General features: G+C 36.8%; 9 protein-coding genes, 2 long non-coding RNA genes and 1 pseudogene across 24 annotated transcripts in view; 2 read left to right on the top strand and 10 right to left on the bottom strand.

Annotated features, from left to right (window-relative positions):
• LOC131537982 (uncharacterized) overlaps positions 1–25,954 on the bottom strand; it is a 34,151-nt gene extending 8,197 nt beyond the window's left edge. For 5 of the 6 annotated variants that reach the window (XM_058771746.1, XM_058771747.1, XM_058771748.1 and 2 more), the window contains exons 1-11: positions 25,583–25,954; positions 17,359–17,703; positions 16,918–17,274; positions 16,574–16,675; positions 15,513–15,599; positions 14,766–14,858; positions 14,486–14,560; positions 14,094–14,207; positions 819–953; positions 517–597; positions 65–163 (exon numbers count right to left, since the gene is read on the bottom strand). In XM_058771746.1, the coding sequence (XP_058627729.1) occupies positions 65–163; positions 517–597; positions 819–953; positions 14,094–14,207; positions 14,486–14,560; positions 14,766–14,858; positions 15,513–15,599; positions 16,574–16,675; positions 16,918–17,274; positions 17,359–17,703; positions 25,583–25,634 (1,540 nt within the window). In that variant the 5' untranslated portion in view covers positions 25,635–25,954. The remainder of the gene's footprint in view (positions 1–64; positions 164–516; positions 598–818; positions 954–14,093; positions 14,208–14,485; positions 14,561–14,765; positions 14,859–15,512; positions 15,600–16,573; positions 16,676–16,917; positions 17,275–17,358; positions 17,704–25,582) is intronic. The other variant, XM_058771750.1, reaches the window with a different exon arrangement.
• Positions 25,955–28,882: 2,928 nt separating this feature from the next.
• LOC131535656 (histone acetyltransferase p300-like) lies at positions 28,883–38,812 on the bottom strand. Its single transcript, XM_058768274.1, has 6 exons — positions 38,775–38,812; positions 33,002–33,033; positions 31,899–31,970; positions 31,576–31,675; positions 31,371–31,488; positions 28,883–30,867 (listed from the first exon to the last, which is right to left on the bottom strand). Exons 1-6 carry the CDS (start codon positions 38,810–38,812, stop codon positions 30,757–30,759), a joined length of 471 nt encoding a protein of 156 aa, XP_058624257.1. The 3' UTR covers positions 28,883–30,756.
• A 7,385-nt stretch (positions 38,813–46,197) lies between these two features.
• On the bottom strand, positions 46,198–47,182 carry LOC131537985 (uncharacterized). Its single transcript, XR_009270447.1, has 3 exons — positions 47,089–47,182; positions 46,814–46,839; positions 46,198–46,256 (listed from the first exon to the last, which is right to left on the bottom strand). It is a non-coding gene; the product is annotated as an uncharacterized LOC131537985 (long non-coding RNA).
• Positions 47,183–47,863: 681 nt separating this feature from the next.
• On the bottom strand, positions 47,864–48,812 carry LOC131537984 (uncharacterized). Its single transcript, XR_009270446.1, has 3 exons — positions 48,727–48,812; positions 48,180–48,278; positions 47,864–48,030 (listed from the first exon to the last, which is right to left on the bottom strand). It is a non-coding gene; the product is annotated as an uncharacterized LOC131537984 (long non-coding RNA).
• A 12,345-nt stretch (positions 48,813–61,157) lies between these two features.
• LOC131537377 (uncharacterized) lies at positions 61,158–67,347 on the bottom strand. 2 transcript variants are annotated; one of them, XM_058770746.1, is made up of 9 exons: positions 66,898–67,347; positions 66,184–66,288; positions 65,478–65,555; positions 65,023–65,091; positions 64,738–64,833; positions 64,430–64,528; positions 63,882–63,900; positions 63,732–63,777; positions 61,158–63,644 (listed from the first exon to the last, which is right to left on the bottom strand). In XM_058770746.1, the coding sequence occupies exons 1-9, from the start codon at positions 67,046–67,048 to the stop codon at positions 63,573–63,575; spliced, it is 735 nt and encodes a 244-aa protein (XP_058626729.1). In that variant the 5' UTR covers positions 67,049–67,347; the 3' UTR covers positions 61,158–63,572. The 2 variants fall into 2 exon arrangements, with proteins under 2 accessions (XP_058626729.1, XP_058626730.1); XM_058770747.1 differs by lacking the exon at positions 66,898–67,347 and adding an exon at positions 66,356–66,747 and having other exon boundaries at positions 66,184–66,325.
• A 7,304-nt stretch (positions 67,348–74,651) lies between these two features.
• LOC131537376 (uncharacterized) lies at positions 74,652–101,631 on the bottom strand. 2 transcript variants are annotated; one of them, XM_058770744.1, is made up of 21 exons: positions 101,497–101,631; positions 100,981–101,322; positions 98,520–98,861; positions 98,078–98,428; positions 97,600–97,707; positions 97,406–97,501; positions 97,077–97,169; positions 95,293–95,367; positions 92,817–92,924; positions 91,793–91,858; positions 89,989–90,096; positions 89,695–89,760; positions 81,752–81,847; positions 79,567–79,647; positions 78,896–79,000; positions 78,524–78,601; positions 78,103–78,171; positions 77,825–77,920; positions 77,488–77,586; positions 76,646–76,664; positions 74,652–76,541 (listed from the first exon to the last, which is right to left on the bottom strand). In XM_058770744.1, exons 1-21 carry the CDS (start codon positions 101,546–101,548, stop codon positions 76,442–76,444), a joined length of 2,550 nt encoding a protein of 849 aa, XP_058626727.1. In that variant the 5' UTR covers positions 101,549–101,631; the 3' UTR covers positions 74,652–76,441. The 2 variants fall into 2 exon arrangements, with proteins under 2 accessions (XP_058626727.1, XP_058626728.1); XM_058770745.1 differs by having other exon boundaries at positions 81,752–81,796.
• Positions 101,632–102,406: 775 nt separating this feature from the next.
• On the top strand, positions 102,407–106,000 carry mrps7 (mitochondrial ribosomal protein S7). Its single transcript, XM_058771997.1, has 5 exons — positions 102,407–102,563; positions 102,801–102,989; positions 103,670–103,733; positions 104,597–104,764; positions 105,259–106,000. Exons 1-5 carry the CDS (start codon positions 102,520–102,522, stop codon positions 105,478–105,480), a joined length of 687 nt encoding a protein of 228 aa, XP_058627980.1. The 5' UTR covers positions 102,407–102,519; the 3' UTR covers positions 105,481–106,000.
• A 147-nt stretch (positions 106,001–106,147) lies between these two features.
• LOC131538133 (MIF4G domain-containing protein B-like) lies at positions 106,148–112,214 on the bottom strand. Of its 3 annotated transcripts, none has more exons than XM_058772000.1 (6): positions 111,940–111,958; positions 110,405–110,487; positions 110,206–110,315; positions 109,908–110,063; positions 107,954–108,046; positions 106,165–107,074 (listed from the first exon to the last, which is right to left on the bottom strand). In XM_058772000.1, exons 2-6 carry the CDS (start codon positions 110,484–110,486, stop codon positions 106,847–106,849), a joined length of 669 nt encoding a protein of 222 aa, XP_058627983.1. In that variant the 5' UTR covers position 110,487; positions 111,940–111,958; the 3' UTR covers positions 106,165–106,846. The 3 variants fall into 3 exon arrangements, with proteins under 3 accessions (XP_058627984.1, XP_058627983.1, XP_058627982.1); XM_058771999.1 differs by lacking the exon at positions 111,940–111,958 and adding an exon at positions 112,080–112,214 and having other exon boundaries at positions 106,166–107,074; XM_058772001.1 differs by lacking the exons at positions 107,954–108,046; positions 111,940–111,958 and adding an exon at positions 112,080–112,214 and having other exon boundaries at positions 106,148–107,074.
• A 561-nt stretch (positions 112,215–112,775) lies between these two features.
• Positions 112,776–123,786, bottom strand: LOC131537990 (uncharacterized). Of its 3 annotated transcripts, XM_058771760.1 has the most exons (16): positions 123,490–123,786; positions 122,706–123,059; positions 122,260–122,616; positions 121,461–121,562; positions 121,220–121,306; positions 120,967–121,059; positions 120,710–120,778; positions 116,938–117,027; positions 116,392–116,544; positions 116,130–116,198; positions 115,776–115,871; positions 114,729–114,812; positions 114,413–114,508; positions 114,227–114,325; positions 114,058–114,095; positions 112,776–113,936 (listed from the first exon to the last, which is right to left on the bottom strand). In XM_058771760.1, exons 1-16 carry the CDS (start codon positions 123,548–123,550, stop codon positions 113,796–113,798), a joined length of 1,989 nt encoding a protein of 662 aa, XP_058627743.1. In that variant the 5' UTR covers positions 123,551–123,786; the 3' UTR covers positions 112,776–113,795. The 3 variants fall into 3 exon arrangements, with proteins under 3 accessions (XP_058627743.1, XP_058627744.1, XP_058627746.1); XM_058771761.1 differs by lacking the exon at positions 116,938–117,027; XM_058771763.1 differs by lacking the exon at positions 123,490–123,786 and having other exon boundaries at positions 112,777–113,936; positions 122,260–122,632; positions 122,706–122,777.
• Positions 123,787–130,339: 6,553 nt separating this feature from the next.
• LOC131537536 (NAD(P)(+)--arginine ADP-ribosyltransferase 2-like) lies at positions 130,340–131,883 on the bottom strand (annotated as a pseudogene).
• A 4,557-nt stretch (positions 131,884–136,440) lies between these two features.
• On the bottom strand, positions 136,441–139,907 carry LOC131535936 (cytochrome P450 2K6-like). The gene is made up of 9 exons (XM_058768470.1): positions 139,634–139,907; positions 138,840–139,002; positions 138,580–138,729; positions 138,337–138,497; positions 138,077–138,256; positions 137,629–137,770; positions 137,287–137,471; positions 137,062–137,203; positions 136,441–136,981 (listed from the first exon to the last, which is right to left on the bottom strand). The coding sequence occupies exons 1-9, from the start codon at positions 139,838–139,840 to the stop codon at positions 136,794–136,796; spliced, it is 1,518 nt and encodes a 505-aa protein (XP_058624453.1). The 5' UTR covers positions 139,841–139,907; the 3' UTR covers positions 136,441–136,793.
• Positions 139,908–140,054: 147 nt separating this feature from the next.
• The window catches only part of LOC131535937 (uncharacterized), an 11,442-nt gene continuing 7,317 nt past the window's right edge, over positions 140,055–144,179 (top strand). For all 3 annotated transcript variants that reach the window (XM_058768474.1, XM_058768472.1, XM_058768471.1), the window contains exon 1: positions 140,055–141,388. The gene's annotated coding sequence lies outside the window, so the exon portion shown is untranslated. The remainder of the gene's footprint in view (positions 141,389–144,179) is intronic.

Raw genomic sequence — 144,179 nt, 5'->3', positions numbered from 1 at the left:
TCTAGATTAATGATGTGTTATTCCAAACATTATTTAAAAAAGAGAAAAAAAGAAACAACTCTACCTAATTCTTTTTCTATTGCCATCCTGTAAAGTCCAATCATTACTGAATTAATCAATAAAATGAAGATTAACCAAACTGTTCTCATGACCGACTCTGTACCTGAAAAAGAAGCAAATGACAAGAACAAAACATGCAGAAGCATCCAAAGATAATATTTCCTCCCATCTTATATTTTTTTCTGGTCAGATTGTATTTGAATAACTGGGCCCTGCTGGAGATTAGACTCAAACCACCAGAGAGATATAGTTATAAATCAGTGAAGACTGTTATTGACAGATTTATTCATTATTATTATTGATTCATCCATCCAATCACTGAAGAAGTTATTTAAAAAAAAAAAAAAAAGTGTTACTGTGAATGAGACAGATTACGGTAACCCAACACTGCTTATCACATACAATATAGCAAAGATATTGATGCAGAGATCAGATAATAATTCATCAAATACTTACAGCCAACCCTTCGACATCTAGTAAACCATCTGTCATTCGTCAGCATTAGTAACACTGGTAAAATTACAATAATGATGAATCCTAGAAACAGGAAAGTAAATATGTAGATGCTGGATACTATAGTATGACATCAACAGCTTTACAGCAGGTTACAGTACATCATAAAGGAGCAGTAAATGTGTTAACCATTTTATTGATAATTCTGAACTACCAAAAAACGAAAACAAAACACAAACCAAGGCTATAACCATGTCTTGAATATTAATCATGCAAGCCTGACTCAAATCATTGTAAACGTGAACCTTCTCTGGCAGATCCAAATATGAGGAACAGGAGGATGAATTGTAATGCTGGCAGAATATCAAAGATCATATCGGCCACAATGTCAAATAAATTAATTATCCATCCGCTCCTCTTTCCAATCCCTGCAATTAAAACTATGAAAAACATGAATTAATATTGATAAAAACATAGTAATAATAAGAGAAATTAAGTAATTTTAGTAACCTCTTTAAAGCTGCAGTACATAACTTTTATCCCTCCAGCCGTTGAGGCGTAACTGTGAGTTGCATTTCAGTCAGTCATGTTTGATGTTATGTAGACACTGACATTAGGGGTCTCACTTAGGAGCCCCAATCACCTGGGAATCACTGGAATTTGCATGCCAGGCCACTCCTTGTACATACAGGTACAGTATCTCACAAAAGTGAGTACACCCCTCACATTTCGGCAATCAATTTAGTCTATCTTTTCAAGGGACAATACTATAGAAATGAAACTTGGATATATTTTAGAGTAGTCAATGTGCAACTTATATAGCAGTAAATATTTACTGTCCTCTGAAAATAACTCAACATACAGCCATTATTGTCAAAAAAAACTGGCAACAAAACTGAGTACACCCTAAGTGATAACAGCTATACATCGTTTAACCATGCAAAGCCACATGTCCTATTCATCATGTTCATGTTTTTGTCTGCTTGACAGGACCATACAAATTTGTGTATCTTGTTTTAGAGCAGTTAAAATTTGGTTCTTTGAGTACAATTCTCTCATACTGACCACTGGATGTTCAACATGGTACCTCATGACAAAGAACTCTGTGAGGATTTGAGAATTAGAATTGTTGCTCTCCACAAAGATGGCCCAGGCTATAAGAAGTTATTTAACAGCCTGGAACTGAGTTACAGTACAGTGGCCAGTGGCATACAGACGTTTTCCAAGACGGGTTTCACTCGGAACAGGCCTTGCAAGGGTCGATCAAAGATGTTGAGTCTTTGTGCTGTGCGTCAGATGCAGAAGCTGGCTTCAAAACACAGACACATGAGTGCTGCCAGCATTGCTTTAGAGCAGTGGTCTCAAACTCGCGGCCCGGGGGCCAATTGAGGCCCACGGGATGATATTTTGTGGCCCCCCTACTTGACATCAAAGTTTAGTGTTAGTGCGGCCCGCACGTTGTTCTCAAACGCACCTTTTTGCTGAGTCTTGCCGCGCTTTTATTTATTTATTTTTTTTATCACTTACAGTGTTTCCCCTACCATTATTTTAGGGGCGGCCCGCCCAGCACCCGCCCCCTTGAAGGTCAAGTTAATTTTATTTTCTCTATAGCGCCAGACCACAAAAGAAGTAATTCAATGTTACCTTCCCTATAGAACAGGTGTATACCTTGTTCTTTTATTAAACAAACTAAATAGCCTGTTATTTATCTTATTTACACGACGGCGTGTCATTTCTGTCTCTACGTTACATAGTCGCGCTCTCTGTATCGCGCACACAGAAGTGAGCACACTCCCACTCCTATTTGTAAATATTAAACCGCAAAACGTCTATTTAAATATGAGTTCTGCGTGTCTCTGAGTTAATGTATGGCGCAGACGCGCGGGTTTGTTTACTCATACAGGAGCGCGACGCTTGCGTTGATATTAACGTCTGTCGTCTCACTAAATGAGGACATAAATACATGAACAACATCTCCGAACTGCTCTGAGAGTCACTTCATGAGCATTTGACCGTTTCATTTGAGAAAAATTATCCTCATATCATATACACAGAAATGTAAAGGTATTCACAGCAACCCGTCAAAATAAAAGTTCGGTTTTACTTGAAGACATTGGGCAGAACGTAATAGGCTACTACTTGAAAACTATTAAAACCTTATCTTTAAGCACAGGGGCACCCCTACGTGTCTCATATGCACAGAGAAAGTTGCGGTGTATAAGGAATACAACGTCAGACGTCATTACTCAACTAGACATGCTGAGGAGTATACAAAATACCAAGGAGATGTGAGAAAGAACCGGGTCGCCAATCTTAAAAAATGTCTATTGAGGCAACAAGATTTATTCAAGAAAGCAAGCAAAGAGAATGAAGCAGCAGTCGAAGCTAGCTACGTGGTGAGTGAGATGATTGCTAGGGCCGGAAAGCCATTCAAAGAAGGCGAGTTCATCAAAAAGTGCATGTTACTAGCTGCAAGTAAAGTCTGTCCGGAAAAAAAGGGTCAGTTTAGCAACATCAGCCTTTCAGCTAACACAGTGGCAGAGCGTATTTCTGACCTGTCAGAAAACATATATGATCAACTGCGTGAGAAAGCCAAACGTTTTTGTGCATACTCAGTCGCTCTTGATGAGAGCACGGACAACACTGACACTGCGCAGCTCACAGTATATGTCCGTGGTGTTGACGACAATTTTGAAGTGATCGAGGAGTTGCTCGCAGTGATTCCAATGCATGGTCAGACCACCGCTCAGGAGCTGTTCCGCCAGCTGTGTGGTGCTATTGAGAATGCCGGTTTGTCATGGAAGAGGTTTGCTGGAATAACAACCGACGGAGCGCCATCAATGACAGGAAGGAAAAATGGACTGGTGGCACTTGTTCAAAGAAAACTGGAAGGGGAGAATGTGGAGGAGGCCATTGCTCTGCACTGCATTATCCATCAGCAGGCCCTTTGCTGCAAATGCCTGAGGTTTGACAATGTGATGTCTGTTGTTGTGAAATGCATCAACCATATCAGATCCAGGGGCTTAAAGCACCGGCAGTTCTGCGCCTTTTTGGAGGAAATAGAGTCAGAATATGAGGATGTGCTCTACTTCACAGAGGTACGTTGGCTCAGCAGGGGAAACGTCTTGAAGAGGTTTTTTGAGTTGAGAGCAGAAGTGAAAGCCTTCATGGAGAAGGATGGGATGGCTGTTCCTGCGTTAAGTGATCCCAAATGGCTCATGGACTTAGCTTTTATTGTTGACATCACGCAGGAGCTGAATGTACTGAACAAGAAGTTACAAGGCCTGGGGCAGCTTGTCAGTGCTGCCTATGACAACGTGAGGGCATTCTCTACAAAACTTGTGTTATGGAAAGCCCAGCTCTCTCTGACAAACCTCTGCCATTTCCCAGCATGCAAGGCACTCATGGATGTGGGCACACCATTCAGTGGTGAGAAGTATGCTGATGCCATTATGAAGCTACAGGAGGAATTTGATTGCAGGTTTGCAGACTTCAAGACACACAGAGCCACTTTTCAAATTTTTGCTGACCCCTTCTCCTTCGATGTGCAAGATGCTCCTCCTGTACTTCAAATGGAGCTCATTGATCTGCAGTGCAATTCTGAACTCAAAGCCAAGTTCAGGGAGGTGAGTGGAAACGCAGACAAGCTTGGACAATTTTTGAGAGAATTGCCACCCACCTTCCCTGAGCTGTCCAGGATGTTCAAGCGGACCATGTGCCTTTTTGGGAGCACATATCTATGTGAAAAGCTCTTCTCCACCATGAACTTCAATAAGTCAAAGTACAGGTCCAGGCTAACTGACGAGAATCTTCAAGCCATACTGAGGGTTTCAACTGTTTCCTCCCTCAAGCCAAATGTGTCTCAGCTGTGTGAGAGGAAGCGCTGCCAGGTCTCTGGCAGCAAGGAGTAGGCAAGAGAAGCCTATGTTCTGAAGAACCGTTCATGTTCAGAAGGACAGTTCATGTTCAGAAGGACAGTTCATGAAGAACCTTTCATTTTCAGAAAGGAAAGTTTAAATTCAGAGGAAGCGTTAATGTTCAGAAGAAACATTCATGTTGAATAACTGTTAATAATAAAGATTGAGAAGATTGGATAAGTTGTGCTCCTTTTTTTGGAATACTTGAAACCCTTTTTTTGTGAAATACTTAATGCGGCCCAGCCTGACCCAGACTCTACCTCCAGCGGCCCCCAGGTAAGTTGAGTTTGAGACCCCTGCTTTAGAGGTTGCAGAAGTGGAAGGTCAGCTTGTCAGTGCTCAGACCATACGCCACACACTGCAACAAGTCAGTTTGCATGGCCATCATCCCAGAAGGAAGCCTCTTCTGAAGCTGGCTCACAAAAAAAAAAAAAACCTGCAAACACTTTGCTGAAGACAACCTGGCCAAGAGCATGAATTACTGGAACCATGTACTGTGGTCTGATGAGTCTAAGGTAAACTTGTTTGACACACATGTCCAGCATGTGTGGCGACACCCTGGTGAGGAGTACCAAGAAAATTGTGCCTTGCCTACAGTTAAGCATGGTGGTGGTAGCATCATGGTCTGGGGCTGCATGACTACTGCTGGTACTGGGGAGCTGCAGGTCATTGAGGGAAACATGGATTCCAACATGTACTGTGACATTCTGAAGCAGAAGATGATGCCCTCCCATCAGAAACTGTTTTCCAACATAACCCCAAACACACCGCCAAGATGACAACTGCCTTGCTGCTGAAGGTGAAGGTGGTGGAGTGGCCAAGTATGTCTCCAGACGTGAACCCTATTGAGCACATGTGGGGCATCTTCAAGCGGAAGGTGGAGAAGCACCATGTGTCTAACATCCAGCAGCTCCATGATGTCATTATCCTCCATGAGGATCCCAGCAACGACCTGTGCAGCTCTGGTGAATTCCATGCCCAAGACGATTAAGACAGATAACAATGGTGCCCTAACAAAATATTGACACTTTGGACACAGTTTTAACATGTTCACTTAGAATGTACTCATTTTTGTTGCCAGTTATTTGGACAATAATGGTTATATGTTGAGTTATATTTAGAGGACAGTAAATTTGTACTTCTATACAAGCTGCACATTGACTACTCTAAAATATATCCAAGTTTCATTTGTGCAGTATTGTCCCTTGAGAAATTACACTAAATTTTTGCTGAAATGTGAGGGGTGTACTCACTTTTGTGAGATACTGTATATAAGATGGCGGCGTGCATCCACTCATTCAGATTTTTGTTCCAGAGCCGATCATTTGAGACAAGGGTGACCTGAGGATTACTGTCAGAAATGTTCCGCCGGGCTAGCAGCGCATATTGGTATCTGGGCTCTGGATGTGACTCCTAGCCACCCTCCACCCTGTGCCTTTTATCCTGCAGGTACATCAGACCAAGGCACTTAAAAAGCTACACAAGGGTAGTTGGCTGATGCAGGAGCTGCGTACGGTGACCGACTTTGCCCTCTGGTAGATGAAGGTCATGGCACGGTCCCACGGGCATGTGATTTCTACCATGGCAGTCCAGGAGTGGCATTTCTGGCTGAACCTGGCTGAGAGGCGTTACACCCTGACTAAGTTTGCTTTCTCAACACCCCCATCTCCCAGGCCGGCCTCTTTAGTCAGGGACTTTGCGCAGCAGTTCTTGGCAGTCCAGAAGCAAACGGAGGCCATTAAGCACATCTTGACTCATGGAGCCCTGGCTCTTCTGCACGCCACCGAGTGCGCCCCCTGCAGTGTCAACACCGCCCTGACCAGTATCTAAGGAGGATACTTCTCAGCAGGGGCATCAAGATTCCACCAGGAAGAGGGCACAGCCTGATTCCGTCATGTCTTTTTGGAAGACCGTGAAACGTCCCGGAGACGGACAACCCAGAAATGGAAGAAGCTGCTCTTGTTCCGGGCCCACTAAAATCTGGGTCCCATCCCCCGGAGGAGGGCCGGGGGCGTTCACCACCAAGAAAGACCATTCTGCCACTGGTCATTCGATTAAATCCCCCCAGATTGCACCTCATCCCCTCTTGGGATCTCTCTATGGTCCTTGCAGAACTGCAGAGAGCCCCCTTTGAGCCGCTTGACTTGAGCTGAAGTTTCTGTTGTTTAAGACAGCGCTCCTGGTCACGCTCACATCTATTGAGAGAGATGGGGATCTGCAGGCATTTTAATTCAACTATTTGTGCCTTGAGTTTGGGCCAGCTGACTCTCACGTTACCCTGAGACGCTGGCCTGATTATGTGCACTTTCCCATTCATGCTTTGCACTTTTACATGGAACACACTGTGACGGGTCTCCTGTTGTTCCTGCTACGGCCGACCAGTGGGTGTGGTTTGGAGATTCATCAAGTGAACCGTGTACAACTGTTCTTCCCTCTATAAAGCTTAGGCTTTGTTGGCATGAGAAAAAACACGAGAAAACAGACAAGGCGAGACTAAGACAACTAAGAGGGTTCTGTATCGCAGCTAAAACTATGAGTAATAAATGCAGAACAATACTGGAACTAAACAGAAACACAGAATGGCTCGGTAAGGCAGCTAACACTAGGGGAGTGCTATATGCAGAACAATACTCAGCAATCTGTGAAAGGAAGTCCATGTTTTATGTAAGGCGTGTAATGGGAATCAGCTGTGTGATCAGTGCAATCAGCTGTGTGTGAGTCATCAGTGCAATGGATGATGGGAATTGAAGTCCTGGGTAACGTGCAACAGTTAGTGTAGTGCAAGAGTCAATGTGGTGAGCGAGTGACCTCTGGTGGTGAGTGAATGGAAGTCCATGGACCTGATTCGTGACAGAGCCCCCCCAAGGAGCGGCTTCCAGACGCTCCAAACTCAGAACAATCCAGGAGAGCGGTGGAGCGGAGGCGGAACAGGGGGAGGGATGGAGGGCCAGGTCCATGATGAAGTGAAGAGACCAGGAACCGAGGCAAAGCCGGCAGAGCACCAAGGCGGAGCAGACGGGACTAGAGCCCACCAGGCTGGAGCAGACAGGACTGGAGCCCACCAGGGTGGAGCAGATGAGACAGGAGCCCACCAGGGCGGAGCAGACGGGATAGGAGCCCACCAGGGCGGAGCAGAGGACCACCAGACCGGAGTGGACGAAGCAGAAGGCCACCACGGCGGAGCAGAAGACAACACAGGCAGTGCATTCACGGTCTCAGGGACCGTGGCAGGGAACACAAAAAACTCATCAATAGGCTTGCTGACTGAAACTGGATAGAATGACAGTTCATAATCGGGTTCATGGACTGAAACTGGACGTGATGACAGTTCATAAATAGTATCTATGTCAGTGACAGAGTTAACATGAAAGACATGGGAAGCATTGATAGTCTCTGGGCTCATAACAGGCGGGTTTAAGGGTTCAAATGCGGGGTTTCTGCGTTGTGACAGACAGGGCAACAAACTCAGTATTGGCCTCCCTGACAGACAGACAGTTCGATATTAGACTCATGGACTGGAACAGGACATACAGATAATTCAGAAAACACACTTGAGGGTAGTGGTCTGGCAGACGGATCAAAACCGGGTGCATTGACTGAAACTGGATTGGTAGACATTTCAGTAAGTGACATTAAACAAGTAGACAATTCACATTCAGACTAATAAGTTGAAACCAGACAGACATACAGGTGCTGGTCATATAATTAGAATATCATCAAAAAGTTGATTTATTTCACTAATTCCATTCAAAAAGTGAAACTTGTATATTATATTCATTCATTACACACAGACTGATATATTTCAAATGTTTATTTCTTTTAATTTTGATGATTAGAGCTTACAGCTCATGAAAGTCAAAAATCAGTATCTCAAAATATTAGAATATTTACATTTGAGTTTGAATAAATGACCATCCCTACAGTATAAATTCTGGGTATCTCTTGTTCTTTGAAACCACAATAATGGGGAAGACTGCTGACTTGGCAATGATCCAGAAGACGAACATTGACACCCTCCACAAAGAGGGTAAGTCACAGAGGGTCATTACTGAAAGGGCCGGCTGTTCACAGAGTGCTGTATCAAAGCATATTAAATGCAAAGTTGACTGGAAGGAAGAATTTGGTTAGGAAAAGGTGCACAAGCAACAGGGATGACCGCAAGCTTGAGAATACAGTCAAGCAAAGCCGATTCAAACACTTGTGAGAGCTTCACAAGGAGAGAACTGAAGCTGGAGTCAGTGCATCAAGAGTCACCACGCTCAGACGTCTTCAGGAAAAGGGCTATCAAGCCACTTCTGAACCAGAGACAACGTCAGAAGCGTCTTACCTGGGCTGTGGAGAAAAAGAACTGGACTGTTGCTCAGTGGTCCAAAGTCCTCTTTTCAGATGAAAGTAAATTTTACATTTCATTTGGAAATCAAGGTCCCAGAGTCTGAAGGAAGAGTGGAGAGGCACAGAATCCAAGTTGCTTGAAGTCCAGTGTGAAGTTTCCACAGTCTGTGATGATTTGGGCTGCCATGTCATCTGCTGGTGTTGGTCCACTGTGTTTTCTGATGTCCACAGTCAACGCAGCCATCTACCAGGAAATTTTAGAGCACTTCATGCTTCCTTCTGTTGACAAGCTTTATGGAGATGCTGATTTCATTTTCCAGCAGGACTTGGGACCTGCCCACACTGCCAAAGGTACCAAAAGCTGGTTCAATGACCATGGTATTACTGTGCTTGACTGGCCAGCAAACTCACCTGACCTGAACCCCAGAGAGAATCTATGGGGTATTGTCAAGAGGAAGATGAGAGACATCAGACCCAACAATGCAGATGAGCTGAAGGCCACTATCAGAGCAACCTGGGCTCTCATAACACCTCAGCAGTGCCACAAACTGATCGACTCCATGCCACGCCGCATTGCTGCAGTAATTCAGGCAAAAGGAGCCCCAACTAAGTATTGAGTGCTGTACATGCTCATACTTTTCATTTTCATACTTTTCAGTTGGCCAAGATTTCTAAAAATCCTTTCTTTGTATTGGTCTTACGTAATATTCTAATATTCTGAGATACTGATTTTTGACTTTCATGAGCTGTAAGCTCTAATCATCAAAATTAAAAGAAATAAACATTTGAAATATATCAGTCTGTGTGTAATGAATGAATATAATATACAAGTTTCACTTTTTGAATGGAATTAGTGAAATAAATCAACTTTTTGATGATATTCTAATTATATGACCAGCACCTGTATAGCTCAGAATCAAGCTCGTTGACGGAAACTGGATAGACAGACTGTTCACTAGGGGTATCTTTGGCAATGACAGAGTTAACAGGGCATACAGAATGTTCATTTAAAGTTTCCATGGTAGTGACAGGCAAGATAGACAGTTTGAAGTCAGACACACTAGTAGAGACGAGACGGACAGGCAGTTCACAATCAGTTACCTTGGCCAGTTCAGAACAGGGCGATAGTTCAGAGATAGCCTCCTCGGCCGGTTCGGAGCGGGGCAAAAGTTCAAGAGCGGCCTCTGTGGCCGTGACAGAACAACCAGGGAGTTCATAGATGGCCTCCATAGCCGTGACGGGACAGGACGAGGATTTGCAGACGGCCTCCATAGCCATGACAGGACAGGACAAGCATTCAGGGACAGCCCTTCTGGCTGCGACAGGACAGGACAGGACGAGGATTCGTAGACGGCCTCCATAGCCGTGACAGGACAGGACGAGAGTTCAGGGACAGCACTTCTGGCTGCGACAGGACAGGACGAGGATTTGTAGACGGCCTCCATAGCCATGACAGGACAGGACGGGAGTTCAGGGACAGCCCTTCTGGCTGCGACCGGACAGACAAAGAGTTGGTGAGTGGATACCACTTACACCTCCGAAGGTTCTGCAGTGGTTGCCGCCACCTCTGGAGGTTCTACAGTGGTAACAGTCTCTTTGACCATGACACGACAGGCTGAGAGCACATTGCTGGGTGCCACCACCATAAAAGAAGCTGAAGCGAGCACCGCCTCTATGGGAGGAAGCGCTTCGTATAGGGGAATTAGAGCAGGAACAGGAGGGTTAAAGTGAGCTGGTTTGGGGATACCAGTGGTGCATCCCTCACACTGGATACCAGACTAGGATTCTGAAGGACCGACCTTGAATATCTGGGTGTGGCAGACAGGATGTGACAAGGCTGGCTGATCAGCTGTAACGTGATGTGGTTCTGGATGGTCAGCGGTGACGTGAAGAGACTCTGGAAGGTCAGCGGAGACGTGACTTGCCTCGTGACGATCAGTTGAGACATGACTTGACTCGTGAAGATTAGCTGTGACTTGACTTGACTCGTGACGATCAACTGTGACTTGGCTGGACTCACGATGATCAATTGTAATTTGACCTGATTCATGAAGATCAACTGTGACTTGATTGAACTCATGATGATCAACTGTGACTTGATTTAGCTCATGAAGATCAACTGTGACTTGACTGGACTCATGATTGACAGCTGTGACATAACGGTGCGCTGTTGTGTCTGCCATTTTGCGGTCAGGCTCCGCTGTCGCTGCCATTTTGTGAGTGCGGTCATAGATGCGGTGTCGTTCTCGACACCCACAGTAAACAAAGAGCCAACAGTCAACAAAGCATAATCCATAAACTGAGCGAGTGATGAACGCGGACCCTCGCGTCTAAGCTCAGATCGTTGTGGTTGATTAATGCCATCACAAAAAAACTCTATCAACAAACAGTCCGGTAAATCAGAGTAGTGCACGATGACTAAATATTTCTGAATATAGTTCTCCAGCGAACACGGGCCTTGTTTAAGAGCTAATAATATCCGTGCTGTGTCCATACCTGGCCAGTGTTCCTCTGAAGAGCTGCTGGATCCTTGTGTGGGTCCGAGTATTCTGTAACGGAACCAACGAGACGTGAGGCGTACGGATCCATGTGCAAGCTTTTATTAGACAGGGATGTGGTCATAATAGGCATGGTTCAAACAGTGGCAAACGGGTATAACACAGGCAAGACAAAGAGTAGACCTAAGGCAAGCGTGACTTGTAGATCGGCGAACAATATCCAATGGGTTTAGACAAGAGGGGTAATCCGAGAACACGAGCAATAGTCCAAGCAGGGGCAAACAGAATTCAAACGGAAAGACAAAGGGTTAATCCAGGAAACACGGGCAAGAATCAAAATACGAGAAAACAGACAAGGCGAGACTAAGACAACTAAGAGGGTTCCGTATCGCAGCTAAAACTAGGAGAGTAATAAATGCAGAAAAATACTGGAACTAAACAGAAACACAGAATGGCTCGGTAAGGCAGCTAACACTAGGGGAGTGCTATACGCAGAACAATACTCGGCGATCTGTGAAAGGAAGTCCATGCTTTAAGTAAGGCGTGTAATGGGAATCAGCTGTGTGATCAGTGCAATCAGCTGTGTGTGAGTCATCAGTGCAATGGATGATGGGAATTGAAGTCCTGGGTGACGTGCAACAGTTAGTGTAGTACAAGAGTCAGTGTGGTGAGCGAGTGACCTCTGGTGGTGAGTGAATGGAAGTCCATGGACCTGATTCATGACAGGCAGGTGCATATGTCCTGGCACACTTGCTTGCCAGCACTTGCGCCACCAATTCTCGTAACACAGTTCTGGTTGTGGTCCTTTCCATAGGGACCCCTAACGTCAGTGTCAACGTAACAACGAATGTGACTGACTGAAAGGGAACATCTCCATTACATTATGTAACCCTTGTTCCCTGAAGGAGGGAACGAAGACGTTACGTCCCTTACGCCACAAGACTGAACTGCAGTGAATGCCAGGATCCTTTCTCGGCTCATCTTATATACCCATATGTACGGGGATTGGCTTGGCATGCAATTCAACTCACCAATAGTCATTTGCCATTTTCTTGTAATGTTCAGAGGTGATAGGGGAACATCTCTGTTCCCTCCTTCAGGGAATGAGGGTTGCATAATGTAACCAAGACGTTACTCGCGGAGGAACATTGTTTGGGTAAGTTGAGCTTCGGCTCAGCTCTTTAGAGCTGATGAATATGATGGTCATGACGGTGTACATGGTTACAGGTAATCGTCTGATCAGCGTGAATTTCACTAACAATGTCATTAAATAGAAAACACATAACGTAACAAATAAGCAGAAGAATATCCATAAATAATGTCTTTTGAGCAGTCAACTGCAGGTTCTGACTCTCTGTAAACAATTGTCTTAAAATAAATTATGTCAACAATGTTAGGCAACGCTAACACTGGGTGTAACGTTCGCAACATATTTTACCTGTCGAGCTAGAAAATGCTGTCTCTGGTTCCTCTTCAGGAACTCGAGCTGCGTCTGAAAACGCTATGGGAATGCCTTCAGCGTGACCGGCTCTGAATACAAGTGTAATCTGTCCAATGGATGGGTGAGACATCACGGGTGGGTGACGTAACGGCCAGAAAGCATAAAGCACGTGCGGTGGAACCGGCGTCAGCTTTTTGTCATTCAGCAACCACTACTCTGTGTGTGTGTCTGTCGATCTGTGTTGTGAGTCTTATTTTGTGTTGTTTGCCCCTACACAATCACTTGAAATAAGCTCCACAATGTCAAAAGTGCAGAAAACTTAGCACTTGAAGGGCGAGAGCAGATCGCATTACAGGCTGCGTGTTCTTCACTGCTGGGGATACACACAGTCCGTGTGTGGTCTGCTTGAGAGCAGAGCACGCAGAGTCAGCTCTCGAGGGAGCTGACTGCAAGCTTTGTGAGCGTTTGTCACTGCGTATGCTTGCTCTCAGAGGGCTCTCTTTGAGGAGGGAGCTTTCACCAGCGTTCCTCGCGGTGCCGGCCCTGCTTTCGCCGAATGAAAAATGCGCACTTAAACAGCGTGCATTTCTCTAGGTTAACATTAGATTGAGCAGCCATGTAAAGTTGCTAATACTTGCATCTTCCAGATAATAAGCCATATTTGAGGTCGACGAATGATGGGCAAGCGTTTGGACGTCCTGCCCGATGTGTTACCACATAGATCAGCTGTTAACGATTTTATCCTGTGGATTTTTTTTTTCCTGCGACTAAGCGACTAAAAAAATTTGGGTCGACCAAGCCTCTTCTGGTTGACTAACGGTTAGTCGACTATTAGGGGGCAGCCCTAGCTATATGGGTACAAGCTGTCAGAACACACTCCCACAGCACTCCCACGCATGTGCTTTAATAATAATAATATTCATAACCAGCACATCTTCTCGTTATTTATGGATGTGACGTAGCCACTCAAAGACAAATGAACATACCCCACGAAATCCGACCCGACCGCTACATTTATAAATCATTATCATAACCGTACTATTGAAAAACAGGGGGAAGGCAAGGAGTCTGTTTTCAACAACATTTTGATGTACATGCTCAATAATTGATTTTTGTTCATTTAACCAAAATTTGTACATACTGCAGCTTTAAAAATACCGTTTAATGATCAATATGTACTAATTCTACTGTTCTAAAATATCATATCTGAACAACAAAATATGTTTGTACCTAAAATAAAATATTAGTGCATTCATGCATTTTGATGATAACAACATTCATTAATGATTTTCATATCAGAGTAATCAGACAATATGAAAAACACAGTTTCATCTTATTAACTCAGTGTCACTGATATCTTATTATGGGAATGAATCAAACAAAAATACGTACGGTAAATGATTTTGCAGAGGCAGCACAGAAACACTACTATAAACAGGAATATTGTCACAACCATATCAAGTTTAGCAGAATTTACAAGTTTTTCCCAAGCACTTATGAAAAGAGCTGGAAGAAAGAACAAGATTAAAAAACTACTATTAAATAGATGCATAATGAAACTATAGATACAGATCTGAATGATGACAAAACATTATGTAAATCATCTTTCAGTAAACTGTTGTGGTCTCTGTTGTGATTGATGTCATGTCATTGTTTTAGATTTGCTAAACATATTCAGAATTACATTTACATTCTGACAACAACAATTTTTCATAATCTGTTATTGTGCTTTTTTAATGGGTTTATGATTATGACTGTAATGATTGATATTTGTATTTGTTTACCTAAATAAACAACAATTGAGAAGACAACGTGTTCTGCAATATAACTGTGTTTTAGAAGCCATGTTTTAATGTTGCCTGTAAAACAAACAAACAACAACAAAAAAAAAACTATTGCAATATCACACATAATATCAACACTGAAACACAAATGCCATTAAAACGATATATAATTAAAGTTTTATTCACTTTCTTTTGGTAAATCACTCACAAAGATCAAATGAAGTCTGAACTTTTGATATTTAGATTTTCTGATTTTCTCTAATGATCAAATGACTCATACCTGTGAACTCATGCACGTATGGAGCCGCCCAGAGCAACATGAGAGGCCTCAGAAAATAAAGAGCACAACAAGAGATCAACTCATTCAGAGAACCTGGAGGGGGAAAAAATATATATCAGTTATGAGAAAATATTGTGATTGTCATCATTAAAAGACAAAACACTCAAATGAGGCTGTGAAATGAAACAATCTGCTTTAGTCACTGCTGTGAAGCAGACCTTACAGAACAGACCTTACTTATAAATGAAATTGAATTGAATTTAAAACCTAGAATACACTACATGATTTGTGCCCCAGTTTTCTGCAGATTTACACTCTGGAGAAATTGATGCTAGATGCCGTAAATCAGAGTCAGTCTACAGATTAGAGTTGGCAGATTCCACAGAAAATAGTGTATGATGGTCACAGACTCAGATTTTTTAGCTTCAGACTCTGATTCCACCCAGTCCAGGTATAGCAAACATTTTTGATAATTTCAGCTGATTTTAGAACACATATTGTTTTCATTTGTCTAGCATCTCCTACCAACAAGGCACATGTTTCTGCGTGAGTTTGTTGTGATCGGAACAACTTTAAAGTCTCCTGGTGTGTGATTCTCAGTTGTGCAGTGTATGATGGCCAGTTTTCCTCTGTCACTATTTACAAGTCATGTAGTTTATTCCGGCCTCAAGACTGCACTTGTTCTAGTAATTAAGCAGGTATCACTTCATTTTGAGATTTATTTGGTATGATTATTATAACACTCACCTTCAGAAACTCCCCAGAAAACAAAAGCAAAAAACATGAAAATATTTGGACACAAAACTAGACAGACATGAAGATGGAGAAGTGAATCTAGAGAAAAAAAATAAATAAAAAAGATTAGTCATATATAAAAAAAAGTCTGAATTAAATATTTGATAATAATTTACATATTCATATTCGTAGTAGTGGTAGTAATTAATTAAATATCAGATACTTCAGATGCTTCTTTTTTCCCCCATCACTATGCCAGTCTGCACATCTAGTTACAAAGACTTTTTTTTTTTTTTTTTTACACACGCACAGCTCATGTTGTTCAGCTACCTACATCTAAGTAGCACACACACACACACACTGACACACAAACTCAAAGGAATGACACGGAAAGAAGGAGCAAATATATGTACCAAATAGATCCCAAGATTACCCCCCCCCCCACACACACACACACACACACACACACACACTCACACGTAAATGGGGACATTACATAGACATCTATTGTTTTTTTTTATTTACAGATTTACATATAGAGTTATACATTTTATAAGATAATACCCACACCCTAACCCTAACCTCACAAAAAAAAAAAAAAAAAAAAACACTTTCTGCACTTTTTTAAACTAAAAAGAAAGAAAATAACTTAGTTTACTTAATCAGTTTAACAAATGAGGACGTCCCCGAAGAGAGGTTGTGAAATATATACTAATTCATGAAGGATGGCAGAGCAAGGAAACAAGGAAGTAATAAGGGTAACTGAATGTCCTGGATGTGTGCAAATTTTACACACATTTTACTAATTCCTGTTGTCTTTAAAAACCTTTAGATCTGGAAAAGAATCAAAAACTCTCACTTATGTCAATATGACATTCTCTTCATGTATAACTGGGCAGTTACTAGCTGGAATAAGATGAAAAAGTGGACTGTTTCATGTAAGTCTGGCAACATCTGATTAAAGCTTCACTAGTTTCCCAAAAGAATTCCACAGTCTGTGCCATTAAGAATATTTTCACCATCTTCTATAAATCTAAAAGTTTCAAATGGACTAAAGAACATAATATTTATACCTCTATCATGTGATCTGCAGTAGATCAGACAGCAGAGAAGGAGTGCAGATCCAGATGCAGAAATACAGAGAATCAACACCATTATGTGTGAAACAGAGAAACCTGTGAAACACAGACATCAGTTACTGTATGAAATTAGAATAATTCATTATTACTATTAATCTAATTAATTAAAGTGTTATTATCATTATTATTAGAATTATGGATTTTCCTTCTTTATTGCCCCACACACCAGATTGTTTAGTGCCCTAGGCTGTAAAGTGTTTGAGGGGGACAGCGATTCTGAATGGACTGAATGTACAGTCACAATGATTGTGCATTTATTTATTTATCTATTGACTCACCCAGTCTCTCCAGTACTACAGTTGCATTGGCTGAAAGTCCTCCAGCAAACACTTGACACATGTAAACTCCTTTATCCTCAGTTCTGACACTCTTCAGTCTGAGAGAGAAGTTTCCTTTGAGGATTTCAGCAGTGAAGAACTCAACTCTGTCTCTGTATCGCTCATCTGATGAATCTGGTAAAGACTCGTGGTTTTGGTAGAGCAGAACCAGAATATCTTCATCTTCATCTGTTTTCTTCCATGAAACCTCTTCAATGTGTTCAGGTGTGATGTGAGAGTCTACAGAGCAGTTCAGAGTGACGTCCTCACCCACAGACGCAGATATGGAGCGACTCGATCCTGATACTATCAGACGAACTGAAAGAATTAATGGTTTAAATGTCACTTAATAGTATAAAGTTCAATTAAAATATTTAAATATCCATTTTAGGTCAAACTCACCAACATCTTTTATTTGAACCACAGTTTCTCCAGAATCCTGCTGACTGTAAACTCTACATGTGTATCGTCCCTCATCTTCAGCTGTCAGATTGTCCAGACGGAGGGAGAAGTTTCCATGTTGAATCTGATCAGTAAAGAAATGAGCTCTACCATGATAATCCTGCTGCTGGGACTCTGCTCGACTCTCACCATCTTGATACAGATGAACCAGAGTCTCTGAGTCTGTTCTTCTCCATTCCACCTCCAGATCCTCCATTAGTAAGGGTTCATCAACATAACAGGGCAAAACTACTGAAGATCCCAGAGGAGCAACCAGAGGACCAGCAGGACTATGCACAATCAACCCTGGAAAATGAATAAACATGATTAAACAATCATTGTTTATTAAATAACAAACATTTGTTGTGGTTAGTAACAACCACACTTGTATACACTGTGATAAGAACAGTACCAGTTTGAGCCCGTTGACTCTTCAAATTCTCATCCTTTGGAATTGCATGAAAGGAGTGAAATTATTTCCTCATGAATCCAAAATTCAGGAACTCACACAAAACAGATGCCATGCAATAAAGCAATAGCGAGGTGTGAGAACCAGAAGGGCATAAGTGACATTTTAGGTGAGATGGAGATATATATATCAAATGAAAGCTCTTGAGCTATTTCTACTGGCAAAAGTACTGTCATCCATGAGTGTACAAATTTTTATTATAAACAATTGCAATCAGTACACAAAGTCAGATCAAACTATGGTAAAAATTTAGTTTTGGCTCTTCTGTAAAATTGGTGAAATGTCACTTATGCCTTTCTGGTTATCACCCCTTCTAATCTAGAGAAGAGATCTCATTTATGACCCTCTTCTTCCCCTCTACCTCAAAAGGTTTAGGAATATCCATATACCACATTGATTTATCTTGTGAATCTGATGTTCTTTCCCTTCATGGTTGGTGCCATTCTAAAGGTCTCTGTGCGATTGGTAAAATTGTCTCAATTTCACAGTAGTCACTTATATTATGAAAACTTTTGAATAATTCTGTTCTGTTGATGAGGGGTGTGTCTGCCTCAGAGTCTGTGAGAATGTTTTCTTGTCTCCAGCCAGGTGCGACCCTGGGTCACGAGAACCGTAACCAAAAGGTTTTTTATGTTTTTACAACTGATTTGAAGATTTCTTTGTTTTTGGTTTGGGTAGCCTATATAAGTGAAGCGACAAAACACTATGATGAGATTTCTGTAGTCAGAAAACCCCTATGCAGTGTGTGAGAGTCTCTGGAGCTTTGCACCAGAACTCTCGCTGTTGTGTGTCTCCCTGCTGTCAGGTATGCATTTCATTTTTTTATTCAAAAGTGTAATTGTGTTAAACACATTGTGCCCATAGAACACACTGTATAGTTGTTTGTGCTACTACATGTGCACATAGGCTAGTTAAGTTTATTCTTGAAAACACATGATTGCTTTGCTGTAAGTGTTCTTTGAAATACTTAGGTAAAAGGTTGTAGATACTATGCATTTAGATCATGTGTCTTGTGTTAAATTAGGATAACTGTTACATGTGTGATTATGTTAAATTTGTTTGTCTCCTGCGTGGAACACTTGGCTATTCCCCATATAGCTACAGAGTCTATGTACAGGAGCAGGGTTGCCACACGGTTACAATGTGATTCACAATTGCATTATCCTTTCTAAATTGTCGTCTAATTGTTTCATTATGTAATTGGCATGATACATATTTACCTGACTGATAATAAAATGTTATATTTGATTAATTCTGAACTCTCCTGAAATCATTATGACTAGTAGACTGTGAGGAGGCTTTTGTTATCGCAAATCTGTGTCCAGGATAGGTCAAACTGAAGGCTATAGGAGCAATAGGCACGTCATCGGAGGCCTTCTGATTTCTGTCTATCACTGGTGCTAGGAAGTTGTATGAGAAAAGACTAAGAAAACACTTACACTTATTGTCATAAGCAAGCAGTTGGCGGCGGACAATTAGGTATTAGTCTACCTACACCCTCTGACTAACATCAGACTAGCGAGTTTATAATCGTGAGACCAGCACCTTTGGCCGACGCTAGGCTCAAAAGAGACATTAGGTCCCCAGTGAATGGATAGTTGAATATATGTAAAATCTAGAATAATTAAATATCTAAATTAATACATAATCAATCGTTGTGATCAGTCTTTGATTAGAAATACAGTCTAAATTTAATGTTCACTTGAAATTGGATTAAACACGGAGCTACACTAAAATTGAAACTAAATCCTGATAAACTCAGAAGCGCAAGTAAAAGACCGAATACGAATTAAACCTTCAACCAGGCCGCTGGATTCTGCTTTTTGGGCCGGCGGGTGGATCCTTACATGCATGTAAAGTGGATTTGCTTTCACAGCAGAGAAAAAAAAAAAAATCTTCTCGACATGGAGACATCACAAACTAAACTATTCAAGGCCTCAGCTACAGTTTTTGAGGGTAGACTAGAGATAGACTTATCTTAAGATTATATTATTAGTAGTAGTATTGTTGTATATTATGTATATGTTATTATATTATTGTATATTATTCTTTGTTTTATCTGAATTTTACCTCTGCTCTAGCTTGTTTCCTTCTAATAAACTTGGAACTGCATACTAAATATTGTTGGCTCTGTGTCAAATTGCTTGTTTTGTTCCTAAATTCTTCAATGTTCAGGGCCTGCTGCACCCCAGCAGAGTCGGAGTGAACCTCCTGTCATCTCCAAGATGCCATAAACCATAGGACTAGTAAGTAAAATCTCAAACATACACTACTGTTTCTTACGTTTGGGGTTGGCATGACTTTTTTTTATGTTTTTGAAAGTCTCAGCTTAATATACGAAATGAATGTAACATAACTGTTTTATTTGAATATATTTAGAGAAGTAATTTATTCCTGTGATAGTAAAGCTGAATTTGCAGCATCATTACTCCAGTCTTCTGTGTCACATGATCCTTCAGAAATCATCCTAATATGCTGATTTGCTGCTCAAGAAACATTCCTGATTATTACCATAGTATCTAATAGGGTAGATTGAGTACAGTAGAGACACTTTCAGCTTTTTTCATCACTACACAAAAACTAGATGCTGAAATGAAGTTATTTTTCAGATTTCTTTTGCTTGTGTACTAAAATATCATGAATTGATAATAGCTATAAGTAGTTTATAATTTCCACAATTAGCTCATAAACATAAGGTGCATTTTTGTGTATTGAGACACCCATTCATAATGCTCTAAAGCTGGCTAACCATTTATTGCAAATTTAATAAATTACAAAATTACAGTTTTAAATAATTACAGTTTAAAAATAAATGTATTAATTTGCTTTATTTAATTCAGATTCAGTTAAACAAAATAGGAACAAATATTTTACACTAGAAAATATATGGCAAACAGTACAAATGTAAACATAACGGTAAAAATAACAATATATAATAATAATTTGTTACATTTATATAGCGCTTTTCTGGGTACTCAAAGCGCTTTACATAGAGGCAGGCCCGGATTAACACAGTGTAGTGCCCTAGGGTGAGCACATTTGAAGTGCCCCCCCTCCCTCCCTCCCTCAAAAATTCAGGAGCACCTTCTGATCAATAACAAAAATTAGCTTTCCCATTAGAAGGTGATATTTGACTCCTTAAAGTGATTTACAGGGGCATTTTCTGGTATTTTTTGCAATGCAATTTTTTTTTCTCTAATTTTATTAAAAGTATGTCATTATGTCAAATTCAAAAGTCCATATTTATAAGCTTTTCCAAAATGTCTAATAAAAAAAATAGAATAAGAACAGGTAGAATAATAAGAATAAGTTACCAATCAAAATAAATCAATATTAACAAAATCAGTTTCCACTACAAAGGTGGCACAGAACACAAAAGTGGCATGAAGGTAAATTTACAGACATTTACAAAGGCTCAGAGGTGGGATGGATGTTTTAAATTCATAACAATGTTGTGAGATTAATGTTTTAAATATAAAATTTTGAATATAGAACTATTGTTTGATTGAAATGATTTAAGTAACTATGACACTTTAAAAATAAAACTGCCAGCAGGTGGCAGCAAGTCACTGATTTTATCACTGAATCATTCATTTAACTGATTTGTTTGAACGGCTGATTCATTCAGAAACGAAGCAAGTGACTCCTGCGTCCCAATGTGCATACTATCCACCCTATCTGCCCTAAATAGTATTGAAAATGACTACTATCACATAGAATTTAGGATGGATAGTATGCACATTGGGACGCAGGCACTGTCTTTATGAATGGATAATTGAATCACTGACTCTAGATTCATTTAAAAGCAGGTTCATTCATAAACGAAACAACGCTGTATTTGAATGGAGATGCGCAGCGGCTCAGCTGTGACTGTTTGAAACTATTTTCCTTTACGAAATAGAGCAAAATCGGGAAATATTGTTAAATTCATACAATGTACATCACTTTATATAACTTATTGTTTGTTGAACTGTTGTATTAATTTGATATCACATTTGCAAACTCCCCTATAATCTTTAAAAGCTATCATAGTTCATCGCAATCTCACAAAGCTCCATAATAATCAATGAAGCGCTCTACACTGCACAACGAATCTCTTATTTACACCCTGTCTACACTTTGTTTGTTATAACGAGAGGATTTGTGAGCTTGCATAACTCAGCAATGAACAAAAGTATTTTGAGCAGTGAGTGGATTCTGATTAACATTGCATTCAAGAAATTAATGTCTGCGACACATTACTCACGCTGCGCGAACACGCAAGTAGAAATCTTTGAAGCTCCCTGAGCGCAAACACAAATGCTGATCGGGTATGTTTTGATAGTTGCACGCAGTACTTTTCAGTCGCATTGTAGAGCCCTGGCTATGTGCCCTGATATTTTCTCATTTTTAATTTACATTTAGCCCAACTGCTACGCTGATGCTGCCTATCCATTATGAATTGAATATTATAAATTGGCGGGCTCGACTCTGACTGGGGAGGCGCAATTACACTGTGGCCTGACCCAATCGCAGTTCTATATGCATGCATATATTTTATATTCTCTCTGTATACATTGGATCATTAACTGTTTATTTTCTATGCATCTGCAACTCTTCCAGCAAAATAATATATACAAAACATTAAAAATATTTTAAAGGTCTAGTTATTTTCTTAATCACTTGGTGCCCCCTTATTGGCTGGTGCCCCAGGGCACTCGCCCAATCCCGTCTATGGATAACCCGGCCCTGCATAGAGGGGGGGGTCTCCTCAACCACCACCAGTGTGCAGCATCCACCTGGATGATGCGATGGCAGCCATGTTGCGCCAGAACGCCCACCACATACCAGCTTACTGGTGGAGAGGAGACAGAGTGATGAAGCCAATCAGTGTATGGGGATGATTAGGAGGCCATGACGGTCAGAGGCCAATGGGGAAGTTTGGCCAGGATGCTAGGGTTACACCCCTACTCTTTTTCGAAGGACATCGAAGGATTTTTAATGACCACAGAGAGTCAGGACCTCGGTTTAACGTCTCATCCGAAGGACGGTGCTTTTTACAGTATAGTGTACCTGTCACTACACTGGGGCGTTAGGACCCACACAGACTACAGGGTGAGCGCCCCCTGCTGGCCTCACTAACACCTCTTCCAACAGCAACCTAGTTTTCCCAGGTCTCCCATCCAGGTACTGACCAGGCTCAACCCTGCTTAGCTTCAGTGGGCAACCAGTCTTGGGCTGCAGGGTGATATGGCCGCTGACTATATATATACCTGTATATTCTATAACCCTACCCCTAAACCTACGCATTATTCGACACTTTCTGCATTTTTACATTTTCAATCATTCTGTACGATTTATAAGCTTGTTTCATCATGGGGACCTAAAAAATATTCCCATAAAGTGAATTTACTGGTATTATACTTGTGGGGACATTCGGTCCCCATAACGTAGGTAAAACAAGTACACAAACACACACAGCCTCTGTATGCATTTTATTTTCTATGATTGAACTGTTACTGTATACAGTACATAGCAACCTATAAAGGGTGTCTCAACTGTACCCACTTTACCACCTTGTATATTTCTTAAAATGCCATGTAATCCTTTTAACATTCATGTTAGAAAATATGTCCATTAATAATAGACAGTTGAAATATTACAAATATCATTTTTTTAACAGAATTTGCGTAGCATATGTGTAAATGTGACTTTTATAATAACACATACAACTAAACATCATGTGAAGCAATAGGAGACCAATCCAGGTACAGCTGATACACTGTGTCTCAACCGTACCCCACTGACATGCTCGCACGTTTCTCCAGCTTATGAAAAGACCTTGGCACAATGTCATGAAATGTGTCTATTTTTAGAGCACAGAGTAACGTTTGCAATGATATATGTTAAGTTTAACAATCATAAAAGAGTAATAAGCTATTCATTGTAGAAGGGACATGGTGAAATGAAAATCTCACCTTGAAAAAAAACCCCAACCTTTTGCCGATATCTTCGGAGTGGAAAGAGGCACACATTTCAAATTTCCCACGATCAAAGAGAACACTAAAACACAAGTATGGAGCAAAACTCACGGCTCGGGGTTCTTGTGTATGCAAGTTATTTAAGGTGTTTTAACTGTACACATGTCTCAAATGTACTCAGTCTACCCTGCATAATCGATATTTGTGATCAGTTTTTAATTAGAAATAGGCCTATGGTCTAAATTTAATGATCATTTGAAATTGGAGTCAGATTAAACACGGAGCTAGACTACAATTGAGACTGTCTGATAAATTAAAGGGCATATTCCAGGTTAGAGACTCCAGTGAGTCGATGTATAGAAAAATAATGTAGGAACTAGATTTTCTTTAAAGTATACTTTAAAACACGCTATTAAGGCTTCTGGAGTCATTTTTGTGAGAGAATTTTACTTCCGCATCTGAAAACCGCCAAAACCGGAAGTGACGTAACGAGAGGGAGAGCGGTTCATTTAAACCATAGGAAAACAATGGATCGCAATGACAGTTCGGACGCTGAGGAAATTTTAAATGTTTATTTACACTCGTATGATGGACCACAGATAAAATTATGAGCCTGCTATGTAGCCAAGAGAGCAGGGACAGGCCAGGATTAGACAGAACAACGGTCAGAGGAGACAGATTGAGTTGATGTGTGAAGAGAACAGGACAGGTGTCTTGGTGAGAGACCAGTGTTAGCTTACAGATATACACACGTTAGCTAACGATATGTAATCAGGCAATAGCAAAGCTAGTATTGGTCATCTATGAGTATTGATACTCACCAGCAACAGAAACTAATAAGTGTTGATCAGGCATGTCACGTGTGTTAATATCCGACACTAACGTTATGTGATATAGCGGTATCTCATCACCGCAGGAGAGAGAGAGAGAGAGAGAGAGAGATAAACACGTTTGTGCTTCATTAAGTGTTTGTGTGGTAAATACGAGGCCATGGTCACAGCTGAGGAAAGTTAGTGCTGCAGGGAGTTGGATGCATACCGGGCCTTAGTGGAGAATGTGACCCCCACACTTGATGTGCAGTGTCTGCCAGTGTCTCTCCCAGGCTGAGGCTTGCTGTCTGAACCCATATGTGCTACAGATAGCCTATGTGCACTTCTGACAGGAGCACAGACCTCTCCAGGGCAGATAATTTATTACTCTGAGCTAAATACTTGTATGTATAAATACATAGTAAATTAAAGATTTGAATATTAAAACAATCTGAATAATTTTGTTTTTTCAATTACAAGTTGCCTATATTTAGGTAGGTCATAACTACCTGTAAGTCACACTTTTTGATGCCATTGGTATTAGACAATCAATATTGACAACATACAGACAAGTTAATGTCTGTATGCTATGGTGTTCTGAGCAGGTACATCAGGAAGCCATATATCTAAGAATACTTTCAACCAGACCGCTGGACTTCGCTTTTGGCCTGCAAGATTCTTACCACTGATCTAATAGATCAGTTATTCTTACACAGGCTATGTAGCGGGATAACGATCACATTACAGCCATCATTTACTCCTATCTTGTCTTGTTTTTGTGACTGCCTAAATAAATCGCTTCCCCCTAACAGATTTTGGGGGATGATCTTTATGTTTATTCAACATTGTTTATGACGCTCCCGAATTATAGCTGTCCTACAGAAGTGATATTAGCCTAGGTCTTTCTCGTAAATGGATTTTAAAAATCATATAATAAACATACGTACCATCAGCGATCATCAGCAGTATTAACGTCGAAACGCAGTTCGGTAACTGCATCTTCACATAAAAAAAATGTAAGAAAACGATTTTTTATTTTTACTAGCTATGTCTAACGCATCGGAAATATGCCTATCAGTTGATTCTAGAAGCTGCTGCAGTGGAATGCCGCTCAGAACCACTTCCTTTGACTGTTCGTTTTCCGCTTGCTGTCGCAAGGGCTGGGAATAAAACCAAGTAAAAGCGGATAAGGAAATCGGACGGATAAATGGATATTAATATCAGCGACCATTAACCATCAGCAATCATCATCACTGACATCCAAATAGTTAGGCATCTTAGTATGCGAAATTAAACAAAACGTTTTTTCTACTAGATTTAAAGTATCGCAAATACTAATCCTAGACAGAGGCTGCTGCAGTGGAATGCGCCAGACCAACTGCAGAACCGCTCATTTTTGCTTTCGTTTTTGCTTTCACTTTTAAACTGTCTCAAGGGCTGGGAATAAAGCGGTTAAGGAGACTGGATGGATGAATAGATGTATATTATTGTGCGGCATGCTTACAATAATTTGGCCATTTTCTTTACGAATTATAAATTCGCAAGTGCTAAACAAATCTACAAAAGCTATAGCCTAACCATTTCCCCCAATAGTTTTGACTAATATTTGGAGTTTTCTGCTGATATATGATGCAACCTGCAGAACAGATCCCCAAAACTTCATTACACTACTGCGAATTCAACAAGACACAAAGTTATTGTTTAGATATCATTCATTGATTACAGATTACATAAAAAAAAAAAAAAACAAACAAACAAAAAAAAAAAACATTACATATATAACCCATTTAAAGATGAAAACATGAACTTATCATTGACCATTTAGGTTAAACTATGTTCTGAATATGAATATTTTAAAGGAGGCAGATATAAGCTATACATGTTTTAACTAGGTCTATATGTAATGTAATAAGCAAAATTGTACAAACCTGTATGATTTCCTCTCCTTTTGTTGTCTGGTCCAAAATCTGACTTCCTCATGTTTCAAATGTTCCTGTGTAATTGAGAACTCCATACTGTTCTCAGCTAAACTGATTGTTTCTAAATGCAACCGACATTTTTGATAGATATTTACACTTTTCTACTGATAAATGGCACCATCTGGTGGGTCTTTACAGAACAACCCTGAAAACAGCAAGACCAAGTGCTTTCAACAGGACACAGTGATGTTTGGGTAAATAATTTGTCCTGTGTTGTTTACATTAATAACATTATCTAATTCATTCACTCATGCTCATGTGTATGTGACACAGGTGCCTGACATGCATTTGAAGCTTAACAGTAGACATAAAGCTATTTTGAGGGTGAAACAGCCAAACAAAGAGCCATCTGCAATAAAATGAAGAACATCACTGAAATCTTACGGGTCTTTTTCTCATGTTGATTATGTTTGTGATTCTACTAATTCAGACTGAGTGCCATCTGTTTCTCCTACCAGCCTCCTGATCTTGATTCAGTAAATGATTCATTTTGTGTGATGCTGCTGTGTTCTGGTTCTGCTTTGATCCATTGACTAGTTCCTGAACTCTGGGTTCAAAATAAAACATGTTGTCATGCAGAGTCTTGTTGACAAGAGATCAAGCTCCGGCACTCCAGAAGCAGACTAAGAACTAATTATCAACACAATCCTCTGCTTTTGGAAACTATCTTGAAAAGCTTTTCCCCATATTGCAGATGAATTATAAAACTCAAAACAGCGCAACCATAAATATGAAACTAACCTGATAAATCTGAATCTGAGGTGATCCTGAGGCTGGAGTTTGATGAGATCTTACTGCCTTCTGTGGTCAGAATAAATATATTGAAGGATTATATGTATTAATTATTATTTATTTTTTTAAATCTACTACACATATCAGTCAAATTGCATTGAGAAAGATTAAAAAAAAAACTGTTGTCATCAAATCCTTTAAATTTTACAGTACAGACTGTACAAAACAAAGGTTCAGAACAGAGCAAAATAAAAACCAGAAAATAAGCAGCTATAAAAAATATAGTACAAATTTATATATACAATTATAAAATAAAACACAAATTATAGGCTAATGGCATTCATTTTAAACAACATATAAACGTCTAGCCCAGGGGTCTCCAAACTCGGTTCTGGAGGGCCGGTGTCCTTCAGAGTTTGCAACCACTTGTATTTTTCCCAATATCAACCAGTAAAGCAGAAGAGATTCATTTAAAGCTGCTCTTAATGTTTACTTATAACACATCACCAATGCATTGGTCAGATAGATCATGAGATTTTTATGCACATGAGCAACGATTTGCATAGATTTGAATTAGACAATTAATTTTGTGCCTTGTCAAAATCAGCTTAAAGAGAGAAAAACAACATACATACCATCAGATATTACTGGAACTACAGCCACAGTTTTAAAAAACATAAGCAAGTCCATAATTTCACCGTCACATTCAGGCTTGTTGCATGAAGACAGCATGTTTAAACCAGTTTTAAAGAGGTTTTTTGAACGACACCTAGTTCAGATAAACCAGTTCTTATTTAGTAGAAAAAATGTCAGTAATGTCATTATGAAGAAAATGAAATGCATCTGTAAAGGGAAATATTTAGAGTTCATGTTATATGGATTTTAATGACGCAAAGTTGCATTGTTTGTTGAAACTAAACTAAAGGAAACTTAAAAAGTTTTAGAGACAATGAGAAACAGAAGTTTTAAAATCCTGAGTTTTATAGGCTTAAAATGTTGAAATATAAATAGTCTGTATATTTCCTGGTGGTATATTGGAACTCAAAAGGAAATATATACTCACAGAGAAATGTACTGCAAAATTGTATGTACTGTATATGGAAATTTAATGATTAGTCACGTGAGTTTAATGTTCCATCTCCCAGTATTCACAAGAACACAAATTCAAAATCCACCTCAAGCAGTGTAAAAACTTTTTTTTTTGTGTGTGTGTGTGTGAATTAAGTTTTTTTTTTTCTCTCTAAAATTTGGTGTTTCCATCACTCATTTCTGATGCAATATTTAAAAATGTGCAGAAAAACAGGGTGATGGAAACATACTTAAGTCTTCATCTAAAGGTTGTCAGTGTCACTGGATGATGTTGTAAAGCAGTAATTCTCTGTGGTCTTTGCTTGATATAACACTTTGCTCAAATGAAGATGCAACTGTCATTATTGAATAAACTTATTTTTACAATCACAATTCCTCTGTCTGCTTAGCTGACATGACAAAGTTGACTGGTTTTGAATTTCAGAAAAAAGAAAAATTGATGTTTAGACATATCTTTTATTTAAATTATGAATTATTTGTTCTCAACACAGACAGTCACAAAAGCAAAGACAAGCTGAGGTATAAACAAGTAATAAACAAGACCTTCAGATAAGACATCACATAGCTTTTAAAAATACAAACAAATCAAAGTGGTTCATAATGTTCTGTTTTCATGACATTTATTCTAAAAACTAAATTATTTAGTATAAAAGCTATTTATTAAAATATAAAATTTGAACACATTAAACAATAGAATACAATAGAACTCATACAAAATACATTTTCTTCAAACTGCCATATTAATTTAGTGATAAACATCTGCTATCTCTTTACTACAGTGTCACTTCTAGCAGGTACTTTTTAAATGTTATTGTTTCTAATAAAATTATTGCAACCAAGGGCTTTCTGGGACAGTGTTCTTCATGCATTGAAAAAAAAATAGTATGAAACAAAACATCTGTTTCCACTGATGGTGTTTTCTTCACTTTTGGTCACCAGGTTATACCACCGTCATCTGCTTGAACAACTTCAGAATCAGAAAGAGAGCTTTATTTCCAAGTGTGTTCACACACACAAGGAATTTGTGCTAGTAACTGTGCAAGCTCTGAAAAGATTGCTTCACGTTTGGATAGAAACTCTACTCACTTATGCATCTAGAATAGATAGCATACAATATAACATTCAACGACGAAATATAAAGAGCAAAGAAATATCAGAAATGGAGAGTAATAAGATATAAAGAATAGAATAAATGTTTATGCATATAAACATGTAAATAACAAATCAAGAAGAACACAGATGTATGTTCACTTCCATGAAGCTGCACATACTGGCTGTTATTATAAACTCAAATGAGATCCTTCAGTCCTTCTACATTCTGGGTAGCACATGATTGACCTGGTCCAAAAAAAAACAAAAAACTAACTCTGACCAATGGCTTGTTCAGGTTAGGGGTGTGCGATATATAGCCTATCGTCTGCGATAATATCGTAATTGTTGTTTTAACGATGTGCAATTTGACATTATCGATTATTTTGCAAAAACCAAACAAAACACCTAACGTTACGGAGTGCACGCAAACATTAGGTGATGAAGTCCAGTGGGTCAAACAGTGCACGCGTTCATTTAGAGTGTGTTTTTCACTGCATGATTCAGTCTATTAAAATGCATTAAGAATGATCACAAAATTCAAGATATGGGGCAGAAAATGTATATATATATATATCATTTCATATAGTTAAAATCACACTAAGAGTGCCGTTTTTCTTAAAAAATAGGCATGATTACAAATGTGTTATTGATTTTAGACAGCCGTTCAAAAAATAATAAGTTAATATTAAGAGACTTACAGTGAGTAACTTTGCAACTACATGTCAACTAGCAGTCGGTAGAGTATTAGTAGACTGTCTGCTTAATATCTTCTAACCTTTTATTTTGATGGGTCCACAACATACAACATACTGACTATCAGAAACTTTGCAAGTATATATCAACTTATTCTACTAACCCTAAACCTACCCTACTGAGAGTTAGTAGACATGTAGTTGCAAATCAATGAGAATTAGTTGACATGTAGCTGACACGTAGTTACAAAGTTACTTATAGCTAGTAGACTGTCTAAAGTGGACTATCGAAATAAAGTGTAACCATTAATTTCTGTCACTGATGTGAACTGACCACACAGAATATGAAGAATATCAAAAACTGCAGCTGCCCACAGTAGTCAGATATCAGCACAATAACACACTCTGCAAAATATCGTGAAATTATAGTTATCGAAAAAATCCCAAAAATAGAGATATCTTTTTTTTTTTTTTTTTCTTCAATATCGCACACCCCTAGTTCAGGTCCTATAACTTTGGACTGATGAAATCAGGCTGTTAAGGATCCTGAGTGTTCGTGAGTGGCTTCGACAGTCTGGACCTTCTCTTCTCATCTAGTTCCTTTTGGATTTTATAAATCTTCTCGGCCAGTAAGTGGTAATATTCAGCCTGAACACAAGATATTTAGGAATAAAAACGGGGTCAAAAACACAAACACAATGTAGAGGCATCATGAAATCAGGGTCCAAATTTAGGCTTTTCTAGTGTAAATAAAGTAGTGTTGTCAAACGATGAATCGCATCCAAAATAAAAGTTTTTGTTTGCATATTATGTGTGTGTGTTCAGTGTATATTTATTATGTACATGTAAATATTTTCAAAATACATACTGTATGTGTTTGTTTACATGTATTTACATGTCTATATTTATATTCATATAATTTATATTATAAATAAATATATTTAATATATAAACATAAAATAAATTCTGAAATATACACATGCATGTGTACTTATTTATATATACGCAACAAATATACACAGTACACACACATATATTATGTAAACAAAAACTTTTATTTTGGATGCGATTAATCATTTGACAGCACTAAAATAAAGCAATACTAACAATAAATAAGTCTGAAATGTAGCATGAAATTTTCTGTGGTTTACCCTGCTGTTGGCAGACTCATACAAGTCCCCTTCAACTTTTTGTGCATAAGCAATCAAGTTCTCCAAGCGTCTGTCCTTCAGTGCTGCAGGGCTTAGGAAAGGGAATATGGCTTGAACCCTACAAGAGCGTTCAAGAGTTTAAGAGATTGGAAAGTGCACAAAAAATGCACCCATTATAATGAAAGGCAGTTCCTCTTGAACTCACAGCTTGTGCACTAGGTGATTCCTCAGGTCCTGAGTGATGTCCTCATGCCAGGACTTCTTCGTGATAGGTAGTGACAGCGGTACAGGTGCAGAAAGGACCCCTGTGGAGAATTATCAAGTTTGGAAAATTAAAAATTGTATCATCTACAACTGATCTAATCTGAACATCTATCTTTATTTCCTCCAATACATTCACTGAAATGATCAGACCAATTGCATTTACTTATGGACTAGAAAACTTGTGTGCAGTGTTATTATGTGGTTAATTTTATTCAACATAATGCCAGATGAGGATAGTAATTAGGGTTAATGATGAGTACATGCCGCTGCTGATGGATGCAGCTGCTTGACCGACAAGAGGAGCCTGGATGTCAGTGTCAGGAGAGCTCAGTGTCACTGAAAACAAACAAATAAATAAATAAATAAATAAATAAAGCTGTCCAAAAACAGCTGATTCCAAAAACATAACAAATGATCAAATATACAAATTATGCTTATAAAATGCACTGTGATATGCATTAAACAACAAAAACAACCTGGCAACATAAATAAATGGCTTAATGTTTGAGATAGATAAGATTTAAAAAAAATTGATAGTAAAATATATTTACAGCATTAAATTAAATGCATGTACCCTACTATTATTTCAGCATCGCAACGTTTTTAACTCGCTTTTATTCTCCCAACTCCCAAAACTCCAGGTGAACCCCCCCCCCCCCCCCCCCCCTGAAATACTTATAACTAATAGCGGGATTTATTAAAGCAGAGGCTATTGCTTTAGCAGGGTGCACCAGCACCGACGAGACGAGAAGCACCGTCGCCACCAGATGGCGCTGTTTCTGACACTCGGTCGGAGCTTTGAAGCTTTTCCCGGAACAGTCAGGGAACAACACTTCAGCGTTATAAACAGAAGACTATGTTAGCAGTGCGCTTGGGGTCTTTTAAAAATGTTCTCCTTGAAACGCTTTACAAAATTACTCATGTCTATTCTTTTCAGCCATGGACCTTTTTCACAAGACTGTGATGACGCTTTTAACGGTCATCAGCATCATAAATCCTCGAAAGTTTTTCATATTTGTATTTTTTTTTTTTTATATATGTACGTTTATAACACTATTCTTTGTATTGTATTACCTTGCATCAAATTACAAAACAACTAGTTAACGCTAACGCGAGAGTGTTTCTAATGCAGCGTCTATGGGAGGGATGGTAAATTTGACATCGTTCTCTCTTCTGACTGCCGTTATCAGTCTCTCTCAGTTTTTCCCTTTCATTGAAAGTCATGAAAACACTATCGTGGATTTTTTCTATTGCTTTTTGAGCAAATGGGAGTGCAAAAAATATATATTTGTGGTACTCTCCCATTCACCGCTCTTCAAGTTAACCCGCTGCTGAGAAACCCGGAAATGTGAAAAAGGTTCTTTTACGTCGTTCTGGGTTTCCCGAAAGCAACTTCCTTCTTTACCAATATTCAACAAATGTTAGTTTGGCCAGCTTTTGGGAAACGCTCCCCTGATCTGTAACTTTTCAAAAATGTATGATGGACAACAATGTACTTCAAAAGTAAAATAGGCGTTTCATCTTCCCTTAGCCTGGGAATAATAACGACATAAAATCTTTTAAATAATTTTCTATTTAACCGGTGTGTACTTGCAGTTTTTCAACAATTCCTCTACAAACGGAAAATCCATGTTGTTGCCAGCATCCTGAGCAGAGGCAGAACTGACAGCGCTTTTTGCTCTTGTTGAGACCAGATATGACCATAGGCGTAAATCCGGGAGGGGGCTATCTGAGGGTTGTCCCCCCTAAAAATATAATTACAAGCGACTCTGTGTATTTAAAATAATACAATGGACACACACTTAAAATAATTGCGTGAGTAGTAAAACAAAATAAACGCAAAAAAAGCGTTTTAAGTTCAGAAATGTTTTGATTCCCCCCTCTCTTGCCTCATAGTGGTTTGGTCCACTGCGGGCTTTCCTCCTTCACTGATACACACTACGCCCTTGAAGTATGATGTACTCTTTAGGTGAAGAAAAAGTACACACTTTTGAGTGTGTAGTAGAAGAGTAGGTAAGCTTTGGGACATACTATCACGTCACACAACTGCGTCTTTAACGGACCGCTCCGTCGCATCTGTTACACGCACCCTGTCACTGTAAACTGGCCTGTCAATCATCTTCTCACAGTTAACATCCTCCACATTTAATTTCATTTAACTTCCTACCGTATTGGAGAAAAATGAAGTAGCTCGTTGATCTGCCAGTCGCGGGTCTTTTATGCGGAGAACTCTATTTTCTATTTTCTGCATAATGATGCATTTAAAAGTTAACGACCAAATGGATGTTTATAAAAGTTCACATTGCTGTTGCAGATGAAATATAACACGGATAACAATAAATAAATAAATAGTGTTTACCAGTTTAAATGCTGATTAATATTAACTCAAACCCCTTTTTGTAAACCTCTCTACCGTTAGGTAGATCGCGCGCATCCGCCACGTTTGTAGTTTTTCTAATGCGTTTTATTCGTGTTTGTAGTTCTGGACTGAATCCTTCGCCAAAGCGCAATGTATTGCGGGCAATTTTAGCCATTAGAGTGTGCACGAATTATGAGAATATAATTAGTTAATGTTCATTTTGCAAAGAATAGAGTACACAAGAGTGCATAAACACAAAACACTAAACCCCTACATAAAGTGCATGTGTTTGAGTGTTTGGTGCAAACAATACAAGACAGTGAGAAAACATTCAGTGCAAATAATACAAGACATTGAGAAAACATTCAGTGCAAACAATACAAGACAGTGAGAAAACATTCAGTGCAAATAATACAAGACAGGAAATATTCAGTGCAAGCAATACAAGACAGTGGGGCAGTGGCGCAAAAACGGGGTATGCAGTGCATAGGAGCGCCGCACATAGGGGGGCGCCATTTTGCCGAAATCATTATGTGAAAATCTTATTTAATAAAACGTCATAAATAATCAAAAGCTTAGTTGTTAAAAATAATGTATTGAAACATTTTTATTCAAGGTTTTTTTTTTCTTTTGCATTTTTAATGAGTTCAAAAACGTGTTTATTATAAACTTATTAAGAGGACCGCTTACGACCACAACAAACGGGAGATTTTTCAGACGCGCACTTCAGCTTCCCCTCAGCACCAGGCGTGAGTCAAACGAACGCGGAAAAGGTACAGGTGCCAAATTAACTTCAGTAGAACAACAGTCAACTGCGGTCTGATGAGATGTTGTTATGTGACATATGTCAGTAAAACAAGCTTTCCTGTTTTAGTTTTAGTTTTAGTGTGCTCACGGCGCACGCTCTTCACTCGAATATGAGGCGCACGCTCTCACTTCATCATAAATAACCCACACAAGAAACTATACGAGCATACATCGTCAGTTAAGTCATGAAATTATCAAAATTGCGATTAAAGCTGCAAAACTGTGCATGCATACATGCATCACATTTAAGAAAGTCTCTCAAATGCATGCACTGAAATATTCTGCAATTCGAGATCACAACAGGGCGCAAGATGATAGAATGTAATTGTTTTTTTTTGTTGTTGTTTGTTTGTTTTTTTTGTAATTTATTGCACAGGTAGGCTAAATGTGAACACAGTGCAGCTGTACTTTGTAATTTGTAAAGTACGAAAATTAAATTATATTCAAATGCATAAAATAAACATTGTACATTCTGGCATTTATGTGCCCTTTTTCACATTATTGCAGATGGAGAACTTTTTTTTTTTTTTTTCCTTTGTACAGAGCTCGATTTAGGTTTAACAAAACTGTTGCAATTAATTCATTTTGACAACTAACAGTGTTAAACAATGACAGTTTTTATTTATTTATTTATTTTATTTTTTCAGAGTTCATTGATTATATAAAATTCAATGAAGGTTGACTAAACTTTGAACTATCTGCATGTCTCATCCATGAATAGGCCTGTGCAATGATGGAGGACAAGCTTTTGGGGTGTTGACACCCAGAACCAAGCTGACTGAACAATATATCTATAGTGAGCCCTTTTATTAAAATAAATACCTGGAGGTAATACAAAAATCATACAAAAATGGTTATATTAACTCAATTACCTGATCTAATTCACAACTTCACAAATTATCAATTACAATTACGTACAAATTGATTGTATTCAGTTGTGTTTTAGGCACTAAAACAGTCCAGTGTAGTCAAATAGGCTACATTTCTATACTGAAATAATGAAGATTTCTGTGCCACCACAGACTGGCCACCCCTATGAAAACATCCACTGCCTAAGGCAGCAAATATCAGTTCATTTTTGAGTATCTAAATTCCTCAAAAAAAAAAAAAAAAAAAACACGTTTGTGAATGTGCATTTGATTTGCATTTGAGAGAAACTGAGAAGATTGTAAACAATAAAAACTAGCCACCTATCACTGAAAATTGCCGTTTTTAATTCAAAATAGGCCATCTGTGATTCAAGTAGATCCGATGAGTTGAAAACTCTTGCTACTTCATACTTCAATACAAAACAATGCTGAATTTTGACAAAAAGGAGATTTTCAAATGCTATAATTGTGATTCTTATGTCTAAGTATAAATCCATTAGCAAAACATGTGAAAAGAACCATATTACAAAGTGGAAATGGTAAATGAGACAATAAATTATCTTCTGCTGCCATCTAGTGGTCATAGTTGAAATCATGACATTCATTTTAATAGTAGGCCTATTTGTTTTTCTGCCAGAAAGTTTTTTGGCAGAAATCTTCAACTTAGCATGGCCACTTTTCCATGAATTATCTCTATAAGTAAAAATGAAAAAATAAAAATAAATGCAGACATTCTTTAAGATAAATTTTACAGTGCTCTCATATTATATAAAAATGTGCAAAAATATGAATAACTTTGAGGCAATTGAATAATAGGCCTATATTTAAACTTTTCTGTGGGAGTTTGTTTTAGGGGCTACTACAGGGGGGCACCAACACTGATCTTGCATACCACTCTGCAAATATGCAGTTGCGCCCCTGCAGTGGGGCAATAAACATTGTGGCATTTCAACACCAACTAGTGCAGTATGTGTGTGATATTGCACATTAATTGGCCATATAATAATAAACACTGTACATATAAACATTTGTTGTGTAGAAGCGATAAATAGAGCAAAAAGTAATGTGTGTGTGTGTGTGTGTGTGTTAGTCTAGTCCCTTCGTATTGAGCAGAGGTGTGAAGAGTACCTGAAAACCATACTTGAGTAAAAGTACAGATACCTTACAGTGAAAATTACTCCACTGCAAGTTACAAGTCACCAATTCCAAAACAACTTGAGTATCTGATTTTAACGGTACTGAAGTATTTTACTTATACTAAATAAATATAGGCTCAAAGAAGCACTAATCAAAGAGACATGCCAGTCAAAAACTGTAATGTTGTGGAGAAGCTGAGGAAGGATCTATGTGCAGATGAAAAGCTAGAAAAAACAATGAGCCAAAAACCACAGGCAAACAGACAACCATTATATTCAACAACTCACAAAGAACTAAAGAAACACTACGGCTGTATATATACACAGGAGGCTAATAAGCTGAACAAGATACGATACAAACTGACTACAAACACCACGGGAGACAGGAAGTGACATAACAGTACAAGATAAGGCACAGAAAATGCAGCAAAAACAAGAAAGCTTATTTGTGAGGAGAGCAATCACACTTATTTTCTAAAACCAAAATAAAACTGAACACCTCAAAATTGCAAAAACAAAACAAACAAACAAACAAACAAACAAACAAAAACAATATCCTTCAAAAAGGTCTCTTCAGTATAACAGTTAAATAAAATAATGTTAAGTAAAATTAAAAAGTCAAAGTCTTCTTGCACTGGATGTGCTGGTTTCGGCCTCGTTGCAGGCTGCAGTCATGTTCTCATCTCATATATAAAACACCTGTGATTTACAACTACTGGCTAAGGAACTCACACTCACGTAAAGTAACCTTGTTGACAAGTTTGAGTAAGGGCAAAACGCACAATATATAGTACTTTCAGTGCCCTGTAGTTGGTGATATCACATCTTCTGTAGCATAAATAAAATGCTGCAGAAAAGCTAGGTGCCATGCCAAATGTAATGTGTAACTGCAACACTCATTTCAAATGTAGTGGAGTAAAGAGTACAGATACTCATTCAAAAATGTAGTGAAGTAGAGAGGAAAAGTTGCTAATGTCTTTGATACTCAGTAAAACTACAGAGTATCCAGAAAGATACTTAAGTACAGTAATTAGTTACATTTACTCAATTACTTTACACCTCTGGTATTGGGAAGTCAAATGACTTGTGAAAAGAAAAGTCTGGCCGTGAGATCTTTGGGTGTGTGTGATCTGACACAATGCTGGTGACTTTGTGGAAGAAGTATGTGACAGATGACACAGAGGTCAGAGAAAATAATTTCAAACAAACTGGACAGAGGTTCGGTGCATCCCAAAAAGGTGGTTTATTTTAGCAATAATTTATTTACATGGTCAGACACTGAGAAACAATCAAAACAAAAACTGCAACAATGAGCAAAAAATAGGGTACACCAAGAAATTTGGTCCAATTTGCCACAAAGTTACTCTTCAACACACAACCTGGTCTCTTGAGATCTATAGCTTCCTATTTATAAGGGTTAGCTCCACCCTCGGCATGTACAAAATGAACAAGTAGGGACAAAACATCCAATTCATTATGCACAAAAGTATAAAAATAATGAAACACTGACCATATACACAATTGAGAATCTTTGTTAACCCATGGGAACAAAGCACACTAAATAACAAATAAAAAATAAAAGAAAAAGAAAGAATAATTCAGCTGCTCTTCCATAATATTTGTAAAATACATCTACATGTACAGTATGTAGGGTAGAGTGGGGTAAAACGCCCCCTACCGTTTTTGACCACTTGATAATGTCAAGATAAATTGTTGTTGTAACTATGGTGTCACGGATCAGTCAGGCCCTTCACTCCACCAATCACATCGTTCCACATCCCCCGAGTATTAATCACACTCACCTGCACCTGATCACCATGCCAATCACCAGCACTATAAAGGATCACCACACACACACTTCAGTGTCCGATCTCGTCATTGCTACGTGGACTCAACCTCTTGGTATCCTGTATCAGAAAAGACCATATCCTTCCGAGAATCTAAGAAATACTTACCCTGTTTGACTTACCTGCTGTGTTCTCCCACCTTGTGTCCTCCTCTCTTCATAGAGCTCCGTCCTCGAAGTGTGTGTGTGTGTGTGTGTGTGTGTGTGTGTGTGTGTGTGTGTGTGTGTGTCTCCCCGGATCGATCCTGTCTCGTCTCCCTGTACGCCTGAGGAAAAGAGAAGAATCTTAAGCTCATCTTATTATCCGTTTCACTACCATTCTGAAGTCACCTACTCACCTTGCAAGAATCCTAAAGTCACCTGAGTGTCTCACCTGTTTTAATAAACACCTATTTCTCTTTTACCATCTTCGTGTCTGAGTCCATCCATAACAGAAGATCGGACCGACACCGTCACACAGGATGAGCACTTCGGACCCCTTCCAAGAGCTGGTGGATTCTCTTAAAAAGTTGCTCCTGCAACCGCCTGCATCAACTAATCCACCAGCTCCACCACCACAACCACCGTCCAACACCACCATGAGCACTCCTTCTCCGATCGGGTTCGCCAGTCCTGTGGCCAGACCAGTGCCCTTCTCTGGTTCGGCGGAGGATTGCGATGGCTTCATTCTCCAAAGCACCCTGAACATGAATCTGCACCTTCATATTTTCACAACGGATCAATCCAAAATAGCATACATCATAACCTCTCTTACTGGACCTGGCCTGAAATGGGCCGAAACAATCCTGAACCAGGCTGGACCCGCTACCCAAAGTTTCAATAATTTCATTCATCACTTCAAAGAAGTATTTAGTCTATCGCCTGGGGATTCCACTGTTGGTGAACAGCTATATCGACTTCGTCAAGGTACTCACACCATCCATCAGTATGCTTTACAGTTCCGCACTTTGGCAGCCGCTAGCGGCTGGAATGAACCATCACTCATCACCGCATTTAGACAAGGTCTAAACCCTCGCCTCCGCCTTCACCTCAGTGCCTACGATGACAATTATGGTCTGGAGAAGTTTATCCAACTCGCTATTCGCTGTTCTAATCGTATCCAGTCTTGTCCCTTGGATCACACCACCGCCATCGCAACTCCTCCTCCTCCACGCCGACCAGAGAAGGAAGACCCTCCAGAACCAATGCAAACTAATGTGACCCGGCTATCCTTATCGGAACGACAACGCCGTATAACCCACAGATTGTGCCTCTACTGCGGAGATGATGGACACCGAGTGCTGGAGTGCCCCTTGCGACCACCACGAATCTTGGTGAGTTCTGTCCTCACTCCACTTCCAAAACTCAAACCTCTCTCTACTCACACCTTGCTTACTGCCTGTTCCAATGTGTTCCCAGTCACAGTCCTCCTCGACTCTGGTTCCGCGGGGAACTTCGTCTCGGGGAAGCTCGTCCAGCAACTCCGCATCCCCACCTTTGACATCCCAAAAGGTTATGAGGCACAATCCATAACGGGCCAATCTCTCACGGAGAGGATAATTCATCTTTGTACCGAACCCATACGATTACAGATTGGTCAATTACATCAAGAAGATCTCCAACTTCTGGTTCTGGAGGGTTCAACGGTAGACATCATTCTGGGTAGACCGTGGCTGGTGCAGCACGACCCACATCTGTCTTGGAGGACAGGAGAGGTCCTAAAGTGGGGTGAGAAGTGCTTCCATAAATGTTTTCCCAACCTACCTCAACCGAGAAGAGACAAGCAATCTCCTATAACAGTTGGTACCACATCCATTGAGAGCCCTCACCAGAACTTATCCGTCAATATACCTCCGTGTTATTCCCACTTTAGTGACGTCTTCTGTCCGAAGAGGGCTGCCCAGCTACCCCCACATCGGCCATGGGACTGTGCGATAGATCTCCTCCCGGGTGAGCCAGTACCACAAGGTAAAATCTATCCACTATCACCTCCGGAGCAAAAGGCCATGGAGGAGTACATTACGGAGGCTTTACAGCAAGGTTACATAGTACCATCTACCTCCCCTGCTGCTTCCAGCTTTTTCTTCGTGGGCAAGAAGGACGGTGGCCTACGCCCTTGCATTGATTACCGTAAACTAAATGAAATCACCGTGAAATACCGGTATCCCCTTCCCCTTGTTCCAGCAGCCCTTGAACAACTACGCGGCGCCACCGTCTTCACAAAATTGGACCTCCGCAGCGCATATAACCTCATCCGCATAAGAGAAGGAGACGAATGGAAGACAGCCTTCATCACCTACCGGCCACTACGAATACCGGGTAATGCCGTATGGATTTGTCAACGCCCCTTCCGTCTTCCAGGGGTTTATGCACGAGGTGCTCCGGGAGTTCCTGAACCGGTTTGTTATAGTCTATATAGATGATATCCTCATCTACTCCCGGAGCTTGGCCGACCATCGCCACCACGTTGCGGAGGTCCTCCACAAACTCCGTCACTTTCACCTCTACCTCAAGGCCGAAAAATGCACCTTCCACCAATCCTCCGTACACTTTCTGGGCTACATCATCGACCAGCGTGGCGTCCGCATGGACAAGGGGAAGGTGGAAGCAGTCACATCCTGGCCAGTTCCCTCCACAATCAAAGAACTTCAGAGATTTCTCGGATTTTCACATTTCTACCAACGCTTTATTCCAAACTACAGCACAACCACCAGTCCCCTCACAGATCTTCTCAAAGGCAAGAACAAGACCCTCACCTGGACCCCTAAAGCCCAGAAGGCTTTCTTCTCCCTCCTAGGTGTGACCGTCAGTTTATCGTCAGGTTATCATCCACAGTCCAATGGGCAGACTGAGCGCAAAATCCAGGAGATAGGACGATTCCTGAGAACCTTCTGCCATGGCCGCCAGAACTCCTGGAACCAGTTCATAGGCTGGGCCGAGTACGCGCAAAATTCCCTGCGACAGCAATCCACTGGACTTACCCCATTCCAGTGCGTACTCGGTTTCCAGCCTCCCCTGTTTCCCTGGTCAGGTGAGCCCTCCAACGTCCCTTCCATCGATCACTGGTTCCGGGAGAGCGAGAGAGTCTGGGACGCAGCACACCATCAACTTCAACAGGCAGTGCGTAGACAAAGAATGACAGCCGACGCCCGCAGATCAGAAGCCCCAAACTACCAACCAGGGGAGAAAGTTTGGCTGTCAACCAGGGATATCCGTCTACGCCTGCCCTGTAAAAAACTTAGTCCCAGATTCGTTGGCCCCTTCACCATACTGGAACGTATCAACCCTGTCACATACAAACTCAAATTACCACACCACTACAGAATTCACCCTACGTTCCATGTTTCACTGCTTAAACCCTTCTCTCCACCTCTCACCACAGGGCCTGACTTGGAGGAAGAGACCCCTCTCCCACACATCCTAGAAGAAGGTGCAGTTTACCAAGTTAAGGAGATCCTGGAATCCTGGCGTCGTGGTGGTAAACTCGAATACCTCGTGGATTGGGAGGGATATGGCCCTGAGGAACGCTCGTGGGTAACCAGAGAGGACATTCTGGACCCAACTCTACTCTAGGAATTCCATGCAACCCACCCAGATCGCCCAGCACCCCGAGGCAGGGGCAGACCACCGCGACGCCGGGGTCGGCCCTCAGGAGTGGGCCGTGGAGAGGGGGGTACTGTCACGGATCAGTCAGGCCCTTCACTCCACCAATCACATCGTTCCACATCCCCCGAGTATTAATCACACTCACCTGCACCTGATCACCATGCCAATCACCAGCACTATAAAGGATCACCACACACACACTTCAGTGTCCGATCTCGTCATTGCTACGTGGACTCAACCTCTTGGTATCCTGTATCAGAAAAGACCATATCCTTCCGAGAATCTAAGAAATACTTACCCTGTTTGACTTACCTGCTGTGTTCTCCCACCTTGTGTCCTCTCTTCATAGAGCTCCGTCCTCGAAGTGTGTGTGTCTCCCCGGATCGATCCTGTCTCGTCTCCCTGTACGCCTGAGGAAAAGAGAAGAATCTTAAGCTCATCTTATTATCCGTTTCACTACCATTCTGAAGTCACCTACTCACCTTGCAAGAATCCTAAAGTCACCTGAGTGTCTCACCTGTTTTAATAAACACCTATTTCTCTTTTACCATCTTCGTGTCTGAGTCCATCCATAACATATGGACTACTTTGACAAGAGTGATACAGAAGTGTTCGCCACGTCCTATATGCATATATGAATTGATTTGATCCTGATACTATATGGTTTGGGGAAAAAAACAAAAACAAAAGTGAAACATCAACACAGAACTAAAATAATTAACTTTCTGCCAAAAGTAATGTGTTTTTTGTTTTGTTTTTTACCAATTTTCCCTCATCTTCAGATCTCAGATTGTCCTACATAACCTGTGGTGTCCACCTCTTTATTTTTTGAGTACTTAAAGATGTTTGGAGGACCAGAAATATCTCTACTACGATTATTACTACCACTCTACTATTCATTATTACGAAAGTGTTTTTGCACTGGTGTCCATAAGTATACGTTAGTGAGGGTAATAAAATCTGAAAGTTATTTTATGTTTTTATGGAATCATATGAAGACAAGAAATCCTGGACAACACTGATGAAACTGAAGACAACCCCGCAACCAATCAGAGAAAAAATATATGTAATTTATCACCAATAATAGTGTTGTTGATCTTTCATGTAATGGACTTCTGAACCCTAGATAAATCACATGGAATTTATTTTATATATCAGATGATGCACCAAGGAGTAGAGATTTGGAGACTTTCATAGAAAACACGCTCATTTATTTTACTGCTCTTAAAATACACACTGTTTTCCTTCATCACATGGATGTACTACTACATGAACACAGAGCTGAAGAAACACACTGAACAACTGCTCTCTGATAAGTCAAAACACTGAAATTACCACACCACTACAGAATTCACCCTACGTTCCATGTTTCACTGCTTAAACCCTTCTCTCCACCTCTCACCACAGGGCCTGACTTGGAGGAAGAGACCCCTCTCCCACACATCCTAGAAGAAGGTGCAGTTTACCAAGTTAAGGAGATCCTGGAATCCTGGCGTCGTGGTGGTAAACTCGAATACCTCGTGGATTGGGAGGGATATGGCCCTGAGGAACGCTCGTGGGTAACCAGAGAGGACATTCTGGACCCAACTCTACTCTAGGAATTCCATGCAACCCACCCAGATCGCCCAGCACCCCGAGGCAGGGGCAGACCACCGCGACGCCGGGGTCGGCCCTCAGGAGTGGGCCGTGGAGAGGGGGGTACTGTCACGGATCAGTCAGGCCCTTCACTCCACCAATCACATCGTTCCACATCCCCCGAGTATTAATCACACTCACCTGCACCTGATCACCATGCCAATCACCAGCACTATAAAGGATCACCACACACACACTTCAGTGTCCGATCTCGTCATTGCTACGTGGACTCAACCTCTTGGTATCCTGTATCAGAAAAGACCATATCCTTCCGAGAATCTAAGAAATACTTACCCTGTTTGACTTACCTGCTGTGTTCTCCCACCTTGTGTCCTCTCTTCATAGAGCTCCGTCCTCGAAGTGTGTGTGTCTCCCCGGATCGATCCTGTCTCGTCTCCCTGTACGCCTGAGGAAAAGAGAAGAATCTTAAGCTCATCTTATTATCCGTTTCACTACCATTCTGAAGTCACCTACTCACCTTGCAAGAATCCTAAAGTCACCTGAGTGTCTCACCTGTTTTAATAAACACCTATTTCTCTTTTACCATCTTCGTGTCTGAGTCCATCCATAACATATGGACTACTTTGACAAGAGTGATACAGAAGTGTTCGCCATGTCCTATATGCATATATGAATTGATTTGATCCTGATACTATATGGTTTGGGGAAAAAAAAAAAAAAAAAAGTGAAACATCAACACAGAACTAAAATAATTAACTTTCTGCCAAAAGTAATGTGTTTTTTTTTGTTTTTGTTTTTTTACCAATTTTCCCTCATCTTCAGATCTCAGATTGTCCTACATAACCTGTGGTGTCCACCTCTTTATTTTTTGAGTACTTAAAGATGTTTGGAGGACCAGAAATATCTCTACTACGATTATTACTACCACTCTACTATTCATTATTACGAAAGTGTTTTTGCACTGGTGTCCATAAGTATACGTTAGTGAGGGTAATAAAATCTGAAAGTTATTTTATGTTTTTATGGAATCATATGAAGACAAGAAATCCTGGACAACACTGATGAAACTGAAGACAACCCCGCAACCAATCAGAGAAAAAAATATATGTAATTTATCACCAATAATAGTGTTGTTGATCTTTCATGTAATGGACTTCTGAACCCTAGATAAATCACATGGAATTTATTTTATATATCAGATGATGCACCAAGGAGTAGAGATTTGGAGACTTTCATAGAAAACACGCTCATTTATTTTACTGCTCTTAAAATACACACTGTTTTCCTTCATCACATGGATGTACTACTACATGAACACAGAGCTGAAGAAACACACTGAACAACTGCTCTCTGATAAGTCAAAACACTGAAGAAGCCACATCTGAACACAGATGAACTGAACTTCACTGCACTTTGCTTTTGTTTGTGTCTGTTGTGGCTCTAAATGGAATAATATAACATAATCAGCCGATGTCTATACATATTAAAAAATAATAATACTTAATTCAAACACTGCAAAAATGCAAATGCTTAAAATGTAAATGCCGAAAACATGTTGCTAATGTTATCTGCCATTATTCTCTTTACCTCCTGAATGAAACAATGTAAACAACATATTGTGTCATGGTGCCTTCTCATACATAATGTCACAATGAAGGATCTGATCTGCCATCTGAAGCTTTAAATATTCAGTCTCAGAGCTGAACATTATAATAATGTGATGACACACTGTGATCTTGAGACTCAAGCACCAATCAAGTTACTTACAAAACGTCTTAAATGTCAATTCACATCATATACAAAGAAAAAGTTGTGACACTAATAAGAATATTGCATATAATTACAGATATTTACCAAAAATAAAAAATAAATAAAAAACTTTATAAAGAGCTCAAAGTATAAAGCCATCTGCATTACCGCGAAGAACAACACTGAAGTGTAAGCTCTCATAAGAGTTTGAGCAAAAAAAAATAAATTTCTCTCATTGCTAATAATGTTTGGTTTTGCGCAAAATCAAGCTGAGTTTCACTTCTACCAGCCTCCAGATCTTGATTCAGTAAAGTTTCCATTTCATATGATTCTGTTGTCTGGTTTGATTCATTGGCTGGAGCTTCATCTGATCTTGCTGCAATCTGGGTTTGGGACAATAGATATTTTAAAATGCATTTCCAACAACATTTTGTTTTCTCTGTCCTGGCCCTGGTTTGTGTCAAATAAAGGAGAAAAACACAATCTGCAGTACTGATCTTCTTCAGGAGCAGGACTAAGAAAAATTGTACCATCTCTGTACTTTTGAAGAACTGTCTAATATCATGAACACATTTTCCTGATATTTCAAATTGAATCAGCTGTAATTCTGATACTAACCTGAGATCCCTGATTCTGTGATCCAGCGCCTTGAGTTAGATGAGATCTTACTGCTTTCTGGGACAAGACAGTTATTTTAAACAGATAATAAGGCAACATAATAGGCTGTCAAACGGTTACTTAAAGTTGCAGTTAGTAATTTTATCGGCAATTTAAAATGTTTTCATGAAAATAACACATTTGACAAATCAGTCTCAAATCAGTAGTCAGGAATTGTTTTCTCCCTGGTGGCCACATTAGATATTTTGTCAAAATGTTACTCAGTTAAAAGTAAAAAAATAAAATAAATTATATATATATATATATTTACAGTACTTGAAAATGTAAAAGCACTTTTTTTTCCCAATAAAACTTGAATACAGTACAATTTTCCCAAAATATCACTTTAGTAATGAAGTATAATAACGTATAATAGAGCAGGTCTATTTTTTACATCAGTCACCACCAAACTTTTGTGTGATGCTGCATCCACACAGATAGTATAAAGTAAAAAGTCATGGGCCAGAAAAACATAACCATAAAATTGTTGAATGTACTTTTAATATGAAGTAAAAAAAACACATGATATTGCAGGTCCATTATTAATTATGATTCACATTAAATATGATACTAACCTGACATTGCAGACATATTTTGATCCCTGTGTGTTCAGAGACAGTGAACAAAATATATTCATTTAGAAGCTGATCAGATTAAACAAACACATCAGACTGTATAATTATTTAGATAATAATAATAAAAAAAACTAAAATAATTCAAACAGAGCTTCAAATATTGGTTATGTATCATATTTATAAAAGAAGATCCCTGAACAAACATGAGAGGCACTAAAACACATGAAGTTAGTGCAATTCATTTAATTGTTTAATGAAGTTCAGTTTGTACTCACATGGTTCAAATACCATTCAAATCAGCAGAAATGAAGAGAATATCAATTCAGAGGAAAATACATTGATTCTCAGATCTCCAACTGCACCTTCACCATTAACTGAGGATGAAAATAACTGAGATGAAGGTGATTTCTGTCTCACAGTGTGATATAACAGTTACTGAGTTAATAATAAATTAGCTTATGTATTTATTGTTTTGTTCTCTCTGTATGTTTCCCTCTCACCTGTTTTAAGTATCAGTTCAGTTATCAGTGTAACAGAGTTCAGTAACACAACACCAACTGATCCAAAGAGATACACAGGGACAAAACGGTAAAGATCTGCAAGGCCAAATAATACAGTTTAATATCATCATTTAGAGAAATTGAGACCGTATTAAGAACCACTATAGATGCACACTGGGAAAAGTACATATGAGAAGAAAAAGAACTTATTTCAGGCTCCTTTTTTATTTTCACAGCTTTCTTAATTAGTTTCTTAGTCTGTTTTACAAAATAAAATATTTTATGAAGCTGATTAAAACATGATAGTAGCCTACAGTACCATATCCATACTCAAACACACCCTTATATATGACATTTTTTCCATTTATAACATTTGTGCTTCATTGAGGAAACATGAGAGTGAAATATCAGTTTAAGACACAAATACATGCGAGGGAGCAAAATTGAATGAACTCATGAGTTTCGCAATTGACCTCGAAGAGAGTGAAATTAAAGGTTCACTGGGGTAGCATGCTGAATAAATGCTGAAGCTCAATCAGAAGAGAAAATAAAAGGGTTTGAAGACATCAATCTAGAGTTTATAGTAGGAAAACATCAAAACGAGAAGATGATCAGAGCTGATGATTAATACTGTACCCCATTTAAATGAGTGTAAGAAGTCCCTCATTGCCCAGAGTAACTGAAGAAACACAATAACACAGGCCCATCCAATACGATCTGAACATCAACAAAACATCAGCTTCATCACAGTAACTGTTGATTCACTGACAAACACACTTTTAAGTTCTTTAGTGACTCGTAGCATAATTGTAAGATATTGGAAGATGTTTCAGTTACTAATTTCATATTATTTTGTGTTATCGTACCTTTTTCTTTTTCCAAAGCAACGATGTAGAAACAGACCATTACAGCATTGACTAATAACATGAGAGTGAACCACACTGATCTCCTGACTGAACGTGAGCCTGAAAAACATGTTTAATATATATATATTATATGACAAGTGGCCTGGTCTAACAAATCAAGATTTCTGGTGCATCATGTCAATGGCTGAGCACAGATACGGCAATAACCTACAGAGGCTATGGCACCTGGATGCATTGTTGGGCGGACACAGACAAGCGAAGGCAGTGTTATGCTGTGGGCAGTGTTTACTTGGGACACTTTAGGCCCCATTATCCCAATGGCACAATCCCTGACAGCTGTCAGGTATCTGAACATCATTTCAGACCAAGTGCACACATCCATGGTGACCATGCCACACTGCCAGAATCATCAAGAAGTAGTTTGAGAAACATGATGGTGAATTTCTGATAATGCCTTGGCCTCCAAATTCATCAATATTGATCACATTAGGATGTTATAATTTCTTTGTATTAATATCAGAGAACAGTTCATAATTCAAAGACTTACAGCCCATTTTTTTGCCACATGTAACATCCCAATCGTATCTTGTCACGGTGAGAAACACCGGTAAAACTGCAACAATGAAGAATCCTGAAAACAGGAGGAGAGTGATTATATTATTACAGGTACTAAGCTCTGCTGACAGACACATCAACAGAGTCACAAATGATTAGATGAAAAACTAATGAAAATTATTCTCTGTATACTTAATGTGATTCACTAAACACGTTAGTTATTATATTTATCAGTCACATTTTGACAGATTCACTTCTGACTGAGATGAAACTGGTTTTACTTTCAGACATGAGGCTGAATGTCTTGTAGATCATTAAACTTCGGGAATTAGTAGCAGAAGAAAAACATATATCATCAGTGTCGAAAAATTATTTTTATATTTAAAAAAAAATAAATGTCTAGTCATCTATATATATATATATATATATATATATACTGTATATATGATTATAAATGGATACAGACGAATAAACTGATCTTTTTTTTTTTTTTTGAAGGTATGTTTCTCAAACTGTAAATAGTTAAATAGTTTAAACATGGACATAAATGGTAATTTTAATAAGTATGAGTGAAACACCACCTCTGTCGACTGTGAATTATTAACTTAGTTTCCACTGATTTCACTCAATTTGATTTTAATATGTTGAATTGTGAATACTGTTTTCCTGCACTATACTCTTAACTGAATCCGAATAGTTAATAAAGGTGATTTTACCTGCTTTGGCAAAACAAAAAAGCATGTTGAATTGCACTAACTGAAAAAATAATGCATTGTATTAACAGTGCTTGCATTTTCAATGCCTTGTATTTTCAGGGCTTGCATTTTTAAGAGCTGAAATTTAACACAGTTGTTATTTAAGCTGTGAATATTTAAATTCAAAACATTTCACACACATTAAAATAACTAAAATAAATTACAATAATTAAATTAAAAATATTATTAAAAATTATATAAAAACATAATAAAATATTCAGTAATTCATATTCACCTTCCCTTCCAAAATATTCAATCTGTTTAAAAATACGATTGCAGAAATGGAGTAAGCGGTTAGTAGAAGTTATGATTATCAGGGCCAGTATAAATATGCGGAAAAGCTGATTGTGTGTACGTTTAATTCAGCATTTTGTTAACTATGTTAAACTATGTTAAATTTCAGCCCCCCAAAATGCAAACCCTGAAAATACAAGGCATTAAAATGCAAGCACTGTAAATACAATGCAATATTTTTTTTTCAGTTAGTGCAATTCGACATGCTTTTTTGTTTCAAAGATATTTGTCATTATTTTTCTTCCATAAATGCCTGCTTCCTCATCACTGCCTGATTGGCCCCACCCACTGATTCGTTCATGTAGTGTTTACGAGAGAGGAAAATGTGCAGGTCTACACAGAAACTAAAAGATAATGATGGATCTGAAAACAACAAGACTCTGTGCAGTACCAAGCTGTGAAAACAGTCTTTCCATCCAACCTGATCTCACAGAATTCCGTGTAATGTTCACGGACTTAATTAACCCCGAATCTGTGGTGGCATCACGGAATCGCTGAAAATTCCGTGATGGGCTCACAGAAGGCATCAGCCGTGGTCCATGCACGGATTCACTGGCTCAACACCAGCGCTGCATCGGACCACGTAAAAAGAGTGACTCCGATGCAGTTATACTTTCACTGGAGTACCTGACCCACCCCTACCCTAAACCTACCCAGTTCTGAACAATAATGATGACGATAAATTTCCCAGTATCGCGTTGGCATATTGATGCTAAGGGTTTCCGTGCGTGGAGCACGGCTGATGCCTGTCACTGACTTACATTGCTATCACTTCTGTGAGCCCATCACGGAATTTTTTCTGTGAGCCCATCACGGAATTTTCGGCGATTCCGTGATGCCACCACAGATTCGGAGGTTAATTAAGTCCGTGAACATTACACGGAATTCTGTGAGATGTTGTTCCATCGCCTTCGTTTTGATCCCAACTTTAGAAAAGAGTGGAGGAAAGTTCCTGACCACAACAATAAGAACTTAGTCTCGCGTAGCCAGACCTTCAGACTTCAGACTTGTTTTTATTTATTTATTTATTTATTTTTTAGATCATTAGTTGAATTTAGTTTTGCCCCACTGAATGACAGTGTTTACATTTCATATGTCTGAATTATTGGTTTAATTTGAGCAACAAAAGTGAACAAAAGGTTGAACATTTTTATTTGTAATTTGTAAATTCTCTCTCAAATAATAATAATAAGAAGAATAATAACAAAGTATTTTGGATACAGAGTTGACTTTAATTTCTTTATTTGCACAGAATTAAGTAAATCATTTTAGATCAAGTCTAACACCAGCTATGAGACAAGTATAATTTTTGGGAGATTTAAAAAAAAATCATGGTCTTTGCTCAGACCCCCTAAAAAAGGTTTAGCCGCCTACCGAGCGGCCACCTTGATATCAATTTGATGCAAAATATTAGTCAAGACTTGACCACGATGCTGTAGCATCCTTTTAAATTCTGTTTGGATGGGAATTTCTTCAAGTGGTAATTGGGTGAAAATAGGAAGTTAATCTCACACTGAAATTGATTTATTGCATCTAGGCCAATATGTTTGACGTTCAGTTTACATCAAATCAATGTCAAGTCATGTGAGACAAACGGTTAAGCAAAGATGTCTAGATAAAGGGTTTTGAGTAATCAATGTTATGGTTCTTACTGATGAAAGAATTAAACTAGTAATGTACATGCATTTTAGTACTACAAAACAACATCGGTAACACTTTACAATAAGGTTCATTAGTTAAACATTAGTTAATGTATTAACTAACATGAACTAACCATGAGCAATACATTTGTTACTGTATTTACTAATCTTCGCTAACATTAGTTAATAAAAATACAGATGTTCATTGTTAGTTCATGTTAGCTCACAGTGCATTACCTAATGTTAACAAGATTTTAATAATGTATTAGTAAATGTTGAAATTAATATTAACAAAGATCAATAAATGCTGTATAAGTGCAGTTTATTATTAGTTAATGTTAACTAATGTAGTTAACTAATGAACCTTATTGTAAAGTGTTACCACAACATCTGACAAATACATTTATAACTAATATGATTTTACTGGAAACACACGTAATATTATTGCACCTATACATACAAAATTAAATTAACTATTGATTAATAAGAGTAAGTCTTTACTAGGTTCACCTACCTAGTAGTCTCAGTTCCAAATTTGTCTTGACTGAAAAACATGTTTCTTTTTCCTGTAAACTTTACATGTATTTCTCCCTCATCTTCAGCTGTCAGATTGTTCAGACGGAGGGAGAAGTTTCCATGTTGAATCTGATCAGTAAAGAAATGCGCTCTATCATGATAATCCTGCTGCTGGGACTCTGCTCGACTCTCACCATCTTGATACAGATGAACCAGAGTCTCTGAGTCTGTTCTTCTCCATTCCACCTCCAGATCCTCCATTAGTAAGAGTTCATCAACATAACAGGGCAAAACTACTGAAGATCCCAGAGGAGCAACCAGAGGACCAGCGGGACCACGCACAACCAACCCTGAAACAATTTTTTTCCCCAAAGAAAGGGACAGACACAAATTAAATAAAGCTTGTTTTGCAGTTTCTCAAAGCCTATAATGCATACTGTGCTAATACACAAACAAAACCCATCAGTACAAAGATTAACAAATATATATGTAGGCATGTATTTATTTAAGCTGTTTGCTCACACAAGGTCATTATCAGCCTCATAATTGTTGAATTTACATGTACCCCTGCATGGATGCATATTCAAATTTAATAATTTACAAATGTATCATGAATGAAATTGGTTAAATTGGTTCTGCTTTTGCACTTTACAAGCAAGCTTCATGAATCATTCACAGAGATATTTTCAATATTGTAAACAGCAGGTCAGATCAGGAGATCAGGAAATCCAAGTACGACTCACAGAAACACCTCTATATGACAATATCTGAAATGAAAATTAAAATACTAAACAAATGTTAATCAAATGTAAAACATCTTTGAGCTTTTTCTTTCTCTACATTTGAGCTCTGCTCAAATAATGTTTTTGTTTTTTTTAACAATGATTTTTTTTTGTAAGTGTCTGTTCCAAAGATAGAAAATCTGTAAGAATTGTTTTGTTGTTGTTGATTTTTTTAATTATTATTTTTATTATTCCCTATAGATTTTTACATGTTTTGCCTGTATTTTGAATTTTGCACTGCCTTTCCTTCTGCTCTATCTATCTATCTATCTATCTATCTATCTATCTATCTATCTATCTATCTATCTATCTATCTATCTATCTATCTATCGTCTGTGCACGGTCCCACGAAAAAATAAAAAATAATAAAATACACCAATGCACAGAAGTATCATATTGAATGGTTTTGTGGGAAAATCTGTATGTGCTTATATTTTCTTAATACGTACCATCAGCGATCATCAGTAGCACTGACATCAAAACACAGTTCGGTAGATGCCTCTTCAAATGTGCGAAATTAAACAAATTAATCATACTACCTGTAAATTATCGAGAGAAAAAAATCACTCCAACCCATTCGTTGCATGCAGAAAAAAAAAACCTGTACTTGGACTTTATTCTTTCCTTTCACTTTTAAATTGTTGTTAGGGCTGGTTTGAGTGGAGTGATCAGTAATTATTAACTTTTAACAAAATCATTGGAATCACTGAGGGTTCTGCCGAATGAATTACCGCATCTCGCTAGAAGATGCCTGCAGTGCTCGATGCCTGCAGCCTGAATCATTCATCCATTTCCCAAACCGCTTGCTCAATTGTGGCTACAATGTAATATCATACAGGTATAATTTTATTTTTAATTGATGTTTAAATAGTTTAAGACTTATACAGAGTTCAAGATGCTCAGTTTTTTCACAAACCCAGATTTTTCAGTGAGGAACATAGTCCAGGTTGATATTTAATCTACTTCTATATTCTCTGGTTGTTTAATATGAAGCAAAGAACCTTTATTGTAGGTCAATAAAGGTCTATAAAATCTAAATTAAAGAAACTATGTAAAAAGATATTCACCTAAGAATCTTGGTTCTGCTCACCAGACCTCGCTGCTTTCTGGACGAGACAAATGCAAATGCTTTTATAAATTCATACATACATACTTCAGGTTGATTGCAAATCTCAGTTCACAAACCTGACAATATTGCAGACATTTCATGCCAGAAATCCCTGAGATAAGAAACATCAGTAAAACATCAGCTGATGTAATGGGTGAATGGAAGCTTATTTCTGCCACAGAATGAAAGCATAAAAAAGGTAACTGGAATTTTTTATCTTATCATTTTATATTACAACTTTTTTTTTTCCCCCTGTACAAATGCAAGTTTATATCTCACAGTTCAGACAGTATTTTTTCAGAATTGCAAGTTATTCTGACTTTTTCAAGTAATCGCAATTACTTGAAAAAGTCAGAATTATGAGATAAATGAATGTAATTACTTATATTTTTGTTTTTACAACTATATTTTCATTGCATGGTGGAAATAAACTTCCATAGTTTCCTCTATTTAACAAACATGCAATTCTAAAACAAATTGCTCTATAGATTGTCTACTGGAAGGATGCAACTTTGCATAATTAAATAACATTAATGAAACATTTTGACCAGCCGTATTGAATGTAAGGGGCATGAAACAGATTTCAGTTATTTGTAATGAAAACAAGGCTACAATTCTAGTTACTTACAGTTACAGGGTCCAGACATGAGAAAAATCAGCAGAGAAAAGCAGTAGCCCCTCACTGCAGAACAAAAGATCCAGGGGGCGGGGTTGGATCCACATCCAGGGGGTGGAGACTGGTAGGTTTAGGGGTGGAGATGGGTGGGTTTAGGGATTAGGGGGTGGAGACAGGTAGGTTTAGGGGTGGAGATGGGTGGGTTTAGGGATGGGGATGGGTGGGTTTAGGGATTAGGGGGTGGAGACAGGTAGGTTTAGGGGTGGAGATGGGTGGGTTTAGGGATTAGGGGGTGGAGACAGGTAGGTTTAGGGATGGGGATGGGTGGGTTTAGGGATTAGGGGGTGGAGACTGGTAGGTTTAGGGGTGGAGATGGGTGGGTTTAGGGATGGGGATGGGTGGGTTTAGGGATTAGGGGGTGGAGACAGGTAGGTTTAGGGGTGGAGATGGGTGGGTTTAGGGATTAGGGGGTGGAGACAGGTAGGTTTAGGGGTAGAGATGGGTGGGTTTAGGGATTAGGGGGTGGAGACTGGTAGGTTTAGGGGTGGAGATGGGTGGGTTTAGGGATCAGGGGGTGGAGACAGGTAGGTTTAGGTAAATGTAAGGTGTGAGGAGTTGGATCTAGATCCAACCACACCCCCTGGATCTTGTGTTCTGCAGTGAGGACCATCTCGAGAAAAGACAAAGAGACTTCCAGAGGTAAAGACGACGACTCTCAGATAACACACTGCAAGCTTAGCATTTAATGAGGAAGACAAATATTACACAGTAGTAATTAAAGTTTTGTTTGGGTAAAGAGTGTCAAATGCTATTAGTGTTGTGTTTACTCACCTGTTGTCAGTATCACTTTTGTCATCAGTGCAACAGCATTCACAAAAACAACTGATCCAAACACAAACTAAATCTTTCTACAATCCAAATTCCGGAAATGTTGGGACGTTTATTTTTTTTTTTTTTTTTTTAATAAAATGAAAACTAAAAGACTTTCAAATTACATGAGCCAATATTTTATTCACAATATAACAGAGAGAACATAACAAATGTTTAAATGGAGAAATTTTACACTTTTATCCACTAAATTAGCTCATTTCAAATTTGATGCCTGCTACAGGTCTCAAAATAGTTGGCACGGGGGCATGTTTACCATGGTGTAGCATCTCCTCTTCTTTTCAAAACAGTTTGAAGATGTCTGGGCATGTCTGGGAGTTTTGGTTTTCAACATTTCTGGAATTCAGGTTGTAAATAGAAGATCTGTAATAGATTTATAGAAGTTTGTTAATTTACTTTAGGAGCATAAAAATGTTTATCTACTATTTAAAAAAACCTGTTTGTAAGGAAGTCAACATGATCTCTTTGGAGTTTAGAGTTTAGTGAACACATTTAGTGAACTCAGTGTCTTGTCCACTGATGCACCTTCAGGAGGGTTTTTCAGGAAGGCCTAAAGCCAAACCATCAGCTCTCTCTGAAACTCAAACAAATTTCAAATTTCAAACTTCCAATGCTGAACAAAAATAAATAATAAACTAGAACATAAAAGCAAGAAAAAATTATTGGACCAATGGGAAATCACAAGTAAAAATAAAACTTACTCTATACTTCAGTTTCTGAACTGGGTGATAATTGAAACAGGGCTGCCAAACAAGAGATAAAACCTTACAAAAAAAAAAAAAAAAAAACACAAATACAAATATAAGCAATATTGTACCCAGACATTCATTCTCTTCAAAGTACATTGTCATCCACAACACTTGCTGAAATACAGCCATACAGATCCATCCTGCTCTATCTGTACGCAAGTACTGAAATATTCAATGAAATTTGAAAGTTCATTTATACATGAGATATATACATTTTAGCCCAGATATAAATAAAGGTTTTAATACTTTAATATGAATTACTTTAATAATTCTGTTACAAAAATACAACTATACCTTTTTAATTTCTCAGTGTTGTGATAGACCATTACTGTGGTCTATATAATCATGAATATTATCCATGAGGTTTTACTGAGTAAAATGAAGCCTGAAAAAGATTTGAATGTTTTCTTTCAATAAGCTGTTCAAAACATTTACTATAAAAGCATTTAAATTAACGGCATAAACACTAGTTGCAAAGAAAATCAGGAGAAAACATCTCAAAAGTGAACCACAAACCATGAAAAGACTGAGATAGATAAGTATTGTGTGAATGGGCCTTTAGACTGAATTAATTTTCAGTGTGTCAGCTTCTCTAAAACAATTTACCATACTTGTTTTCATTTGGAAGTGTTTTATTCTTTTACTCCTCAAAAAATAAATACTTTTTAAATAAAACTGTTGAAAACAAGTCTAGAACACAATCTCAAACTATAAAATAAGGTCAAATGAAGGATTTATCATACCTTCATCACAAGTATTGAAAAAATGAAAAGGCAGATAAGAAGGCTCATCTTTATGCACACTGATAAAAATGATTTTGTAGTGAAGTAAATACTACAGAAAAACAAATGTAATTTCTACATTAAATAATTTAGTTCAGGCAAGAATTTAAATAAAAGAGTAAATTCAATATTAGTACTCAATTTAAGCTTGTAGAATTTAAAGTTTGAACTTATACGTATATTTTTCTTGGAATTGTTTGTTATTTTTACAAATATTGTTTAAGTAAATATCTACGTCATGATCCTGTTGTTCCCATCATGCACTTGGGCATGAATAATTAATAAGGTAAATTTTTTTTGCTGTTTTTGAGATGTATTTACATTGTTTTGTGGTTGCTTTTGTTGTTAGGTTAAGTAACTTGCTGTTTTGTGACATCTGGAGTTCATTTTTTACTCAAAATGACCCATTCATACTCAAACACTATTCACTGAATGTCACTGTCATTGTGTATCATGTGCCAAGTTTTCAGGTCTCTGTGTTCATTCAGTTTATAACTATATTGAGTCAATATATTACCTTAAAATGAATAACGAGCAGTCTACTTGCTTGTGAAAATATGAAATAATAAAATAAAAAATAAAAAAAGTCTACTTGCTTACATACATGCTTGTAACATATCCACATGCCTTATAGGCATTTTTTATTTTTTTTTCAGTGCTATGTTGTTTGAGTAAAGTTTACAAACCATGACTGAGTGAAATGTACTTGATTATTGTAGGGTAAACTTAAAATAATTAAGTAGAAATTATTCATCAGACTCTACCTGGTCACGTTAAATTTACTCATTTCCTTTACTAATTTTAGATAACTTAGTTAAGTAGATTTTACTTAATTCCTTATTTAAATTTTACTTAAAAAATATTCGTGCAAAAACTTGCAAAAGAAAAATTAAGTAAATTTAACTTCTTATTTTTTTCAGTGCAGAACAATTTAGAAGAAGTTCCAATCATTTTAAGAAAAAAATAATACTTTGTCATGGTTATGGACAGACATGCTTAGAGCGATAACATTCACTTAATATTTAACTATGGATGATATGAATATTGTTCTGATGATCTTAGATCAGTTTTACACACTTTGTTGAAGGAGGATTTGGGGCGAATCAAGTCAAGAGGAAATATGAGAAATCATACCTCAATAGTATATATATATTTGTTTTATCTATATCTGAAAAGTTATTAGACCCTTTGTTTAGGTGTGAGGTAATTCCAAATATAATTTTATCTTCCTGTTCTTTATGAACTTTGACTGCCAACGTCTTAAATATTTAGAAGTTTAGAAATATTTTGATATTTAGAAGAATTAGTGCAATATAATTTTTCTGTATTAGCCTTTAAAAAAAAAAATACTTAGTGAGACGTGTAATCTCTAGTTTTACTGATTCGATTTTCAGTAAAGAATTATTGAGGTTCCAGTAAGATGATTTTGCAGGACTATAAAAAGTGGATATCTGCATATTAGAAAAATTGCTTTGTGGTGAGTAAGAGGGGTTGGAAATACATCAACAGAAATACTATTTAAGTCAACATTCCTAGATGTAAGCCAAAAATCTATTCTTGATTGCCTGGAGAAATTTTTTTATTTGGATATGTTTGCCTCCAGATGTCTATTAAGTCATATTTCTCCATAAAGGTTTTTAATAGCAATTGCATGGAATTTTCTTTGGTGGCATACGATCTAGCATATTATCTGGAGCAATATTAAAGTCTCCTCCAATACAAATTACACCAGATGGATATTTGTTTTCAATTGCAATTTTGTTTGCAATCACCTCAAACAGAGCCCTGTTTTCATTCGAAGAATTGTAACCATACATGTTAATAATAAAAAAAGAAAATGTTATTAGTGTAAAGAACCAAAAAAATATAATGCCCGCAAGGGTAACAGTAGTGTAGAACATCACCAGCAAACTTATTCTTTAGTGTTAAAACACCTGCCGAACGTTGCATCATTTCCCCACTGTGATTTCCAGAAGTTACAGTCATTAACAGTTGAGTGAGACTCTTGAAAGAAACAGAAGTCGGTATTGTATTTTTTCCCAAAAAGAAAAAGAGCTTTACGCTTCACAGAATCTCTCAAACCCCTAGCATTTAGGGAGATAACAGAAATAGAAATAATGAACAAGTTAATGAACAAAAAAGTTGCAGTAAGTGCAAAAAGAACACAATAAGTACTAAGTGTAAACCTGAGAAACGTAGCTCAGCTGAACATACTGAGAAAAAGTCCTACCGTCAAGACATGACAACTGGCTGCCGAAAGAAAGTAACCTACATTAACAAAAAACACGAGCCGTAATCATACAGAAGCATCATCTGTAGATGTGAAGGTAGCTGGAAATCGAAAACTTCGATAAAGATTGTAAAGTTCGTCGACGATAAACTGGTTTTCTTTTTATTTATTTTCAGCAGACGCAGGCAGACGGATCTCAGTACCATTAATGAAGGCGCGTGCACTGACGTAGGCAGCTTTTCCAGCTGCGCGTGCTTCTTCTACCATAGGCCACAACTTCTTTCGTCTTTCTCTGTCCAGTGGAGTAAGGTCTTCCATAAACCGCATCTCATTGTCCTTTAGATAAGCTGAAGACTTCGCTGCCTGACAGACTTGTTGCCAATTTCATTTGGCTTTTTCCCCAATCTGTGAACTGAGTCTATAGCAAAGGAGAATTTGTCCTTCCCTTCAGGATATGTTTGTTCACATATGCGGATGACTTCATTCCTGACGTTCACACGTCGAAGACTCCAGCGTCTCGAGTATCTCTCCAGGTCAGCTAAACGAGTTTCACACATCTCAATTCGCTGCTCCCCAAGTTGCAGCCGAGAAGCTAGGAGGTCAACTTTCACTTTCACATCTTTGACTTCAGCAGAGACAAAGTCCACAGTCTTTTTCAAGCCCTCAATTTTCATAGCGTTGTTACTTGCCAAGTTCTCAAGAGAATCAGGGATGAAATGGATGATAACATCGCAACCACATCTTCCAAAGTTTCCATTTTCCCTTTCTTAGAAGCAGGCTTAGTTGGAGTGTCGGGAGGATGAGTTGAGCAAAGACCATCCAGAGTAGGCCTATGTCCAGGCCCAAGATCAGTAACAGCAGAAAGTGCGTAGTCGTGCATATCTACAGATATATCCATCAGACTTTTCGCCTGTTCTTTACGTTTTTCAGCACTTTTTGGCATATTTATTCCACAATTACATCCTTAATAAAACACACAACGGATGTTGTTTAAGGCAACATGAAGCTGTTAGAAAGCATATAGATTGAGGATTTCCTAGAAGCAAGGATAAAATAACATTTGTTATACCCACCCTAACAAAATGAGAGCTGAAATGTCGTACTTTGTTCTCTAAAATAAGTTTAATCTTACAATATCCAAAAACTCGCTCACTCTGCTGTTATTTAAAAGATTAAAAACGTGGGGATACATTTTTAATTAAAATATTCATATTAATCAAGGATTTATTCACTTTTAATGCACCTTATTTCGAAATGTACAGAAATACGTGCTTTAAATGTCCTTTAGTTTATTACTAATGTCTCATTTCAGTTTTAGTTTGTCTCTAGTTCTGTATTTATTAAGGTTTATATGAAAAGGTTCATGTAGCGTGGATTAACATTCATATACAGAGTAAATCCTTCACTGAACATGTTAAAAATAAGTTTGAAACAGTTGTCGGGAGCGCGCTGGTGGTGACGCTGAAGGCGAGCGACCGTGCTGTAGTTCGTTTATAGCCTATGTTTAGCTTTTCAGTTCTGGCGCTTTTATTTAGGCTTCAAAATTCGTCAAAGTTATATTATTTTGTGAAGATTATCTTGATGGACAAAACGTGTATGTTTCATGAACTATGATTAAACACAGAGCTTATTTTTTGCGATAATCCAAAAGCCTATGGAAAAATCCTATTGGCTTTTTGTCGAGGAACCGGTTTTATGCTAACCACCGATCCGCCTACAGAGTGACGTCATAGTTCCCCCACTCTATAGGCAGCGTCAGTCTATGAGGCGTCTACGTATATTATGTCTATGGTCACAGCAGTGTTGGGCAAGCTACTTGGAAAATGTAGTGAGCTAAGCTAACAGTTACTCCTCGTTAAATGAAGCTTCACTAAAGCTACAGCCCTGGGAAATGTAGCAAGCTAAGCTACAGCAACATGGCAAAAGTAGTTTACTACATCTAAGCTATTTTTTTTTAAATCATTTTTATATTGAACCAACATCATAGCAGTCAATGCTTTCTCAGTGATCAATAAAACTGTCAGTCAAGCAGATAGACAGGCATAATAGTTCAAGTTAATTGTTTATTCAACAACTGTTCCAAACCAATTTGGCAACAAAAATCAGTATCATGTACAGGGCCGGATTTACCTCATATTGTGACATAGGCATAATACAATTTTTGGTGTCAGCCAGAAACCTCCTATTGGTAGTTGGTATTGTGGCTTTATTGTAGACAGATACATTTATATAAATGATAACACTTCACAATAAGGTTCATTAGTTAACATTAGTTAACTAGTGTAGTTAACATGAACTAAGAATGAACAATACTTCTGCAGCAATTTACTAATGCATTATTACAGTTTATCTCAGTCGCTTTGGTGCATTTCTCAGATCAGAAATGAAACTACTTGTTCAACCTCCACGTCATCATGTCACTTGTGTACATGATAAAAGCAGTTTCTCATTCTTTTGAACAAGTTGTGATTGCTTTGGTGCATTCATGCAATCGATTATGTACATTTGTCTGATTTCCTATTATCAGTTGCTAATGTCATGTTGATCAAAATGTATTATATATTTCTCTGTGCTAGTCTTACCCCTCAAAATATCATATTATAAAAGATTCAGCGCTTTGCACAAGCCTTTATAAATATAGTGTTTCTTGAGGAAAGAAAACACTGTACTTATTCAATCAACAGTTCTTGATTTACCTTCAGACTGCAAACAAGCTGACCAAATAACAATACCAAATAAATAGACCAAATAACAATGAAAGAGAAGTCAAAGTGGAATAAAAGAACGCAATGTTGGGCAATCCACTGCAAAAACTATCAGTGTGACAGTAAAAATCTTGCTTTTCATCATTTTTTCAAAGACCCTGACAGGTGAATATTCACAAAAGTGTAAAAAATATTGTGTGTTTTGAAGTGGGACATAGCTTTGTCTTAAGCACCTGCTGACTTTAACTGTTTTTAGTCTAGTAGTAAACTTAACCCTCTACAGTACGGAATATGATATCAATGAGGAAAAAAATTATTTGTGATGTTTTTCCTATTTAAAATTGGACTCTATAACAATATCAATAAACATTTTCGTTATTTTTTATTTATTTTTTAAAGTGTGTTGCCTCAAGGCAACATTGTACCACAACGAAAAAAAAATTAAACATTTGACATTTTCATGCATAAAAAAATAAATATATTTATTGAAAACATCAATTTCTTTAACCAAACACTCGAACAAACAAAATTATCTAGTTTTTAATGTATTGTACATCTCATATTTAATAAAAAGTAACATTTTATATCCAGCTGTTGCTCTCAGGCAACATTGTACCATCGTGGATCACAAGTATAACTAAACTTTCATATCTGCTGTCATACCAAAACATTATAATCAGTGTTGTTTCAAAGTAAAAAATTTTAAATCATCATAACCTTATACTAATATGCACTTTATCCTTACAAGCATGCACATACACACACAAGCGCACGCATGCAAAATCTCTTACTTCACTAATGGCACCTCATTGTGCGAGAAAGCTGAGGAAACAATTAAACTCTACAGAAAAATCATAATATGTGCAGATATAGTATGAGAATTACTACACGGTACCATAGAGGGTTAAATCCTTTTAGGAACTGCAGGTCCTAGCCATAGAAAACATAATAATGATTTATATGGATGACACTAAGTTATAATGGGCTTATGCAACTTTACACATTTACAATTACTTACTACATTATTATTTACTATTACTCCACTAGGTCTGAAATATATATTGTACGTTTTAATCCCCTGGAACACACTACAAACATGATGATCTAGAACACGATGCATTGCTGTGTCTGTCATAATTATATAATTAAACAATTTTGGAGAAAGTGGCTGAACATGTTTTTTTACATAAAAAGGTATTATTTTTTACAGTCTTCCTTTAGTGGACATTAATACTGCAAAAACATTTCACTGTCAAGCTGTTATATTCCTGTTATATATTTATTGTCCAACATTCCTAATTTTTCTGTTATTCATTTAATTAATTTCATATGTTAGTATTAATTCAGGGTTTATAATGCTAACTTGAACTTGAAATATTTTCAGCCAAAACTGACATGGTTTCTAGAGAGCAAAAGGTTTTGTGAAAAAAAGGGAAGACTTTCAAATAAAGTCTGTAAAATAAACTGCTAAAAGGATTTGATGATCACTAGTCTAGTGATTGTACGTTATTGTTGCCATCGTTCAGGCTGTATTTCAGCTTTAATGTACGTTTATTTTTAAACAAATCAGCTGATATTTGCCATAGCGACAGCTAGAATCTAGTGGAGAGCCGAGTCGCTTTCACCCTAGTCTCAGCCTCAGACGTCACGTCCCCGGACTGCTGGCTGAACGTCTGATGAACATTTTTCAGTCTCAGTTCAGAGGAACTCCTCTTTTGCTCGTTCGCAGAGAGAACAGTCAGAGTAAAGGATAAATGTACATGAGTTGGTTTCTCATATCTGTTTCTGTGAAACATCAGGATCAGGTGCAGACAGATTCTCCATTTCATGATTTTCTGTTGTGCTCTGTGTTCAAAACAAGGTATTGTTGTTTGGCAACTACACATCTGAACTCCATCATCTGAACTGACATATATGTAATTATTACATTACCCTTAGATGCCTTCTTTGAGTTGAGTTTCTTTGATTGTGTGTAAATCTGCATTAGAAAGAGAATTACAGCTTTAACATTGATATATAAACAGTTACATAATGTGTACACATACAGTACTTAAGTTGTGTTGAATAAAAATCTGAACTCACCCAGTTGTAACAATCTTCCCTGTGTGACAGGAGACATTAAAGAGACTAAGTTGTTAAGAATGTTTGTAATTGGTTCAGCTAAATTAGAATGACTGCATAAAAGGCCAAACTTAAATGATGCTGGCTCTTACTGGACACTTTAGATTAGCATTATAGATACTGGCAAATAAGGGCTACCATATTAGGCTAATACTAATAAAATATTATTATCCACAAACTAATAATATATTATAATTATATGTATTTTGAACAGCTTCACTAGCTTTTGGCCACTTTTTGACTAAAATTTCCACACAAAAAAAACCTGCATGCACATGATTCATACTAACATTCCTGAGTTTGAGTCATTATTGAAGTCCTTATTTATTATGTTCACTACTGGGGCATTTGACAGTCATTTAAGTCTCTCTATTCTTTGACAAGGATTTTAATCTCTCTCTCTCTCTCTCTCTCTCCCTGCCAAAACTGTCACCTCTGTACTGTATTGTGTAATAAAGTACAATAAAAAAAAAAAAAAAAAAAAAAAAAAGATTTTAAAGGATACTTACAGTAAGCATGCATTTGTAAAACCAGCCAATACAAGGCAAAAGCACATTCAGAAGGAAAGACAATGACTCTCAGATCCTTTAAGACACGCTCACCATTTCCTAAGAATTGAAATGAAAGAATAACATTGAATAGAAAGATGCATGGGACATTTGAAAGCAAAACAGTCAATTCTTAGTATTTGTATAATGTAACCCTTCTGGGCTCTGTTCATTTTCAGCAAGGTCTTTGTGCAAAAGTGGTGCAATGCTACACACACATATACAGACAAACATACAGCTAATTGCAGAAATTAGAGATATCCACTCACGTGCTTTCAGGATCAGTTCTGCAGTCAGTGTAACAGAGCTCAGCAAAATAAGACCAACTGCTCCAAACATGTACATGATTTCATTACAGCGAGACACTTTAACACAGACAGACAAAACAAGCAAACAAACAATCAAATAGTTGCATTAATTATGCAGATCTCTCTTCAATGTAATACTATCAAATTGGATCTATGCCAAAGGGCATAAATACAATAAAGCTTACGCTAAATTGTGAAAAAAATTAATTAGGATATATATATTAGGATTTAGCAGTGAGTAATTACATGCATTTTCTCCTTGTTGGCTCATCTCAGTCTGTTGTCCTCGCCTCCGGACTACTGAACGTTCTGCCCCTGTTTAAAAAATCAAATTACGCAGACTACGTTTGTGGGGTAAAGTTAGCTTTCTTTTTGTAAATTGGTTGTTTAGTCCTAGTTCAATGAACACAAATGTGACAGCTAGATTATTTATGTGACCTTGATTGTGCAGTTTAGCAAGCACTAAGTCTAAAGAGTATATGTATGTATTAGTTAACTAATAATATAACTATTTATGCATTTTAATTACAAACAGCATAGTGTAATTTTATAACAGCATGGTGCTTTATTTTTTATTTGCATCTGTAAGACATACCACATAATTTCTACTTCAGCACCATATTTGTATGCTCTTTTATGGATTACAGCATTGGGTAATAAAAGACATACAGTAGCAAACATAAGTCAGTGATGGATAATACCTTGCACATTTTCTTTAAAGGCCACCGTTATCTTCAGAACTTCTATAAATACAATTACACAGGTCCATTCCAAGTACTCTGTCAATTAAAATTAAGCAATTTTGATCAGCTCAACATGTCTTACAAAAACAACATTTTGTGTTGTCATTAATTTAGCTATTGTGAGCTATCATTTATCACAAGGATCTAGAAAATACACATTATTCATTGTCCCAGGTCAAGATAATAATAAACAAAATAATGATAATAATAATTGTCCTTGCATAAAAGACAAATCTGAGCTTTCCCACAACAAATCGGTTTCACTTTATTTTGATGGTCCCTTTAACACACTATTGACTATAAGTAATGTTGCACCTACATTTCTACTAACTCTCATTAGAGTGTTAGTAGTGTATTAGTTGACTGGTAGGGTTAGGGTTAGATTAAGTTGACACGTTCTTGCAAAGTTACTTATAGTCAGTAGAATATCTGTTGGGAGGCCAACACAATAAAGGGTTAGCAGATATGAAGCAGACAGTCTACTAATACTCTTATGAGAGTTTGTTGACAAGTAGTTGCAACATTACTTAGTGTCAACAGAATGTTCAAAAGGAACCATCAAAATAAAGTGTTACCAACAAATCTACTACAAATCTTCTTTACAACTCTATGCTTTTTTAACAATGTGTTTCAATATGAAAAATGAAAGATAAAGGCAGCATACCTTTCTCTCTTTCCAATATGGCTAGAAGAACATAAATCAGTAGGATGATATCCAGGAGTGTTATTGTTATTATTGACAATAATGTTCCCCATCTATGGTGGAGAACTATGAATATAAACATGGCTATCAGCATTCATTAAATTTCATGTCACATATTAAAACTGATCTCAGAACTGATACGAATCAATTCATATCGACATGAAATTAAAATTGATCCAATTAATGTTCTTAAGGCATGTTTTTGGTGCTCAATTTATTCTTGCATTTCTTTGTGTATTTTTTTTCTTACCTCGCAATCTTAAAAGAAAACTAAATGTCATAACTACCTCTTCTTATGACTCACTTGATGTCTATGATACAACATGGCATGCTGGGCATGCAGCAGTTAAGCCAAAAGAATCTATGCCTTCATTCTGGCAAACACAGCTCACTTTTCAGAATACAATCAACAACCAGTGGATAAAATTAAGTCAATTATTATTATTTTTTTTATATTATTATATTTTTCACAGTAGTTTCACTCATAAATACATCAGTTTGGTCATAAAATGGACAGCAACTTCTGTTTAATACCAACTTAAGTAAATATTATAAAGTTTGTATTTCTATTCATTAAATCCTCACAAATGTATACATGCAGAAACATTATGGGATTTAGTCTTTCCACACCTATACAAAATACAATAATAAGAATTAATTTCAGCACGTACTTACATTTGAATTTTGCTTGCAGAAGAGGTAAAAATGGTATACAGATAAGCAGCAGCGACTGAACAATTCCCACAATAAACATTTCTAAAATAAGAGAATAATTCATTAATCCATTATTTTCCCCTCCGAACAAATCAACAGTCAATAATTTCATTAAAACACATCATATGATTTGCTCAAAACTTCTTAAACATAAATGTTAAAAACACTGAAATGAGAGTCTAGACTGGTTTTCTTTGTGGAATACATAATGACTTAATTCAGTCTGTACATTCATGTTAACATTTAATGTAATTTTCAAGTTCTACACTAAGGTTAAACTGGCTGAATTATAATTACATATATTTTACATTTTTATATTAAAATTAATAATTAATTTTTAATTTTTAATATATTTTCTTCCACACAGAAAAAAAAAACATAAGCAAGTGACATTTTTACAAACTACTTTTTGCATATCAGTTTCATAAATTATGAAGGGATCAGTATTTAAGTGTTACCTAGAGAGGCAAGTCCAATTGAGGATATCAGCCAGAACAGTTGTAATAAAGACAAGAAAGTAAAGATCCACTTGTCACTAAAACCTAACAAAAAAGGAGAGAGAAGAAAGGCAAACACGGATGGATGGATGGATGGATTACGAGATTCTAAATACAGTCTATCACAGTGTGGGATAACTGTGGTCTGCTGATTAGTCCAGATAAATGTCTCAGTTTTGGCTTAGTCACATGATGTTACATGATGTTCCTATAGTTGGTTTGAGTAGTAACAGACTGTGGTAACAGTCAAGAAACATATTTCAGATGTAGTTTCTATTTTGTTTTCATTTATTATTGTGTTTTATCAATTCAGTAACATATGTTTTTTATTAAACTACATTTGTCTAGAATTAATAGTACTTTGCAACTCTAATAACTCATATTGGGGTAAAACACAAAGAATATGTTCACGACTCTTGACTTGGACGATTTAAGATATCAACTAAAAATCAAACATACCAAACAAAACCAAACACAGTTAGGCCTAAAAGAAAACTGTCTGCATCTTCTGTATGTATTTGATTATTATTTTTGGTAATTGTAGAATTAAAAAATGTAAATGAACAAACCATTGGTAATAAACTTATCAACCTAATAAATCTGTGCTTATATACTTAGCCTGTCACTCATCTTTAACAATGTAAGGAATCAGATCGTACTGAAACACTTACCTATACTCAAGATGAGACATAACAGCACAAGTCCAAAGATTATTCCAGACATTACACGAGGCACAATGCTAGTATCATGTGCACTCTTTCTCCAGCCATATGCAAAAAGAACTATAGAAATAGAAAAATAATGTCACACAAGATAGATGATGTCATGTGCAAAAATAATACATATGTAAAGATGTGATGAACTGAACAGTATGCGTCAAACAATCTTGCTTGAATTACCTGATGCCATACTAACTTAATCTGTACCTAGTAACATGTTTGGGCACCATGCAATTGCGTGGGACCCGTCGGCCAGGGGGGCCCCCGCAGAACGTGATTTTCTACCGACCCACCCCCAAAACACGATGTGTACCGAAGGGCCGGGGTACAAAAATGGAGTATGCAGTATACACAGCTTACTGCATGGGGTCCCTATGCACTAAACAACATTTTCCCATAATGTTTTTGCCAAAATCATTCTGTGAACATGTTCTTTAATAAAATGTTATAAATAATCAAAAGCTTATTTGTTAAAATAATGAAAGAAAACATTTTATTTATCTTTGTTTAGCATTTTAAACGAGTTCAAAATGCATTTTATCATCAAGCGAGTACATACCAACAGCTCACCCTTTGACATTACTGTCATAGACACAGACACATGACCAAAATAAATAGAGGGAAAGGTGCACAGAACAGAAAAAGACAAAGAGGAAAAGAACATTAAAATACAGTGAACAAATAGAGATCGGTAAGCTTAACCTATCATTTATTTTCACTGTATGTCATGAAGTCAATCAACATAATGTTCCTTGAGAGGGCAAAGTGATTAACCATAATCAGTTCATTTCTGATTATTTGTCGATCAAAAAATAAAATAGTTGAGTGATATTTGTGAATGAGCGTTCAATTTACATTCGAGAGAAACTGAGGAGATTGTTACCAGGAATGCAAACTATACCTTTCGCCAAAAACTGGATTTTGGAGAGTGGGGTTAGATTTAATGGATGAATTCTGGACAAGTGTATTGGAAGTTAGCAAAGCAAATAATATTCCATAAAGCAGCAGTTATGTTTCCATTCACCGATTTTTATGTGAATTTTGGAATAATCAAAAAAAGGGGAGAAAAAAAAAAACACTGAATAGAAACACCAAGATATGCATAAATTCTAAACATTTGCATTCAAATAAATTCCTTGATGCGCATCAAAAAAAAGTCATGTGAATTTGCGTCAACAGCACCGATCCCATCAAATGCCATTTCAAATAATTTTTAAAAGCTCATTGAAATGATTTGGTATAATCACCTCCCATAACTGTCTCACACAATTGCATTCCCAAACATCAGGCATCTGAACACAAGATAACATGACAGCGTTTGCTATTGCGTTTCATCTGCGCACTGAAGCACACAGGTTTCCCCGCTTGCAGCAACCTTAATTATTATTATTGATATACTGCACCAGTTTCCCAGGAAGTGATGATTCAACACATGGGATGGAAACAGTGCTTTATTTGTGAATGTTTTATTCTATATTCTAATTTTGTGTGAGAATGTTGTGTGAAATGTGCATTTACTTACCTGAATAAACAACGAGTGTAAAAACACCAAGTTCTCTGGTTATTGTGAAAAACTTGATCCATGTTTTAAGGTTGTCTGTTAACAGAAAGGGTTGAATACATCAAATTAATATTTTGTAAAGCACAAATGCACTGCTATGGTATTGTATTATTTGTTGGTTCTTTCCTGATTAACTAAATTATGTAGTATCTGTCTACAGAGAACAGCATTTTCTTACTCCCAGTGTGAAACAATGAAGCATGCTTGTGCATCACCCTGCAGATGCCAAATCCCTCAGATACTTCATAACTAGGTTTCTTAGGCATGAATTAAAAAAAATAAAATGGTGTATTTTCAATACCCATCAACATACTCATAGTTCACAGTTTCCAACAGAAGATTTCTTTTAACAAGATTCATGGCACTATTATGCATCACATATCTGTTCTATTGCTTGTACTCAGCATTTAAGCAATATTAAGTTGTGGGTAGGACAAAGTGTATTATGTCACTACAAATTCTACAGTTTTCCTGACACATTCAAAATTGTTGCCAAGAATATAATTAGAAAATAATCTGAGGCTGAGTTTGTGGTTTTAAAAAATGTAATGCTTCAGTAATTGACACTTTAATGTATTTAACTGCAATAGAAGTAATGACTAACAATATTGTAATGCAATGTGTTAATATGTTGCTACAAAATGCATTTATTGAACTCCTTAAAAAAAAATAAAAAACTTTAAATAAATGTACGTACCTTTAAGATACTTTAAATATTGCATAGCCCAAATCAACATAGCCGGCCTCAGAATATAAAGAGCACAGCAAGTGATGGTCTCATTCAGAGATCCTGGAACAGAATATTTCATTATTTAATGACAAAAACTGTGTTATGTGACAGTTTTGAAGAGTTAAACCATTACAGAATATATACACACAACATACAAACAAGTGTGCCACATTATTAAGATTATATGAATATTATTTTACTTATTAATATTATTATACTTATTTTATTTTACTGTTTACAAATATAACTAAAAACACTAAATTACTCACCTTCAGTAAAGCCCCAAAGCATGAAGGCAAAGAACATACAGATGTTGGGACAAAAGACCAGAGAAAGCTGAAGATTCCAGATTTTGTTGCTGGTGGCTGGAAAGAAGATGCAGAATAATCACAGTTAAATTAACAAAACACTTACTTTGAGAAACACAGAGTTAAATCACAAGACATAATAACAGTTCACTTACAAACAGTGTTATTTGACCTGCAGTAGATCAGAGAGAAGAGCAGAAGCACAGCTCCTGGGCCAGCAACAATACAGAAAAACAACACAGCTATGTGCCAAGAAGAGAAACCTGTGAAACACAAATCAAGTATAACATTTGCATCTACACTGAATCAACTTGGTATATTTAATCATTGATTCTTATATAATTAGGAGGTTTGCAATCAAGGCAATTAATTTTTTAAATAAGCTCTTAAAACTATTTTGGCAGTTATCTGCACCTTACATTGAGCTGTAGATACTGTTTTAAACAAGTATAAAAAAGCATTGTGTTTACACCAAGTGCAAACAAGAATAGATGCTATATTCAACAGAAGAATATTCAAATGATTTGAATGGTGGGTGGAGTTAACAGAAATAGCCATTGCCAACAAGGTTATCTATCTAAATTTAGCACAAATAGACATTGTTTTACTTTTTTGCTATGTTCATGGACTCACCCAGTTGTTCCAGTACCACAGTTGCGTTGGCTGAGAGTCCTCCAGCAAACACTTGACACATATAAACTCCTTTATCTTCAGTTCTGACACTCTTCAGTCTGAGAGAGAAGTTTCCTTTGAGGATTTCATCAGTGAAGAACTCAACTCTGTCTCTGTATTGTTCATCTGATGAATCTGGTAAAGTCTTATTGTTTTGGTAGAGCAGAACCAAAATACATCCATCTGTTTTCTTCCATGAAACCTCTTCAATGTGTTCAGGTGTGATGTGAGAGTCTACAGAGCAGTTCAGAGTGACATCCTCACCATCATATGCAGACACGGACTGATCTGATCTTGATACTAGCAAACGCTCGAGCCTCTGCCCCTTTGAGGTCTGACGGTAAAGTGCCCTTGCGGTCCGGTGCTCCAGGTCTGCGATTTCTGCCGAGGGTAGGGGTTTTCGATATGACGATTTTTGATGGTGGACTATAAAAATGTCTCCACGGTCTGCTTTTTTGAAGAAATATCGTAGTATCGTACTTCAGCGCGCATTCTATCAGCTGCAGTTCTGGCGCCGCCGTCTCTATATACTGTACAACGCCACATACATTCACATCAGTGTTAACTCAGCGGTAGAGTTACTCTCACGGGACACTGCACTTATTCGCAGTCACCAAAAGTACATTATCTGCATCTGCTTCAAAGACCTACTGGTTAAATGATTCACTGGTGTGCTGTTCTGACGAGCGCCTTTTCTGAGCACATACACGCAAAGCGCGTGCTCTTACAAGCGTCAACAGCGCCTGATTACTGAACTACGGTGATATGGCGTTCGGATAGGTTCTTTATTATTCCGCTGTAACATGCACTCGTCTCACTGACGTCTTAATTTTTTATTTTTTTTTCCTATTTAATCCATTGAATTTAAGACGCAGACGAGGCGTAGACGTCACGTAGACGTCACGTAAGTCATGTGTGGCAGTGAAGTGTCGAGCCAGACGTCACGCGTGATTCACGTGTGGCTGTGAAGTTATTTTTTATTTTTTTCGCTAACACGTACCATAACACGCTGCTCACACGGCTCACTGCAGTGTGTGAACGAATGCACAATTTACTTGCTCTTCATTCACTCCTCTCAATGAACGTGACATCTGCGCCAGACTTGTAACGTGACGTCTGCGTCTGACCTTTTTTTTTTCTTCAGTTTTTAGTGCATCTGTTTCCCCGGCTAACTTGTACAATATACATTAATCGTGTGCATATTAAATATAAATATATTAATATAATAATAATAATTTAGACATATTTTTAGACATTTATTTTTATTACACTATTTGTAAAAGTATAAAGTGCAAGTGATCTATTCTGTAAGGCAAGAGTACAGGCATTCCCTGCATTAATGAGAAATTTGATCGGCTGGATGACTCACATAATAATATTATAATGTTGTTGTCATCCTAGGCTTACTAATGTGCGATATCAGTCCTCTATGAGCACATATTGGTATAACTGTCTTTTTTAATGTGTATTGTTTTGGGTTGTATTGTGTGTTTCTTGCTAATGGACCTTGAGTCTGGAAATAAAGTTGAAATAAATATAAAGGTGAAAACGTCTATAACATATAAATAACAAATGTCTCCGAAAGGAATCCTTTAGTGAAGTTTGTGTTGCTTAATAGGTATATTCATGTCGTTTTTTCGTTTTTATGAAATCCTTTTTTTTTTTTTTTTTTTTTTTTTTACATTTGTGGTTTATTGTGTTTTTATCTTTTACATTTTTATGTAGCCAACAGCACATCAGTGATGGCCAACCCGTTGATCGCTATCATCTGTTAGATCTGAGACTGTTGATGTGAAATAATAATAAAAAAAAATAGACAAATACATGCAAAAATACATTATACCTAATGCTCAGTTTTTCAAGCGCCTCTCTTCTTTGCTTTATTTTACGTTTAAAACATAATATTAATTCTTTGAAGAATAAAAGGACAGCACTTATTCATTTTCCTTTCGTTTTGAAAAAAACGAATTATCTTCTCTTTTATTCTAAGATAAAAGCTTATTTTACGATGATCAGTGAATTATGTTTACCAAACAAGCAAAGAAGAATTAAATATAGCGGTGTGCGATATAGACAAAAATGATATCTCGGATTTTATTCATAACGATAATCAAACTATATGTGAATGCACGCGACTCAAATAAAAGTAGACAGTTCCGAATGATGTACTCTTACCTTTATAAGCAAAAAGTATGCATATTTTAAGCTGTTTCTACTGTAAGAAAAAAATGCAAGTGATCGTGCTGGCGCCTCCATGTCCTGCAGAGCTTCAGCTTCCACTCTCCGCACAAACTGTTGATATGCGTCGAACAGCGCACATTTATATAGGTTAAACATTTAAACAAGTACCATTGTGATATGCTTGAACTGTTTTATAGATTTTATTTTAGACTAGTCGTGATGACTTGATAAGGCTAAATTGATCAAAGGCTTTTATCATCTTACTGTCTGCCGCTGGCCGCTTTGTCGTTAAAAAAAATAAAAATAAAAAACCTTACATTTAACGAACAAAAATTCTCCAAACGTTTTTCTAAACATAATTATTTTTTCATTACTTACAAAACTGAACTGTTTTAATAACAGCTGTATAAACTGTTTTGGGAGAAGGGGAAATATAGAGGCTAATATAGATCGCTTCTATAGTAAGTGTGTATTAAAAAACTAATTTATAAATAATTTAAACGTATAGCTACAGGAGATTATCAGTGCTATTTTCTGAGAGATGTTGAACCCTCAGTAGAGATAAATATTTTACCTTTTATCTTACAGTTGCTCCAAAGGTTAAGGAGACACATTACAGAATTATGTTTAGGATTTACCCTGTTAGTGATTTTATACAGAAAACATTTACATTTTAAGTGGACCCATGTGTTTTTTTTTTAATTATTATTATTATTCTTTTTCTGAAACACTTGATCACACTGATCATCTATTTTTTTTACTGAGATGTTACTTCTAAATTCTGGTTTGATATTCATAGTTGGTTATCAGTAAAAATGTAAACAATTCCTCCATTTGTTTTGCAGGATATATTTTCTTTAATGTGATTTAAATTCTCTTTTTTAAATGTTGTCAACTTTGTTTTATTTTTGGATAAAATATCATATTCATACATGCAAATGGAAAAAATAAATAAAAATAAAAATAAAAAAAAGGGTAATCCGTCCTTTGTTTCAGAGCTTTAAGTACTTAAAATAAATAAACAGAAAGTCTGAAACTCTTTGCCACTCCAAAATATTTATTATTTTAATGTATTTTTATTTGATGTCTTTTTGTACAATGGCATACAGAAAATTTTATATCATTTGTACAAATCAGTATTTACAATTTGGAATAAGCTATAGCATACATAAGAAAGGTAAATAGCACTTAATAGCTAACTATACAAAATTGAGGAGGAGTAAAACAATAAAAGAGAATGAATATGAATAATAAAGCATGAATAAGTGTATGGAAAGTGCTGGAAACCCTTGCAGCAGACGCAGACATCACTTTCAGGCAGAATAACTTTGATGTGGCAGACGTAAACGTCACGCAGACGTCACGTTCGACAGACGCAGACGTCACGTTCAGTGAGACGAGTGCAAGTAACAGCGTAATATTAATGGACCCGGCCGAACGCCATACGGTGACGCATTGCTGCCGCACTAGGGTGACCACCCGTCCCGCGTAGCGCGTGCGCGCACAGCGTTTGAAGCCTAATTCATGCGTCCCGCAAATTGAGACCGTGTCACGCATAATCAATGCTTGCTCAAAGAAAAAAAGTTGGTCACTCTATATCCAAACGAACATTACTTGACAGTTCAGCACGCTACTGTTGCCACACCCACCACCCCTCAGTTGAACTGCTGACTAGGTCGTTGTCAACTTTTTCGTTGTTGTCATGACAGCGCACGCACGTGCATACCAGACACACTGGGAAGGAACTTTTAGATGCGCGCTTTCCAATTCGAAAAATGGAGAAAGAGACTGAGTCTGAGGCACCGCCATCATCAATTAAAAAGAGAAGGTGTGGGTACAAGAAAGACTGGGAAAATGAATATTTGTGGCTGAAAGGTGTTGAGGGGGATACCGAGAGGGCTTTTTGTGACCTTTGCAAAACGTCCTTCTCAATCGGACATGGAGGGGAATATGATGTCCAACGTGTCCAACAGAAAGAGACATCCAAATCTATGGATGCTTTTCCGTGAACCTCTGGAGTTGTGAGTTAAGACATTTTTTTTTTTAACTGTTCCTGTGGTGTTGAGCAACTACAATTCCTGTTAATCCTATAATTTTATATTATAATTTATTTAAAGTGAATAAATTGTAATGAAAAATAAATAAAATTAAATAGCTAAAGTAAATCGTAAGTGGAAGTGCATGATGCATCTGTCAATTCATTGAATGTTCAAAATATTATGAATCTTTATTTAGAAAAAAATACACATTGGTTGGCCTATTCATGAGCATACATCAGCAATTACACATGTTTAGGGGAATAGGGCATTATTAATATACCATGTAAGGTGGTATGCGCTAGAAATGGGTAAACCACTATCAGTGAGTCTGCCCGTGGGTGGGGGCACCGCCGCGCCAGGCAGTGTCCCACATTGTCCCTCAGAAACATACCCCTTGTCCCCCCTTGGGCTTATTAGCAGGTGGTCACCCTATGCCGCACACATATTATTTTTTCCACTCATGCAATAGACTCAAAGATTTACAAAACATGTTCAGCTCCCTCATATTTAACTGAATACTCAAAGATGAATAAACTCACATTTTTAATAACACGCCACATTTACATACGAGCTGTACCTCAATCTGTTTATGAAAAAATAGTTGATTTTTGTTCATAAGAGTTATTAGAAGAAACTTATAACAACATTTACTTTTGAAATTATGCAACAGTATGTCACAAATCCCTGTGATTTACAATGCATCTTAGTTTGTTGGTTTTTACACCAGAGGAACTCCTCTTTTGCTCGTTTGCAGAGAGAACAGTCAGAGTAAAGGATAAATGTACATGAGCTGGTTTCTCATATCTGTGTCTGTGAAACATCAGGATTAGGTGCGGACAGATTCATTTCATGATTTTCTGAGATGCCTTCTTTGAGTTGAGTTCCTTTGTGTGTAAATCTGCATCAGAAAAAGAGAATTACAGCTTTAACATTGATATATAGTTACATAATGTATTCACATACAGAGTACTTAAGTTGTGTTGAATAAAAAGCTGAACTTACCCAGTTGTAATAATCTTCCCTGTGTGACAGGAGACATTAAAGAGACTAAGTTGTTAAGAATGTTTGTAATTGGTTCAGCAAAATTAGAATGACTGTATAAAAGGCCAAAGTTAAATGATGCTGGCTCCCCCTACTGGACACTTTTCATTTGTCGCTTCAATGTTTATCTCACTTTTACAAGCACTGAACCTCCTTCACTTCAATAACTGTTTGAGTCTGTTAAAAACCAGCATTATACTGTAGATACTGGCAAATAAGGGCTACCATATTAGGCTAATACTAATAATATATTATTATCCACAAACTAATAATATATTATAATTATATGTATTTTGAACAGCTTCACTGGCTTTTGGACATTTTTGACTAAAATTTCCACACACACACACACACACACAAATGCACACACATGAATCATACTAACTGTCATTATTGAAGTCCTTATTTATAATGTTCACTGCTGGGGCATTTGACAGTCATTTAAGTCTCTCTATTCTTTGACAATTATTTTAATCTCTCTCTCTCTCTCTCTCTCTCTCTCTCTCTCTCTCAATTCAATTAAATTCAAATTAGCTTTATTGGCATGACTGTGTAACATCACAATGTTGCCAAATCAATACATATATTATACAGATAAATAAAATCTAGGGGAAACATATACATGCCCATATTATACATGTTAGGTAAAAAAATTAAATAAAAAAGATTAAATGAATACAGAGTGCAGTTATAATTGGAAAGAAAAAAAAATCTCTCTCCCTGCCAATACTGTCACCTCTGTACTGTGTTGTATAATAAAGTCCAATTTAAAAAAAAATACAAACAAAAAAGATGATACTTACAGTAAGCAAGCATTTGTAAAACCAGCCAATACAAGGCAAAAACACATTCAGAAGAGAAGACAATGACTCTCAGATCCTTTAAGACACGCTCACCATTTCCTAAGAATTGAAATGAAAGAATAACATTGAATGGAAAAATGCATGGGACATTTGAAAGCAAAACAGTAAATTCTTAGTATTTGTATAATGTAACCCTGCTGGGCTCTGTTCATTTTCAGCGAGGTCTTTGTGCAAAAGTGGTGTGATGCTACACACACATACACACATATAATTATATACACACATATACAGACAAGCATACAGTTTAAGCATACAGAAATTAGAGATATCCACTCACGTGCTTTCAGGATCAGTTCTGCAGTCAGTGTAACAGAGCTCAGCAAAATAAGACCAACTGCTCCAAACATGTACATGATTTCATTACAGCGAGACACTTTAACACAGACAGACAAAACAATCAAAGTGTTGCATAAATTAAGCAGATCTCTTTTCAATGCAATACTATTAAATTGGCTTTATGCCAAAGGCCATAAATACAATAAAGCTTACGCTAAATTGTGAGAGAGAGAGAAAAAAAAAAAGAATATATATTAGGATTTAGCAGCGAATAATTACATGCTTTTTCTCCTTGTTGGCTCGTCTCAGTGTTTTGTATTCGTCTCTGGACTACTAAATCTTCTAGCACTGTTAAAACAAAACACAGACTACATTTGTGGGGTAAAGATAGCTTTCAATTTGTAAATTGGTTGTTTACTCCCAATGAACACAAATGTGACAGTTAGATTATTCATGTGACTTTGATTTCGCAGTTTAGCAAGCACTAAGTTTTAAGTGTATATATTAATTTACTAATAATGTAATTATTTATGCATTTTAATTACAAACAGCATAGTGTTATTTTATAACAGCATAGTGCTTTTTTTTTTAATCTGCAAAAGACATACCATATAATTTCTTTTTAGCACCACATTTGTATGCTCTTTTATAATTACTGCAAAAAAGACAGTAGCAAGCATAAGTCAGTGATGGATAATACCTTGCACATTTCCTTTAAAGAACACCATTATTCTCAGAACTTCTATAAATAAAATGACACAGGTCCATTCCAAGTACTCTGTCAATAAAAATCAAGCACTTTTTATTATTAACAAAAACAAAAACAAAACTTTGTGTGTATTCTAAAATGTCAAATGATTAATGTGTTATTATGTGGGCTACCATTTATCACTAGGATCTAGAAAATACACATTACTCACTGTCCTAGGTCAAGATAATAATAAACAAAGTTATGATAATAATAATTGTCCTTTCATAAAAGAATCTACATAAACCTTTATCTTTACAACTCTATATATGCTTTTATCACAATGTGTTTCTATATGGAAAATGAAAGGTAAAAGCAGCATACCTTTCTCTCTTTCCAATATGGCTAGAAGAACATAAATCAGTAGGATGATATCCAGGAGTGTTATTGTTATTATCCACAATAATGTTATCCATCTATGGTGCAGAGCTATGAATATAAGCATGGCCATCAACATTCATTCAATTTCACGTCACATCTAAAACTGATCTCAGATCTGGTACAAATCAATTCAGAGTCGGCATGAAATCAAAATTGATCCAATTAATGTTCTTTAAGGTATGTTTTTGGTCTTATTGTGCTCAATTTATCCTTCCTTGCAATCTTAAATGAAATCAAAATGTCATAACTACATCTTCTTATGACTCACTTGATGTCTATGATACAACATGACATGCTGGGCATGCAGCAGTTAAGCCTTCATTCTGGTAAACATCGCTCACTTTTCAGAATACAATCAACAGCCAGTGGATAACATTAAGTCACATCCAGTTATTATTATTATTATTTTCCACAGTAGTTTCACTCATAAATACATCACTGCTTGGTTGTAAAATGCATAGCAACTGCTGTTTCATACCAAAGTAAATATTACGAAGGTTGTATTTCTATTCATAAAATCCTCACAAATGTATACATGCAGAAACATTATGGGATTTACTCTTTCCACACATATACAAATACAATAATAAGAATTAATTTCAGCATGTACTTACATTTGAATTTTGCTTGCAGACAAGGTATAAATGGTATACAGATAAGCAGCTGTGACTGAACAATTCCCACAATGTGAATTTCTAATATAAGAGAATAATTAATTAATCCATTATTGTCCCATCCAAACAAATCAACAGTCAATAATATGTCAATAAAACACATATGATTTGCTCAGAGGTTCTTAAACATAAATGTTAAAATCACTGAAATGAGAGACTAGAGTGTTTTCTTTGTGGAATATGTAATGATTTAATTCAGTCTGTATATTCATGTTAACATCGAATGTATTCTACAAGTTCTACATCAAGGTGAAACTGGCTGAATTATAATTTTATATATATATATATATATATATATATATATATATATATAGATAGATAGATAGATAGATAGATAATCAGGTCCATAAATATTGGGACATCGACACAATTCTAACATTTTTGGCTCTATACACCACCACAATGGATTTCAAATGAAACGAACAAGATGTGCTTTAACTGCAGACTGTCAGCTTTAATTTAAGGGTATTTACATCCAAATCAGGTGAACGGTGTAGGAATTACAACAGTTTGCATATGTGCCTCCCACTTGTTAAGGGACCAAAAGTAATGGGACAACTGGCTTCTCAGCTGTTCCATGGCCAGTTGTGTGTTATTCCCTCATTATCCCAATTACAATGAGCAGATAAAAGGTCCAGAGTTCATTTCAAGTGTGCTATTTGCATTTGGAATATGTTGCTGTCAACTGTCAAGATGAGATCCAAAGAGCTGTCATTATCAGAGAAGCAAGCCATCATTAGGCTGAAAAAACAAAACAAACCCATCAGAGAGATAGCAAAAACATTAGGCTTGGCCAAAACAACTGTCTGGAACATTCTTAAAATGAAGGAACGCACCGGTGAGCTCAGCAACACCAAAAGACCCGGAAGACCACGGAAAACAACTGTGGTGGATGACCGAAGAATTCTTTCCCTGGTGAAGAAAACACCCTTCACAACAGTTGGCCAGATCAAGAACACTCTCCAGGAGGTAGGTGTATGTGTGTCAAAGTCAACAATCAAGAGAAGACTTCACTAGAGTGAATACAGAGGGTTCACCACAAGATGTAAACCATTGGTGAGCCTCAAAAACAGGAAGGCCAGATTAGAGTTAAAAAAAAAGCCTTCACAGTTCTGGAACAACATCCTATGGACAGATCAACTTGTACCAGAGTGATGGGATGAGAAGAGTATGGAGAAGGAAAGGAACTGCTCATGATCCTAAGCATCAGTGAAGATGGTGGTGGTAGTGTCATGGCGTGGGCATGTATGGCTGCCAGTGGAACTGGTTCTCTTGTATTTATTGATGATGTGACTGCTGACAAAAGCAGTAGGATGAATTCTGAAGTGTTTCGGGCAATATTATCTGCTCATATTCAGCCAAATGCTTCAGAACTCATTGGACGGCGCTTAACAGTGCAGATGGACAATGACCCAGAGCATACTGCAAAAGCAACCAAAGAGTTTTTGAAGGGAAAGAAGTGGACTGTTATGCAATGGCCAAGTCAATCACCTGACCTGAATCCGATTGAGCATGCATTTCACTTGCTGAAGACAAAACTGAAGGAAAATGCCCCAAGAACAAGCAGGAACTGAAGACGGTTGCAGTAGAGGCCTGGCAGAGCATCACCAGGATGAAACCCAGCGTCTGGTGATGTCTATGCTCCAGACTTCAGGCTGTAATTGACTGCAAAGGATTTGCAACCAAGTATTAAAAAGTGAAAGTTTGATTTATGATTATTATTCTGTCCCATTACTTTTGGTCCCTTAACAAGTGGGAGGCACATATGCAAACTGTTGTAATTCCTACACCGTTCACCTGATTTGGATGTAAATACCCTCAAATTTAAGCTGACAGTCTGCAGTTAAAGCACATCTTGTTTGTTTCATTTGAAATCCATTGTGGTGGTGTATAGAGCCAAAAATGTTAGAATTGTGTCGATGTCCCAATATTTATGGACCTGACTGTGTATATATATATATATATATATATATATATATATATATATATATATATATGTGTGTGTGTGTGTGTGTGTGTGTTAATTTTATATTAAAACTAATTTTAAGTGCAAGTGACACTTTTACAAACTACTTTTTGCTTATCAGTTTCATAAATTATGAAGGGATTGGTATTTAGGTGTTACCTAGAGAGGGAAGTCCAAATGAGAAGGTCAGCCAGGTCAGTTGTACTATAGACAAGATAGAAATGCTATATAAAATGAGCCACTTCATTATAATACCTAAAAAAAGAGAGAGAAGAAAGGCAAATGGATGGAAGAATGAATTACATTTTCCATTACAGATTCCAAATACAGTCTATCACAGTGTGGGATAACTGTGGTCTACTGATTAGTCCAGATAAATGTCTCAGTTTTGGCTTAGTCACATGATGACATGACGTTCCTTTTGTTGGTTTAAGTAGTAGAGATTGGTAACGGTTACAAACAGAAAATATTCAAGATTTATTTTCCCAATTTGCATATTTTGCATGTTTCTCTTGTTTAACACAAATCACCATCTCATTAGAAGACAGCTCCATGAATGAAATGTGTTCCAACTGACATGGTCCCTACAGAGTGTTCACTGTTCTCTACTCCCTGTACACGGGAAATCAGTTGAAGTTTACTTCACTTAAGAACACAGATTTGTGCTACACCACTGCCTGCAGTGCTTTCACACGCAGACAAAGCTTACTACGGAAGTGTGGGGTGTTATTTAACCGTAATCATGAGATTTCCATAGTAGTCACGTCTCATGCACTTTAATGCCCTTTGAATGGAACATATGTGCTTCTTTCAAACTGGAATCATGGCATTGGCGGAATATCCTGTGATGTCCACTTTGCAGGGCGCTTACAGTCAAGTGGAACAAACCTCTGAAGCAATAAGTCAGAGAAACATACAAAAAATTTTGATTTTGAAATTTTTGAGATTGTGAGGACCAGGATTAAGAACCGCTGTATTAACGTATTACTTTGCAACTGTAATAACTCATAGTAAAAAAAATAATTTTTTTAGAATGACTGTTAAAAGGCCAAACTTAAATGATGCTGGCTCCCCCTACTGGACACTATTAATTTGTCACTTCGATGTTTATCTCACTTTTATTCCAAGTACTCCTCGCTGCAGACTGTAGCGCGGTGACGTCAGGTACCTACGTCACGTATGTGTTTACCGCGCATGCGCAAAGTGACGTATGGTATATCTATAAAACGCAGGCGCTGTAGCGCGGTGACGTCACGTACCTACGCTACCTATGTATTTACCGTAAATACGCAGCTTCAATAATGGTTCATTCACTTCCAGAACATTTACTTACTTTTGTTTTCTTAAAAATGTGCGTTTGTGTTGGCTTTTAATTGTAAGGATGCTTTGGTCATAATCATAGAGAGTGTCATTGCAAATGTGTGCGATTTCAAACATTTATGACATGTTTTATGATATGTGTTAGTATTCGACCTGACAGGGATTCTGCTGCTGGTCTTTAAAAGTCTTATTTCGCCTAAAATTAGCCTTTAAAGATGTATTAAAATAGAGCAGAAATACTTATAGGGAGTCGGGCTTGTAACCTGAAGGTTGCTGGTTCGATTCTCGCACCAGCAGGAATTGAAGGTGGGGATTGTGAATGAACAGCACTCTCTCCACCTACGATACCATGACTAAGGTGCCCTTGAGCAAGGCACCGAACCCCTAATTGCTCCCCGGGCGCTGGAGCAAGGCTGCCCACTGCTCCGGGTGTGTGTTCACTGTGTGTGTGCACTTGTTTACTACTCACTGCTGTGTGTGTGCACTTGGATGGGTTAAATGCAATGTAATGAATTGCATGCATTGCAAATAAATAAATAAATACATACATACATATATATATATATATATATATATATATATATATATATATGTGTGTGTGTGTGTGTATGTATGTATGTTTCTCATATTTGTCATCTTTTGCATTAACATTATCAAAAATTTATAGATACTGTAACAAATTTATTGTTCATTGTTAGTTCATGTTAATTAATACATTAACTAGTGTTAACAAATGACACCTTATTGTAAAGTGTTACCTCTTAAATTTACCTTCATGTTCATATGACTTTTAGGGACATTATCAGTGAGACGAAATTCAGAGAAGAGGCTCACTTCATATGTCTAGACAGATAGTTCTTTAACTCCTTAACATGTAGTGAATACTGTAAAAAGTATTTGAGTGTCTGTCTCTCTTCTCATCTTTCTGTCTGTCTCATCTCAACTATCTGTTTTTTTTTTTTCCCTGATAGACTGTATTGCCCTCAACTGTAAAACTTTCAAATTGTTTCAGGCTATGCTTTCTCAAGCCAAGCCAACCTAAATTTTGACTTGACAAACTTTTTTAATTTAGTTGGTTAATGATGATTATAAATTAAATCTCTTAGGTACTTTACAGACAAAGCAAACAACACTCTTTTCTAACACCATCCTATAATATTTAAAAATACATTTAAAATATTTTCCTTGTATGGCTCTTTTGCCTTTCCTCAAAATGATTTAATATTGTTTGTTATTTTATGTAAATGAGGTGTCGTGAACTGGAGTGCACTTTCTGCACAATACAGACAGGAGTGCCGGGTGCCGTATTCACAGACCCAGTGCCTATGGTGCAGTGAGATACTGTATTTAAAGACTGCACACCTAGGTATGTCAGGACTGACAGGAGGGGTGTCTCAAATTCTTTGTCTCAAATTCTTTGAATGAATAAAACCCACACGGTTTTATTCATTCAAAGAATTTGAGGGCTACTGCTCGGTTGATTGTTTTATCAGTGATGGAGGTGAATTTCAGAATGAGCAGATGCAATTTTTTTTTCTTTCTCCTGTGTCATGTTTATAGTCTATAGTCTTAATCTATATTTGTATATACAATTATATTTTCTGTTTTGTTCTTTGAAATAATAATTAAAAAAGATCACTGTTATCAGTTTGGTTTTGGAGGCACCATGCATAAAATGGGATGCAGACACTGAAAATATACTGTATGTAGTCAATTGAATTTAAAACTACTTTATTGGCTTAAATATTTCACATGCAGAATTGCCAATGCAAAAGGAAAATGTCCAAAATTATCCAAAATAAATAAATAAACAAGAACCATGACAGAGGACAGATTAAAATAAGAAAGGCAGCAGCTATTTGCACTAAGTGATAGCAGGATTTTCTGCTATTTAAACTACTTATTGCAAACAGTGGTAATTACCTGTACCTCAGTATTGTAGTACATTATAAAACATTAACGTTATGCAATAATAACGTATTGAGTGTAAATTATAATTTTAATTCAAATTATTAAATGGATATATCACCTTATTGGGACAATAAAGCCCTCCCTCACAACTTTTTGATTATTTCCTTAATTTTTATTGAAAATAAATGCTTTTTTGATGTGTGTCCGCGGATTCTTTAGCTAAACGGCCCTAAACCGTTTCCCATTCATTCTCAATGGTAGTGCTAAACCACTACGGATGCAATATACTTTCGGCCGCTAGCGCTCTCGTGGCGCTCTTCCGCGTTTCGGCACCGCGGGAAGTTTGAATTCGCAGAAGAAGACAACTGTTTAATTCAACGCATTCTCAAGCATCTGTCAAAGGTAAGATACTTTATGTGACATCGGTTTACGTTTTGTTACCGTTAATGCTGAAATCACATTAGTAAACTTTGTTCGTTTCCAAACTTTACCCTATCCTGTTTTGTTTACCATAGCTTATCGTAGGTTGATTGTTTGCACGCCAAATTATGAATGAACATGGCTGTAATTTACGGTTCTGTGTATTGTTTATCATTAACACGTCATCTGTTGATTACAAGCTAAATTATGAATGGGCGTAACCATTATTCTCATTTTTGTAATGATATTACATGTATTCCACAGTTCAAAAATATTTTTTGACCATGGTTTTACTATAGTAACCATAATTTAGCCATGGTATTTTAGCAGTAGAGTCACAAAAATAAATTTACCACTGTTGTTACTGTATTGGCCATTATATTTACAGTACAGCCATGAAATTGTAAATAAATGTCAGTCTGACAAGAACGGCAGGAGTACTACAGTATTATTGTGTGTGTGTGTGTGTGTGTGTGTGTGTGTATACCTGTTTTTCTATTCAGGTGGGGACTTAAATCTGAATACACACAGACTCATGGGGACTCGTGTCACGGTGGGGACCTAAATTGAGGTCTCCACGGGTAAACAAGCTAATAAATCACACTGAATTAAGTTTTTTGAAAATCTAAAAATGCCTGTAGTTTCTTGTAAGGGGTAGGGTTGGTGTAGGGCGATAGAATATACGGTCTGTACAGTAGAAAAACCATTACACCTATGGAGAGTCCCCACAAGGACAGCAAACCAGACACGTGTGTGTGTCTGTAATAGAATTATTGCTTTTTGTAATATTTCTATTGTGATGTTCTTGTAGAGACCACTGTTTCTACACTGCTGTCATCTTCTCCTGGTACCCATGCAGATCCTCAGTCAGATACAGGTAAATATTGGACACATCAACTACATCATACACATAGGGTTTCTGCAGGTTTTTAAGTCTTAAAATGCCTTAATTTACCCTTACACAAATTAATGCCTTAAGAAAGTTTTAAATCGGAGCAGAGTCTTAAATTCATAAAATGTTGGATGCAAAGCAAAAAGTGAATGAATCTCTTCCTCTGTATTTCGTCTTGTTTTCCAATACAAATATCAAACATCTTTCAATCAAGATATGTTTATTTCAGATGCAAATATTAATGAAGTCTTGAAAGATGTAATGAAATTAAATGAGTTTATTCTTAAAACAATAACAAATATCAGTCTATGAGCTATCAAAACTTCCCTTTAAATTAAGGTTACTTTTTTGCCAAATGGCAGATATTAGTTCTTGTTTTAATCAGAAAATCACTTCAAACAAGACTTTGTATTTTATGTTATTTTGTTTCTCCAGTAAATGTATTTTATTTAAGAATCTTTAGGCATTTGCACTGAAAAACAAGACAAAAATACTGAGGAAGAACATCACTTTTTTGCAGCATGATCTGCAGCTGCAGTAAAAGATATTTCCATATTCTAGCGTCTGGAGCAGGGTATTTCAGTGCGTTTTTGTAAAATGAATTTTAAAAAATTATGAATATCTGTTGGAAATTGTATTTTCAAACTCTGAAGTTAATACAACTCATTATGTTTCTCTCCAGACATTTACGTTCTACAAAACATATTTTAGTTTTTTCTCATTTGTTCCTCAAATTTGCTTTACTTGGTCTTAAAAATGTCTTAACTTAACCTTCATAAAACCTGCAGAAACTCTGTTTTCTTACACATTAAACTAAATATTTTCTTACACATTAAACTAAATATTCAACTTGTTGCAGACGCCACTGGTACACTGCCTGTGCCCTCGCTGTTTTCATGTCATTGTTCTCATGTGGAGCCCCTATCATAATTTTCAGAATGCAGAAATTAATTCATTATTCCCCTCTGTGTAGGAAGTACATATACGCCACCTCTGCCTCTGCTGGCCTCACCTGCGACCCCCTGGACCTGTGAAGACTGGTGGCAGGGTGTTTGTACTGGACCACAAACACAGCCCATTGAGAACTTGCTTAATAAACACCGTGGGAAGAAGGACATCCTCAGGAGCATGCAGCAATGCTCCACAATTCCTCTACTGATCCAAACAGCATGCTCCATTCGACCACAAAACTGCACGTTTCACAGTATGTCAAGCACCTGGCCAAACTGCTGAACACCAGTTCTTCATTAAACAACTCCAGAGAAACGTCTTGAAAGCGGGCAGTAAAACAACCAGTGTGCCAGTGGTAACAATGAAGCCTGCGGATGTAAACCCACCAGCACCTGCTCTGACCACACTCCTAACTCATGAGACCATTGAGACAATTGTGTTACGGAGCGGCAGCAGCACCCTGAGCAGGAGAAGACTTGTCTTGCTTGTGGACAGCCAAAGATGGTTCCTCTAACCACTTTTTTCTTAATCAGCAAGGCCCTGTCAGGTACTTCTGCTGTTCCACAAAGGTTTTTAATGCTTACAGTGATTAAGGACTAACAAACCCCAGAGTTATTTAAGAGTGAACATGAGGACACAAATAAATGGGTGCAGGAGAAAGGACAGCAAAAACACAAAAGGCCTGAAACTGAACATGTTAGTCGCTTATGCAGATTTTGTAAAATGGAGCTGAAGCAGGGTCCAAACAGTCCTCACATACACACAGGCTTTCCTGGTGTAGCAGGGAAATATGTGCATTGCCCTGCTAAAGTCTTTTCCATTTACCAACCTCAGGACATGCAGAAAGATGACCTGGAAAGAGTTGAATGAGTCGGAGATGGGTGGCAGAAAAAATGAAATAAATGACATTTCTTGATCTTTTGCCCCTTAATAATATTTAACTCATGTATATACTGTATATTTTGATTTGTTTATTGTTCAGTGTGAGACTGTAATATGTATATTTTGTCAGAATTCTATTTTTCTTTATACTTTATTATTTTGGATCAGTATTTACTAATCTTAAAAAGTGCTTAAAGCATTTAATAAAAACAACTGAAAATTACAAATTGCTTCACGAGTGCTGTGTTCTTTTTCATAGGACAAATATTTTACAGTTTCTATGGTTTTGGAAACACTTAATTGATTATTTAACTTAAGTGTGACTTAAATTATTCCATCACTTAATCAATTTTCATGTAGTACTTGAATATTACTTAGTTTGAGTCAAATTTAAATGCCTCTTATTTTCATTTCAAAAGCCATTTAATAGAGACCATTCATGTTTAATATAACCATTATTATATAATTTATGTTTTCATATAACCATGTAATGTATACTACTATTTTACTGTATTTCTTTTAATACTAATCATCTATTCATAATACACAAATTTAAAATACTTTGCAGCTGTAATGTTAAATTTTACAATTTTGTTTGATAAAAAGCACAAAGCTGTATTTGTGTAATGGTTTAGACCTGCGTGAGTGGGATTCGAACCCCGGTCCAAATAAATGCATGACAAAATCTGATTGGCTGTGACATCATTTCCGCTCTTTGGCTAGCTGTTGAAATGCTTCAATTTCATTGGCTGTCACTGAGTTCCAACTATCCGCGACTGGCCAAATTTGAAAAAGGAGAAAAAACTTTGCTAAAATGCGGATTCGAACCTGCGTCGATCGCGTCAAAATGTGAAAATCACTCGTTTTATCATCTGCACCACTAGAGCTGACGAATGATGTCATCTTAACTAGCCTAATAAGAAATATATAAGGCGCTGTTAAAGGGTAATATTACAATACACAGTGAAGTAAAGTGCAACAGAATGTTAATAAATTGTAAATAAAATACTACACAGATATTACAGAATAAACTCTGTAATTCCGTATCATTTTACCTGAGATGAAACATAGTTAAAATCATGGATATGTGCTGTATTACATTTTATTGTTTTATTTTTTTTTCCACCTTAGGGTTCTTAATACTTTTACATTTTATTAGAGTATTCTGTTAAGTATGCGCATGCGTTTTTATGACGTGTTACGTCACGCACGACGCAAAAACACCTACCGTCACCACGTAATGCAAATTACACACGCAATGCGCCTGCGTGTCATAGACATACCATACGTCACTTTGCGCATGCGCGGTACACATGTACCTGACGTAGATACCTGACGTCACCGCGCTACAGTCTGCAGCGAGGGGTGTCTCCTTCTGTGACCCCCACAGATTCGGTGTTAAGAGTCCGTGCTCATTACACGGAATTCTGTGAGATCAGGTTTAAGTCATTATATATAATGTTATCTGGTGGGACATTTGATAGCTATTCAAGTCTCTCTCTCCTTTGACAATGATTTTAATCTCTCTCTCCCTGTCAATACTGTCACTTCTGTATAGAAACAAAAAAGATTTTAAAAGACACTTACAGTAATAATGCATTTGTAAAACCAGCCAATACAAGGCAAAAACACATTGAAAAGAAAAGACAATGACTTTCAGATCCTTCAATTAATATTACTTTGCAACTGTAATAACTTATAGTAAAAGAAAAGAAAATGTGTTCACCTTTATTTTGGATGTGAAAGGAAACCTCTCTATCCAACATTTGAAGGATATACCATGTGAGGTCAACTAAAAATCAAACATACCGAACACAGTCAGAGCTAAAAGGAAACTGATCACATCTTCTGTATGAATTTGATTATAATTTTTGTTAATTGTAGAATTAAAAAATGTAAATGAACAAAACCATTGGTAATAAACTTATCAACCTAATAAATATGTGCTTATATACTTAGTCTGTCACTCATCTTTAACAATGTAAGGAATCAAATCTTACAAAAAAAAAAAAAAACTTACCCACATTCAAGATGGGACACAACAGCACAACAGTTGCATGTAATAATTCAGAGTCTCCACAAGTCAAAATGCTAGCATCATGTGCTCTCATCCTCCAGCCATAAATAACTATAGAAATCGATAAAAAATGAAATGTCACACAAGATAAATGAAGTCCTGTGCAGAAATAGTACAAATGTAAAGATGTGATGAACTGAACAGTGTGTGTCAAACAATGTCGCTTGAATTCCTTGAGGCCATACTAACTTAAGGACCTAGGACAGTGGAGGTCACCTCATGTACATTGTGATATTTGAGGAAAGATAAGGCAACAGTGTACAAATGTGTGCAATAAAGTAGCACCCATAAAAGGATGTAATATTTTTGTAATGAAGAATATTTCAATATTTCACTGTGATATTTGAAAATCTAAAACAAGATTTTAGATATTTAAAATCAAATGTGATATTTTAAATTGTGACACCCATATGTTCTGTTATACTAAAGCAGTATGCAGAAAATGTTTCTACTATCTGACAGACATCACTGAAGATGCTCTGAGAAATCACACTTGTAATGTTGTGTCACGGTGCAATGATGGATTTCTTCAATGTAGTCAATGAAGCTAGAGAAGCAGAGTTCCAGATGGTAAAATAAGACTTTATTAAACAAAGTAACAAAGCCGAGATAACGGTTACCGCATCTGAGTCTCTGTCTGTCTGCTCATCCATTTTACACCTGTCTTTTTTTAAAATTATTATTATTTTTTTTTTTTATTGGTTATGCCTGTCTGGTTTGCCGCAATTTATTGCTAGCCCAACTGGTCCATATTTTTCATGGCAGAATTTGGCCAAATCATCCTCTTTTTTTTTTTTCCTTTTTTTTTTTTCACTTTTATTCCGCCGCCTCCTATTGGTTGGCGGTGGTCACATGAGATATTCATCAAACCTGTTTACATGTACCTGTCATATTCTGGAAATCACCCAAAGTTCATAGGGTTATTTAAGTTCACTGGTACAATCCAATGGAAACCACCAGTACTGTCCAATGGATAGGCCCTCAGACATCCAGTATTGGAATAGCTCAGAATATTGATCAATATATTGATTACTTTCATGACCATACATCATATTGACCATATGAAAACCGTATTGATTAAATAACATAACATATAGTAAAATAACACAATAGTAATCAGCAAAAAAACAAAGTAATCCTGGGATACTAGACAGCTGTAAGCACTATCGCTATATAAATAAAGGTGACTTGACTTGACTATCTGTCTTTTAGTCATTTTGACAAATCAGGGTTGCTCAGGTTTCATATTTACTGGATTTTGCAGCGTTGGGTTAGATTTAATGGATAAATTCTGGACAAGTGTATTGAAAGTTAGCAAAACAAGTAATATTCCATAAAGCAGCTGTTATATTTCCATTCACCGATTATGATGTGAATTTTGGAATAAATCACAAAAAAATAAATAAATAAATAAAATTAATTAATATATATATATATATATATATATATAGAGAGAGAGAGAGAGAGAGAGAGAGAGATTAAGTCATTATATATAATGTTCTCTGGTGGGACATTTGACAGCTTCATGTCTCTCTCTCTCTCTCTCTCTCATTTGACAATGGTTTTAAAAAGATTTTTTTGTTTTAAAAAGATACTTACAGTAATAATGCATTTGTAAAACCAGCCAATACAAGGCAAAAACACATTCAGAAGGAAAGACAATGATTCTCAGATTCTTCAATTAATTAATCAATTAATATTACTTTGCAACTGTTATAACTCGTAGTAAAAAAAAGAAAGTGTTCACCGTGATTTTGGACGAAAAGGGAAGTCTCTCTTGTGTGCTTTTGACTGCAATTCCTCTCGAAGTCAACTAAAAATAAAACATACCAAACACAGTCAGACCTAAATGGAAACGGTTCACATCTTCTGTATGTATTTGATTATCATTTTTGGTAATTGTATAGAATTAAAAAATGTAAATTAACAAATCCATTGGTAATAAACAGTGTTGGGGGTAACGCATTACAAGTAACGTGAGTTACGTAATCAGATTACTTTTTTTCCAGTAACTAGTAATGTAATGCATTACTTTTTTAATTTACAAGAAAATATCTGATTATATATAAAAGTATTATAAAGTTAATGCCAGTCACTTTGTTTTCCCATTTATTGACTGACAAGTCTCCTGTCCCCATGTTGGGAGAAATTGGAAGCACAGAGGCATTGTATGTGAACATGATGTTACTGTAGTTCTAGACTAAATGTGAATGTGCATTAATTCATCTCACTGGCAAAAAAACAGATTCAGTATTCATCAAAATGAATTGAAACAGTGAAATGCAAACTCAGAATATGACCTGCAATAATTAAATATGTTAAATAACACAAATGTATCTAATCTCATTTTATTAACCAATGTCTTTGCTGCTTACCTTTGATGATCCAGTTCAACCATACTAATAAGCAAAAATGACTTTAGATAAACTAACAATTGTGCTTCATTGTTTTTTAGTGTTGAAGAGTGTTGAACCTTCTTCTCCTGTATTCTACTGTAGAGACGTGAATTTACTTTTCCTTTAGCCTGAGGTTTATTCATTACACTTTTTGGTGTGAAAGGGTTTTTACATTTGCTATAAATAGAACTTTTTATATTAACTAAGTAACGTAATTATTGCAATATTGTAATGCATTACTTTTAAAAGTAACTTTCCCCAACACTGGTAATAAACTTATCAACCTAATAAGTCTGTGCTTATATACTTAGCCTGTCACTCATATTTAACAATGTAAAGAATCAAATCTTACTAAAAAAAAAAAAAAAAACTTACCCACATTAAAGATGGCACATGGCAGTGCAGCAAATGCAAGGCATAATCCAAAGACTACACCAGGCAAAATGCTAGCATCATATGCTCTCATCCTCCAGCCATAAATAACTATAGAAATAGATAAAAATGAAATGTCACACAAGATAAATGAAGTCCTGTGCAGAAATAGTACAAATGTAAAGATGTGATGAACTGAACAGTGTGTGTCAAACAATGTCGCTTGAATTCCTTGAGGCCATACTAACTTAAGGACCTAGGACAGTGGAGGTCACCTCATGTACATTGTGATATTTGAGGAAAGATAAGGCAACAGTGTACAAATGTGTGCAATAAAGTAGCACCCATAAAAGGATGTCATATTTTTTGTAATGAAGAATATCTCAAACATGTGAAATTTAAAATTATGACACCCATACGTTCTGTTATACTAAAATGTTTCTACTATCTGACAGACATCACTGAAAAAGGTGCTCTGAGAAATCACACACACACACAAAAAAAAAAAGTAATCCTGGGATACTAGACAGCTGTAAGCACTGTCTGTCTTTTAGTCATTTCAGTTCATGTGATTGGATAATTGAACCAACCAGCACCGATCCCATCAAATGCCATCTCAAATACAGTGGGTACGGAAAGTATTCGGACCCCCTTAAATTTTTCACTCTTTGTTATATTGCAGCCATTTGCTAAAATCATTTAAGTTTGCTCAGTATTTAGTAGCAGCACCCTTTTGATCTAATACAGCCATGAGTCTTTTTGGGAAAGATGAAGTTTTTCACACGTGGATTTGGGGATCCTCTGCCATTCCTCCTTGCAGATCCTCTCCAGTTCTGTTAGGTTGGATGGTAAACGTTGGTGGACAGCCATTTTTAGGTCTCTCCAGAGATGCTCAATTGGGTTTAAGTCAGGGCTCTGGCTGGGCCATTCCAGAACAGTCACGGAGTTGTTGTGAAGCCACTCCTTCGTAATTTTAGCTGTGTGCTTAGGGTCATTGTCTTGTTGGAAGGTAAACCTTCGGCCCAGTCTGAGGTCCTGAGCACTCTGGAGAAGGTTTTCGTCCAGGATATCCCTGTACTTGGCCGCATTCATCTTTCCCTCGATTGCAACCAGTCGTCCTGTCCCTGCAGCTGAAAAACACCCCCACAGCATGATGCTGCCACCACCATGCTTCACTGTTGGGACTGTATTGGACAGGTGATGAGCAGTGCCTGGTTTTCTCCACACATACAGCTTCAAAAAGTTCTATCTTGGTCTCATCAGACCAGAGAATCTTATTCAGGTGTTTTTTAGCAAACTCCATGCGGGCTTTCATGTGTCTTGCACTGAGGAGAGGCTTCCGTCGGGCCACTCTGCCATAAACCCCGACTGGTGGAGGGCTGCAGTGATGGTTGACTTTCTACAACTTTCTCCCATCTCCCGACTGCATCTCTGGAGCTCAGCCACAGTGATCTTTGGGTTCTTCTTTACCTCTCTCACCAAGGCTCTTCTCCCCCGATAGCTCAGTTTGGCCGGACGGCCAGCTCTAGGAAGGGTTCTGGTCGTCCAAACATCTTCCATTTAAGGATTATGGAGGCCACTGTGCTCTTAGGAACCTTAAGTGCAGCAGAAATAATACAATTTTTGTAACCTTGGCCAGATCTGTGCCTTGCCACAATTCTGTCTCTGAGCTCTTCAGGCAGTTCCTTTGACCTCATGACTCTCATTTGCTCTGACATGCACTGTGAGCTGTAAGGTCTTATATAGACAGGTGTGTGGCTTTCCTAATCAAGTCCAATCAGTATAATCAAACACAGCTGGACTCAAATGAAAGTGTAGAACCATCTCAAGGATGATCAGAAGAAATGGACAGCACCTGAGTTAAATATATGAGTGTCACAGTAAAGGGTCTGAATACTTAGGACCATGTGATATTTCAGTTTTTCTTTTTTAATAAATCTGCAAAAATGTCAACAATTCTGTGTTTTAATGTCAATATGGGGTGCTGTGTATACATTAATGAGGAAAATAAATGAACTTAAATGATTTTAGCAAATGGCTGCAATATAACAAAGAGTGAAAAATTTAAGGGGGTCTGAATACTTTCCGTACCCACTGTATATTTTTTAAAAGCCTGAAAGTCCATCATTGAAATTATTTGGTATAATAAACTCCCATAACTGTCTCACAGAATTGCATTCCCAAACATCAGGCATACGAACAAAAGATAACATGACAGTGTTTGTTATGTTAGGGTTTCATCTGCACACTGAGGCACACAGGCTTCCCCGGTTGCAGCAACCTTAATTATTATTATTGATATACTGCACCAGTTTCCCAGGAAATAATGATTTATTTATTTATTTTTTCTTCTTGAACACATGGGATGGAAACAGTGCTTTATTTGTGATTGTTTTATGCGATATTCTAATTTTGTGCATACGTTTTGTAGGAAACAAAGCTGCTGTTAATGTCAGAATGTTGTGTGAAATTTACTTACCTGAATAAACAACGAGTGTAAAAACAGCATGTTCTGTGGTTACTGTGAAAAACTTCATCCATGTTTTAAGATTGTCTGTTGACAGAAAGGCTTGAATACATCAAATTAATATTTTGTAGAGCACCACTGCACTGTTACGAGTCTGGTGTGCAAAGCAAAGCGCACAACGAAGGAGTATATGCTCTACAAAGGCAAAAGAACTTAACTCGCTAGAGTGTGAAACTGAGAAAAATTACTTTAATGTTTTTTACTTGTCCAGCCAAATTAATTATAGGTAGGACATTGTAAATTTGGCAATTAGATGTTTTAGTAATGAAACTTATCTACATTAAAAAAATTGTAAGCTCAAACTTGATTTTTACCCCTATTTTGAAGTTAATGTACTCTGCCTTTGCATTGTCTGCAAAAAGCCAACACCAGTAGACGTCACAGCACCCCAAATCATCATTGACTTCGGAAACTTCACACTGGACTTCAAGCAGCTTGGATTCTGTGTCTCTCCAGTCTTCCTCAAGACTCCAGACCTTGATTTCCAAATTAAATGCAAAATTTATTTTTATCTGAAAAGAGGACTTTGGACCACTGAGCAACAGTCCAGTTCTTTTTCTCCCGAACACAGGTAAGATGCTTCTGACGTTGTCTCTGGTTCAGAAGTGGCTTGGTAGCCCTTTTCCTGAAGACGTCTGACCGTGGTGACTCTTGATGCACTGACTCCAGCTTCAGTCCACTCCTTGTGAAGCTCTCCCAAGTGTTTGAATCAGCTTTGCTTGACAGTATTCTCAAGCTGTTGCTTGTGCACCTTTTCCTACCCAATTTCTTCCTTCCAGTCAACTTTGCATTTAATATGCTTTGATACAGCACTCTGTGAACAGCCACCCCTTTCAGTAATGACTTTCTGTGACTTGCCCTCTTTGTGGAGGGTGTCAATGTTTGTCTTCTGGACCATTGCAGTCAGCAGTCTTCTCCATTATTGTGGTTTCAAAGAACAAGAGATTCCCGGAATTTATACTGTATGGATGGTCATTAATTGAAACTCAAATGCAAATATTCTAATATTTTGAGATACTGGATTTTTGACTTTCATGAGCTGTAAGCTCTAATCATCAAAATAAAATAAAATGTTTTTAAAAAATTACAAAACTTTTTAAATGTTTTACTTTACATGTAATGAATCTAGAATATATGAAAGTTTCACTTTTTGAAATAAGTTACCAAAAAACATAAGAAAACGTTTTCACGATATTCAAATTTTTTGAGATGCACCTGTATCTGTCTACAGAGAACAGCATTTTCTTACTCCCAGTGTGAAACAATGAAGCATGGTTGTGCATCACCCTGCAGATGCCAAATCCCTCAGATACTTCATAACTAGGTTTCTTAGGCATGCATTAAAAAAATGAAACTAGGCTATGTGTATTTTCAATACCCATACTTATAGTTCACAGTTTCCAACAGAATATTTATTTTAACAAGATTCATGGCACTATTATGCATCACATATCTGTTCTAATGCTTGTACTCAGCATAGACAAAGTGTATTATGTTACTAGAAATTCTACAGTTTTCCTGACACATTCAACATTGCTGCCAAGAATATAATAATTAGAAAACAATCTGAGGCTGAGTTTGTGGTTTTAAAAAATGTCATGCTTCAGGAATTGACACTTTAATGTATTTAAATGCAATTGTAATGACTAACAATATTGTAATGCAATGTGTTAATATGTTGCTACAAAACGCAATTACTGAACTCCTTAAAAAAAAAAAAAATAACTTTAACATACCTTGAAGATACTTTAAATAATCCATAGCCCAAATCAACATAGCCAGTCTCAGAATATAAAGAGCACAGCAAGTGATGGTCTCATTCAGAGATCCTGGAACAGAATATTTAATTATTTAATGATAAAACTGTGTTATGTGAAGAGTCACATGATTACAGAATATACACAAACAACACACTAACAAGTGTGAGTCAGTGATGAAAAAAAAAAAACAATTACAAAAAGACTAACAAAATTTGCCACCTTATTAAGATTACATTAATATAATTTTATTATACTTATTTTATTTTACTGTTTACAAATATAACTAAAAACACTAAACTACTCACCTTCAGTAAAGCCCCAAAGCATGAAGGCAAAGAACATACAGATGTTGGGACAAAAGACCAGAGAAAGCTGAAGATTCCAGATTTTGTTGCTGGTGGCTGGAAAGAAGATGCAGAATAATCACAGTTAAATTAACAAAACACTTACTTTGAGAAACACAGAGTTAAATCACAAGACATAATAACAGTTCACTTACAAACAGTGTTATTTGACCTGCAGTAGATCAGAGAGAAGAGCAGAAGCACAGCTCCTGGGCCAGCAACAATACAGAAAAACAACACAGCTATGTGCCAAGAAGAGAAACCTGTGAAACACAAATCAAGTATAACATTTGCATCTACACTGAATCAACTTGGTATATTTAATCATTGATTCTTATATAATTAGGAGGTTTGCAATCAAGGCAATTAATTTTTTAAATAAGCTCTTAAAACTATTTTGGCAGTTATCTGCACCTTACATTGAGCTGTAGATACTGTTTTAAATAAGTATAAAAAAGCATTGTGTTTACACCAAGTGCAAACAAGAATAGATGCTATATTCAACAGAAGAATATTCAAATGATTTGAATGGTGGGTGGAGTTAACAGAAATAGCCATTGCCAACAAGGTTATCTATCTAAATTTAGCACAAATAGACATTGTTTTACTTTTTTGCTATGTTCATGGACTCACCCAGTTGTTCCAGTACCACAGTTGCGTTGGCTGAGAGTCCTCCAGCAAACACTTGACACATGTAAACTCCTTTATCTTCAGTTCTGACACTCTTCAGTCTGAGAGAGAAGTTTCCTTTGAGGATTTCATCAGTGAAGAACTCAACTCTGTCTCTGTATCGCTCATCTGATGAATCTGGTAAAGTCTTATTGTTTTGGTAGAGCAGAACCAAAATACATCCATATGTTTTCTTCCATGAAACCTCTTCAATGTGTTCAGGTGTGATGTGAGAGTCTACAGAGCAGTTCAGAGTGACGTCCTCACCAACATACGCAGATATGGAGTGAATCGATACTGATACTATCAAACGCTCTGAAAGAATAAAAAGGGTTTAAAATCCATCACATAAAATACATTCAGTGTCATTTATATTTTCAGCAGAATTCAGGTGGCTCTCACTCACCACGTTTTATTTGAACCACAGTTTCTCCAGAATCCTTCTGACTGTAAACTCTACATGTGTATCGTCCCTCATCTTCAGCTGTCAGATTGTCCAGACGGAGGGAGAAGTTTCCATGTTGAATCTGATCAGTAAAGAAATGCGCTCTATCATGATAATCCTGCTGCTGGGACTCTGCTCGACTCTCACCATCTTGATACAGATGAACCAGAGTCTCTGAGTCTGTTCTTCTCCATTCCACCTCCAGACCCTCTGTCGGTATAAGTTCATCAACATAACAGGGCAAAACTACTGAAGATCCCAGAGGAGCAACCAGAGGACCAGCGGGACCGTACACAGTGAAGCCTTTAAAGAAACAGACAAACTAAAAGTCAACATAATATCAGGGTGTGAAGCTGAAAATGCCCTATCAAGAAATAGGCTAGACAAACTGATTGTGTTCATAAAAAAAAAAAAAAAAAGCAAGGATATCTCGAAGGCTGTTAATGTAAAGTGATACTTACCATCAGCGACCATTATAAGTATTGACATAAAAATACATGTAAGAATGTAGGGGAGAGCGGGGTACAAAGTAACACGTTTTGACTTTCTCAAATTGTGTAAATCCACTTCGTGTTCAGAGTATAATTTTTTTATCCACAGTAATTTCACACTTGTCTAGTACAAATATGTCGCTTTGTTTCATTAATACAGTGTATACGTTTTTCTTTATTTACCCTCAAAAATTGGAAGTGAAATGTGACAACATGCCCCATAGGTGGGGTACATTGTAACAGCTGAGGGGCACGTTGTAACATGACCATATGACACCCTAAAATGTTATCTGATCTTATGAAAAAAATATACAAGACAAACTAAAATATTTTGTCAATAAAATAAAATAATTATTTTAGTTTTTTAATAATTAAAAGTAATCTGATTTTTGAGTTTGACAATGAACATATTGCAACCATGCCTGGACGGCCCACATAAACGAGCCAAAATGCTTTACATGTCTTGAAATAATCATTTCTGAGCATTAACCAATGATTGTCAGTCTTTATTCACCTGTTTCTTGTCGTTTCTCATTAAAATGTATTAAAGTAAATAGTGTGAATTACATCGCTAATGTCATAGAATAGCACGGCAGGGCAGATTGTAAAGCAGTGTTACAACTTACCCCATCTGTGCAACTTTAATTTAAAACCCGTTTAGTGTCTTCTGCTAGTTACCGAGGCATTAAAAAACGATCTAAACTGATAAATAACAGATTAGAGATTAAAATAATATCATTTTAAATTAGTAATAAAAACTGAGATGACAAATTTACTTAAGCCAGAAATTTCATTTTACTATGGTAAAATAAATGTTCAGCGATATCTTCAAAAGACTTTTGAATTTTGGCGCACTTTTTTTCTCTATATAATGTTGATATGGTAACTAGTAAATACTGTAAATTTGGTTATGCTAGCATGTGTGGAAATATTTAAAAAACGTGTGATACAACTAACCCCGCGTTACTTTGTGCCCCGCGCTCCCCTACATAATGTATTCAAATTAGACAACTGATCATGAAAACGAGAGCCTTTTTCAATGAAGGTTTCGGGAGGACACGTCTAAAGAAACACTTTGACAATCCTAAAAAAGTACAAAAATTACAGTACGAATGCGTTTAATATGTTCTGCATTTGGTTATCCAGCTTTCTAATTTAGACGTTGATATTTTAAGCCTATAAAACCTATTTATAGCATTGGTATGTAATATGTTTAGTTTATCAATCCTAAAAAGCAGCTGGATTAAGTCAAATAATAAATTATTACAACGCACCAGAAGTAAATTAAACTGCACCACCACAAAAATAGTGTATTTCTATGCTTTGCTCGATTATTTCTACTGTGGGAGTTGTTTTGAGTTGGTCCCTAATATGATCATAATTTATAGGCATATTTATCTGCTCAGATCTTAAAATTTGTAGCATTTGTAATCAAATTATGTTTTTGTTTCTTGTTTAATGAAGAATCAACTTTAACAAATTTGTATTGTATATTTTACTAAACTAGCATACGCTTCAAAGTTACTTTTAAAAGCGATTGCTGTTACAATGAGCTATTCATCACAATTTTTTTCATCAAAATGAATTATATGTTTTTAAAATAATAGGCAAAATGGTACACTGCATTACGAGTCTATTTGAAATGTGTAAATGTTGTTGTTTTTTAAATAATAATAAAATGAACAGCTCTGCAACACCGGGGGCGTACAAACAGACTTATCTATGAGTAAAAACATGTTTAGCCTACAGGAAATTCACCGCCTGCCTATTCATTCTTTATAGTGTAAATAACTATTATTTAGACACTGAACAAGAATGGTGTATATAGCTACAATAAATGTAAAGATGCAAGATATGGTTGAAATTCCATCACATAACATAGATCCAGTTTCTTTTATATTTTCAGCAGAATTCAGGTGGCTCTCACTCACCATGTTTTATTTGAACCAAAATTTCTCCAGATTCCAGCTGACTGTAAACTCTACATGTATATTCTCCCTCATCTTCAGCTCTCAGATTGTCGAGACGGAGGGAGAAGTTTCCATGTTGAATCTGATCAGTAAAGAAATGCGCTCTATCATGATAATCCTGCTGCTGGGACTCTGCTCGACTCTCACCATCTTGATACAGATGAACCAGAGTCTCTGAGTCTGTTCTTCTCCATTCCACCTCCAGACCCTCCGTTAGTAAGAGTTCATCAACATAACAGGGCAAAACCACTGAAGATCCCAGAGGAGCAACCAGAGGACCAGAGGGACCACGCATAGTGAACCCTATCAAGAAATAGACAAACTAAAAGTCAACAGCTGAAAATGCACACTATGTTACATAATATAGCCTAGCTAGCATGTGATCCACATGTTAAAACATATTATAACACGTTAAATCCATGTGGTTTTTCTGTAAGGGTATTTTTGCTTATATATACATAAAGTGATAATACTTACCATCAGCGACCATAAATACTGACATAAAAATACAGGTAAGAATGTCCATCATGTATTAGACAAAACTGTCATTATATCATAAATGATCATTAAAACCAAAGACTTTTTAAAGGAGGGTTACGGGAGGATGTGTAATCAAACACTTTCACTTTTGCTGTAATATGCGTGGGTCAGGAAGCTCTGCTGAAAAAAACCTGCTTAAACCAGCCTAAGCTGGTTTGCTGGTTTTAGCTGTCATCCAGCCTGGTCGACAGGCTGGTTTTAGAGGGGTTTTGGCCACTTCCTTAGCTGGTCAGACTTGTCTTGGCTGGTCAGGCTGGGAAACCAGCTGGAACAACCAGCTAAAACCAGCTACTTCCAGCTTAAACCTGCTAAGACCAGCCAACCAGCTTAGGCTGGTTTAGAGCTTAAAATTTGTAATCCATGTTGTTGTTGTTGTTGTTTATCTTTGTTTAATGAAGAACAAACTTTAACAGTTTAACATTGTGTTTTACACTTTTATTCAAAGTACTTCTACAAGCGATTACAATATGATACAAGCTCACAATCTCGGTGTCAAAATCAATTAAATGTTTTTAAATTAGTAGACGAAGTAGTCTATTTTGTACTCATTCATTTTAAATAAAAAATTAACAGTTCTATGATGCTTGGGGCCAGCAAACATAGACACATATATAATATGAGTACAAACCGGTACAAACACGTTTAGACTGCAGGCAATTCACTGACTGCCTATTCATTCTTTTTAGTGTAAATTGCTATAGACACTGAGCAACAACAGTGTATATAGCTACTGTAAATTTAAAAATGCAAAATATTTATTTTAAAACAAATATTTAGTGGCATTATTTTACTCAGGCAATATTTTAGGACGCGTTCTTCAGCTGAGGTCCTTTCACGGTCTTGTCAGAGTGAGTTTAACGGCTGGTCTGAGATCTGCGTTTGTGTTCCTCCTCTAATAGTGGATATAAGAGTTTGGTCACTCAAGCTGATCTGAGACAAACCTGTTATACCATCCTAAAGATGGCAGCCTCCGTCAGATATTTACTGAAACCTTGGACACCGAGGTACATTTTTACTAGTTTTCTGTACTTATTTTTGCCAGGACTATTCTGAATTAGGTATAGGACACATCAGCTTTGCTGTGTAATTCATAATTTGTAATATTGATCGCTGATCCCACGCTGTTCATCGCAAACTGAACCATGCGCTTAAGTGTGTTTCTAAATTCACGCCTGTTGCGATTTCCCTGTGTAACCTGCATACTGAGTAACATATGTCTATTACTCTGCATCTTCTCTCAGTCTGTGTTTGGTGAGATGGAGTCGGTATAATCCATACTATCTGGACCCCGATCCCAGTAAAGATGCTCGTGTCCCTGAATCAGAGCTCAGTCCTGAAGAAAAAGAGCTGCAGGAACTGAAAACAGTGAGACCGATCAAAGCAGCGCTGTCGAGCGACACCAGCTCGCCGTTCAATGACCCTCTGATCAGGTAAAGACGAAACGAGCCCAACCGACTGCAGGAAACAGCTCTATGACCGGAATAGAAGCACAGTGGAGTCCAAAAGCCACATTCAAAATCTAGAAATCAGAATAATTTAACTAATAAACTAGTTTAGATTGTTCAATTATATTATACTTATAATATTGTTTGAACTTTGCTGTAATAAAATGTATATATGACCCTGGACAACAAAACCAGTCTTAAGTGTCAATTTTTCAAATAAGCTTTTCATTGATGTATGGGTTGTTAGGATCTGACACAATTTGGCCAAGATACAACTATTTGAAAATCTGGAATCTGAGGGTGCAAAAAAATCTAAATATTGAGAAAATCACCTTTAAAGTTGTCCAAATGAAGTTCTTAGCAATGCATATTACTAAACAAAAATGAAGTTGATATATTTACGGTAAGAAATTTACAAAATATCTTCATGGAACATGATCTTTACTTAATATCCTAATGATTTTTGGCATAAAAGAAAAATCGACAATTTTGACCCATACAATGTATTTTTGGCTATTGCTACAAATATACCCCAGTGACTTAAGACTGGTTTTGTGGTCCAGGGTCATATACATACATATATAAAAACATTTCCACCCATGGTCCCAATATTTTGGACCCCACTGTATCTTTCAGAGCAGTGATGATCTCTTTTACTCCAACAGCAAGTTCATCAACATGATGATGCAAGACGGCAACAAAATCCTTGCTAGAGAAATCATGACACAGGTTTTATCAAATCACATTATACACACACTTGTGGTCAAACGTTTGGAATAATTACAATTTTTTTAATGTTTTTTTTAAACAAGTCTTTTCTGCTCATCAACGCTGCATTTATTTGACCAAAAATGCAATAAAAACTGTCAAGTTGTGAAATATTATGACCATTTAATATAACTTTTGTTTAAATACATTTTAAAATACAAATGTATTCCTTTGACAGTAAAGCTGAATTTTCAGCATCATTCCTCCAGTCTTCAGTGTCACATGATCCTTCAGAAACTGTTTTAAAATGCTGATTTTCTGCTCATTAAACATGTCTTAATATCAATGTTGAACACAGTTGTGCTGCTTCATATTTATGTGGAAACTGTGATGCATTACTGTTCAAAAGTTTGTTGTAAGTCAGACTTTTTAAAAACAAAACAACAAAAAAATGTTATGATGTTACGAAAGATTTCAATTTCAAATGCTTTCTATTCATCAAAAATCTCTGAAAATACTTATGTATGATACATTTTAAACCATCAAAACACTAATAATTATAATAATAATAATAATAATAATATGACCCATTAGTGATAATTGAGCACGATAATAAATACTTGAGCAAATCAGAAATTAGAATTATTTCTGAGGGATCATGCGACACTGGAGTAATAATTCTGATAATTCAGCTTTGCATTACAGGAATAGATTACATTTTATAATATTTTACAATAATAAAAAAAGTTATTTTAAATTGTAATAACGTTGCAATATTCCTGTTAACTCAGCCTTGTGAGCATAAGAGACATCTTTCAAATATTACAAAATTGTTCATATGAATCTCGACATAATTTCTGCTTGGATGTTTTGTGTCTGTTTAGACGCTGGAGACCATGAAGAGGAAACAGGTGGAGAAATACCACAAATCTCCAGCAGCTAAGAGAGAAGAGATCGAGTGCAATCCATACAGCATCTTCCATCAGGCCCTAGAGAACTGCAAGCCCATCATTGGCCTGGCCAGTGTTCAGAAAGGAGGGAAATCTTATCAGGTCAGTGAACAACATTTAATATTTCACAACTCTGAGATGATCTAGTCAAGATGTTTGTAGATGTGCAACTCAGAATCAGTGTTCAATTATTTGGTTTGCAAATGGCCAACACTGATCTCTCAAGAAATGATTTAAAGTCAATATGATCATTTTTATGAAAGAAAATACAATTTAATGTCAACTAAGATGTTGCGAGGAATTAAATGTGCACACATTTTGGACAATATTTATGTTTAACATTTTATAAAATGGTATCCTTTTACTCAGAGTGATGTTTATAGGGATAATTCATTCAAAAAGTGAAAATTATCATCATTTTCTCACCTTCATGTTGTTTCAAACCTGTATGACTTTCTTCTGTAAAATGCAAAATTAGTTTTCAAAATCATACCTTTTCCATACAATGAACAGTCTGGTCAAGCAAGAGGAATTACATCAAAGCTCTATAAAGAAGATTTAATGTTTAATCTTACTCTGAATTATTGGTCCCGCAGGTGCCGGTTCCTCTCACAGATAATCGGCGGCGTTTTCTGGCCATGAAGTGGATAATCACAGAATGCAGAGACAACAAGCACCGTCGCACACACATGTACGAGAAACTCTCGCAGGAGCTGCTGGCTGCCTTCGCTAACGAGGGAAATGTAGTGAAACGCAAACATGACCTTCACAAGATGGCCGAAGCCAACAGGGCATACGCACACTACCGCTGGTGGTAGAGAGAAGACGTTTGGACTCCTAATTCACCTAAAGATGTGATTTGTTTTGGACTGATAGCATCAGCAGTTTGGGATGGATGGGCATCACAAAAAAGGACATGAGAAAGTCTGTTATCTTGACTCATAAATACAGTTTGTCTTCGTGTGAAAGTAAATAAAGCTATAAGTCACGTTTCCATTTTTGATCAGGAATGTGTTACAAGAGTTAGAAAACAAATCTATGACACATTACACATTCTTGAGACTTCAACTGCAATCTTGTCCACAAAAATACTTAATTATTTCTTTATATTTGAAACTTGTAGCATGAAGACAACTATACTGTCAAGGTCTAATCTGCAAGAGCCTGAGAAATCAGTGAGGCCAAAAAACAGCTGCACAGGAGCTTTATTTTAGATTTTGAAATACAAAATTTTGGAATCATCATGTTAACATTTCGGTCCACAGGACCTTCTTTTATTTATATATATATATTAGTGCTGTAAAATGATTAATCGCATCCAAAATAAAAGTTGTCTACATAATGTGTATTGTGTATATTCATTATGTATATATAAATACACACACATACAGCATATTTTTTAAAAATATTTACATGTATATATTTATATTCCTATAATTTATATAACAATATATTTAATATATAAATGTAAACATTTTCTTAAATATATACATGCATGTGTGTGTATTTATATATACATAATAAATATACACAGTACACACACATTATGTAAACAAAAACTTATTTTGGATGCGATTAATCGCTTGCCAGCACATATACAAATTAATATATATAAATCTAAATTTATGCAAACTTATGACACTTAATGTCTTCATCCAGAACCTGTAGAAGTATTGTTGGATATGCACTCTTTTCATAGTATAAAAATATTATCCTTAAGGAAACATTGTATTTATCTGTTACTCTTGTAAACTGCTTTTGCTCCAAAAGTAAACACAGATTTCATTGTAGAACATAAATATATATTAAAGTAATCCTCCTCTCTATTCAATAAAAATAGCTGTTCCTCCTATCGAGGCAAATTGTTAGTCAACTTAATAAAAATCTGACAACAAAAATATATTGATATTAAAATCATCTAGCCACCTCTAGTGTTATGATTACAGCCCTTTGTGTTAATCTTTGACAGATATAAAAACTAAATCAAATGAATCATGATTGTAATGCTGCTACTGCTGAACTACATTCAATTTTAAACTCAGTAACTAAAATGTCTAAAGATCTGTGATAACTAAAGATCCGAGCCTTCAAAGGTAAATATAAAAATAAAGCTTCCACACTTGGTTCCTACAGATTGCAATTTCATCCCGCCGCCTTGTTTCTCGCTCCTGATTGGTGGAGGCCTCAGTCCGTGACTTCGCTGTAGTAGTATTTCTGAGCCGTTTCGCAGAGAATCCAGCCTCCTGCGCGAAACTCAAGTATCTCGAGCAGGAGCAGGCGGCCCATGGAGCTCAGGTCCTCCTGCAGGAGAAATCCATCCCTCAGCAGATTGAACAGCTCATCCATGAGCTGCAGGTTCATCTTCTCCAGCTGATCTCCGATTCGATGCAACTGTAACACCAGACAGTCCACCTGAGACAGAGAGAGACGGAAAATGTCAAAAAGTTGTAGTTAATGATTTTGACCCTCCAAAGCATTTTCTGATGTAACTGAAAATTCACTTTTGCCATTTTTTGATGCATTAGTAATTTATTTACTCAAGCAATGATAATATTCAATCAAAGGACTGGATCTTGTATTCTTCTTTAGATAACGTCTCCATTCTGTTTAGGATGGAAAGACAGGGAATCAATAACCAACCTTCAGGCACATGAGATCAGTTTTACTGTGACAACAATAGCAAATATCTCGAACAACGTACATTGTCTGGATCAGCAATAAGGAAGAACAAATTAAGTCGAGCTACAATTAATAATCCTGTTACAGACAAACAGGCCTACTGGCAATGCTTATAGTCAAATATCTTGTCTGCAACATTTTAGAAAGTTGACCATAATATCATGATCTTAGTGTAATAATAACACTCAAAATTGAATATGAAAAACCCAAGATGACATTTTAAAGCCAGTGAGCAACATACTCTTTAAAGAAAGATTGTTCTGCGTAATTTATTACAAAATGTAGAATCAGGGGCCAGTTGCATAAACTTAGCCACCATACTGCGTCTTAAGAACTAGTTTGACCAACTATCAGCTGCCACGGGGAAATCAGTCTTACTTTTCCAATACAAATAAAACCAATCTACCTTTTCAAAACTGAATTTAAAAAAGTTATGACCAGTCTTGAAAAAGAAGAAAAATTAGATGACTAACTTTAATGCAACAGTTTATGCAACTGGCCCAGGGGCAAAATGTCACAGTTAATGAAAAAAAAAAAAAAGTCTCAGATGTGATGGGCTAAAAAGTAAATTCCTCATTTCATCTGTTATTTAACATTTGATTCAGGTTTCACCTCCTCCTCGTTCTTCAGGGCATCAGATTGGGCCAGTCTGAACAAACAGTCATAGACGGGGTGCACCAGGGCCATCATGGGCATGTTGTTCACCTGCAGCAAACAGAATAAAGTTAAAAATTAGTAACCACTTTAAATTAATTTACATGTGTATTTGTTTAATTATAGTTTGCATGAGTGCCTTCCCAATTGTGATTCTAAAATGAATAGTTCACCAAGAAATTAAAAATGACAGAAAATTCACTCACCCTTAAGCCATTCAAGATGTAGATGAGATTGTTTGTTCATCAGAACAGATTTGAAGAAATTTACATCACTTGCTCAGCAATGTATCCTCTGCAGTGAATGGGTGCCGTCAGAATGAGTCCAAACAGCTGATAAAAACATCACAATACGTAATCCACACAACTCCAGTGCATCAATTAACACTTGTGAAAAGCTGCATGTTTGTAAGAAAAAAAAAAAGCAGCATCAAAGGCATTTTAACTTTACACCATCACTTCTGGCCAAAATAGGAGTTCATAATCCATAATAACGCTTAAAAAAGTCCATCTCCTGTTGTTCTCTCACATCAAAATTCACCAACAAATTTGTTTAGAGCCGTTTTGGACTGCTTTTGCTTGTAAATTGTATACATGTAAACAGTGCTTGATGTGTGCATATTTCTCACCACTTTATCTCTGGAGAAAGCAATATTATGGACTCGCATTTTAGCCGGAAACAGCGATTTGAAGTTAAAAACTTCTTGATGGATTTGATTGTTACAACCATGCAGCTTTTCACTTCACAACACATTAACTGATGGACTGGAGTGGTGTGATCAATAGGATGTTTTTACCAGCTGTTTGGACTCCACTGGTGAGCAAGTGATGAAATGCTAAATTGCTCCAAATCTGTTCTGATAAAGAAACAAACCCCTCTACATCTTGGATGGCCTTAAGGCCCCCCGATATACTTCAAGCAAAATCGAAGGACGAACTGATATGATGTCATTTCGAACAAATTCAGGCTGAAATGAAGTTCGTTTTGAGTTTGATTCAGCAGTTCGAAACAGCTCACCAAAGCAAACTTTCTGAGGGAGTTCGTTTTGGCTCCTAAACACCTTTGAGCTACTATTGGTCCGTGGCGATTACGCAATCGATGGGTGTGTTCTGGAGCTCCACCTTCTTTGACGTGCTTGATTTTTTTCCCCCTGGTTCGTTTCTCATTCAACAAAGGTCAGGCAGCAGCAGAACAACATCTCCAAGTCACTAGCAACATAAATGCACTGTGTCGAATAGCTCAGCTGCCACAACTATATCCGCACCTGTACGATCGCTCGCGGAGAGACTTTAATGATTCAGAGAAAGCATTTAATTCCTAGAAAGAAATTGCAACGAAGCTTGGCGTCGACGACACGGAGTTAGGCAAAAAGCGACGTAGAGAAACATCAGATGCAAGTTCTCCAAAGCCATGAAAGGGAAGAGTAAAGAAGATATAAGGTAGCAAGTACCGAATACATTCAAATAAATGTTACACCATACTGCTGCAGCTGTTGTTCTTTCAATAAGTGAATTTAAAAGGTATACACTAAATGAAATGCCAAAAGAACATACAATAATAAAACATTATTTTTATCAAATCATGACACCACATAAAATATAAAAAGGGGTAATAATTTATCCAGCTTAATAAAATAAAAGAACACTAAAAAAATTAAGTTACAAACAGTTTTGTGTTATTGAGATGACTCCAATATTTTTTTCCACATCATGCTAAAGTTTTCAGACTATAAGCCACTGACACTTAAAGGACTGATTGTGGAAATGGAATGGTTCTTTTGTATTGCAAACATGATACTTGTCGATCTTCGTTTGAAGTATATCGGGGCCTTAAGGGTGAGTACATTTTCAGCAAATTTTCATTTTTGGGTAAACTATTCCTTTATGTATTAAAACAGAAGGCAACCATTCACCTTGAGGTAGTCAAAGATGTTGCAGATGAAGGACACAAGGCAAACCCACTCCTGAGTGGATCTCTGCCGCGTCTCCTCTCTGGCTTTGAATTCCTGCTGAAGTCGGTTCAGGAGGTTACGCCGAAACACGTTCCCGTTAGTCTGATTAGCCTCGGCCTGAATCAAGAGAGTCAACTGATTACAACTAATTCCTAATAAACTACAAGGCAAATGTGAGCATTTTATACACTGAAGAGAATGCAACATGCATATTTCTAAGTGTTCTGTATAAAAACTTGCATGTGGTGCATTTGTTTACCTGGACAATCGTGTAACAGATGCGCCCGGCCTCCCTGCTGAAGATCTGGTCCTTCAGAGACTGGTCCACTATTACATTGGACACTTTCTCCAGGTCAACTGAGCCTGGGTCTGACAAGAGAAGAAAAAAAATAAAACACATTTGTGAGCCAAATTGTAAAATGTGTCATGCAAAACTGCTGCACATTCAAGATAATGACCTTTTAAGGCAGTTTTGAGGAGATTCTGTGTCTCCAAATCAAAGGACTGGATCTTGTATTCTTCTTTAGATAACGTCTCCATTCTGTTTAGGATGGAAAGACAGGGAATCAATCAATCAATAACCAACCTTCAGGCACATGAGATCAGTTTTACTGTGACAACAATAGCAAATATCTCGAACAACGTACATTGTCTGGATCAGCAATAAGGAAGAACAAATTAAGTCGAGCTACAATTAACAATCCTGTTACAGACAAACAGGCCTACTGGCAATGCTTATAGTCAAATATCTTGTCTGCAACATTTTAGAAAGTTGACCATAATATCATGATCTTAGTGTAATAATAACACTCAAAATTGAATATGAAAAACCCAAGATGACATTTTAAAGCCAGTGAGCAACATACTCTTTAAAGAAAGATTGTTCTGCGTAATTTATTACAAAATGTAGAATCAGGGGCCAGTTGCATAAACTTAGCCACCATACTGCGTCTTAAGAACTAGTTTGACCAACTATCAGCTGCCACGGGGAAATCAGTCTTACTTTTCCAATACAAATAAAACCAATCTACCTTTTCAAAACTGAATTTAAAAAAGTTATGACCAGTCTTGAAAAAGAAGAAAAATTAGATGACTAACTTTAATGCAACAGTTTATGCAACTGGCCCAGGGGCAAAATGTCACAGTTAATGAAAAAAAAAAAAGTCTCAGATGTGATGGGCTACAAAGTAAATTCCTCATTTCATCTGTTATTTAACATTTGATCATGTTTATATATATTCTTCAAGTTTGGGGTTTAAACGTGACATGTAGTTGCCAGATACACATATTTGCTGTCACTGAGTTTTGCTGAATGACTAATATGAAGTACATATCTAAAAAAATATGAACCAGAACAAATTCGCAATCGAAAAAGTAAAAAATATCCCTGAAAATCAATTCCAGAGCCTTAAAATTGACCCTTTGTGAATAGTATTTGTCTAATTTGCATTAACTACTAGAACATTAATGGCAATGCAACTCAGACCAGTAACACATTATTGCAATACTGTCATTGTGCTCTTGTGAAACAGATAATGTGTTAAATATGTGCTGTCAGTCATCATCCTGACTTTCAAAGGGATTCAGAGCAGCTCGTGTTAAACGAGGATAAACGGATTACACCAAACACCACCGGCTTCACACTTTCAACAAACACACTACAACTTCATGATAAACGACTCAAAACTACTGATTGTTATTGTTCAGAAACACTCTTTTCTAAAAGCGATAGCAACTGTAACTTTACAGTCGACTGTAGGCCTAATCTTCACTTTCTCATGTGTCGTCCAAGACAAAAGTGAAAATACACAAAAGCCGAAGAGTTAGCAAAGAAATACTCCAACGTTATTATTTTGGTTCGCTCAAAAAACCGCTCAATAAGACAAATACAACTTAATTTAAAGACACGCGCAAACTCAAATACACACTTTCACGGAAATATTATGAATGAAACTCCTTAAAGTATCAGGTAAATAACAACACAGACGCACACCTATCCGTCTACATCCCAGTTCGCCTCGCTAGAAGCGGATTTCAAACGGTCAACAACACCACGAATTCATGTAAAATGTTTTTATACAACTAAAACTGCGAGAGGGGTGATATTGCATGTTCATAAGTACAAAGACTTACTTAAAAAAAAAAACCCCGGAGAAGTAAATAGGCAAATGTTTTTCACATCTCTAGTCTTCGTTGTTTTCCGCGGTCTCCAGTAAGCGAATCTGCCAACACTATCAGCCGGTTTACCTCATGAATATTAATTACGTAACGTGACGTTGTCTCGGTTGAGCGAACTGATTGGCTAAAGAGGGCTGGTTCTATTTTAAATATTCATTGCGTTTTCCTGGACCCCATGGAGAGGTTCAGAAGCAACGTTTGTTTGACCAAATTAATATTAATAATCAAAGCGTGTCTCTCTGTCTCAACATTACGTGTCCGCTGGCGCAGAAAAAATAAAAAATAAATAAAAATGTCCAAAATCATCAGGCCTGCCGCTTGGAGGCGCGCAGCCATAACAAGCTCATAAGAACACATACAGTACGCATACAAATTACATTTATTAAAACAATCTATTTGAAACCTAACCTCGATTCATCTGTTTAGAGTAGCACGTTATGTCGGATTATTTGCACTCAGAGCAATAGACCATCATGATCATCACATGTGTGCATAAACGTTGAGACACACTTTATAATGTCAGTGAATTATTCAAAAAAGCAATCCAAGACAAAATAAATAATAATAATAAAAAAAATAATTAAATTAAAAATATATATAAAAATGAAAATAAAATAAAAAGCATACTGAGTCGGGTCAGGTGGAAATCACATTCTTGGAGAAAGTTGTACTTTCTTACAAAATATTTATTGTCATTTACAGAGCTAACGTACCTCTCAAGAGATGCAGATCACTACTACATGAGATCATGTGCTCGGGACAAAAATATAACAAATAAAAAATATCAGAAAAAAACACATTTCAAAATACTCCTGAATAATAAAATAAACCCGTGTATAACAATATCATGTATAACAAATGTCTTCTTACATTTAAGATGATATCTTACACAGATTTATCAGAAGAATAAGGCAGAATATCATTAATCTTGTCAGAAGTGAATGTGCATAAACAAACATCTCACAGAGAATGAAAAGGTAGAACTTGTTTCACAGAAAATGTCAGTGGAAAAAAGCAACAGAAGAGCATATTATGCTATACATTCAACTCTGGATCCACTTCGCAGCTTACTCTAGCCAGGAACATACACCTAACCCTTGAAAGAGAGTCACAATGCAGTTACAGTAAAATACAACATTCCTCAATAATACCCATTTTAGTATACTCAAAAAAAAAAAAAAAAATGCTGATTACTTTAGTTAATATTGTTGTAAGTGCTCCAAGCACTTTAAAAGAAAAGTCAGCAATAACATAAGAACAAAGATGTGAAAGTACATAGCCTATTTTAACAAATTACATAAATTAAATAATTTACATATATATTACATGTATATTACATGTAAAATATTAAATGCACGCAAATATAAAAGTTTGAGGGTATAAACAATTTCTGAGTCACTTCAAGCACTTAAGTCACTTCAAAGTAGTATTCAGTATAGTTTGGCAGCCACAAACAACATACCACAATATCAATGGCACAACATCGCAGATATAAAAAAATAATCCAGCTCGATATGATGACGTGCACCTAATCTGCTAGTTATGCAGACAAAAAAAAAAAATGGCATGTTCGATTGTCTTACCCTCAGAAATGTCTCATACCATTAAAAACCCTCTGCCCAGTGAGAAAAGTTCAGTCAGATCTTTTAGAAAGTGCAGTTCACTTTGCTGTTAGTTGATCTCCTCTTCTTGATGCTCCTCACTGTCCACAGCTTTACTCAGAGTTTCCATTTCAGCGGATTCACCAGTCGTCTGGTTCATATCTATACTGGCATGCTTTGTACCAGGAGTCCCATTATAACGTGTCGACATCTGCAATTAGAAGAAAAACGTATTTACGTGACATCTTTCTATTGTTGTCCACTTTAAATGTCAGTGTATTTAAAATTATTGTATTAATTAACCAAATTCATATGTAATCATAAAAACTCACCTGAGAAGCCTCCTGAGACTCGGTGTTGAGAGGTTTACCTGAGATGTGAGAGAGGAAAAGATATGAAGATTAGCTACAAATGATCAGCCTCAGTTAATGCATAGAGCAAAGACAGCATGATGGATGATTCCCACATATAGTGATAAAATCCATTTCAGGTCATACTCACAGGATGCAATGAGGGATAAAATCAGCAGTGCTACAGTGAAGAGCCACTCAGACGGAAAGACAATGACCCTCAAATCACCCACCAGACGTACACCATGAACTGTGGAAGAAGATTCATTTTAAACAAATAGTACGTTTTGATCCTACATGACCTTAGGAATCTCATTAAAATGTTGTGTTCACTTACCTGCTTTCATTATCAGTTCTGTCATCAGTGCAACCACGTTTACTAAAACAAGACCAGCTGATCCATACAGGAACACAATTTTCCTCATGCGGAGCTCTGTAAGGCCAGAGTTAAACATTTTTGTTAGTTAAGGAATTGTGAATAAGTGAATGAGTTAATGACTTTAGACACAGTGTCAGTTTTCTGATTGGCTGTAATATAATAATCCCCGGCAGAATCACAACAATTATCCAGACCTTAAGCTTCGTGGATGAGAATGAAATAGGAGGATTGAAAAACAACACATGAACAAGAAAGAAGCTGATCGGTACTTTACTCTCATAATAGACTGGGACTTCAGAAAATGCAAGAACCCACAAGGCTTGAACAAATCCTGCCACACAGACCAGTCCTGCATCATCTGTAAATAAAAAAAGTCTCTATTAAAAAGCAGCAAAGTCTTATTTATTCCCCATAATTATTTATTTATTTCTCTCTGGTTCTATTATATCTATATCCATATATATATTGTGACGGGAGGAGCCAACGACAGACACAGTGGGTGTGGCGTCAGGCCTCGGAGAGGCTTTTATTAAACAAAAAATGATAAAATAAAGTGTCCAGGGGAAGAAGCGTCCAACAAAACGGGGGAATCTGGTGTCCTCGTTGTGCTGCGGGGCTCGTGAAGGAGGGCAGTGTTCAGAAGGGGAAGGGTCGGAGTCCGGTGGCCGCACGCGCTCCCGCTCTGGTCCGGTTACGAGGGGAGGCGGCTTCTTCTGACCGGCGGCTCTTCCTCTTTTTCCTCGGCCTTTGGCGGGACTTGAACGGCCCGGCATTCTGGCCCGACGGCCGTAATACGGGTTCTGCAGCTCACATCTCCGGTGGCGCGACGTCCCTCAACGCACCCTTCCTGAACCCACGAGGACACCAGCGTGCGTGCATGCATGTACGGGGGAAGAGACCGGTCTCTCGAGGAGAGGCGCGCTCGGCATTTAACGGCGGCGGTGATGAGGCTTCATTCAGTCCAGCTGTGCCTCATCACACGCCGCCAGCCTGCGTTGATCCCACGCCCCTCCTCTCATCCACCCACTCCAGTCGGGAGCCTGGTGAAGGGCGGCGAATAAGGGACGGGGTGGTGATGATGATGAGGGGGAGGGCCACCGATCCGTCACAATACATATATATATATATATATATATATATGTGTGTATGTGTGTGTGTGTGTGTGTGTGTGCGTGTAAGAAAACTTCAAATTATTTTATATTATACCGATACCAATTATACCAATGTTAAATATGAACAGATGTACACTTAAATTTTTATAATTAAAACAAATATGGTTTAAATTTTTTAATATCTTTAAATATTGGAAATATATTCATACCTTTTTCATTTCTCAAGAGCACAATGTAAAAATACACCATTGCTCCACTCATCCCAATCATCATTAACCATATTAAATAGTACAGACAACGCAGACCTGAAAAGACAAAAGAAACAGTGAAAACATGCTCAAGAATAAAAATAGTTACTAACTGAGTGAAACTGTGACTTGTGAAACAACTAATATAGATGGAAACTGATTTTTTTATTGAGGACCACCACATGAAAAACACAAGTCATTCAAGTCACAAAAAGACACTAACGTTATGCATATATTTAAACTTTTATTGTATGCCCATCTACTGATTAATTTCTGCAGTCATAATAGAGCAAAATATAAATTTCTCATACTTACAGCATGTATTTTTATTCAAAAAGAAATGAGGCAACCAATGAAGTACTGGAAGAGCTGTAATGATAAACACTTAAAAAAAAAAGAGAGAGAGAGAGGCAGTTAGAGTCAAGTAATAAATTGTCACAATAACTACATGACTAGCTTCTTCTTACACTTTTATTTATGCTGTGTAAGAAGCAGACAAAACTGAATATTCCTCAAGCATATTAATTAGCTAATTATCATTCAGTATCTGCTCAAGTTTTAAAATGTTCTTGTTTACCTTTATCGGTGGGAAACTGAGTGTAGAGCAGAAGGGCGAGCTGTAATGAAGGCAGCCATGAAAAGCTACAAGTGCCAACAAAGAATCGAACTTTTCTGTACATCCTTCTCCTTAACTCTCCAGAGCATGACAGCAACTTCTCTTCAGCCAATTCTATAAAAAAAGAAAGAAAAAAAAGTGTGAATTCAGTATCAACATAAATCTAAAACAAATATATTTCACACTTACTGCATATCTACAATAAGATATATACAATAAATGTCCTAAAGAAGCATTGTTTGAATGTCAGTTTTGAACATGTTAAATAATTTTCTATGGTCATAAATCACCAAGAACAATGTGAATTAAGTGGTTGTGTAAATTATTTCAAAAAGGTGAAATATGCTAATTGTTCTAGATTGTAGTGAAATTAATTGGGAGTTAAAATAAGTTTCCTTGTTTAAAATGCTGTATGAAAAAAAAAATCTGTGAATGTTGTGTCTTCAACAATGCATTAAAACAAGATATCCTCATCTTGTGGATGCTCCATTATGGACGATCACTCACGTATAATGAAGAGAAGACACATCAGGACAATTAAACTGATGGTGACTGTTCTGATGACTCTGCTGTTTTCAAAATGTTCAGCTAAAAGTACTGACACAGACATAAAGTATTAGTTTAAACTTAATGGTATATTTCACTATCGTGCACTGTAAAAAAAAACGTAACTTTTTCTCTCGTTCCGTTATATATATACACACACAGCACTAATGTCTACATGTGTGTGTATATATATATATTAGTGCTGTCAAACGATTAATCGCGATTAATCTCATCCAAAATAAAAGTTTTTGTTTACATAATATATGTATGTGTACTGTGTATGTTTTATTATGTAGGCTATATATACACACACATACAGTGGGGCAAAAAAGTATTTAGTCAGCCAATTGTGCAAGTTCTCCCACTTAAAAAGATGAGAGAGGCCTGTAATTTTCATCATAGGTATACCTCAACTATGAGAGACAAAATTAGGGGGAAATCCAGAAAATCACATTGTAGGATTTTTAAAGAATTAATTGGTAAATTCCTCGGTAAAATAAGTATTTGAAGAGTTCAGATGCAAAAGCCGCTAAACGCCACCTCCGTCAAAAATGAGAATGACATTGAGCGAATGCTTACTGCACATAGTACACGTTCAACAAATATTTTCGCTTCAAATCCTCTAAATCCCAGCATCAACCCATTCAGAAATATCGGTTTGTTGGCAAAAGCCTCTAAACGCCACTTCCCTTTGGCAGCAAAACTCGCTATGTTCCGAGAACCAATCAGAAGGCGCGACTCGAATCATATGATTTCGGATTTCGAGCGGTTTCAATATAGCGGCGCGCTGAGGAGCCGGGTTTTCTGTGAAGATTGTTTTAGATTCAGATTCAGATTGAGATTTTTAACATAAAAGACTGACATTAAATAGCAGAAGAAAACGTTATTTACCTCAAAACTCTGTCCATTATAAGGCAAAATAAAGTATATACAGTGGAAATGGCTCGGTCTCAAGTGTAGCATGCATTCGTAACAGTTTTTCGTGCAATGCGGTTACTTTGAAGGAATCTGATTTATTATACATCAAACAACAGCTCTATTTCAGAAACGACAAAGTCAAACAAGATGCCATTCTTCTCTCTCATATGGATGTTATGCCAGATGTATGTATTTTAATGCATTTTTAATGTTGGGTTGTTTGTGAAACGTCTGTTTTTTGTTGTTAAAATAAACATGCTGCCATTTTGTGCCATTGTGGTTATACTGTATGAATCTGTTCTTTTTTTTTTTTTTTTTTTTTTTTTTGGGGGATTTTTGCCTGTATTCAGACAGGGTTTCTAGTTGCATCTTTAGTGATTTTTCAACTAGGCCTATTTACTGTCTTGTCCCAAAGAGGTGGATTTAGAGGTTTTTGCAAAAAAAAAAGCACAAGTGGATTTAGCTGGTTTTGACGCAAAAGAAAATCTAACTTGTTAAAAACCAATGGATTGTCTAAAGTGAGATTTTTGAAAAAAAAGTTATTTTATTCACGAACTAATTAGATTTAGATTTAGATTTAGTCATTTTGCAGACGCTTTTATCCAAAGCGACTTACAATTTGGGGAACACATGAAGCGATTCATCTTGAAGAGGCAATTCGACAAAGGAAGTGCTTGTAACACCAAGTCTCAGGCATTGTTTAAATAAGTACAAGCTAGCAAGGGAAGGAATAAGTAAGGAGAAAGATTTTTTTTTTTTTTTTTTATGTGTAGGTTGAAGTAATGATAATTACCTTATCATTACCTTTAAAACGAAACTACTCAGCCTGATCATAAGAGCCTGGTAAAAAAAATGCTCATTTAAAAGAAAAGAAGTCTGATGGATTTAGAGGGTTTTGCATCTGAACTCTTCATTTGGTCACCTACAAACAAGCAAGATTTCTGGCTCTCACAGACCTGTAACTTCTTCTTTAAGAGGCTCCTCTGTCCTCCACTCGTTACCTGTATTAATCTGTTTGAACTTGTTATCAGTATAAAAGACACCTGTCCACAACCTCAAACAGTCCAACTCCAAACTCCACCATGGCCAAGACCAAAGAGCTGTCAAAGGACACCAGAAACAAAATTGTAGACCTGCACCAGGCTGGGAAGACTGAATCTGCAATAGGTAAGCAGCTTGGTGTGAAGAAATCAACTGTGGGAGCAATTATTAGAAAATGGAAGACATACAAGACCACTGATAATCTCCCTCGATCTGGGGCTCCACGCAAGATCTCACCCCGTGGGGTCAAAATGATCACAAGAACTGTGAGCAAAAATCCCAGAACCACACGGGGGGACCTAGTGAATGACCTGCAGCGAGCTGGGACCAAAGTAACAAAGGCTGCCATCAGTAACACACTGCGCCACCAGGGACTCAAATCCTGCAGTGCCAGACGTGTCCCCCTGCTTAAGCCAGTACATGTCCGGCCCGTCTGAAGTTTGCTAGAGAGCATTTGGATGATCCAGAAGAGGATTGGGAGAATGTCATATGGTCAGATGAAACCAAAATAGAACTTTTTGGTAAAAACTCAACTTGTTGTGTTTGAAGGAGAAAGAATGCTGAGTTGCATCCAAAGAACACCATACCTACTGTGAAGCATGGGGGTGGAAACATCATGCTTTGGGGCTGTTTTTCTGCAAAGGGACCAGGACGACTGATCCGTGTAAACAAAAGAATGAATGGGGCCATGTATTGTGAGATTTTGAGTGAAAACCTCCTTCCATCAGCAAGGGCATTGAAGATGAAACGTGGCTGGGTCTTTCAGCATGACAATGATCCCAAACACACCGCCCGGGCGACGAAGGAGTGGCTTCATAAGAAGCATTTCAAGGTCCTGGAGTGGCCTAGCCAGTCTCCAGATCTCAACCCCATCGAAAATCTTTGGAGGGAGTTGAAAGTCCGTGTTGCCCAGCAAATTTTTTCTCATTTTGTCTCTCATAGTTGAGGTATACCTATGATGAAAATTACAGGCCTCTCTCATCTTTTTAAGTGGGAGAACTTGCACAATTGGTGGCTGACTAAATACTTTTTTGCCCCACTGTACATACAGTATATATTTTGAAAATATTTACATTTATATATTTATATTCTTATATTTTATATTATATATAAATATATTTAATATATAAACCTAACATATTTTTCTTAAATATACACATGCATGTGTTTGTACATATAAATATACACAGTGTATACACATTATGTAAACAAAAATGTTTATTTTGGATGCGATTAATCGTTTGACAGCACTAATATACATATTTTGTCTAATATATATATATATATATATATATATATATTGTGACGCGTGTCCCGAGCTCTCGTCAGCGTCGCCCTGGAAACGAATGAGGAACACCTGCACGCCATCAGCACGGGCTGGCCGGTCAAAGCTGAGCCCAATCAAGCGCCAGCTTAAAGGCTGCCGAGTCACACCTGATAACATTCCTCTTGCTTTGTCTACAGAGAGCAGTGTGTGACCGGCCAGCCAGGACCCACCCGCACAGCACTGGACCCACCCGCACAGCACTGGACCCATCGCACTCAGACCCACGGAGGACACAGGTTTCAGCGCACAATTCGACCCACCCAGGACACACGGATTCACTCAAGCTTGCACAATAAATGCACCCTTCGGGGCCTTTATCGAGCCAAACTTGTCGTGTGATTCTTCCTCCCATCACAATATATTATATATATATAAACTGAATAGGCTAATCTTAAACTAAGGATAAATTAAGTTTAGGTTTCCAGATTATTTATAGTATAGATCTACCTGAAGACATCACTGTCATAAATGCTGCATGATCAACATGTGCAGTCATGATATACCTCAGGATTTTATCTGCAAAAAAATGTTGTAAAATCATGAAAAGAACATAAACAGTAATAAGACAAATAATAGTAATACTTGTCTAATCCCTTTTAGCTTTATGTATAGATACGACAAATCTCAGTAGACACAGATATTATGTAAAATCTGAATATATGAGTTTTATACAGCAATTTATATAAAAAAATTAAAAAAACAACCTGGTAAATATGTGGCTAATGGTGTAACCCAATACAACCTCAATGTCCCCAGAATATAGAGCACACAGCAAGAGATGCTCTCATACAAAGAACCTGAAACACATTATTTTGATGATTCAGAAATATACAAATATAATTGGTATAGCCATTCTAAATCAATTAAGAGACACATTTTAGACAGAACTGAATTAAGTTGTAAGGTCTATGTTGGATTTAGTAATAGATCTCAGATAAAATAGTCTTGATGAAATACCTTCAATAAAATGCCAGATGATTGAAGTCAACAGCATAGTAATAAACGGGCAAAGGAAAAGACAAACTTGAAGACACAGCCTTGTCTCTACAATGAAGATACATAACAACTCCAGTTAGAAATTAATAATAAATATATATATATATATATATATATATATATATATAAATCATCTTAATTTCATATATAGAATAAAGAATGTAGAATACATTTTTGAAACCTATTTCTGATATAAGCATACCTGGATTTTCTGATCTGGAGTAAACAATCCAGCAAAGCAGAAGTGCAGATACAGATGCAATAATACAGAGAATCAACACAGTTGTGTGTAGCCAAGAGAAACCTGTCAAACAAACTTCAGTTACACAATGTGTGACACTGTATGGAACTAAACAGCTAAATGGAACTCAGGAACTGAATTCTGGGGTAAGCCAATATATTTAGAATTTTTGCTGCTGTACCACTCTAGATAAACAAGGTTTGATTAGGGTTCTAAGTAGAATGTTTGTGTGTCAAAAAAGGTGCTACAAAAACAAAACATCAACAAAGAACCTCTCTGGCATAAGGAGGTCTAGGTAAATGGTTCTCAATTATTATTATTTTTCCAGGACACAGGTTTGCATAGGTCTTTTTGTGCATTTATCAACTGATACAACAGTTTCCAAAATTATTGACTGCACAATACAAACAAAACATCTCTCAATAGTCAAATGTAGCAAACATTTTAAATCAAATTATTTTTAATTAAATTAAATTAATTTAAATGAATTATTATTACAACAAAATGCATAGGCCTGTTTTTTTTTTTTTAACAAAAACAAAATCCATTACCAGGTTTGGAAAGTTTATATATACATTAAGTTTATTTGAGGTGCCCTTTGTAAACTATTGTGTATGGAACGCTTTAGTGGCTCCTGTAATTGGGACTTTGCGATTGATCCCTTTAGATTTATGAATAAACATTTCTTCAAAGAGTATAAAATTGTTAATAGCACAAGTTTGTGTGGTTTACACTGTTTTCTTATTTATCTGTGACTCACCCAGTTGCACCAGTACTACAGTAGCATTGGCTGAGAGTCCTCCAGCAAACACTTGACACATGTAAACTCCTTTATCCTCAGTTCTGACACTCTTCAGTCTGAGAGAGAAGTTTCCTTTGGGGATTTCAGCAGTGAAGAACTCAACTCTGTCTCTGTATCGCTCATCTGATGAATCTGATAAAGCCTTATTGTTTAGGAAGAGCAAAACCAGAATATCTTCATCTTCATCTGTTTTCTTCCATGAAACCTCTTCAATGTGTTCAGGTGTGATGTGAGAGTCTACAGAGCAGTTCAGAGTAACGTCTTCACCCACAGACGCAGGTATGGAGCGATTCAATACTGATACTAGCAAACGCTCTGGAAGAAAGAACAGCTGAAATATTACAGAATGAAATATAGCCTAGTTTTTGTTTTAAATTCCAATGTAGGAAATGATTCACACTCACCAACATCTTTTATTTCAACTAAAGTTTTCCCTGCAACCTGCTGACTGTAAACCTTACATCTGTAAACCCCTTTGTCTTCAGCTCTCAGATCGTCCAGACGGAGGGAGAAGTTTCCATGTTGAATCTGATCAGTAAAGAAATTAGCTCTACCACGATAATCTTTGTGCTGTCTCTCTGCTCGACTCTCACCATCTTGATACAGATGAACCAGAGTCTCTGAGTCTGTTCTTTTCCACACAACTTTCACTTTTTCTGCTTCTAAAGACGTCTCAACATAACAGGGCAAAATGACTGAACCTCTCAGAGGTACAACCAGAGGACCAGAGGGACCTCGAACAATAAACCCCAGGGTATCTGTGTGTTTGAGAGAGAGAAATAAATATAAGTATTGTTATAAAATTACAATAGACCTAAATATAAATAATTACGTGAATTGTTTTATAAAAATAATAATTTTTGAAATATTAGGCTATAATTTAAGACACACGTAAGCATATAATTTAAGTTGTTTTCTGAGGGGCTCAGTAATTATTCATTAGGGTGCTCAGACCTCTTAAACCACATGCGTCTTGAAAGTACTTTTAAACACCGTTCAAAACAACAGGCACACGCTGTACACCCTGGAAATGGACATTTAAATGTACGTTCTCTCTTAAATGATGAAAGGTTAGCTAAAAAAGGACACATGATTACCATGTAAAAGGCATTTTGCTTTTAAATGTCATATAACTTTAACGAGAGTGATGAAAATTTATAGCATTAAATCTAAACAAACAATACATACCATCAGATATTACAAAGTTGAGCATCAAAACACACTGCAGGAAATGCATCTTAAAATGCATTCTGACGAAAAAAAATGCACTCTCATTATTTCCAGTGTAAATGATAAGAAATGAGCAATTTCTTATGGTTCTCTAAGTACGGCACAAAGACAACCGTTTTGCTTTTCTTTTTGTGAATTTCGGTCTCTTGAGGAAGTGGTTCAGCAGCTGAGCTTGCATGAGTGCAGACTTTGGTGAGTGTACACCTGGTAAACAGGAAATGTGGTTGAAACAATACATGGTAGTAATACATAATTATATAAAACAAAACTGTGAACCCATTAATTACTTATAGCATTCCTGGTAAAAATATATAGTATTAAACAATTGGAAAACGTTTCATTATGTACATTTCCAAGCAAGAATCCAATTACTGCTTTTGACTTGTCACATTGCAATCACAATATATACGAATATAGTTTATTTACAGCTTAAGTTTTAAGTTATTTCTATTCATGTGTAGCGGTCATTTACGGTCGTTTTTTATTTTAATTTCGGTGTATGCTTTACTGTTACATGTATTATTAACATTTAAATAAAAGTTAAATATTCTCAGCAAGTGTCAAGTCTTAACATGTTATTAAAATTAATGGTAACACTTTACAATAAGGTTCATTAAGCATTAATGTATTAACTAACATGAACTAATCTTCCTTTACGTTAGTTAATGAAAATACAGTTGTTTATTGTTTGTTCATGTTAGTTCACAGAGCATTAACTAAGGTTAGCAAGATTAATAATGTAAAGGAATGGAAGTGTAATATTACCTGAAAAATATTGTTGTCTCTTTTTGTCTGATTCTGTTTTCTTTTTTGTTATTTTTCAGGATCGCAGGAACAGTGATGAGAGGAGAAGATCCGAAAAGTCAGTCGCTCACAGCCACAACGACTCTTCAAACTATGAGATGAGGAAAGTGGCTTTTTTATAATGCTGATAATGTGTGTGTGATTTAAGAAATAATAGCTGAAGTGCATATTGTAGCAATCTGATTTATAATAATTGCATGCATGAATTTGCATGAACTTGATGAAAATGATAACTTAAAGGTCCCATACTGTACACCTTTCTGGAGTTTTATTTTAGGTTTTGATGTCCTTAAGAATATATATTTGCGGTATAAGTACTGTAAGAATCTATAGTCTACCTCGACCCAGCTTCCACTCCACAATATGTTTGATCATGCTCATTTCCCAAAATGGCTTAATTATTATAGAGAAGAAGAAAGTCAACAGTTATGTTGTTTGTAGACCATTTGGGATGATCACATCCTGAGCAAATGGTGACCAATTGTAGAATGGGAGCAGGTGTGGGACACTGAGAACCACCTCAGACAAAGTGGTGTCAGAACTTACAGGTGCATCTCAAAAAATTAGAATGACGTGGAAAAGTTCATTTATTTCAGTAATTCAACTCAAATTGTGAAACTCGTGTATTGGATCAATTCAATGCACACAGACTGAAGTAGTTTAAGTCTTTGGTTCTTTTAATTGTGATGATTTTGACTCACATTTAACAAAAACCCACCAATTCACTATCTCAACAAATTAGAATACTTCATAAGACCAGTAAAAAAAACATTTTTAGTGAATTGTTGGCCTTCTAGAAAGTATGTTCATTTACTGTATATGTACTCAATACTTGGTAGGGGCTCCTTTTGCTTTAATTACTGCCTCAATTCGGCATGGCATGGAGGTGATCAGTTTGTGGCACTGCTGAGGTGGTATGGAAGCCCAGGTTTCTTTGACAGTGGCCTTCAGCTCATCTGCATTTTTTGGTCTCTTGTTTCTCATTTTCCTCTTGACAATACCCCATAGATTCTCTATGGGGTTCAGGTCTGGTGAGTTTGCTGGCCAGTCAAGCACACCAACACCATGGTCATTTAACCAACTTCTGGCTTTTGGCAGTGTGGGCAGGTGCCAAATGCTGCTGGAAAATGAAATCAGCATCTTTAAAAAGCTGGTCAGCAGAAGGAAGCATGAACTACTCCAAAAGTTCTTGGTAAACGGGTGCAGTGACTTTGGTTTTCAAAAAACACAATGGACCAACACCAGCAGATGACATTGCACCCCAAATCATCACAGACTGTGGAAACTTAACACTGGACTTCAAGCAACTTGGGCTATGAGCTTCTCCACCCTTCCTCCAGACTCTAGGACCTTGGTTTCCAAATGAAATACAAAACTTGCTCTCATCTGAAAAGAGGACTTTGGACCACTGGGCAACAGTCCAGTTCTTCGCCCAGGTAAGACGCCTCTGACGTTGTCTGTGGTTCAGGAGTGGCTTAACAAGAGGAATACGACAACTGTAGCCAAATTCCTTGACACATCTGTGTGTTTATTTTAATTTATTTAATACACGAGTTTCACAATTTGAGTTGAATTACTGAAATAAATGAACTTTTCCACGACATTCTCATTTATTGAGATGCACCTGTATATGGAAAAATAAACCTTGCCAGTTAAAAAAGGACATTATATCAGGCAAAAGAGTACAAGGTGGTTTAGAGATGATTGATTTTTTTGACATTAATAATACTTTTAAACTTAATTGGTTAAGAAACTGTCTAAAAAATTATAATTCTATGTGGTTCTTTATCCCACAATGTATCTTTCAAAAACATGGAGGGTTATCTTTTCTTCTTAGATGTAATTTTCTTCCAGGAAAGTTACCGATTAAATTATCCAAATTTCACCAGCAAGTATTATTGGCTTGGAAAATTTGTTTCCATCACAACTTTTCTCCGCATAAAATGCTTTTATGGAACAATTGTCTTATTACTTCCAGGAATAAATCGTTATTTTTGCACAGGTGGTTTGAAAGGAATATATATTTTGTTATAGATATGTTCTATGAGAGTGGAAACATTCTGTCTTATGAAGACTTTATGCATGTTTACAATTTTCAAGTTTAAAGAATTTCAACAAGTGGTTAAAGCTATTCCAAATGGGTTGATACAACTAATAAATAATCACCTCTCTTTTGGAAGCAATGAAAGGATATTTCCAGAATTAAAAGTTGATGGTAAATATTTTCTTCGTCTTGTAATAATAAACATATTAGACAAATTTTGCAATCAAAACATAAAATCTCCCCTAGAGGAAAATTCTTTTGGAATGCAAAAATCTCTGATATTGCTTGGAAAGCGACCTGATCAAATCCTTACAAATTTTGTATTTTGAATAAAGTTAAAGAGGTGCATTTTAAAATACTTCACAAAATTTACTCATGTACAGTAGCTCTGTCTAAATTCATGGACATTGACAACACTTGCAGTTTCTGTAACACACATGAGGAAGACTTGTGTCATTTGTTTTATAATTGTGATTTGTCTCGTAGATTTTGGTCTGATGTTAGTGCCTTTCTATTTTTGCAAAGAAATGTTAATTATATGCTATCTTTAAAAGACGTTATTTGTATTGATTGACACAAAAGTAAAATGATTGAGTATGTCCTTAACTTTTACATTTTGCAAGGTAAATATTATATTCATAAACAGAAATTTGCAAAATGCACACCAAAATGTAATCGATTTTTATCAGAAATGGAAGCTTTGAAAAAGTCTCTAATGCAAATTAATAACAAAAAGAATGACATATTGTTGGATTTCATGGAGAATTTTTTTTTTCTGATATAGCTCCCCCGATGCAATCTTTGAATATGTCCTAAGGAAAAAGGAAGAAAATTTGCATTATTGTTTAATTGTCTTATTTTTTATTTATCCCCATGTGGTTATGTGTTTATTTCATTTATTTATTTTTCTCCTCTGAAACACTGTTCTACAGTTTAAGATTGCTATTATATTTTGTGTATCTGGATTTACATTTTGGTAATGTTCAATCATTCTTCAATTAAAAAAAAAAAAAGGGAGAACTGGAGGCGGCCCATTTAAACCAGCGCAGATTCGGCTAAGTTACATAAGAGCTTAAAATATCATCTTGTTGTGATGTTGGGTGCCAGAATCGATGTAATACAGCCTTAAATTAGAAATTTGATTGCATGCTGCCACTGCCAGACAAAAAAACAGACGACAGCTGTGGTTAAACGAGATAAAACGAGCGGACTGGACCGAAACGATTGTCAAAAATGCTTGCGTTTGCAGTGCACACTTCTTATCAGAAAAGGGTCAATAAAGTATTGTCTTTTACTGTTGTCTGTCTGGGGGTTTGGCAAAAGGAGGGTGGTCGGTGCTCGGGGGGATGATTGAAAGCGGTGACTGAGTAGTTCGGACGTCACATTTTTACGGAAGTCACAAGGGCTTGTGAATAAACACAGCTACTTTATGCAGGTTGTGTGCATTTTACTGTGGATTGACTGCTTTGAAACTTATATGGTAGTTACATATCCCCTAGACCTCAGTTATCATGAAAAAAGCCAGGAAATTTCAGTTTTGACAATATGAGTTCAAAAGCCTGAGTTCAAAAGGAAAAAAAACTGGGTTTTTGTTAATCAGCGTGTATTTAATTCTCATTATAAATGTTTACAACATTTATAATAATAATTAAATGTTTCTTGAGCAGCAAATCAAGAATGATTTCTGAAGGATTATGTGACACTGCAGACTGCAGTAATGATGCTGGAAATTCAGTTTTGCATCAAAGGAATAAATTACATTTTAAATATATACTCAAATAGAAAACAGTTATTTTAAATTGTAATAATAATTCTTTAAATTGCACTTTTATTGTATTGTTGATCAAATAAATGCAGCCTTGGTGAGCAGAAGAGGTTGAAAAAGGTGCAGAAAGGTCATTTGGTTAGTATTTATGTAAACTCACTCAGATTCTTGAGTAATCACAGAAAGGATGCTTGCAAAACATGCAAAGGTGCGGATCTGAAAGATGTGACACTAAAATGATTAAACATACTGGTAATCTAGCAGTATGCATCTTTACAACAGATAGCAGTGTCAAAATTAAGGTAGTTCCTAAAATCTTGACATTTGATCAAGTACAGTACTTTACACAGACAAACGCCACTCACATTGTCTTTAAAAAATGTTAAAATCTGGTCTGATTTTTGTTTTGATCTACTCTTGGCACATTGTTGGATCAGTTTAATCTTTTTGCTCTACTGACTGCACACAGTTTGTAGGTTATAAGGGTTGAAGATCAGATCTATGACTGGTGAGAGATCCAGCTCATTAATAATCTGAACCAAACCTCAAAGTGCGTGCCGAGGAATCATTATTGACGAGGCTATTGTAATAAATAGTTATAATTCATTTCAGACTATGGCCAGTAAGTGGTGCTGTTTCAAAGAGTTACAATGACCAGTTTTCACTTGTACACACCATCATTCATTGATTGGGTTAGAACAGCTGATTATATCACAAATCTGTAAGCGACTTTTGACTGTTATTGTCTGAAGCTGTTATTAACACTTTTGACTGTTGATAAATTTCATAACAGTTTATAATATGGTTCTGACCACACTGTAAAGTTTCAGGAGTGACAACTGCATTAAAATAAGGAGTGAATCCCCCAAATTATGGTTTTGTGTGTGTACTTCCAGGCAGGTATGTTTAGGAAAAGTTGGAGCTAAACTCAGGACACCGGCCCACCAGGACCGAGTTTGGAGTCCCCTGGTATAGCCTATGCTCTGCAGAACACTTCTCACGCAGTGTTGCCATGCCCTCTTTGTTTTAAATGTCTATGAGAGTGTTGTTTGTGCATAGGTCACAAAACGATCTGGTTCATGAACTTATAAAGTGGGAACTTGGTCATATTTTGATGTTAAATATTTGTATTTATTTTGGTTTATTATGAAGTTGTTTGTGTTATTTTTCTAGCAAGATCTGGCAACACGAATGAGTAAGTGAGTAAAGACTCACCTACTATTTCTTGTACCAGAGACACGTCTCGAATGGGCGAGAGTTGAAAGAGTGAATCTTCTCATCTACTCTGATAAAGCAGCACTTATGAAGGTCTGGTTTGTGTGGTTTCAAATAGGAAATACTCTTGAATTCCTGTCTGTCTAAGATGAGTAAAGGTCTTTGCACACTGAGTCCAAAATTTTCGTACGTTAAAAATAAATACGATGACGTTGTGTCAATCACGTTTGCATACTGCCTCCGAAACCTTCGTCCGTCATAAAAAAAATTTGGATCAGGTTCGATTTTCTGCGTTTTCGCATCCATAGCAAGCATTTTGATAGGAAAGGATGAGGAATATGAAAAAACCCATGCGAAAATCTCGGACTCAGTGTGCAATGGCTTTAAGACTCGTGTATAAACCCTTACATATTTTTCAAATGAATACACTAAGAAAATGTTCAGTGAACTTAATCAAACTGAGATAAGCTTTTCTAAAGTTCACATAAGAAGACTTGAATAATTAAATGTTTTGTTGAACAAACCTAATTAATTAGAATTTCTCAATTTACTACTTAAATTAGGCTAATCCTTTTCATTTAACTGCTAGCTACTAATACATTTTTCTGACAAAAAATTATTGAACAAAACTGATAAAAAAAAAAACATTATATTTGGAACTGATGTACATGATTTTATCACGTGAATTCAATTTTGTTCAGCACACAACACATTACTTCATTATGGTCTTGGTTGGTTTTTTTAATAGAGCACAGTTCAGGTCACTTCTGTTTCCAGAGCTTTTCAAACCATACACTGTAAAAAGTGCTAAGTTGACTTAACTTAAAAAAAATTGAGGAAACCCGTTGCCTTAACATTTTTAAGTAAATGATAATTAAAAAAATAAGTTAAGTAAATTGTCAAGTTCACTTAACTTTTTTTTTTTTTTTTTTTTTATTATTTACTTAATAATTTTAAGGCAACAGGTTTCCTCCATTTTTTTAAGTTAAGTCAACTTAGCACTTTTTTCAGTGTACACAGTGTCACACCAGAGATCTTTCTGACCTTTTCTTGTCTTGACAGCAGTGACTCTAAACTTCTCGTATGGAGGAATCAGTACCTCTTTCTCATGAGGAAGCTTAGAGTATTTTGGCACATCAGCTCCTTCACACGTGTGGATTTCAAAACAAGATACATTTCCAAAACTGTGCTTTTTTATGAACAAGAGAGGAAGAAGCAAACTGGCCAAAACTAACCTCTTTGTTCAGAACATGCTTATCAAATTCAGCTTTGGTACCACGAAAAGTTGAATAACATTTATTTTGAGTTTTCTTCAGAATCTGTATCGCTTCTGTTAACAGAAAGTGAAGTGAATACCATTTGTATCTCATTTGTTTGTAATGTTTTTTACCGTAACGAGTGTCAGGATTAAAATGCTTAAATAAATTACTATCACTGTACACATAAATAGCAATTAAATTATTATTTGTCAGGTCTTTGTAATTTTGGGTCTTGACAAAGTCTTTCGCTTTTTTCCAAGCAATTTTAAAATCAGTTGAGCTGTTGATTTCCTTCTTTAGATATGTTGTCTTTACCAGGTTTGCCATTTTCTCTCTACAACCCTCATATTGGTCATCAACTGAATTTGGTTCCATATCCAATGGAAACATCTTTTCAACAGCAGCAGCAGCAGCTCTGTGATCCTGCAGCATCAGGAATCATAATGATTAATCATCAGTATTTGTGACTGTAATATTCATGCTAAGCTTACCTGTCCTGGAGCAACTAAAATGAGAAGAAGAGCTTCAGTAATCAGCTGCATCTTGATTCAGTCAAATCCCTCAGATGATTCTAGTAGATCTAGTGAAGCACAGATGCTGAAAGACAAGAAACATGACAGGATTTCATATGCATTTAAACCTGTGATGTTCACTGATATATTGACTTTGACTTATACTGACCCCAAAATGACCTGAGAATACTGTAGTCTGTTTACTTTTCAGGAGTTCAGGAGCAACGACGAGATGAGATGATCAGAAAAGTCTGTCGCTCACATTCAGATGCTAAAAAGGTGTCTGTCTGTGTGGGAAACAATAGCTGAAGTGTGATGATGGTGCATCAGCTTATTTATCAACTCAACTGTTAGCTGTTTATAATGCAACACCTGTAAGAGTCTGGTTTATATGTGGTTTAAAAGATTATTTGTTTTTAATTAACTTTAGTCAAATGTATTTGCAATCAGCTGTAGCCAGCTGTACTTATATTTACAAAAGTGTGAACCAAATGACCCATATAATTAGCCTCTTAGGTCAACATCAGGTCAATGAATCATGGGCTCTCCATGGGAGAGGTCCTATCAGGTCATCATAAGGTTGCTCTATCATTGGCTCTCCATGGGGTGTTATTGTGTTGTTTGTAGCACATTTGTTACCAGGTATAAAGGTCTGGTCTCACAGACAGTACCTTGGGTTAAGATTGTTTGAAGGATTGACATGCTAACATCACTACTGAAGAACTGCTACACTGCTACCTTCAATAAATTCTTCTCCCCACAAGAACTTTGGTCAAGCTTACTTATTTTATGTTTTAGAGAAATCTAGTACATTGGCGAGCCACCCAAAATACTGCTCAGCCAAATACAGCAAAATCTAACTCCAGGCTCAGTCAGAAAACAGTCTCGTCTGGCCAAACGAATGAACATGGTGTGATTATTCCAGGCTGCGTCACAAGACAGATTATGGATTGATATCATTCAGAATATTTCATCCAACTTCTTCTGCTTGAAGAAACATCACGCTAGCAGGTGAATCTGGTAAAAAGGGTCTGTGCAGAGAGCTTGTCTGGTTCTCGTAGTCTTTGCCGAGGATCTGTGCTGGGGCCATCAATGAGGTCTTCACAGGGATCTGTCATCCAGCTGACATGGTCTCCGCTGACAGTCAGGGATGTGTTGTGGTTGCTCCTGGGTGCAGGTCCACCGTCTGGTCTGGATACGGCTGGATCAGCTGATTACTGTAACCTAGGGATAAGGGTGAGACAGTATATAAGCGACTAATATAAGCACTGATGTCGTTCTTCTTACAAATTAACAAGTACATTAGATATAATGGGATGTGTTGCCAAGTGTTGCTGTTTACACTAATTGGTGCAGCATAAAGATCCTTTAAGGGATTTGAATTATAGAAATGTGATAGTGTGTCATGTGTATGGAAGGTTAAAGAGATGGATCTTTTAAACTCACAGAGTGTGTCTGCCTCCTGAAGTCCACCCTTTTGATCAGCTGGAGCCACCTCTTCATAGTCCCTTGACCTCCATTTCAGCAGCATTAGCCTGAAAGTTTTTCTAAATTGCAGCCTTGAAATATATGTATAAATATATATTGTAAGGTAATTATTAAATCTTAAGCATTACAGTTTTTTTTACAATCATTAGGACCAGAGCCAAAATTCGCACCTTATATGTTTGATGAATGTTCATGCAGCAGCGTAGAATTTCTGTAAAAAAAAAGAAAAAAGAAAAAAGATGTCAGATTACATAGTGTTCAGATTACATTTTTAAATTTGTTTGCTCATAATAATCCCCAGCACAGTAAAATAAGTATGATTTTAATCACATCATACAGCATATATACGCTTAAAAAGTTTTCATTCACTCTAAAAACTGAACCTGCTCAAGTGCAGCAGACAGATTAGGCCTCCATTCAAGAACAAAAGATGATGCACTTACATTTTACAGCTTTCTCTTACGTATCTATAGTGTTTTTCTCTGTCAGAGCTTCCCACACAGCAGTGTTTCCACAAAATAAATATTATTATTAAATTCAGATTGCACATATTGAATTGTCTTAGCAGGTGTAATGCTACAACAGCGTGCTCAGTTTGATTCACAAACAAATGACTCATTTGAACTACATTGCATTTCATCTTCAAGTTCTCAAACACATCTGGGTGTTCATATGGTCACATGTGGTTGGCACTGCAGGACAACCAGCTGTCCTTCCTGTCTCCCTGTAGCACTCACTGTCTTAGGTGTCTTACATTACAGATGATGGCTTTCCTAAAGACACAAGTAGAAAAAAATTATTTAATTTAATGCACAATATTTAAAAATAATACTATTATTGTTTAATACATCAGTACATGTTGGAATTAACATTAGACAAGCTTAATAAGTGATGAAAAAATGTTTACCGTTACCTTTTGTAAACTACTGCAGTTAACTGTTACACTATACAACATTCAAATTTACTGTATACATTTCTATAATGTGTTACTCACTGCATTTATCTGCTGACAAGAAAGCTAGACAACTAATGTGAACTCATATTTAATTATAGCCATATATATATATATATTATACTCAAGGAGCTCATTAATTAAACACAATTTGGAATTCATGACCAAAACTTTTGGCTTGTCATTAGTTGAGTCTTTGTTTAATAATTATTACACAAGTACCATTATAAAACTGTACTTTTCACAATTATTTAATTTACTTTATAATTTACTATTAATTTATTCTGTATTATTCCACCCTTGATATGACATATTATACTTGCTATTATTAATCTATTGTTATTCATTTATTTATTATGGTATTAGGCTACATATAATTTGTGCTATTATAAATCTATTATATCACTTATGTTATCGTGCTCGCTTTTTATATTATTCACTTTACTACAAATTGTAATACATATACTTTTTAATATTACATATCACTTTTACTATACTTTGACTGTGCACAAGCCTAATTAAAATAACTGGAGGCAGAGTTATTTTTTAACTCCATGTAGATCACAAACCACTGAAATCGGTTGATAAATGTAAACGTTATAGTGTTTTTATCCCGAAAAAACCACAGCTCCCCTGTTTACCTCCATTTTTAAGGCAGTCTTGCCCTAACAACAAACATGGAAGGCAGCGTTGACATATCGCAGCAACGGCTCAAAGCGACCAGTGAGGCATCTAGGTGTTTTATATGTCTATGCCACTGATCTATAATAGAGAAAAGACATCAGCAATCAGGCGCCAAGAAAAAAAAAAAGAAAAGAAAAAAAAAAAGATGAAAATGAAGCCCGTGCCTCACTTTCAGGTAAGCTACATTCATAATCCTGTGAAACATTTTTGGGTGTTGAGGTTAATAACGTGTTTTAATATCACATCTAATATTCTCTACGAGTTTCCATGTTCCCTTACGAAACTTGGCTATGGTTTTAACACGAATAAAAATAAATTAAAAAAATCATGGTTCTTGTAGCCATGGTAACCACAAATTAACCATGGTTTTGTTACTTCAAATAATAATAGGCCTATACAAAGAGATAATATTTTGCGTGTGTGTGTGTGTGTGTGGTTATAAAAACAAACCTAAGCCAACAACAGCCTTTGAAATGACTAGCATTACAAATAGCATTACAAAAATTACAAACCGTCAACTTCTAACCATTAAAACCATTAAAAAATGGTTTTCTGTAGTGTGTTTTGGGACATATTCCATTAGGATTTATTGGTTTTAACAAGCCAGCCACCAATAGAAAGAAACCAATTACCAGTAGAGACCAACAGGGCTCATTACAGTTTCCATTAAAACCAATAAAAATCCCATTATAACCAGTAAAACCATTACAAATTTTGTGATGTGTCTATTGTTTTTTTTTTTTCAACAAATGCCTGCAAAGGGAGCCAAAGGCCTGGTAATTGCTGCTGTTATACTTACAGGACGATCATATCCTTGTTTAATAGGCTATTGACCAAACATTTAATTCAAATATCCATTATAAATATCCATTTTTGGCCACATTTTTGCTATAGATGACACAACCTCTATAATTTCAACAAAAAAACATGTGGACATCACAACCCTTACAAAAATTAATCATGGTTTTCGTAGTAAAACTGCTTAATTTTCTTTTGCGTGATTTCTGAATGCCATAAAATCAATCAGACAACTGTATTACTGCCATAGGTAACTGTCTAGAGCTACAATTGTAATTTGTAAATAATAGAATTTAATTACAATTTATTTATTTACTTTCATATTTTATTAAAGTTCTATTTTGACCCCTATAGTAGGCGTATTTTTAATTTTTTTTACTTCCATAATATTTGAGGGAGGGGGCACAACAATACAATCAGGGCCAGCAGCGGCCCTGGGAGCGTGTACCTCATGCACTGTGCACATTTTCTGTTCCACTGTAGAACAGCAGTTTGCTGAACTTTACATCAGTACCCTGGTTATATAATAAGAGTTCGCTGAGGTTTGACATATGCAGGGAGTGAACAAAACAGAAAATTATTTGTATAGGGCGGCATGAGTACTGTTTTTGTAAATTTATGGCCTGTGTTCATGAATATGCGAAACAATTGCATTTCCTCAGACGAACCACAAAGTAATTATCTGTTTTGAAATAAATATTAATATCCAGGGCACAAAATATTGTCTATTATTCACATCAAGTGGAATCGAGCAATTGTGTGCCATGAGAAATAATGCGGTACTCCACAAATGTCAAAATAAATGGGGGAAAAAAATGTGCAAAAGCATTGTGGAAAATATACCACAGTCAGAACCCTTTCAGGTTAGATTTCTCGAAAGTCTGATTTAGCAGATTTACCAGTTTTTCCAAAGTTGTAGGGAAAAAAATTGCACGTAAATCACAATTTCTCTTTTCTCATCAAGGAAAACTAGTCCCGTCCGAAAAGGGCTCTATAACACATTATTGCCTGACCTTGGTCTGTTGGAGTTGGTTTAGAGTTTTTATTTATTTTTAAAGTTATTGATGTCACCGCTCTTCAGACTGAGTCATTAATCAAGCTACACATGTGAGAAAACGTTTGAGCAAGTTGGCACTAAAATGCAAGGTGAACATGACCCTCTGATCAAAAAGATGATGATTAAAGCATTATTTTCCAATTTCATTGTCACAACATTCATTGACTATGTTGCCGTTTAGTTACTGGCACTTGGCCAGTTAAATTTTAGCTACAGTTAATCAGTCATAGGCCTATGAAATCTATTTTTTACAAGCAACTGGTTTTAGTTTAACCAGATCCTGATTTGACTGCTAAAAATAGAAATAAAAAAACCAAGAAGAAACCAAAAATGTGGAAAAGTTTATTTATTTATTGATGATTATTTTCTCTGTCCTCATCTTCTGGTTAAAGGAAGCATCTGTATACAACTATTTTCACATTACTTCCAAGTTCATTACTTAATATAAGTGCTATCATCAGTTTTACTAAAAATATTTGCATGATTTTAAAGTGATAAATGTATTTACATACTTAGTATGCTTTTAAACATAAGAAAAGCAAAGGCACTATATTTATTTATCTAAAAAGTGATAAACATTGAATGTGCTTCCAGTGGAAAGCTAAATGAATAAATGCAATATACAAGCGAAAAAAACAAAACAAAAACAAACAGAGTAACAGACATTTAACAGCAGATATGATGTTAAGACCGTTTGACTGCACATAGTTTGTGTGGGACTGGGTTCAGGGTGAAGCCCACGACTGGCTTGAGATCCAGATCATCTTCAGAAACTCCAGGAGGAGGACTGAAGTGGAAACGCTGAAGAAGGGAGGTGAAGAACAGGAACAGCTCCATCTTGGCCAAACTCTCTCCAGGACAAGCCCTGCGACCTGAGAACAAAAATAAGCAAAGGATGAACTAAAAGCACCTGCAATTGCACAATAAATGGTGAATTTGAAGTCTACTGCACCTGCAGAGAAGGGCATGAAGGCGTCCTTTTTGACAAACTTGCCCTGATCGTTTAGGAAGTGTTTTGGGTTGAAGCTGTCAGGAGTTTCCCATTCATTTTCATCCCTCAATACAGATACCAGTAGCGGCCACACACTGGTACCCTGTGCAAAAAAAAAAAAAAAGATTAATGATTCATGGTGCAAACACATAATCAAAACATTGCATGCTCTTACTGGACCCAGACCTTCTTGATGAAGTATCCATTCAGGTGAACGTCACAGGTGGTTTGACGGGGGGAACCAAGGGGTGCTACATTTGCAAATCTCTGGATTTCATGGATCACAGCATCAGTATATGGTAAGTTCTTCCTGTCTTCCGCCGTGGGCTGACGTCCACCGATCACTCGGTCAATCTCATCTTGGACGTCAGCTTAGAAATTAACAAGACCACAATATGAGCATTTATAACATCATTACTACTTTACTCTGATTGACACTTTGCATGGTTTATAATTAGCTTTGCGGACTTCCAGAATTCAAATTGTTGTAAAATAATGCAATAGTCCTGCATTAAGATGCAACCATACCTTGTATTTCAGGGTATTTGGCCATGAGCAGAAGACCCCAGCGAAGTGTTGTGGCCGTTGTGTCGGTCCCAGCACCAAATAGGTTATTCGTTGTACAATATAAATTCTTTGAATTATAAAAAGAGTCTGTCTTGCCAGATTCCTGCAGAAATCATGACAGTGAAAGCAAAGAAAGTGAGAGGTCAGAATGTAATTGCGAATTTATTTAATTTTTAGAAGCAAAGTCGGCAACACCAGAGCTCCAAAAGTATCAAAGAAATTTATTTAAAAAATTCGCATAGTGTTTTTAAATAAATTTCTTCGATACTTTTGGAGCTTTGGTGTTGCCAACTTTGCATTTCTAATATGCTTCTACTTGTTTTTTAGTCGAGCACCCATTTGAGATTGATGTGCGTGCTGTTGCTTGCTCTTACTGTGAATTTATTTAATTTAAAACTACAGGCAGTACCTCATCTTTTTGCTGTCGTATCAGGAAAGAGTCAGCGATTCCTCTGGGGTCCTGAGGGTTCAGAGTCTTCTTCAGACCATTTATTATTTCCTCGCTTTGTCTGAATGTTTCTTTGACGTTGTTCATAAGACGTTTCTGATTCGCCACAAAAGGACGAATCCAAGGAAACATGTTGTAGAGCTGCAAACAAGCAGAATTGCATAATGAGCAATGTACATACACTTCGACTCCAAAATAAAGCATTAGAAGTCTCTGGGTACCTGAACTGAAGCTGATCCAGTCATCCTCATGTTTTCATAAGCTCGTTTAATCATGCGATGTAACTTAGTGTTGCTATATTCAAATCTGGTGCTGAAGACAATTGCAGAGATGACGTTTGAAACAGCCATGGCTAATGGCAGAGTTGTTTCAAATGGTTTTCCTGCACATGGGTGAACAAGATGTTAATATTTAAATCTGTTTCAGTCACAGCATCATCTTGTGCTTGGGCTTCACAGTCTTACCTTCAAACTTCTCAAATTCCTCTTTTAAATATTGTGTTTCTTCAATGATTATCTCTTCACTTCTTTTCTTGCCCATTCCAAAGTCTCGCAGGTTCGAAAGAGCAAAGCGTCTCATTTCCCTCCAGTTTTCACCATTGGAAAACACAATCCCTATAGAGAAATCATTTATCCATTACTCCAAAGTGCTGAATTAATTTGATATCTACTGAAAAATAAGGTGTTTATTAAATGATCATCTGAAGATGTGAAACCCTCCTTACCATATCCCTGGTTGAAATCATGAAATATGGGAGTAATATCTCGGTCTCCAAACTCCTCTGAAAGGTTCACTAGCGCCTGCTTGACGGCCTTGTAACCTGACAATATCAGCACTTTTTTGGGGCCAAAGTGCACTGTGTAAACTGACCCATATTGTTTTGACAGCTGCAAGACAGAAAAGATGGAGCTATTGAAATTTATATTCTATTGGCATCATCTCATCTATGCTCTGTCTGGTTGGTTTACTAGCAGAACACAGCATTTTTAAATATATGAGATTTTTACTCAATCCTAGATCATTCAAATTATACAGCTTGGTCACAAATCTACCTTAGCTATCATGAATGACCCTCTTTACACCTCATTCTGTCCCAGGTTACCTTCGAACACAGTGCACTGTTGTGCATTTGCCTGCTGGCGTGATGCCCATCTCCACAGTCATTACCATTGACTCTTACCCTAGTCAGTGTGAGAACTAGGTGACATATTTGTCATTTTTTAACACTGTAAGCATGCCAGCAAATGCCTACTTGGCACGTGTACCATTTAAGCAATAATGTACAAGAGGGAATACCCTGACAATGTAGTCTGAAGATCATTAATGCAGAAGATAGATATTTAGCTATGATATTATACTGAATGCTTTACTATCTATCTATCTATCTCATATGACAGTCTATATATTTAATTGAGATACATCCTTGATCTAAATCTATGCCTGTTTAATAGTAAAAGTTAGTACACTGTACGTCAAATCATCAAAACAAAATCAGCTGTCTGAAGCATTTTTGCTCACCTCCCAAAGGCTCAGGTAGGTTTTCTTGAGGTCGAGCGTGTGCAGGTTCCCCACCAGTGGCAGTGGTTTGGGTCCTGGAGGATATTTTTTTTCCCCATCCTGAGAGCTGCAGCTGATGGAGAACAGATAAATAACCAAACACAACAGCAGGGCACCAAATACACCTGTCCCGGAGCCCTCAGAGAGTAATGCTTCTATTAAAGCCATAGTCAGAGAGATCTACCATACACACGCACAGATCAATCACTTGTGTAGGGTTGATGTGGGTTGTAGTCTTGCTCTTATATACCCTGTAGGTAAACTATAGGAGGGGCCATAAGAAATGATCAATAATTAAAAGATTAAACCATCTGAAATATCTCTTTAGTGTAAGAATAACAACCATTTTTATTGGGTTTTTAATTATTTTCATCTTTGTCATACACAACAGCCCTGTTAATAAGAACTCTGTTTTGCAGCACTAAATATAAACACATCATTAAAAAATACATTTAACTTTATTTTTGAAACACAAATAAAAGGAATTTACATGTAAACTGTTCATAAACCCATTCCTAATGAAATTGTTCCACTGAACCAAATCCAAGGATTTATGTAAATGTGTAAAAATTTGTAAAATTTACAAATGCATTTATTTATTTTTTAATAATGAAAATAAAAAATGATCCGCTAAAAGCCTGGGTTGAATTTCATCAGCATTGTTCATAAGTGATTGCTTTATGGTCTTGAATCAGACAAGAACAGCAAATTCCCACAGTGCACTTTGAACACTGACCTGAATTTCAAAATAGTTTAAAAAATAACAGAGGCACGTGCATTGAATTTGTATATATGTGTTAAACTGAGTTGAACGCTTTCAATAGAACAACTTGTCCTCTTTAATAAAGAGGTTTATACAAGGTGACCTAAATTTGTACACTACTTTTTTACCACCTACCTGTTTATCTGAGGTTAAAAGTTTAATATGAATAAACAAAGACATCCCTGCAGATAAAAAAAAAAGAAGTAAAGAAGTCATTTAAATTTTTTTACATTGATTCATGCTCATTTCCTTCTCCTCATTACTTGTTTATATATCTCTTCATATGAAAGGGACTTAAAACAGATGTAATATATATATAATGTATTATTGTGTTATGCATTCATGCAACAAGATTTGTCCATCTAAAAAACAAAAAACAAAAAAAAAAGTTTGAAAAGTTGATCTGGTTGTATATTGATTCATGCTCATTTTCTTCTGCTCATGTCTACTTGTTTATATATCTCTTCATATGAAGGGGACTCAGAATGGATGTGAAAAAAAATCTGATGTGTTATTGTGGTTTGCACTCATGCAAACAGATTTTGTCCAGTTAAAAAAAAGCTAGTTTTCTGGTCTCTCAGTCTGGGCTGCTGACTGCTTTTAAAGGGGTGGTTGACTGTTTTTTTTTTCTATGCTTGATTGTGTTTATGGGGTGCAATCTAACATGTGTTCATGCTTCGTTTTTTTAAAAACACAACATTTTTCACATAATTTACCTTTATTCTCTGTCCCTTCTCTAGTCTCAGCCTCAGGCATCACATCCACGGACCGTTGGCTAAACATCTGATGCATATGGCACACTTATCTGGAAACACTTCAGGAGTGTCGAAGTCGTCGTCGGATTGGTTGAATTCTGCAGGATTTCCGGGAGACGTCGTGACGCCACACTCCCTCACTAAAGAAGAAAGCCGCCGTGTTTACAACTGTGACGACGAAATGCTGAATTTTCGAAAGTATGTGAAATATTTAAAGTTCGCGACATAGAATCTTTCAAATACATCCGAGAGTTTCACACACCGGTCTGTTATTGAGGTGACATTTTCACGCCCCGAAACGTGACGCTGAATGAAACGAACTGTGATTGGCTGTTTGACATGTCGGTCAAACGGCCTCATGGGTGGGCCTTGGCCAATGAAAGCTGCCATCTATTCCAGACCTTCAGCCATCAGTCTGAAGGTCTGGCTATGCGAGACTATCCCTGCGTCCCAATGTTCATACTATCCATCCTAAATAGTATGTGAGATTACAATAAGTGTGTCCCAAAGCATAGTATGTTGAAAAGAGAATGCCAAAAGTGCCTGGATGGTCTACTATTTCAGGTCGATTTTTGAAGTGTGGATTTGTACACAATCTAATGACTACAATTGCCCACAATACATTGCGCTTTGGCGAAGGATTCGGTCCAGAACTACAAACACGAATAAAACGCGTTAGAAAAATTACAAACGTGGCGGATGCGTGCGATCTACCTAACGTTAGAGAGGATTAAAAAAAGGGGTTTGAGTTACTAATAATTAACATTTAACTTTTAAATGCATCATTATGCAGAAAATCTGAGCAGAGTTCTCGGAATGAAAGACCCGCAACTGGAAGATCAATGAGCTACTTCTTTTCTCTCCAATACGGTATGAAATGAAATGTGGAGGATGTTAACTGTGAGAAGATGATTGACAGGCCAGTTTACAGTGACAGGGTGCGTGTAACAGATGAGACAGAGCGGTCCGTTAAAGACGCAGTTGTGTGACGTGATAGTATGTCCCAAAGCTTGCCTACTCTTCTACTACACACCCAAAAGTGTGAGTACACTTTAAAGAGTACATACTTTAAGGGCATAGTATAAGTAGGCACATTGGGACGCAGCATACCCCTTCTCTGACAAACACCTAGATTATTTCCTGATTTTTTGAAGCCCCTCCCTCAGAAATACGCAATTGGCTGAGGTTGTTTAGCTGGTCGAGTGTTGTGATTCACTAAACCGTCTCTAGTGCGCGTCTAAACGTCCCGCCTCTCAGCTCAGCGGCATGTGCTCCAATTGTATTGTAAACAATGGCGTCGTCTATATTGCGTATCAAATTTGAGCCGATTGAGATGCAGAGGATATTAGTGAAGAGGATCGCGCAGAACCTGTGCAAGCACGGCTCTTAATGGTATGTTTGTTTGTTGTTGTCTCATACTTTTAGATACGCTGTTGTTTGTAAATGCTACTGCTTCTGTTAACTTTTAATATACGGTTTTATCCTGATTAAAGCTTTAATACAGTACGGCAACCGCACACGCGTCCATGTATAACGCTTCTCATTGCTATGTGAAAATGTATAATTGGAACAGTTTGTTGGAGCTGATCTGATGATCTGAATGAGAGAGAGAGAGATGCAGAACTTGTGCAGAGCAGGGCGACGCGAGGAACAGCAGTAAGTTGCTTTAGAACATTGATTTTGAAACTTGTGAATCCATTAGAATCATTAGAAGACAGAATCGCGATTCATATATGAATAGATTTTTACGTGCACCCCTTTCTCTTCTCTAAAGCAGCACAGCATGGCCTCGCCCCCTTCATTACGTTTCCCGGGGGCGGGGTTTATCTGGGTTCGTGATGTATCAGACCTGCGAAGTAGTTCGTTGTAGTCCCTTACCAGCCGTTTTTGTGGGCATTAAACTTCTAGAATTTTAAAAGACGATATCTCCGTTTGCATTGAACTTTCAGTGCTGCAATTTTGCAGATATTGTTTATGCTCAAACAGCAACATTACACACTAACTAACGTTAAAAAAGTGAAATCGCAATTAACCACCCCTTTAAAGAAGCACTTTTCGGCTGCTCAGTTTGGGAGATTAAATCACCAGAACACGCTTTTTAGAAGTGTTACCATTTCTTCTGGTGTAACGCAATACCATGATAGCCTGTATGTCAAAAAAAATTGGTGAAAGTCAAGTCACCTTTATTTATATAGCGCTTTATATAATAAATACACTATTTTAAACCATAATATCATGGTACTTTAAGTGTTTTTCATACTCATTGTTGGTCTTACCATTGGGCTTGACTGGGCTGCAGCATGGGCACCACCTTTACACATTTATATGTTATATGCCTGTCAGAAATTATATCCTGGAAAAGATAGGCAGCCTTAAGTTTGCATATACAAATAAACTACAAAGTTACAACGTACTACTAAAGCTGACACATAAAAATATAACATATAACAAACATATAACCAAAAACTGTCTGAACACCTTCTATCTGTACACATTAGGTACACATAAGCAATAAACCTCAAAATAGCACTTTCTGATAGCCCTGCCCATCCAAGCCTCATGATATCATGATCCACAATATCAATGGCCTTTGATAAGTCAATAAAAAGACAAGCACAATGTTTTTATCTAATGACTCCACAATGTCATTTAAAACTTTTAAAATGGCCATAGTAGTACTGTGTGATAACCTTTGACTGCACGCTTAGAGGCATAACCAAACAGCATAAACTGACATTTATCATTACTGTATTTCACATAGAAGATGGACACGCATATAGAATCGTGTCTGCTCCGTTAATTTGCATGGCTTCTTTAAACAGCTTAAGGCTTTTAGCCAAAAAGAGGCCTACTGAATTGATTTGTTTGTTTGTTTGTTTTAAATACAGAAAGACATAGACATAGAGCTTCAATTGCAAGATCCTTCATCATATCCATGTTATTCAGTGCAATCTAAGGAAATATATATATATATATATATATATATATA

The sequence above is a fragment of the Onychostoma macrolepis genome, chromosome 03 (assembly GCF_012432095.1).
Source record: "Onychostoma macrolepis isolate SWU-2019 chromosome 03, ASM1243209v1, whole genome shotgun sequence".
NCBI classification, from domain to species: domain Eukaryota; kingdom Metazoa; phylum Chordata; class Actinopteri; order Cypriniformes; family Cyprinidae; genus Onychostoma; species Onychostoma macrolepis.
Note: the sequence above shows the minus strand (reverse complement) of the source record. Positions and strands in the feature narration are given on the sequence as shown.

Bases quoted from the DNA above. Each gene is read 5' to 3' on its own strand.
- LOC131535656 (XM_058768274.1), bottom strand. From the start codon at position 38,812: ATGAAGAGAGGAGGACACAAGGTGGGAGAACACAGCAG. The intron at 31,971-33,001 runs GTAAAAGAACCT...GTTTGTTTTCAG, and splicing joins TTCGGGAAACCCAGAACGAC to TGACACTGAGCTCTCCTGAC. The intron at 31,676-31,898 runs GCATGTACTCAT...AATTCTCCACAG, and splicing joins AGCTGCATCCATCAGCAGCG to GGGTCCTTTCTGCACCTGTA.
- LOC131537377 (XM_058770746.1), bottom strand. From the start codon at position 67,048: ATGAAATTATTGACTGTTGATTTGTTCGGAGGGGAAAATAATGGATTA. The intron at 65,092-65,477 runs GTATTATCCATC...TTTTTTAAACAG, and splicing joins CTTTAAAGAAAATGTGCAAG to GGGCAGAACGTTCAGTAGTC. The intron at 64,834-65,022 runs GTAATTACTCAC...TCTGTGTTAAAG, and splicing joins CCAACAAGGAGAAAATGCAT to TGTCTCGCTGTAATGAAATC.
- LOC131537376 (XM_058770744.1), bottom strand. From the start codon at position 101,548: ATGATGGACATTCTTACCTGTATTTTTATGTCAGTATTTATGGTCGCT. The intron at 81,848-89,694 runs GTGAACACATTT...CTCTTTTTTTAG, and splicing joins CTTTCACATCCAAAATAAAG to GTATTATAATGAAGTGGCTC. The intron at 79,001-79,566 runs GTAAGTACATGC...TTATATTCATAG, and splicing joins TCTGCAAGCAAAATTCAAAT to CTCTGCACCATAGATGGATA.
- mrps7 (XM_058771997.1), top strand. From the start codon at position 102,520: ATGGCAGCCTCCGTCAGATATTTACTGAAACCTTGGACACCGAG. The intron at 102,990-103,669 runs GTAAAGACGAAA...TTACTCCAACAG, and splicing joins TTCAATGACCCTCTGATCAG to CAAGTTCATCAACATGATGA. The intron at 103,734-104,596 runs GTTTTATCAAAT...GTGTCTGTTTAG, and splicing joins CTAGAGAAATCATGACACAG to ACGCTGGAGACCATGAAGAG.
- LOC131538133 (XM_058771999.1), bottom strand. From the start codon at position 110,486: ATGGAGACGTTATCTAAAGAAGAATACAAGATCCAGTCCTTTGATTTG. The intron at 110,064-110,205 runs GTAAACAAATGC...CTCTTGATTCAG, and splicing joins TCTGTTACACGATTGTCCAG to GCCGAGGCTAATCAGACTAA. The intron at 107,075-107,953 runs GTGAAACCTGAA...TCTCTGTCTCAG, and splicing joins CCCTGAAGAACGAGGAGGAG to GTGGACTGTCTGGTGTTACA.
- LOC131537990 (XM_058771760.1), bottom strand. From the start codon at position 123,550: ATGCATTTTAAGATGCATTTCCTGCAGTGTGTTTTGATGCTCAACTTT. The intron at 121,563-122,259 runs GTGAGTCACAGA...TTTGTTTGACAG, and splicing joins TGTAGTACTGGTGCAACTGG to GTTTCTCTTGGCTACACACA. The intron at 121,307-121,460 runs GTATGCTTATAT...TCTTCATTGTAG, and splicing joins CTCCAGATCAGAAAATCCAG to AGACAAGGCTGTGTCTTCAA.
- LOC131535936 (XM_058768470.1), bottom strand. From the start codon at position 139,840: ATGGCTTTAATAGAAGCATTACTCTCTGAGGGCTCCGGGACAGGTGTA. The intron at 138,257-138,336 runs GTACCCAGAGAC...GCTTGTTTGCAG, and splicing joins CTGGATCAGCTTCAGTTCAG to CTCTACAACATGTTTCCTTG. The intron at 137,771-138,076 runs GTACTGCCTGTA...TGATTTCTGCAG, and splicing joins TACGACAGCAAAAAGATGAG to GAATCTGGCAAGACAGACTC.